At 45.6% G+C, this 142,415-nt stretch overlaps 2 protein-coding genes across 3 annotated transcripts; one reads left to right on the top strand and one right to left on the bottom strand.

Annotated features, from left to right (window-relative positions):
* Positions 1 to 38,025: 38,025 nt before the first annotated feature.
* atg4a (autophagy related 4A, cysteine peptidase) lies at positions 38,026 to 99,944 on the bottom strand. The gene is made up of 13 exons (XM_072505779.1): positions 99,545 to 99,944; positions 97,060 to 97,170; positions 94,090 to 94,161; positions 89,291 to 89,389; positions 85,810 to 85,911; positions 80,427 to 80,499; positions 66,544 to 66,623; positions 62,226 to 62,410; positions 60,742 to 60,820; positions 50,007 to 50,152; positions 43,669 to 43,725; positions 41,017 to 41,128; positions 38,026 to 39,756 (listed from the first exon to the last, which is right to left on the bottom strand). Exons 1-13 carry the CDS (start codon positions 99,573 to 99,575, stop codon positions 39,692 to 39,694), a joined length of 1,212 nt encoding a protein of 403 aa, XP_072361880.1. The 5' UTR covers positions 99,576 to 99,944; the 3' UTR covers positions 38,026 to 39,691.
* Positions 99,945 to 100,527: 583 nt separating this feature from the next.
* psmd10 (proteasome 26S subunit, non-ATPase 10) lies at positions 100,528 to 133,617 on the top strand. 2 transcript variants are annotated; one of them, XM_072505784.1, is made up of 5 exons: positions 100,549 to 100,778; positions 109,141 to 109,239; positions 113,418 to 113,564; positions 121,423 to 121,589; positions 131,968 to 133,617. In XM_072505784.1, exons 1-5 carry the CDS (start codon positions 100,665 to 100,667, stop codon positions 132,119 to 132,121), a joined length of 681 nt encoding a protein of 226 aa, XP_072361885.1. In that variant the 5' UTR covers positions 100,549 to 100,664; the 3' UTR covers positions 132,122 to 133,617. The 2 variants fall into 2 exon arrangements, with proteins under 2 accessions (XP_072361886.1, XP_072361885.1); XM_072505785.1 differs by lacking the exon at positions 109,141 to 109,239 and having other exon boundaries at positions 100,528 to 100,778.
* The last annotated feature ends 8,798 nt before the right edge of the window (positions 133,618 to 142,415 follow it).

Here is a 142,415-nt window from a genome sequence, read left to right as displayed (position 1 = left end):
GAGGCCGGCCACATCAGAGGCCCCCCCCCCCCCGGGTCGATCCCCCCTCCCCCCACACAGGCCGCCCCCGGACCCTTCCACGCCGAGTTCCCGCCGGCTGAGAGCAACTGTGGATGGCGCCGGTGGGACTCGGCTTTTTTACGACGACCGCTCGGACCATCCCGGGCCGAGAATCAGCGGGCTGGCCATGTAGAGCGGCCCCTGACGGCACCGCGCAAACCACGTCTGCGCCAATGGCGGCGATTCTCCGCTCTGCGGAGAATCACGTGCTGGCGTCGGGGCTGCGTGGCGCGATACGCGCCGGTCACGAGGATTCTCCTGCCCGACCCCGGGCTGAGAGAATCCCGCCCGGAGAATTCCACCACTATACTTCCTCCAGTTGTCCTGAGGGCTCCTGTGATGACTTTAAACAAGAAATAAGCTGGGCTTCTAAATTCTCAGCAATATCACAGATTCGGCGAGCTGTGTTATCACTAAGTGGAATGCATTTCAGTTTTTCTGCTGACCTCTCACCTGAGACCGTACAAGCCATGTCTAATGCTGCAGGGAGAATTAATCTCTGCTACAGTATGGGCCATTTTCTCTTTAGCTACACGGTAAGTTACCATGTCAGAGTCTCATTGTGCTTTGTCATTCAATGCTACATTTCTGCTAAGGACTTCAGCTAACGATTTAAGTTCTCGCTGCATCCTTTGAAAACAATCAAGAGGTTTGTCTTTGAACCTGCCATGCTTAGTGTTCAAATGCCTTTGAATTTTGAGGGTTTTAAACAGTCATTTACCAGTATTTCTCTGCGTATAATGCAGATTGGCATTACATCCTGATTCTCATTGGCACAGTTAACAAAGCCATACCTCAAGAAATCATCTTTATACTGCTTTATTTCCGATTTCAGTTTTTCCTCAGTAGGCTGTTCACCAGAGGCCCTGGAGCTCTGTATACAGCTCACACCAGCACTGCATTGTCCTGCTGTGTACTCTCCTGAGCAGCTCTGTCCAGAAGATTCAGTTGTGAGATCCTGGCCTGTTTGTGTTTCTGGACCTCTCTTCCTTATAACAAAATGATCCATCTTCAGTTCTTCACAGTCCTGTTGCTTGCTTGCTCACAGCTGGAAAATGGAGGAATCTCTCCTCCGTGATTTTGCACCAAAAGCACGGACGTACAGGGCACGTGAGGTCAGTGTACGTGCCAGGTGCGTGACCTGCTCTCTGCCGTCGCTTCTGCCGGGAAGACCTCATCATTCGCATTTGAAGGCCAGGTGCGGCCAGCATTCTCAATTTAAAAGCCGGTTGCAACCATTGGATGCTTCTCCTGCGATTGGGACTGCCGCCACCAGTCACTCCGCGACCCTCCTGACACCCGCCACGGGTCACAACCTGCAGTTTGAAAATCCCCGGCATAAAGTATATATGCTCTTTATTCACCCCAATGCAGGTGTTAGGCCCCTTGCATAGGGAAATATGCCTATTTGAGACCTGCTCTAAGATCGGTGTGTCCTGAGATACCCAATGGCATTATATGCTCACCCTATCATTGTTTTTGGCCTTGCCCCACCCACCCCTTGCTCAAAGCCTTTTCAATTTTTAACTATCTTTCTGCTGAAAGATTCCAGTCCTGAAATGTTGGCTGTAATTCTCCATTTGGGGGACTTTATTCTCCCGGCGGAGATGAATCGTCTCTGATTTGCACTCGGGCTGGGAGCGCAGATCAGGTGCGATTCACTATTTATCCCTTGCCATGCAAATTAATGGATGGCTAGGGTTACAAGGGATTCTGTCGTGAACCCTGCCATCAAGCCACCTCTTGAGAAGGGGGACAGGCAGCGGAGTCGAGGGGCTGGGCCGCCTCCACGCCGCACCACAATGGAATTCCATTCGCCCCTCTGCCATGAGATTTTCCTGGTCATTTCCCCGCTCATAGTGTGAGGGTTCTTTCCTATTGGAAATCGTCATTATGTGACACTTGCGTTGCGTGAATATTACTTACCTCTTAGCAACCTGTATGTTGTCCAGGTCTTGATGTACATGGATATAGACGGCTTCATTATTACAGAGCTGAATTCTATAGAATAATCTGTACATAGCCCCAATTTTGACTTATGATGAATTGAAAGTTATTGATGAAGCAGCTGAGACATGGCGCTGGAAAACCTTAGTTCATAAAATATAGGAGCAGAATTAGACCATTCAGCCCATCGAGTCTGCTCTGCCATTCTGTAGCTGAGATGATTCACTTCTGGTAACTGCAACCATCTTCCTTTGTGCCCGATCTGACACCAGCTACTGGGAGAATTTATTTGTTTGACCCCCACCCCCCAAGCGGGGGCCCCTTCGCAACCAGCAATGAGGTCTGGGTAACCACTGTTATCTTCTTCAATGGGGCTGTTCCACGACAGATCACCACAAATGTTTTAAAAAATTAACCACTACATCTCAGATTTTGATTAAAATTGCTGTACTGGATTATCTCACATGTCAAAGTCACTGGTGTGAATAAAAATTTCCTATGCCTTATAGTTTTCGAGTTATGGGGGGATGAAAATGAGGGAAATGTTATATACATTCATGATGCATCATAGAATGATGAAATAAAACCTAGAAAAGACCACAGTCAATATAATCTTTTATTTTAGACACTTATGAGAATACATACTCCATGAAGCACATTTTACAAAATACTCTTTTTTCTGTTTTTTCTAGCCGCATATTCACGTACAGTTTTGTCATATAAGAGCTTCCTTGCAATGTCATTTTCCAGAGACAATATGCATAAAGAATTTAAGCAGAATCTTCAGTCATGGTAGACCACAATTTGTTCTTTCTAAAGGATAGCTTTGAAAAATTCCTTTCTGCTTCACAGCTCGTGATAGGCATTGTCAAGTACAGCTTAAGCACAGCAGTAATATTGGGGAACACTTCAATTAGGTGTTGCTCACAAATAAGCTGAAGAACTTCTGCGCATTGCATTTTAGATGGCGTGTTTTCTTCTGTGTACTGGGATTTCCTAAGGTGCAAATATTCTTTGAACTGATGACACTCGTTTACTAATTTGTGGTCAATATCATCTTGGTAATAAGATATCATAAGTTTAACACTGTCCTCATCAATTTCAGAATTGTTCACCAATTCTGAGAGGAACTTGAACCTTTTCGCAATCTGCTCATATGGGTCAATCCTCTTGCGTAACTGGATTATCAAGCAGTCATAGAGTTGATATAGAACTTCTATCCTAAATTTGTCAGCTCCTCTCAAAGAAGCAATACCACTTGTTCCATCTGAAAATGTCCTTGTAACAATGCGTTTGGAAGCATCAGAATAACTTGAGGTGATATCTTCACACAAACCTTTTGCTTCTGATTCATAGTGTGCAATCCTATCGGCTGAATTTTCTCTGAATTCTTTAACAAACGAAAGTAAAGATGATAGCTGAAGATAACCTTCAAATACATCAAAATCAGGGATTTGGAATTTCTTATTTGTTTTGTGGAAACGCTCCAGCACTTCTTCCCAAACGACTGTTAAAATAGCTTATTCCAGCTTTACCAACTTGTGGTATAAATTCTTTGCATCTCGTTTACATTCAGGCTTCTTTTCTGAGTCTTCAAAAATATGTTTGAGAGTTTGTAAAATACCCATATATCCATTTTTAATTGCCCGGACTGCTTCACAGTGTGCAGACCATCTAGTTACACTTAAGCTCTTTAGAGAAAAATGTAGATTGCCCTGTGTGTTTAAAATCCCCCATCTTCGTGGAGATCCAGAAAAGAAAACATACAGCTCCTGCAAAATGCTAAAATAGTCAACAACTTCAGGTACAGTAGACACTGCCTTTTCTCCAACAAGGTTAAGTGAATGGGCTGCACATGGTACATAGTTTGCGTACCTGTTAATGTTTTTAAAGAGTGCTTGCAGCCCTTTCTCCGAGCCCTTCACGTTAGATGCATTATCGTAGGACTGACCACGGATATTTTCAAGTGAAAGCTTATGTTCACCCAGGAATTGTTGTATTTTGTTGAACAAGGTCGTGGATGAATGGTTTTCTATCGGTAAAAATGTTAAAAATCTCTCACAGGGTTTTCCATTATAGCAGTATCAAACCACAATTACCAGCTGGTCAACATGTGTCAGGTCAGGCGTAGAGTCAACAATAATAGAGTAGTATTTGGTGTCTAGGTTGTTGATTTGATTCACAATTTCATCTTACACATGTTTTCCCATGATTTCTATCAATTCTTCATACACGGGTTTGGATAGGTAAGTAGCATTTACTTTTTCATTTTTTCATTTCTCGAGATGTTCATGTAAAAATGGGTCGAACTCTGCAATAAGTTCAATGGCCCCCATGAAGTTTCCATTATTTGGTGAGCCCCACTTCTCCTCATGACCTCTAAATGCCAAACCTCTTTCACTTAAAAACTTTATAACAGCTACAACTCTTTTCAGTACTTCAAAATAGTACTGTATGGTTTTTCTCATCTGTTCTTCAAGTTGCTGATCCACAGTATTTTTATTTGACTTTCTTGTTATCCAACACAACATTGCCCTCTTATGTTCCATGCTGTCTTCATGATTCTCCAGAGTTCTGAGTACATTAATCCAGTCAAAAAACCCACCTGTTGTAAGTGATGTTTGGCATTTAGAAAAGAGTTTGCAAACAAAACAGTATATACAGCCTTTGCTCTTTGAGTAAACTAACCAGGATCTCATCACAGTCTGGCCATTTTTCAATCTTTTTTCAAAATATTTGTTTGAGAAACTTCATTTTTGCTCCTTGTAAACCCTGCTTGATTCGGTATATACATCATCTGGTTTTTTATTTTGAAAAAACCTATGTCTTGCATTAAACAATTCTGTATGAAATCATTATCAACCGTTATGACCCACTTTTCGAGGTCACTGTATTCTTTGAAATCACTGAATTTGCTTCATGTTTCATGTTTCTGCACAGTCTCTGCTTATTCCCCAGTACTTTCATGTTGACCACTGTGATCAACATCTAAGTAACTGTGAATACAGTTACTTAGAGAGTACTGTATTCTTTGGGGGATTTATTGGTGTTGATAGTTGTTAAGATGTTTACTGTGGGTTTATAAAGTGTTAACTGGCTTCATAAATAAAGTGTTTTAATTTAAAAGTACTGTAGATTCCTGTTGCATCACACCTGCAGAGTAGAACCGTGTGCTCCCCATAATCACAATCTATTCAAAGTTGTGGGTCAGGTGAACTCCAGGATACACTTTGGGGCTCTCTAAACCCTGGCCCATAACACTCACTCTTTCGCTCTTTCATCTACCCTCTTTCTTTTTCTCTTGCCCTCTTTGTCATGCCCTCTTTCCCTCTAATGCACCCTCTTGTGCCCACTCTGGCACATCTTTACTCCATGTGCCCTTCTCTCCTCTCTCCTGCCTTCTCTCACTCTCCCTTGCCCTCTCTCGTACATTGTCTCAGGACCTCTTTCTCTCATGCACTCCCTTTCTCTTACACTCCCTTCCTTGCTCATCCTTTTTTATACCCTATTTCATTTTCCCCTCATGCCTTCTGTCTCTCTCTCTCTCTCTCTCTCATATTCCCTTGCATGTCCTCCCTCCCTCCTTCCCTCTTTCCCTCCCTCCCTCAATCATGCACAGACTCGATTGGAATTGCAGGTTACCTGAGTTACCTGAGTTCACGCCATCTACAAAGATGCTGGAAAGAAGTGCCTACCCACACCAGGAGACTCAACAAGCACTTCACCTTCAAGAGGAAGTCAGACGTGCCTGGGGACAGAGGAGAAACCTATCTTAACATGTATTTTAAAAAGCAGGAGGTACAATGCTGGATAATAGCCAGCAATCCAGCCAATAGAATGTTGCAGTTTCTTTCCATCAGCGTGCATTCTATTGAATAAATGCTTTTTAAATAGTATGTACTATTTTTAAAACTTCATGGATTATTAAACAACACAGGATAAAGGGATAAATCCACCGTTACAAAACTAAATCTGTGGATTCCGAGGAGCCAAAACTGTGATAGAAACCATTTTAATCTGTGGGATTAAACACTTAGCTATATTATCTCATTGGGTCAGGGTGGGTAGCCTTGTGTGCGCCTCTTCCCGTTTATTGATGCTGGATGTCTCTCTGCATAGACCTGCTAAGATCTCTGTACTACAGTGAGCTCATTGCAGAGTGCAGTCATGTAGGACTGACCACAGCATGCGTCTCTGTATGTAAATGTCTGTATTTTTATGTATGTGTACATGCATGTTTATGTGCACACACACCCCACACATGCACATAACTCTGTCTTTGTGGTGGAAACACAGGCTCCCAGTCACTGTTAGTCTTCAGTGTAACTCCCATATGGTACCCTCAAGCTCGCAGTGCATTGAAACTGAATCATTGGGTTTTGCAGCTAGTTTTATTGTGTCATGGTGGAGAGTGAGCGATGCCAGACGTTGCTGAGGTTAAGCAAAAACCATAAGCTGCAATCTAGCTCTCCACACTTGTCATCAATACAATTCAGCACATCTCAGAACTGTCTGCATGCAGTGAGGATGGAACAGAGTGGATTCACCAAGGTTCCTGTTATAACCCCCAAGGTTCCTGTTGTAACCCCCATGACACCCACGGGGATGACTCAATTAATCTCCCCATCAGCCTCTTGGAGTATGAGCTCCTCGCTGAGGTGGGTGGGATGGGGGGTATCAACGGGATCATTAATTCATTGCCATAAAAACCGACCCAGGTAGGAGCCGAGTGCAGAGTAATCCTGGCTGGGAATTGACTGCTGCTTGTAAATACTTCCCTTTTGGAAATAAGCCAGTGTTTGACTCTGTTCTGTTCTTTGTTTTTGTTCTTTCAGGATGGTGAAGGTTGAAGTGCGAACAAAGAGCACAACAAGTTGTGTTTCATAAACAAAGCTAATTTATTACACGACAGTGAATTAGATTTGAACATATTACTAAGGAATTAGTTAAGTAAAGGTTACACTACACATCTATACTATTAACTATACTATTAGTTCAACTATCTCACTACTACTCTCATGCTCTCTTCCACTCTCTCCATCGATCTCCATCTATCTCCCAGGAGTCAAGGAGGCATGTGATATTTATATGGTTGCTCTATAGCACTATCTAGTGATTAGAGTAATAACATTACATTAACCTTTTATGTGCTTCACAATAACCACATTTTGTGACAAACTCTCCTTTCCAGACTCCTCCTTGACTAATAAATTTACACTCCTGGATCAACGGTCTGATGCCAGGATCGCATCTTGCAGAGGTTACCCAGGAGGAGATTTCACCAATTATAGAAGCAGGAAATTTAATTACCCTCTTGAATAACTAAACGTTTTCTGGGTTTATCTCCATTGTTTATCAGTTCCCACATATGAAGCCACTACAAATACTGATAGTATTTTTATTGTGATTGTCAGGTTGACATGTTTTTTTTGGACTTGTGCTGACCAGCATCACGATCTCTCAGCAAAAAGAAGCAATGAATGGTGACTTCAACCAAGAGGACCATTTATAAGCAGAATCCCCTCATCATCTGACCCATTAGAACTCCCAGGCACAAGGGCAAAAACATTGCCTCAATTCTTGGTCTATTTCTATTCTTTGTTTATTCATTCATGAGATGTGGGTGCCATTGGCAAGGCCAGCATATGTTGCCCATCCATAAATGCCCTTGAGGACAGTTAAGGGTTAATTACATTTCTGTGGGTCTGGCGCCACACATAGGCCAGACCAGGAAAGGACGACAGATTTCCTTCCCTAAAGGGCATTAAAAAAAAAATTCATTGGATGTGGTCATTGTTGGCTGGGTCAGCATTTATTGCCTTTTAAGACATTTAATAGTCAACCACATTGCTGACGGGTCTGGAGTCATGGGCGCGATTCTCCGACCCCCCCGCCAGGTCGGAGAATCGCCGGGGGCTGGCGTGAATCCCACCCCCGCCGTGTCCCAAGTTCTCCGCCACCAGAGAATTGGCGGGAGCGGGAATCGTGCCGCGCCGGTCGGCGGGCTCCCCACGGCGATTCTCCGGCCCGCGATGGGCCGAAGTCCCGCCAGCGTGGATTGAACCACCTACTGTACCGGCGGGAGCAGACGGCGCGGGCGGGCTCCGGGGTCCTTGGGGGGGCGAGGGCGATCTGGCCCCGGGGGTGCCCCCACGGTGGCCTGGCCCACGATCGGGGCCCACTGATTGGTGGGCGGGCCTCTGCCGTGGGGGCATTCTTTTTCTTCCGCCTTCGCCATGGTCTCCACTATGGAGGAGGTGGAAGAGACCCCCTCCACTGCGCATGCGCGGAGATGCCGTGAACGTCCGCTGACGCTCCCGTGCATGCATCGCCCGGCGAAGTCCTTTCGGCGCTGGCTGGCATGGCGCCAAAGGCCTTTCCCGTCAGCCGGCGGGGCGGAAATCACTCTGGCGCGGGGCTAGCCCCTCAAGGTGAGGGCTTGGCCCCTAAAGGTGCGGCGAATTCCGCACCTTTGGGGCGGCCCGACGCCGGAGTGGTTCCCGCCACTCCATTACGCCGGATTCCCCCGCCCCGCCGGGTAGGGGAGAATCCCGGCCCTGATGTAGGCCAAATCACATAAAGAAGGCGGATTTCCCTTTGCAAAAAGGACATTAGTGAACAAGATGGATTTTTCCAACAATTCATGACAGGTTTTCATTGCCGCCATTCCTGAGACTGGTTTTCAATTCCAGATTTTTCAAATTAATTAAATGTATTAATTAATTGAAGTTCATTTCCACCAGGTGCAGTGGTGAATTTTGAACCTGCGACACTCCAAGCATTAACCTCGGCTTTTGGTTTACAGGTCAAGTGATATTATCACCATGTAACCAGCTTCCAATGAGTCCCCTGGTGGCAACCTCCAGATATTGGGCTGGGGGAGTCTGATCAGCAAGGCTAAGGCACTGCGCCAATGTGCACATAAGATAAGGGATAGGAGGGGGAGTAGGCCATTCAACCATCCAAGCCTTCTCCACCATTCAATACAATCATAGCTGGATGGATCTTCTAATTCAACTCCATCTTCCTGCACTATATCCATTTCCCTTAATTCCCTGCATACCCCAAAATATGTCAACTTCTTTCTTGAATATATTCAACGATTGAGCAATCACAGCTCGCTGGGGTAAAGAATTCCAAAGATCCACAACTCATTGAGTGAGGACATTTTTCATCACCTGAGTCTAGGGTGGCACGGTAGCACAGTGGTTAGCACTGTTGCTTCACAGCGCCAGGGACCCCGGTTCGATTCCCGGCTTGGGTCACTGTGCGGAGTCTGCACGTTCTCCCTGTGTCTGCGTGGGTTTCCTCTGGGTGCTCCGGTTTCCTCCCACAAGTCCCAAAAGACGTGCTCTTAGGTGATTTGGACATTCTGAATTCTCCCTGTGTACCCGAACAGGCGCCGGAATGAGTTACTAGCTTTTCACAGTAACTTCATTGCAATGTTGTAATAATCTTTATTGTCACAAGTAAGCTTACATTAACACTGCAATGTTGACAAAGGTGATTATTAAAGACACTCAATGATTTGGCCTCTGCGGCAAAGGGTTCCACAGATTCACCACACTCTGGCTGAAGACATTCCTACTCATCTCTTTTAAAGGATCGTCCCTTTAGTCTGGGATTGTGTCCTCTGGTTCTATTTGTTCCTACAAGTGGAAACATCTCTCCACATCCACTCTATCCAGGCCTCGCAGTATCCTGTAAGTTTCAATAAGATCCCCCCTCATCCTTCAACGACTACAGTCCCAGAGTCCTCAACCGTTCCTCATACGACAAGGGATCATTCTTGTGAACCTCCTCTGGACTCTTTCCGAGGCCAGCACATCCTTCCTTAGACATGGGGCCCAAAACTGCTCGCAATACTCCACATGGGGTCTGACTAGAGCCTCATACAGCCCTAGAAGGACATCCCTAATCTTCAGGTTTGTCAAGCAATTCCAAATAAAAAGAAACATGAAAATTTCGTCTGATGTATCAAAATTAATTATTTTGTTTCCGCAGCAACGAAAATGGATAAATGTGACTTATGTTTCAAACAGACACATTTGATTCTAAAAGACTGTTCAGAATTGTGATGTTAATTTTTGTTTGATTTCTCATCAAATTCACAAGTTTTAAGGAGTGCAGTATGATGACTCCCACAAGTCCAGAAAGACATGCTTGTTCAGTGAATTGGACATTCTGAATTCTCCCTCAGTTTACCTCAACAGGTGCCGGAGTGTGGCAACTGGAGGATATTCACAGGAGCTTCATTGCAGTGTTAATGTAAGCCTACTTGTGACACTAATAAAGATCATTATTTCTACTTGGGACATGATAACAGACATTATGTTGATGTTGGTAAATATTCCAAAATTAATTCTCCAGGAAGATGGCAAAAATTGGAGGAATCAATAATTGTATGGACTGGAAACCGTTATAGTGATAGGGAGCATTGTAAAAGCTGGAGGCGGTTACAGTTATCGTGGGGCGATTGAGGCTGGAGAAGGTAACAGAAATGGGGAGGGCAGTAGGGGCTGCAGGAAGTTAGAGAGATAGATGGCTGTTGTGGCTGGAGAAGGTTACAAATATGGGAAGGGTGTATGGGCTGGAGGAGATTGTAGAGGTAAGTAGGTTTGCAGGGACCAGGGACAGTTGCTGGGATCGGGAAGCTGGTAGCAGCTGATCTATGTTGTGGGGATACAGAGCGACAAGGGTATAGAGCCATTTGATAATGAATTTTAAAATTGAGATATAAACTGGGATCTAATGTCCGTCAGTGAACACATGGGAGATGAGGCAATGGGACCTGCTGCAAGGTAGGATATGAGGCAGCAGAGTTTTGGATGAGCTGGAGTTTATGAAGTGTTGAAAATAAGAGGCCAGTCAGGCGATTGGGAGAATAATCAAGTGTGAAGATAATAAAGGCAGGGACGAGAGTGTCAGCGACAGATGCACCAGATATTGTTCACCCAGCCGCCAACATTAACATGCTTCGAGACTACATTCACAATACATAACGCAGGATAATCTCAATCCCGGAGTGCGCCCCTGATAACTGTTCATGATATTGTTTGTCATGGGAATGTCACTTAAAGAAATGTTTCACTGAAATGATGTTAGAGTGTGGGTGGAGCTGAGCTCTGGCTCTGCTTTTTAGTTTCGCTTTGAGGCAAAGCTTGGGTGTGTCTGTGTTTCTTGGTTTTGTTTTAGTGTTGGAGCTGAAGCTAGCTAAAGAGGGTGTAATTTTGATCTCTCTGCAATCTAAAGACTATCAAAAAGGAGAAAGGGAGATACAGATCAGAGAAAAAGATAAAGAGAGAAAGTTTGAACTTCAGATAATGGCCATGAAACATGACAGTCAGTTAAAACTGGCGGACGTAAAGGGAAAGGTACAGTTGGGGAATAGTGATGAGGATAGTGAGAAGGAGGATAGTGATAAGATAGTTGAAGTCTTTGTGGGGATCTATTTAAATATGTCCATGCAGTGCCAAGGTTTGATGAGAAGGAGGTAGAAGCCTTTTTCATTTCATTTGAGAAGGTAGCTAAAGAAATGAAATGGCCACAGGACATGTAGGTATTGATTGAAACTAAGCTGGTGGGGAGGGCTAGTGAAGTGTTTGCATCAGTATCGGAGGAGGTATCTGGGACATATGAGGAGGTGAAAAAACCCATCTTAGGTGCATATGAATTAGTGCCTGAAGCCAACAGACAAAGGTTAAAAAATTTAAGGAAAGAATTTGGTCAAACATACATGGGGCGGAGGTCACTAATCCCGAGGCAGAATGGCCACGCCATCGTAAACGCCGTCGCGTTTTACGACAGCGTGAACGGGCCGAACCAACGACTAATTCTGGCCCCTACAGAGGGCCAGGAAGGCACTGGTGCGGTTCACGGTGGCAGAAAGGACGTTTGATGAGGACTCGTCTACTGAGGTAGTATGGGCTGAGGTTAGAAACAGGAAAGGAGAGGTCGCCCTGTTGGGAGTTTTCTATAGGCCTCCGAAAAGTTCCAGAGATGTAGAGGAAAGGATTTCAAAGATGATTCTGGATAGGAGCGAAAGTAACAGGATAGTTGTTATGGAGGACTTTAACTTTCCAAATATTGACTGGAAACGCGAGAGTTCAAGTACTTTAGATGGGTCCATTTTTGTCCAATGTGTGCAGGAGGGTTTCCTGACACAGTATGTAGATAGGCCAACAAGAGGCGAGGCCACATTGGATTTGGTACTGGGTAATGAACCAGGACAGGTGTTAGATTTGGAGGTAGGTGAGAACGTTGGTGATAGTGACCACAATTCGTTTATGTTTACTTTAGCGATGGAAAGGGATAGGTATATACCTCAGGGCAAGAGTTATAGCTGGGGGAAAGGCAATTATGATGCGATGAGGCAAGACTTAGGATGCATAGAATGGGGAAGGAAACTGCAGGGGATGGGCACAATTGAAATGTGGAGCTTGTTCAAGGAACAGCTACTGCATGTCCTTGATAAGTATGTACCTGTCAGGCAGGGAGGAAGTGGTCGAGCGAGGGAACCGTGGTTTACTAAAGTAGTTGACTCACTTGTCAAGAGGAAGAAGGGGGCTTATGTAAAGATGAGATGTGAAGGTTCAGTTAGGGCGCTCGAGAGTTACAAGTTAGCTAGGAAGGACCTAAAGAGAGAGCTAAGAAGAGCTAGGAGGGTACATGAGAAGTCTTTGGTAGGTAGGATCAAGGATAACCCTAAAGCTTTCTATAGGTATGTCAGGAATAAAAGAATGACTAGGGTAAGAGTAGGTCCAGTCAAGGACAGTAGTGGGAAGTTTTGCTTGGAGTCCGAGGAGATAGGAGAGGTGCTAAATGAATATTTTTTGTCAGTATTCACACAGGAAAAAGACAATGTTGTCGAGGAGAATACTGAGATTCAGGCTACTAGACTAGAAGGGCTTGAGGTTCATAAGGAGGAGGTGTTAGCAATTCTGGAAAGTGTGAAAATAGATAAGTCCCCTGGGGCGGATAGGATTTATCCTAGGATTCTATGGGAAGCTAGGGAGGAGATTGCTGAGCCTTTGGCTTTGATCTTTATGTCGTCATTGTCTACAGGAATAGTGTCAGAAGACAGGAGGATAGCAAATGTCCCCTTGTTCAAGAAGGGGAGTAGAGACAACCCCGGTAACTATAGACCAGTGAGCCTTACTTCTGTTGTGGGCAAAGTCTTGGAAAGGTTTATAAGAGATAGGGGGTGAAATTCTCCGGATACGGCGCGATGTCCGCCGACTGGCGCCCAAAACGGCGCAAATAGGTCGGGCATCGCGCCGCACCAAAGGTGCGGAATGCTCCGCATCTTTGGGGGCCGAGCCCCAACCTTAAGGGGCTAGGTCGGCGCAGGACGAATTTTCGCCCCGCCAGCTGGCGGAAAAGGCCTTTGGTGCCCCGCCAGCTGGCGCGGAAATGACATCTCCGGGCGGTGCATGCGCGGGAGCGTCAGCGGCTGCTGACGGCATTCCCGCGCATGCGCAGTGGAGGGAGTCTCTTCTGCCTCCGCCATGGTGGAGACCGTGGCGTAGGCGGAAGGGAAAGAGTGCCCCCACGGCACAGGCCCGCCCGCGGATCGGTGGGCCCCGATCGCGGGCCAGGCCACCGTGGGGGCACCCCCCGGGGCCAGGGGGCCAGAGCGCCCCGCGCCCCCCCCCCCCAGGACCCCGGAGCCCGCCCGCACCGCCTTGTCCCGCCGGTAAGGTAGGTGGTTTAATCTACGCCGGCGGGACAGGCATTTTAGCGGCGGGACTTCGGCCCATCCGGGCTGGAGAATCGCGCGAGGGGGCCCGCCAACCGGCGCGGCGCAATTCCCGCCCCTGCCGAATCTTCGGTGCCGGAGACTTCGGCAACCAGCGGGGGCCGATTCACGCCAGCCCCCGGCGATTCTCCGACCCGGTGGGGGGGTCGGAGAATCTCGCCCAGGATTTATAATCATCTAGAAAGGAATTATTTGATTAGGGATAGTCAACACAGTTTTGTGACGGGTAGGTCATGCCTCACAAACCTTATTGACTTCTTTCAGAAGGTGAATAAACAGGTGGACAAGGGTAAAGCAGTTGATGTGGTGTATATGGATTTCAGTAAAGTGTTTGATAAGGTTCCCCACAGTAGGCAATTACAGAAGATATTTTCAAATACGGAGGTATGGGATTCAGGGTGATTTAGCAGTTTGGATCAGAAATTGGCTAGCTGTAAGAAGACAGAGAGTGGTGGTTGATGGGAAATGTTCAGCCTGGAGTTCAGTTACTAGTGGTGTACCACAAGGATCTGTTTTGGGGCCACTGCTGTTTGTCGTTTTTATAAATGACTTGGAAGAGGGCGTAGAAGGATGGGTGAGTAAATTTGCGGATGACACAAAAGTCGGTGGGGTTGTGGACAATGCGGAAGGATGTTGCAGGTTACAGAGGGACATAGATAAGCTGCAGAGCTGGGCTGAGAGGTGGCAAATGGAGATGAATGCAGAAAAGTGTGAGGTGATTCATTTTGGAAGGAGTAACAGGAATACAGAGTACTGGGCTTAATGATAAGATTCTTGATAGTGTGGATGAGCAGAGAGATCTCGGTGTCCATGTACATAGATCCCTGAAAGTTGCCACCCAGGTTGAGAAGGTTGTTAAGAAGGCGTATGGTGTGTTAGCTTTTATTGGTAGAGGGATTGAGTTTTGGAGCCATGAGGTCATGTTGCAGCTGTACAAAACTCTGGTGCGGCCGCATTTGGCTTGCAGTTCTGGTCGTCGCATTATAAGAAGGATGTGGAAGCATTTGGAAAGGGTGCAGAGGAGATTTACCAGGATGTTGCCTGGTATGGAGGGAAGATCTTATGAGGAAAGGCTGAGGGACTTTCAAGGCTGTTTTCGTTAGAGAGAAGAAGGTTAAGAGGTGACTTGATTGAGGCATACAAGATGATCAGAGGATTAGATAGGGTGGACAGTGAGAGCCTTTTTCCTAGGATGGTGATGGCTAGCACGAGGAGACATAGCTTTAAATTGAGGGGAGATAGATATAGGACAGGTGTCAGAGGTAGGTTCTTTACTCGGAGAGTAGTAAGGGCGTGGAATGCCCTGCCTGCACCAGTAGTGGACTCGCCACATTAAGGGCATTTAACTGGTCATTGGATAAACATGGATAATAAGGGAATAGTGTAGGTGGGCTTTAGATTGGTTTCACAGGTCGGTGCAACATCGAGTGCCGAAGGGCCTGTACTGCGCTATTATGTTCTATGAAACTGGGGACATGAGAAATACTCAAGTGGTAGAGACAAAGGTGATCTGATGGGAGATAATACGGAGAGTGTACCTCAGATTAAAGAAGGAATCTAGGAAGGTGGAAGAGACATGAAAAGTTTAAAATGTTTTCTCTGTAATAAACTAGGCCATGTAAAGTCACAGTTTTGGTGGTGGAAGAAAAGCACTGGGAAGGCTGATATGGTAAAGCAGGATAAGTCAGTCGGGTTTGTTAAAGTGGTAAATGAAAGCCCAAGTGAAGCAAAGGAGGTGCAAAAGGTTGTACAGCCTGATCAAGAGTTGATAAGAAGGTGGCAGATCTCTTTAAAGAATTTACTTGTGTGGGTAAAGTTTACTCATGTGTATCAGGAGGAGCAGGTAAAGCAGTCACAATTTTAAGAGATAAGGGAGCTAGTCAATCTTTAGTGGTATGAGATGAGGAGTTATGTAGTTTGGGAAGATTATTGCCAGAAAAGGTGGTAATATGTGGAATTCAGGGTGAGAGGAGCAGTGTTCTATTATATAAGGTAAGGTTGGAAAGTCCAGTGAAGAGTGGTGAAGTGGTAGTAGGATTAATAGAGAAACTACCTTGTCCAGGAATACAGTTTATCTTGGGTCATGATAGAGCTGGATCGCAGGTGGGAGTGATGCCTACTGTGGTTGATAAGCCAGTGCAAAATCAGACAACTGAAGTGTTGAAGGACGAATATCCTGGGATTTTTCTGGATTGTGTAGTAACAAGGTCGCAAAGTCACAGGTTAAGACAAGAGGAGAAATCAAAGAGTGAAGATAAAGTTGAAGTTCAATTATCAGAACTGATTTTTGATCAGATGTTTGAAAATGAACAAGAACGGGTGGAGGATGAGGCGGATATCTTTAGTTCAGGAAAATTGGCGGAGTTACAACAGAAAGATGTAGAAATAAACTGGATGTATCAGAAAGCATACACGGAAGAGGAATCTGAGTGTATACCAGAGTGTTGTTACCGTAAATTGATGTCTTGATGAGAAAATGAAGACCTTTACATATGCAGACGGATGAAAAGTGGGCAGAAGTTCATCAAGTAGTATTGCCAGTCGGGTATAGAAAGGAGATGTTGCGAGTTGCACATGAGGTACCAGTGGGAGGTCATTTGGGAGTAAGGAAAACTCAAACTAAAATACAAAACCATTTTTATTGGCCTGGACTACACAAAGATGTAGTTAAATTTTGTTGATCATGTCACACATGTCAAGTGATAGGGAACCTCAAGCAGTGATAAAACCAGCACCCTTAATACCCATCCCAGCATTTGAGGAACCTTTTACCAGGGTCCTAATTGATTGCGTAGGACCGCTCCTTAAACAAAAAGTGGGAATCAATATCTTTTGACTATAATGGATGTGTCTATTAGGTTTCCAGAGGCCATTCCAGTACGCAATATTACACCTAAAAAGATTGTGGAGGAGTTACTTAAATTCTTTACTAGATATGGACTACCCATAGAAATGCAATCGGATCAAGGATCAAATTTTACCTCAAGGTTATTCAAAGAAGTTATGGGTAGCTTAGGAATAAAACAATTTAAATCAACTGCGTACCATCCAGAATCGCAGAGAGCATTAGAAAGGTGGCATCAGACATTCGAGACAATGTTGAGGGCTTATTGTCAAGATTATCCAGAGGGTTGGGATAAAGGAATTCCATTCGTACTGTTTGCAATTAGGGATGCCCCTAATGAGTCAACCAAATACAGTCCTTTGGAACTAATTTTTGGTCATGAGGTAAGAGGACCACTTAAACTGATAAAGGAAAAATTGGCGAGTGAGGAACCAGAACTTACATTATTGGATTATGTGTAAATTTTAGGGAACGATTAAGGAGAGCAGGGGAATTGGCTGGACAACATTTAAAAGTTGCACAACATGTGATGGGACGGATAGCAGACAAGAAATCCAAAGTTCGTAGTTTTGCCAGTGGAGATAAAATTTTAGTATTGTTACCAGTGGTAGGTGAACCTTTAAAAGCAAGGTTTAGTGGACCTCATCAGATTGAAAGGAAATTAAGTGAGTGAATTACGTGGTAAGAATGCCAGATAGAAGGAAAACTCACCGAGCGTGTCATGTGAATATGCTTAAAAGATATTTTGAAAGGGAAGGAGAGAAAAAGGAGGTTTTAATGATTCTAACTCAATGTGACGAAGCAAATCCAGATGACTGTGAATTTGACATACCTCAAATTAAATTGGAAACGAGGATGTCCTTAAACATTGGGTGGATTTGGGCAGCACGGTGGCCTAGTGGTTAGCACAGCTGCCTCCCGGCACTGAGGTCCCAGGTTCGATCCCGGCTCTGGGTCACTGTCTGTGTGGAGCTTGCACATTCTCCCCGTGTCTGCATGGGTTTCGCCCCCACAACCCAAAAATGTGCAGAGTAGGTGGATTGGCCATGCTAAATTACCCCTTAATTGGAAAAAATAATTGGCTAATCTAAATTTATAAAAATAAATACATTTTAAAAATTGGGATAAATTGTTGAGTTATCTTCCAGAGGAAAAACGGACTTACCTGAAAGAGTTATTGATATTACGTGGGCAAGTTTGTGGAGATAAGTTGGGAAGCACTAAAATGGCTATACATGATGTAGATGTGGGAAATGCTGTTCCAATCAAACAACATCCATATCGACTTAACCCTTTCAAATGATGTGATGCCGGCGTTGAACTGGGGTGAGCACAGTAAGAAGGGGCTGGTTTAGCACAGTGGGCTAAATAGCTGGCTTGCAGTGCAGAACAAGGCCAGCAGCGCGGGTTCAATTCCCGTATCGGCTTCCCCGAATAAGCGCCGGAATGTGGCGACTAGGGGCTTTTCACAGTAACTTCATTGAAGCCTACTTGTGACAATAAGCGATTATTATTAAGGGACTTCCGGTGGCGTCTATGAAAAGGAGTAAGTTGCACATTTGGTGGCTCCCGCTCGGACCGGACTTTTGGACCTTTTCCCCCGATTTTTTAATGGACTTGAATTGTAGAACGGATGTTAGTGGCAATTCTCTACTGAATTCCCACTCCGGTGCATGGAGAAAAGGACTAGAAGTGTTCGTAAGGGCAGAAACAAGAAGACAGAGAAGACTTGGGCTGTAGTTGCAACAGGGGACAGCATGGCGGAGGGGCGAACCTCTGGCTTGCCGACCCAGTAGTCTATGGAGCAGCTGATGCAAGTCATCCAGGAGGGCTTTGCTACACAGAAATGGGACTGCTTGTACCCAATAAAAGCGTTGATTGAGCGGTTGGAGCTCAGGTTGGACGCCCATCATCGGGCGATCCAGAAGGTGGAGAATGCACTAGCTGAGCAGGAGGAGCATCAGACTTCGGTGGAGCTGGAGGTGGTGATGCTGAGGGACCAGCAAAAGAAGCTTTTGGAGAAGGTGGAGGACCTAGAGGATAGGCTGGCAGAACCTAAGAATTGTCAGGCTCCCGGAGGGATCCGACAATGGATCCCTGAGGCATACGTCGCAGGCAAGTTTGATACGCTGCTGGGGGATAGGGCATTCTCCCGGCCCATGGAGGTAGATAGGGCTCACAGACCACCTGCGAAGAAGGCGCGAATGGGAGACCACCCCCCCCGAGAGCTATGGTAGTGAGATTCCACAGGTTCTCGGATAAGGAGCGTATTCTGCAGTGGGCCAAGCAGACACGGAGCTGTAAGTGGGACAGTAGCATCCTGCGGTTTACCAAGACCTGAGTATGGTGGTGGCCAGGAGGAGAGCAGGCTTCAATCAGATCAGGGCGATCCTTTTCAAGAAAAAGTTGAAGTTTGGACTGTTATACCCAGCCCGTCTCTGGGTTACGCATGAGGATCAGCACTTTTACTTTGAGTCGCCTGAGGACGCGTTGGACTTTGCAAGAAAGAAAGGGCTGACGAAGGACTGAGGACTTTTGAATTTGGCTGCAATGTTCGTGTTTCTGTTTTCTCTGTTTTGTTTCGCTGTTTTTGTAAAAAGTTTCTTGTTTTGCTTGGAACCAGCAGAAGAGCTGATTGAGTTTAGGTTTTCATTTGCACTGTTGGGGAACGGAAGTGTGTTAGTTTTGATCTTGGTGTTTTTCGGTTGGACAATTGTGTGGGGATTGTTTGCTGTTGGAGTTTGTTTGCATGAGCGGGGGGGGGGGGGGGGGGGGGGGGAGGGAACAATAGGTGGGAGACTATCTGGTGCCGGGGATGGGGGCCACCAAGCTAGCTGGGTGAGCTAGCTCTCGGAAGCGAAGTGGGGGGTGTGCATATGTTTTATTTAGGAAAGGGATTGGGTTACGGGGTATTGTTGTTGGGGGGGGGGGGGGGAAGGGGGGGGTTGAATGTTCTGCTGCCGAGTGAGAGCCTTGGGCTGAGAGACAGAGAGGAGGTTGGGGGCGGGGACTGCCTGGGGATGGACCGGTGGGGGCGCGGATCACGGGCTGGTGGCGAGCCTAAAAAAAGGGGACGACTGATCGGCGGAGGTGGGGGGGAGGGCAATGAGTCCCCCCACTAGGCTGATCATCTGGAATGTTTGAGGGTTAAATGGGCCGGTCAAAAGGGCACGTGTGTTCGCGCATCTTAGGGGATTAGGGTAATGTTGCAGGAGACTCACCTTAAGGTAACGGACCAGGTTTGACTGAGGAAAGGTTAGGTCAGTTAGGTGTTTCATTCGGGACTAGATTCAAAGACTAGAGCGATCCTGATCAATAAGCGGGTGGTGTTTGAGGCAGGTAGAATAGTCTCGGAGGTGGGAGGTCGGTATATTATGGGCAGTGGGAAACTGGAGGGGGTGCAGATGGTATGAGTGAATGTATATGCGCCAAATTGGGATGATGTGGAGTTTATAAAGAGGATGCTGGGAAAGATTCCAGACCTGGACTCGCACAGGTTGGTCATGGGAAGGGACTTCAATACAGTTCTGGACCCTGGCTTGGACCGGTCAAGCTCGAAAAAGGGCAAGGTGCCAGCAATGGCAAAGGAACTAAGGGTTCATGGAGCTGATGGGGGGGGGGGGGGATCCATGGAGGTTCGGGCAGCCGGGGGCGAAGGAGTTCTCCTTCTACTCACATGTGCATAAAGTGTACTCCCGGATTGATTTCTTTATTTTGAGCAGGGTCTTTCTGGCTGGGGTGGTGGACACGGGGTATTCGGCGATCACAATCTCAGACCATGCTCCGCAGTGGGTTGACCTGCAGGTTAGTAAAGACAGTAATCAGCTCTCTCACTGGAGGTTGGATATGGGACTTTTGGCGGATGAGGGGGTGTGCGAGTGGCTGAGGAAATACATTCAGAGCTACCTGCAGGTCAATGACACGGGGGAAACTTTGGCAGCGGTGGTTTGGGAAGCACTGAAGGCGGTGGTAAGGGAGGAGCTGATCGCGATCCGTGCTCACAGGGTGAAGGTTGACAGGGCAGAGACGGACAGACTGGCAAAGGAGATAGTGCAGATCGATAGGAGGTATGAGGAGACCCCAAAGGCAAGGCTATTAAGGGAACGGCGGAGGTTGCAGGCGGAGTTTAGCTTGCTGACCCCAGGGAGGGCGGTGGAGCCAGGGGCGGATCTACTATGAAACTAATGAAGCTTAAGCTTCAGGGCCCCTAACCCCGGAGGGGCCCCAGAAGCGACTTTAGTCCACATTGCTTAAAAGTTTTGGGTCTACTGTATGAGAAGGGGTTTTTAAAAAAAAAAAATATTAATAATATAGTGTAATTCTATACAAAATAATAGTTAAAATAAAAATTAAACGGTTATTAAAGTATCATGTAGGCTAGCCGTAAACGAAAAAACATTCAAATTAAGGATGTTTCATTCTAAATATATTTAATATAAAATAATTATAAATAATTTAAAACACTATTAACATTTCTGACAGAAATACAAACAGTAGATGACGTGTCGTAACAACAAAGGGATCTACTATTGAAAAGGCAATCACAATGCTAACGTGCATTTTCAACGCGATAGCACTCGTGATAGCGATCTAGACAAGAATGTTTTTCAATAAAGTGTTCTTAAGGATACAATATTTAATTACCCCTACTCAAAAATAAATATTATATTTAGAAAAGTAAGGTAAGTAATAAAGGTGAAATAGTGTTAGATTAGCCTAAGCCTATTGTTTTTATGAAGAGGTGAACGGAAGGTAGACTACGACCGCATAGCCTAGACTAATCTATATTGCAAATATTTATGAAAAAGTAATAAAAGGGTAAATTTGTGTTAAATTACAAATGTTTGTTATGAAAAGTGTTCAAATAATGGTAAAATTGTGTTACATTAATTTAGCCTATGAGTTTTGGTGGCCTAGTCTTGCCTAACTTAGTCGAGCCAAGCGTAGGCCTAGTTTAGCCTATTTAGCTTATTTATTATAAATCTTAAAAAATGGCGCTTTACTTTCTCAGAAGGGTTTTTTTAAAAAAAACTTTCTCAGAAAGTAGACCTCAAATCATTTCCTTTCAAAGCATGCGACAATAGTCGCACGACTCAAATTGATTAATTTTTTGTTGTATATATTTCAACAATCCCAAAGTTTGAGAGTCAGTAGCACAGATGTTGTAAAGGTGGAGTGTCGCGGTAAGTTGTCTGTTCTGCTGTGGCTAATGTAATTTTTTTCCCTTTTTAACAGAGGTCAAGACCCTAGAGGAATAACAATGAGTTCACGAAAGTACTTAAGTGGATACCAAAAACGCAAACTCAATGAAAAGCGATCTGACGAAATTTCTAAATGTCAAAAACTAGCAAACTATTTTGCAATGTCAAGTTTGTCAACACCTACAGTTGAAACAAGGCAAGCAAGTACCATTGAAGCCAGTGATAGTGCACAAACCGTGGGAGCTCTTTCTAGCAATATTCAACCCACTGTTGACGCTTTTGATACAGATGACAATCACAGTGGTCAACATGAAAGTACCGTGGAACAAGCTGAGACTGAGCAGAAACATGAAACAGGAAGCAAATCAGTGATTTCAAAGAATACAGTGACCTCGAAAACTGGCCCATAACAGTTGATAATGATTTCATACAGAATTGTTTAATGCAAGACAAAGGTTTTTTTCAAAATAAAAAAACCAGATGACATACCGAATTAAGCAGCGTTTACAAGGATCAAAACAGAAGTTTCTCAAACAAATATTTTGAAAAAAATTGAAAAATGGCCAGACTGTGATGAGATCCTGGTTAGTTTACTCAAAGAGCAAAGGTTTTGTTTGCAAACTCTTTTCTAAATGCCAAACATCACTTACAACAGGTGGGTTTTCTGACTGGATGAATGTACTCAGAACTCTGGAGAATCATGAAGACAGCATGGAACATAAGAGGGCGATGTTGTGTTGGATAACAAGAAAGTCAAATAAAAATACTGTCGATCAGCAACTTGAAAACAGATGAGAAAAACCATACAGTACTATTTTGAAGTACTGAAAAGAGTTGTAGCTGTTATAAAGGTTTTAAGTGAAAGAGATTTGGCATTTAGAGGTCATGAGGAGAAGTGGGGCTCACCAAATAATGGAAACTTCATGGGGGCCATTGAACTTATTGCAGAGTTCGACCCATTTTTACATGAACATCTCGAGAAATGTAAAAATGAAAAAGTAAATGCTACTTACCTATCTAAACCCGTGTATGAAGAATTGATAGAAATCATGGGAAAACATGTGTAAGATGAAATTGTGAATCAAATCAACAACCTAGACACCAAATACTACTCTATTATTGTTGACTCTATGCCTGACCTGACACATGTTGACCAGCTGGTAATTGTGGTTCGATACTGCTATAATGGAAAACCCTGTGAGAGATTTTTAACATTTTTACCGATAGAAAACCATTCATCCACGACCTTGTTCAACAAAATACAACAAGTCCTGGGTGAACATAAGCTTTCACTTGAAAATATCCATGGTCAGTCCTACGATAATGCATCTAACGTGAAGGGCTCGGAGAAAGGGCTGCAAGCACTCTTTAAAAACATTAACAGGTACGCAGACTATGTACCATGTGCAGCCCATTCACTTAACCTTGTTGGAGAAAAGGCAGTGTCTACTGTACCTGAAGTTGTTGACTATTTTGGCATTTTGCAGGAGCTGTATGTTTTCTTTTCTGGATCGCCACGAAGATGGGGGATTTTAAACACACAGGGCAATCTACATTTTTCTCTAAAGAGCTTAAGTGTAACTAGATGGTCTGCACACTGTGAAGCAGTCCGGGTAATTAAAAATGGATATATGGGTATTTTACAAACTCTCAAACATATTTTTGAAGACTCAGAAGAGTAGCCTGAATGTAAACGAGATGCAAAGAATTTATACCACAAGTTGGTAAAGCTGGAATATGCTATTTTAACAGTCGTTTGGGAAGAAGTGCTGGAGCGTTTCAACAAAACAAGTAAGAAACTCCAAATCCCTGGTTTTGAAGTATTTGAAGGTTATCTTCTGCTATCGTCTTTACTTTCGTTTGTGAAAGAACTCAGAGAAAATTTAGCCGATAGGATTGCACACTATGAATCAGAAGCAAAAGTTTGTGTGAAGATATCACCTCAAGTTATTCTGATGCTTCCAAACGCATTGTTACAAGGACATTTTCAGATGGAACAAGTGGTATTGCTTCTTTGAGAGGAGCTGACAAATTTAGGACAGAAATTCTATATCAACTCTATGACTGCTTGATAATCCAGTTACGCAAGAGGATTGACCCATATGAGCAGATTGCGAAAAGGTTCAAGTTCCTCTCAGAATTGGTGAACAATTCTGAAATTGATGAGGACAGTATTAAATTTATAATATCGTATTACAAAGATGATATTGACCACAAATTAGTAAACGAGAGTTATCAGTTCAAAGAATATTTGCACCTTAGGAAATCCCAGAACAGAAGAAAACACGCCATCTAAAATGCAATGCACAGAAGTTCTTCAGCTTATTTGTGAGCAACACCTAATTGAAGTGTTCCCAAATATTAATACTGCGCTTAAGCTGTACTTGACAATGCCTATCACGAGCTGTGAAGCAGAAAGGAATTTTTCAAAGCTATCCTTTAGAAAGAACAAATTTTGGTCTACCATGACTGAAGAGCGCTTAAATTCTTTATGCATATTGTCTCTAGAAAATGACATTGCAAAGAAGCTCTCATATGACAAAACAGCATGTGAATATGTTGCTGGAAAAAACAGAAAAAAGAGTATTTTGTAAAATGTGCTTCATGGAGTATGTATTCTCATAGGTGTCTAAAATAAAAGATTATATTGACTGTGGTCTTTTCTCTGTTTTATTTCATCATTCTATGATGCATCATGCATGTATATAACATTTCCCTAATTTACATCCCCCCATAACTCGAAAACTATAAGGCATAGGAAATTTTTATTCACACCAGTGACTTTGACATGTGAGATAATCCAGTACAGCAATTTTAATCAAAATCTGAGATGTAGTGGTTATTTTTTTTTCCATTGTGCTGATCTGTCATGAAACAACCCCATTGAAGAAGATAACAGTGGTTACTCAGACCTCGTTGCTGGTTGCGAAGAGGCTTGTTTTTTATATTTGGACCAAATGAAAGGTATTCCGAAAAATTATTGGCAGTGTTACGCTCCCCCTAAAGACTGGAAACTTAAAAAAATGTATGCATTTCCCAAAAGACCAACATAAACAACCGAAGGACAGGAATTCACTGATTAAGACTTTTACTGTCTAAAACTAAAATTAATGTCGATCAAACATTAATTAACAGGCAAGTAATGCACCAAACTAAAGAAAAGGCACTTTCACATTAACAGCCTAAAATGATCGAGACATGCCTTACAACCATTTTTGCTGTGCACCGTTGATATGTAGCATTACAAGAAATAGTCTAAAGTTACTCGTCATTCTCCAGCAGGTTCACTTCTCCGTACCGCACTAGATCAAAACTTCTATGCATTTTCTCTCCCCTTCCTATTTTTTAAAATTTAGAGGACCCAATTCATTTTTCCAATTAAGGGGCAATTTAGCATGGCCAATCCACCTAGCCTGCACACCTTTTGGGTTGTGGGGGCGAAACCCACGCAAACACGGGGAGAATGTGAAAACTCCACATGGACTGTGACCCAGGGCTGGGATCGAACCAGGGATCGAACCATTGCCATGAGGCGGTAATGCTAACCACTGCTCCACCGTGCTGCCCGTATCTCTGCTTCCTTTTGAATGAAAAACCAACTCTCAGAAGCATCTGCTGGTTGGTTAACACAAGATCGTCCTTATCTGCCCTTCAGAGTGGTTTCTGCCTTATTTCTCCACATAGCAGTCATTGCTTTGTCTCTATTCTCTGAGTCTCACACTGCATCTGTTTGTGAGTTATTGTGTACAGGTCCGAAAACTGTCACTTGACTTCAATAGGTTTCTGTTTGAGTTTCACCCTCATGGCAACCAGACCATACGGGTATATCTCTAAGTTGGTGTGCTTCTGGAATTCCCAATTTTACTTGAAGTTAAATGAGACATTTTAAAACTTTTCCGGTAAAGTCCAGCGTTCGTAACAACAGACCATCCAGTTTGTTAAAACCAACTTTCCTCGCCAAGGTGATGATTTCACGCTGAATCTTCCAAACCCAGGGCCTCCACCACCGAGTAAGACAAGGACTCTGATTCATGGGAACACCACCATCAGCAAGTTCCCCTCCTCAGCCACACAACCGTGATGTGACACTTGAACCCGAGGTGAGCTTCCTACCTCATATTTATGCCATTAAAATGACCGCCTAGTTCCACCTCTGTTACATTGTCCAAGTTCACCTGTCTCAGCTTGTACCCTCTATAAGTTTGAGGTCATCTAAAACTTTGGTGTCTGTGTCTTGACTCATGGCAAATCCTGTTTTCTTATAATATGTGTGCTCACTGATCTACATTGTTTCCTGGTCAAGCAATGCCTTGACTTAAAATTCCCATCCTCACGGCATCCCCGCGCATGCGCAGTGGAGGGGGCCTCTTCCGCCTCCGCCATGGTGGAGACCATGGCGAAGGCGGAAGGAAAAGAGTGCCCCCATGGCACAGGCCCGCCCACGGATCGGGGGCCACGATTGCGGGCCAGGCCACCGTGGGGGCACCCCCCGGGGCCAGATCGCCCCGCGCCCCCCCCAGGACCCCGGAGCCCGCCCGCGCCGCCTTGTCCCGCCGGTAAGAGAGGTGGTTTAATCCACGCCGGCGGGACAGGCATTCCAACAGCGGGACTTCAGCCCATCTGGGCCGGAGAATCACCAGGGGGTGGGGGGGTGGGGGGGGGGGGGGTGCCAACTGGCGCGGCGCGATTCCCGCCCCTACCGAATCTCCGGTGCCGGAGAATTCGGCAACTGGCGGGGGCGGGATTCACGCCAGCCCCCGGCGATTCTCCGACCCGGCGGGGGGGTCGGAGAATCCCGCCCCTTATGTTCTTTCAAGTTATACAAAGAAGATGATACCATGTGAGGATCAGTGCTTATTATTCCGTTACTATTGGTGTTTCCATTTAATAAAAAGGATAGGCAAAGAATAAGGCTAATGAACAAATTATGGGACACAAAACTATTTGCTCAAAGTTTGTTTGATGACATTGATAAAGTGGTGAAAGGCATATAATGTGTCGGTCGGGAGAATAATTTGTTGTTAAGGGTCAGGAAAGAATTTTGAATATATTGTGACCATTGCAGAAACCAAATCAAAACTCCCCAAAGTTGACCACCACCAGTCATTCTCAGAAGATTTAGGCTATTGTGTTAAGTACCCTATTTGCTACTTTGGGTTCTCTGGCCATATCTGTGCATTCACAATTTCTGTTGGTTGAAGTCATCCATTATTATAAATTATCCATTATTATAAATTAATAATTAAAAAAATAATTTTAAAAATAATAATCGCTTATTGTCACAAGTAGGCTTCAATGAAGTTACTGTGAAAAGCCCCTAGTTGCCACATTCCGGCGCCTGTTCGGGGAGGTTGATATGGAAATTGAACCTGCGCTGCTGGCCTTGTTCTGCATTACAAGCCAGCTGTTTAGCCCACTATGCTAAACCAGCCCCTAGCAATAGGATTAGCAATATGATCATTCCGAACTTGTCATGTAAGGTGTTTATTTGCTGTGGAAGTCTGCAATTGGTGGTCATTGTTAACCAGCCTCCTTGTTAGTTTTGGGCACTAATTGTACAGTTTTGGTTTTCCCATTCCCTCCATTCAACTTACTTGATTTCAAGATTATTCCATATATAAAGCTATCTGTCTTCCTCTGTTATCATCTCCATCTGTCCTGAATAACCTATGCCCAGTGTATTGAGTTTAATTTATTCCAGAAGATGAAAGTAGAGAGATTAACAATTATCCATTCAGGGTATTGTTGGTTATTTAAGATCCAGATGGGATTCTTAATTAGGCACGATCCTAAGGGCTGGAATTCATCCCACAGATAAACCGACAAGCCAGTACCTTAATGGAAGGGCAAGAAGGTGACTTACCATTACTGTGTTAGTAAGCTGCATTGTTTTAGCTAGTTAAGCTTCAGTAGTATCCCTTTTCACATTTGGAATATGGGGTCGGGGTCGGCAGGGGGGGGGGGGGGGGGGGGGGGGGGAGGCGGGCGGGTGCATATCACAACCTAAACCTAATTGAACCTTGACTCAACACAAAAGTAAAATACTGCAGATGCTGGGCAACTGAATATTTTGAAAAACTCAGCGAGCCAGGCAGGTTTTGACTCTCTCACTCCATTATCCAGCAGAGATCACTGGATAGTTGTCGGGAACGGGAACCTTTGCCTTCAATAGCCTAAAGGAACTGAGGACAATTCTGACACACACACTTACTCAGCTGAGTTCAGATAACTGAACAGAGAATCCTGATCAAACATGCCACCCACTTGATCTATGGCTCAGTGCTATTTACCCAGTAAACCACTGGATAAACTGGCCCCTCTTGCCAGAATATGCTCCCCCACTACACCCTCATTTCCTAGATGTCAAGCTGTGGCATTTCCATGTCCATTCTCCCACTATACACTGTCCAAAACTAATGAACCCTATAGTGACAATAGGATGTGTTAAAAAGCCTTAAAAAGTAATTCATTGATTACTTTCCACTCTCTTTCCTTTTTACCACCGGCTAATAAAAGTGTCAATCATCTGATCCTTTAAAGTATCAATAGCTGAACTACAGGAACTTGCAGCCTCTTTATCTTGCCCGTTTCGAGAGTCCAGCCATTCATTAGAGTAACACCTGATCCCCATTGCTTGATTGACAGCTATTTGGAAAGCGAGTCAGGACATGCTAATAGACCAGCACTCTGCCCACATGAATCTAGAGCAATTCCCATTCCCATTGGCTCCTGATTCGCCAGGGCTGGAATTGGTGCTGGAGAGCGTGACAAGCTGCTTATAAGCACTCCACTCTCCACACACACTCATTCCAGCCAAGAATATGGCTCCACAAAGGACAGCACTATACTTGCAGAGATGGAGCTCTATAGAGTTTTGGATGCGATGAAGGAGAGGTGGGACACCCTCTACCATAATATCCACTCATGTATATAATGAGATGCAGACAGGCAGTGATTGACAACGCAGGATAATCAATGACACAGAACAACCAATCACCAGACAGGACACCACCACTATAAAGCCCACAGGGCATTAAGACTCTCTCTCTCACAGTACACACCTGCTGAGATAGTTAGAGTGCACAAGCCAGTGAGCACCATCTCCATGTGGTAGAGAGCTAGTCTGATCAAGCCAGTAGGAGGTTATCAGTTAGATTAATAGAGTGTCAACTCACAGCAGACTATGTACAGCAATCAGCAAGTTCAATAAAACCATGTTCAACCATCTCCTGTGTCGGAAGCCTGTTTCTAGTTGCAGTCAACGTTGAACCAACTCACTTAACACATCATGGTACCAGGGAGCTATTAATTCTAATGAACCTACCTCGAGTGAATCTGCAATGACCAGCAAGCAGCCATCCAGCGGCATGGAAAAGATCCTGCTTCCTCCACAACTCCGGATCCCCGGCAACCTCGGCGCCAACTGGAAAGTCTTCAAACAGAAGTTCCTCCTGTATATCGAGGCCTCTGACCTCGAGGCAGCATCGGATGCCAGAAAGATCGCGCTCCGATCACTGTTCCTGTCGACTGCGGGGGATCAAGCCATCCACATCTATAACTCGCTCACGTTTGCCGATGTCGAAGACAAGACGAAGTTCAAGACAGTTCTGCTGAAATCCGACAGCCACTGCGAAATTGAGATGAATGAGAGCTTTGAACGATACATCTTCCAACAGAGGCTTCAGGGTAAGGATGACCCTTTTCAGTCCTTCTTGACCCATCTCCACATCCTAGCGCAGTCACGTAATTATGACTTGACGGCTGATTCCATGATCCGGGATCAGATCATTTTCGGGGTCCAGTCCGACTCCCTGCGGGAGCAGCTCCTCAAAATCAAATAGTTGACCCTCTCCATCGCCATTGAAACGTGCGTTGTCCATGAGCATGCCAGAAATCGTTACTCCCGCATCAGGGCGGCAGAAACTGCAAAACTGGCCTCCCACGAGGCAGAAAGGGTGTAGGCCATCGCAAAAATGCAAGGCCTGAGCATCTAGGAGAGTGGCCATTTTGCGTGCTTTTCCCGGGTCCCTACGCATGCGCGCCACAACTGGGTGGACGATGAGGCCGAAGACCCTAGTACGAATGTGCGAACGTCGGCCGACCGCACTGCGTATGCGCGATGGTGCAAAGACGTCTGTGTCATGACGTGTCCAAATTGTGGCTCCGCCCATTTAAAGCGGCAATGTCCAGCCAAAGGAAGGCGATGTCTACAGTGTGGAAAGCCTGGGCATTACACGGCCTTCTGCAGGTCTGCTCCACCGAGCAACAGCCAGCGATCCCAGCTACAGCACTGACGCGTCCGATGTGTACAACAAGGCATGCAGGATTCTGATCCCGACAGCCCAACGGATCCCGATGCTGACTGCCTCGAGTCTCCATATCGGGTGGGCATCATCACCACACGCGAGCTGGTCTCCACCGCGCCTGCAAACAGCCTTTCAATCCTGAGTGTGGATCGTGACGACGATTGGTGTGCTGTCATCACGGTCAACCAGTCTTGCATCCGATTTAAATTGGACACTGGCGCATCTGCAAACGTCATATCACAGTCGGACCTCGACAGCATCCAAAACCAACCTAGCATTCTTCCACCAGCCTGCCAGCTCCTTGACTACAATGGTCATGCCATAGCTGCCAGTGGATCATGTCAGCTAGGTGTATCTCACAAGGGAATCAAGGCGACGTTAAGATTCAAGATCGTCCAGCCTGACTAGGCATCCCTGCTCGGTGCTCGCGCATGCAAACTCCTAAATCTGGTCCAGCGAGTCCATGCCATGTCCTCGACACCGGCGACTGCCTCGCCCAATGTGAATCTCTAGGCTGAGATAGACGACATTCTCACGCAATACCACAATGTGTTTGATGGGATGGGCACGCTCCCATATCACTACAAGATATTGCTCAAGCCGAATGCCACCCCAGTCATCCATGCACCACGCCGGTTGCCGGCTCCCCTCAAGGATTGTCTGAAAACGCAGCTACGAGAGCTCCAAGACCAGGGCATCATCTCAAAGTTCACGGGACAAACAGACTGGGTCAGCTCCATGGTCTGCATCAAGAAACCCTCTGGTGAACTCCGCATTTGCATTGATCCCAAAGACCTGAATCGCACCATAATGTGAGGGCACTACCCGATCCCGAAGCGAGAAGAATTAACCTGTGAGATGGCTCATGCCAAATTCTTTACCAAGCTGGACGCCTCCGGCGGTTTCTGGCAGATACAGCTGGACAAGTCCACTCCGAAGCTGTGCATGTTTAACACTCCATTCGGCAGCTACAACCGCATGCCTTTTGGTATCATCTCAGTTTCCGAAGTATTTCATCGCATAATGGAGCAAATGATGGAGGGCATCGAGGGGGTGCAAGTCTATGTGGACGACATGATCATCTGGTCCACGATGCCCGAGGATCACATCGCTCACCTCAAACAGGTTTTCCAGAGGATTCATGAAAATGGCCTCCAGCTCAACAGGGCCAAATGCTCATTTGGTCGGTCCGCTATCAGGTTTCTGGGTGACCACATGTCACAGCAAAGTGTGCAGCCTGACGCTGACAAGGTGCCGGCAATCAATGCCATGAAGACCCCAGAGGCCAAAAAGGCGGTCCTCCGTTTCCTCGGGATGGTAAATTTTCTCGGAAAATTCATTCCCAACATGGCATCGCACACCACAGCCCTCCGGCATCTCGTTAAAAAGTCGACAGTGTTCCAGTGGCTTCCCGCACATCAAGCGGAGTGGCTTGAGCTGCAGGAGAAGCTCACCACAGCCCCAGTACTGGCGTTCTTTGACCCAACCAAGGATACCAAGATATCCACAGACGCAAGCCAGGACGGCATTGGTGCGGCGCTCCTCCAGAGAGATGACTCCTCGTCCTGGGCTCCAGTGGCATATGCATCCAGGGCCATGACTCCGACCGAACAACGGAATGCCCAGATCGAAAAGGAGTGCTTGGGTCTCCTGACAGGAATAGTCAAGTTTCATGACTACGTATATGGTCTGCCAAAGTTTACGGTGAAAACAGACCACAGGCCTTTAGTCCACATAATTCAGAAGGATTTAAATGACATTACACCTCGGCTGCAGCGAATTCTTCTTCGTCTCCGCCGATATGACTTCAAACTCGTCTACACACCGGGTAAGGAGCTGATCATCGCGGATGCCCTATCCCGATCCATCACCATGCCGTGTGAACAGGGTGACTTCATTCGCCACATTGAGGCACAGGTGAAGTTGTGTGCCAGCAACCTCCCAGCCACTGATAAACGAGTTGTCCAAATACGCGACAAAACTGTCAAAGATCCTCTACTGCAGCGTGTGATGCAACACCTTGCCCATGGCTGGCAAAAGGGGCAGTGCCCCCAGTTCTTCAACGTTAAGGACGGGTTAACGGTTGTTGAGGGGACCCTTCTTAAACTGGATAGAATCGTCATCCCCCAAAGCATGCAAACCATGGTGCTCAGACAGATCCATGAGGGTCACCTTGGGGTCGAGAAATGTCGACGCAGAGCTCGGCAGGCAGTTTACTGGCCTGGCATCAGCCAGGACATTGCTAACACGGTCCTCAACTGCACAACATGCCAGAAATTTCAACCAGCTCAGCGCAAGGAAACACTGCAACAGCACGAGATTGTGACCTCTCCGTGGTCCAAGGTGGGGGATAGACCTCTTTCACGCAAATGGGCATGATTATGTGCTCTTGGTCGACTACTTCTCCAGCTACCCGGAAGTGGTGAAACTGTCGGACCTCACGTCCAAGTCAATCATCAAAGCCTGCAAAGAGACATTTGCCAGGCACGGGATACCACTCACAGTAGTGAGTGACAACGGTCTATGTTTCTACAGCCAAGAGTGGTCCGACTTTGCACGATCCTACCACTTCAGGTATATCACATCCAGACCCCATTACCCACAATCAAACGGGTAGGCCGAAAAAGGGGTCCATATTGTCAAGCGGTTGCTGTGCAAGGCTGCAGACTCAGCCTCGGATTTCAACCTGGTGCCGTTGGCATACAGAGCAACCCCTCTGTCGACTGGTTTGTCTCTGGCGCAGCTACTCATGAACCGCTATCTGAGGACGACTGTTCCAGCCATCCATGTTCCAGACCTTGACCAGCTCATGGTGCTGCAGAAAGTGCAGCGATCCAGGGACCAGCAGGAGATCACGTATAATGCTCATGCCACGGACCTGCCTGCGCTGGCTCCAGAAGATGTTGTTCGCGTTCAGTTGCCTGAGGGAGGCTGGTCAGCCCCAGCTGTTGTCGTCAGACAGGCTGTCCCCAGGTCTTTCATTGTTCATATGGCCGATGGCTCCATTCTATGGCGCAACAGGAGGGCACTGCGCAAAGTTCCTTGCCCACCACCTGACCGCACTTCTCTGCATGTCATCATGCCGCCTCAGGACATCTCGCCCCACGTGGCCACTGATCTGGCAGCGATCCCGCCTGTCCACGAGGCCACTGAAATAGCAGCAATCCCGCTTGTCCAGGTGCTGGCGTCCCCCTTCCACCTCTGAGGCGATCAACAAGAATTTGTCGCCGGCCACAAAGACTGAATCTATAGATTTAAATCTTGTAAATTTTGTTCAGTTTGCTCTGTATCTGCACGATAGACACCTTCCCTTGTACATATGTTCATTCATTCACCACTTGTACATAGTCATGCATGTATATACCGCCACATTCCAAAATTTATTTTAAAAAGGGGAGATGTTATAATATCCACTCATATATATAATGAGATGCAGACAGGCAGTGATTGACACACAGGATAACCAAAGAACATACACGACACAGAACAACCAATCACCAGACAGGACGCCACCACTATAAAGCCCACAGGGCATTAAGACTCTCTCTCACAGGACACAGCTACTGAGGTAGTTAGAGTGCACAAGCCAGTGAGCACCATCTCCATGTGGTAGAGAGCTCGTCTGATCAAGCCAGTAGGAGGTTATCAGTTAGATTAATAGAGTGTCAACCCACAGCAGATTATGTACAGCAATCAGCAAGTTCAATAAAACAGCGTTCGACCATCTCCTGTATCGGAAGCCTGTTTCTAGTTTCACTGCATCCAGTTGCAGTCAACATTGAACCAACTCACTTAACACATCATACCCCAGAGTGGGAAGGAGGCGACCGTCCGCGGTTGTCCAGGCCTGGGCGGAGGTGGCCGAGGCATTCAGCACTGTGAGCCTCAGCAGGCTGACAGGTGGATCAAAAGGCCACAGCCATGGGCCAAGACGTCCAAGGTTTGGGGCACACTGTGTGGTCGATGGCTGAGGCTCAGGACAGGGGAGCCCAGTCACAGGCAGTCAAGTACATTGTTGCGGCGCTCCAGAGCTTGGTCATGGCTGAGGGCGTCAAGAGCATTGACTGGTCGCGGACTGACCTGCGCCAGTCAGAGAGACATGTCTCACTTGCTGAGGGAAATGGCTCAGTCTCTGTGCTCTATGGTTGATCAAATCGAGGTCCACGTTGAGATGAGAGCGGCCCTCCAGGACTGGCAGCGCCAGGTGATAGGTGGAGCCTCTGGAGTTCATTCCGGCCTCATCTCTGTCCCATGGAGTACCCTGGAGGTCATTGAGCACCCCGAGGGAGGAAGAGGTGATGCAGCCTGTGCCGGTGCCTCCCGCTGGAGTGCTTCTGAATCCTCCCACCTGATACTGCTTCATCTGATGGGCAGCGGGCAGAACAGGGTGGCACCCTTCCAACATGCCTCAATCCTCTGTCTGAAGGGTGTGAGGGAGGTGCTGGGCTGGGTGTATAGGGTGTGTCAGGTGAGGAGCGTGGGAGATTGCTGTGGAGTGTGGAGCTGTGGAGAGGATGGCATGGGGCAGGGCTCCCAGGACAACTGAACGTTCCACCTGGGTCACCCTCAGGGGCAGCATGGAACGGGGCCAGAAATGTGAGGCTGCCTTGTAGGATAGCTTACCCAGTGAGTGACCCATCACCACTCACCATCTCCATAACCACGCCCTGCACCACTGCACCCCCCCCCCCCCCCCAATCCCAAAGAATATATGGGCCCGTGAGATGGAATGACCAGCACACATGCAGGGATCACCAGGCGGATAGTGGAAGGTGATCCTAAAGGCAGGAGTTTGACTTTGTCAAATGATGAGGAGCACCAGAGCTCACAGCGAGCCATCATCATCCTCCATCCCATGGACAAGATACTGCCTGCCCATGGCCAACACCCTGTAGTGATGCTGGTTGGACCCACAGAGGGGGCAGGGGATGCTGGAATGGAGTGAAGAGGGACATGGGAGGACGTGAGCGGCTATGTGGAAGGGGCACCACTTGGAAGTGGGGGGAAGCATAGGGAGAGTACGGAGAGGTAAGACAGGGTGGCGGCGTTGGTGGTGGCCAGGCCTCTTAGTTGGCAAATCTGGAGGTGAAGAGGTTGTCCCATATATGGCAACCCTGGAGCACACATTGGGCGAGCTGTTGTGCTAGCCCATGCTTCATGCCTGTTTTTTCCTGGCCATCCTCCTCGTCAGATGAGGCCTGGAGTTTGTCCTCCTCCTTCAGTATGTCCCCCCCTCAACTGTGCAATGTTGTGCAGGACGCAGTAGGCCAGCACGATGTTAGAGACGCTCCTGGGGCTAGATTGGGGTGCCCCACTGTAGCAGTCAAGACACTGGAAGCAGGTCTTGCGGACGCCAATGCCCCGCTCAATGATGCTCCTGGTTGCTGCATGGGCACCGTAATAGCAGTGCTCCGCGTGGGTCTGGGGCCTCCGGACAGGCGTCATTAGCCAAAACTTCAGCGCGTAATCTTTGTCGCCCAAGAGACAACCCCTCACCCGAGGGAGCGCATTGAAGGTGCCGGATGACAATTGGATGACGGTCATGCACACTGCCTGGATATCAGGCGCAGATGTGCAGCCGGTGGTCACACACCAACTGCACATTCAGGCAGTGGAAGCCCTTCTGATTGATGAAGGGCAGCCCCTGATGAGCCGGTGCTCATAGGGGGACAAGTGTGCCACCGATCACCCCCTGGACCTGGGGCATGCCAGTGATCACGGCGAATCCTGCTGTCCGGGCATCCTGGTGTGCCTGGTCCAGATTTACGTTTATATAGTCTGCTGCGTGGACGCATAGGGCATCCATTACAGTGCTGATGCACCCGTGTACGGATGTCTGAGAGATCCCGAACAGGTCCCCGCTTGGCCCCTGGGAAGACACAGAAGCACAAACGTTCAGGGTGACCATCATCTTGATGGCCACGGGTAGTAGGTTGCCTCCTCCAAACCCACATGATGCATCATCTGGCACTGGTGGCGCACAGTCTCCTTGGCCAACCAAAGTCTTTGACAGCACAGGCAGTGACGGTACACACATGCCCTGGTACGGCGCCTCATTCGTACCTCCTCCTTGGCCTTTTGGGTGATCGACACTTGAGCCTCAGCGGCTGGTCCCTGCTCTTCTGGGGCAGGCTCCTCTTGTACAGGGTCCTCCATGAGAAGGCCCTGTGCCTCTTTACTCCATGCATCCGCAACTTCAGCTGCGGCCAGGTAGATAGCAAACATTGCTATCTGTACTCTGACATTCATTCTCTGCAGGGGGGAAAAGAGAAGACATGTTAGCAAGATGAGTATTCCCTTGCCCTTCCAAATCCAACACGCTCCATGCTGACCCCGATTGCACTTCAGCTCCACAATCCACATGGCTCCCCCCCCACCCCCAAACTCACCCCCACCCCTTAGCCATTCCCCCTGATATGTTGGCTTCCACACTGCCCCCGTCTCGAGCAAAATGGCACCGGGGAGCCTCTACCCTCACTACCCGTCCATGTAAACAGGGGCACACCGGTGACTGCCGCAACTGGTGTCAGTGATAGGACGGGTTGCAGGGCCTGTCTCCTCGTCTCTCTATTGGGGTCTACTGTGGGTGCCCTCATTGGGTGGGCCGTGTGTTATCCTGCCAGCAGGGTGAAATCTGGTTATGCAGTGGAGAGGGTCACCGTGTACCATCAATCGTCTCCATGCTTATAGGCTTGTGTGTGGGCAGGTCCTGCAGATGGGGATGAGGCAGGGAAGTGTGTGGCTGCTGGGAGCGTTGATGCAGTGTGATGTGGGCCTTGGGTGTGACACACAGGTTGTAACAACTTGTCCGGGGGCAGAATGGATGAGAGCAGGGGTGCGGTGGAAAAGCAGAACTTGGAGACGGCTGGTGGTTCTGCTGCATGGGCTAGCTGTTAGGGTCACTGGTGAGGCCTTTGCCCTGAGGGGGGCACTGTGCCAGGGATGATGCCAAAGACCACGGTGCATGTGTCCTTTGTTTGGGGTGAGCTCTGCTATTCCTCTGCAGTAGGGCTGCGCTTCTAATGAGTGCATTGAAGAGTGGCAGCACTTGAGCTTGGCCATGCCGTTCCTGTTGACAGAAGGGTGGCCGGGGTGGGTTACCAAATGACCAGAGGCTCTGTGAACATTTACAGGACAGTGAGCAGCCAGAAGAGTGAGCAGCAAAGAGCCTGTAACTTATGCCAAATGGGTGCTTTTAAAACAAATACTGGTCTGAGTCCGGACATTTCGATGCCGAGGGGGATCCCGAATCCGTGGAGCTGTCAGCAAGTCGTTCCCCACTATTTCCCCCACCCCCCTCCCGACCGTGGCAGCCACACCCCAGCAAGCGGTACAATTTTTAACAGTTTTTCAAACTTTGCTTACCACCTCTCTCCCCCTCGGCAGCCATTGCGCCCAGTCCCCATTAGCAAATACCTGTCATAAATCGCACCCGCGTGATTTACACCCAAGAGCGCCGGGGCATCATGGGGGCCCTGGGCATAGTGCGTCAAACGTGCTAATCATATTTAAATGCATGGAAATGCCAGTTTTGCATGCCGCTGCGGAGCACAAACCTAGTTATCACCGCCAGCGAGGGACTCACAGAGCACAGCGCCCGAATCGGCACCTGGCCTTGATTTCGGCCGGACGCTCAATTCTCTGCCCGAGCGTGGTTTGCGTTTGCGACATCGCAAGGCAGAGAATTTCACCCGTTGTTTCATGTTACTGATGGTAAGTGTGCTAATACCGTGCATTCTGATGGTAAGTATGCTAATACCGTGCATTCTGATGGTAAGTGAGCTAATACCGTACATACTGATGGTAAGTGTGCTAATAGCATGCATACTGATGGTAATACCCCAGGTACGGAATCATTATTGACATTTCGAAGTTAGAAATTTATATCAATACCTGCAGCCCTGCCAGCAGTTTTTAAAAATGCTCTTTATTGCCTTTGCACCTTGAACACAGACTTGTAAGAAAAAGAAAACATTGTTACAATTTCAAGCTAATTTGTTTTAGTTCTCCTGAGCTAAATATTTATTAAAAAATTATTAGTAGGTACATGACCCCTTCAGACATTTTTCAGCAAGGTTGGAAGGGCTTAAATATATTTCAGAAGCTAAACACAGAGATTTTTGAGGTTATTTAATGTGTTGTGTTTTGCATCCAGCATCGTTCAGATGAGATCAATCTATTCCCACTCAGAACAGCCAAATAATTTTAGTACATACTGCTGAATATTTGGATGCCTGAGATATTATATAGTCCAAGGATATTGAGTGCCATCTCTTGTTCACGCAGACTATTATGCTACATGCCCCTCTTAAAGATGGAGCTGATATTTTCGCACTGGGCAGTTTGTGCTGACGTGGAAGAAGCTGGTACTGATATCTAATATCTGTGAAGCTACATGGGGTACATTTTCTTTTTAAATGGCTATATATTTCCTATAGCATTCAAGCTAGCATCCAGCTCCTATATGACACATGCTTTGTACGTGCATCACTTTTTAAATAAAACAAGCATTTTTTTTTTTTTACTGTACAGGACAGGTACTGTTTTTTCAATTTCAAAGTTCACAGTAATCAAAATGAAACATTCTGGGAATTTAAAAGTTTTAAAATGTTATCGCACACACCAATATATAAACACTGCACTGATGCGGCTTCCGCTAAAATTTGGATTATTCTGGGGGGGTCAAATTAATGCACAATAATGGGAGTGTACAAAAACAAATACTGGGTAGGAAGCTACAAATACATTGGGATTGCAGGATCAGTATATATTTGACCAAAAGTGGAATAGACCATACATGAAGTGGTACAAGCTGAAAATGACTGATGGAATTATTCATCATTAGATATTCACTCTGCAAAATTCAGAAGACTTGAAGTGGGAACGCAGCATTAATGACAATTCAAGACAGGCATCTGCGAGTTCAGGTAGATAAAGAACATATGAATGAGGACGATCCACATTTATCCAAGAGATGGGTTCCAGACGATCCATGTGACAATTAACAGTCACAAGTATAGAGTAAGCATAATGCTACCATTGTTGTACATCAACAATCCTCTTCTGCGAAATTCAGTCATTTTCTCTCAATGCTGCTCTGCCCCATATCACTAACTCCTTCCAAGAACATTTTTCTAAATAACATTTGCTCTTATTGGATTCCCAAAAATGGAGGATCCTTTTGTTGAAGATTTCCGTCTTTTCCTGTTTTGCTCAAAAGAAAGTTGAGGTTGCGAGAAAACTACTTGGATGCAACTTGCTTGTTAAGTGAGAGTTATTTCATTATTTTCAAGCCTGCTGTAAAGTCTCTTCTGTCCTTATGAAATCAGGCACTTGTCTTGTTAAAAAGGCTGCTTGAATGATAAAAAAAAAAACAGTCGTCAGTCTCTGCTGTAGTCATTCAATAGCAATGTTTGAATGTCCAACCGGGACTTTGATTCTCCATTCCTTCGCGCCGGCGGGATTCTCTGTTCCCGCTGCAGTGAATGGCGATTCGGCTGAGTGCCAAATTCTCCGTCCTCGCTGGCAGCGGTAGCGAGGCAGACTCACAACGGAGAATTCCGCCCCAGGTGCATTAGACATTGAGGATTTCAAATTCTTCCTCCGACTCAAACAGTTTGTCAGCTGGTTCAACAAACTCTGTAGGTCAAAGAACACAAAGACAAAATAAACATTATTAGCCGTATAAAGTAAATGTCATGATATACTGAGAGAAGAATGCAATTATTGAAAAGCAAACTTTAGAACAGATAAAGAAAAATATTTTGATTCAAAGTAATTAACAGAATAGAGTACAAGGTGACAGAGGCAAAATCATTAGGATTATTCAGTATACAAGTAGATTTGATGGGAGTCTTGGAGTATGTGGTGTTCTTATTTCAGGATGGTTGGCGTAGTGTTTACAAAGACCACAAAATAGCTTAAACAAAGCTATAAAATTATTAACACTACTAATTTGGATTTGACATGTACTCCTAAAGAATACACAGTTGATTAATAACATTTAACTACACTCATCTGCAGCTAATCTTAATACTGATATAAACTATAATCTGCTTTCACTTAAACTATTTGTACTTCTGACTCTCTCTAGCTAACTCCTGCATACACTCTCTTACAAGGCTTAGCAACACAGCCTTATATAGTTGTAACTGTTGCTCCCTCTAGTGGCTACTCTAGACACTTCCCTAACCCTTGCAGTTCTGATAACCAGTGTACCAAAGGAATGAGCTTTAATTAACCCTTTAATCAAACCTTTCTCATCCCTAACTTTTCTTATTTTCATATTTGTTTTGGTGCTGCAATATAGAAACAATTCTTCATAATCTTTTTATTTAAATGTAGAAGTATAAAAGGGCCACTCTAACAAAACCAACTTACAGTTATATAGGACCGTTTATATAATTAAGTATCCGAAAGTCGTTTAAAGATGAATGATGGGCAGACCAGAAAATAGAGCAAAAGCCAGGAGAGGTAAGAGAAGGAAAATAAGTAAACTTTGAGAAGGCCTCAGTGGAGGAGAGAGGGGTAGCAAGGTAAATATGTTTAAGGAGAGAGTTCTGTCAGCTTTGGTGGAATGGAAATAATACTGCAAGCCAGAATTGGAAGAGTACAGTATGTATTCTGAGATGTAGTACTGAAGAGGACTGAGCTGGTGTAGAGTTAAGTCCTGGAGGAATTTAAAGACAAGAACCTTGATACTATTTTTAGGGGAGAAGATAGTGAGCCAGTGAGGATAGCGTGATAAGTGTGCCAGACAATATACAAGATAGGATATGAATGCAGCGTTGGTGGAAGGTGAATCTGGGAAGTTGGCATGAAGAATATATGGAGGCTTGAGTTGACTAATGGGGTTACTACAAGAATAAACAATGAATAATGTCTTAGTGTGAATCTTACCTGCTCCTGTGGTCTGCACTTCAGGTTTGGTCGCAGGTATAAAAGGAGGCCAGTGTGCAGGATGCTTCTCAACCAATTCAAACATCCGGAAGCTTCGGGTCATCAGAATTTCCTGTTGTTTGGCACATTTGTGTCATTAGTCGTAAGCTCAACATAATTTTAAATGTCACACTCTGAACTATCTTTATGGTGGCAACTGCATTATTGTATTTCAATTTCAACTCCGAGTGCAGATTTCGAGTCTATCCCAGGCTGATCAGGATGAAAGTTTTCCTTATTGTCAGTTGTACAATGAAATTAGTTTGGGGCAGTCTAAACCTAGGTCCTCCTGGATAAGAATCCACAGTACAAAACAGTTTAAGTATGAGACTAAATCATTGTAATACAAAATCAGTCCTCACAGATACCAGTGCTTATGACATTAACCTCGCAATGATCCATGGTTCACTTCAAAGAGGATCCTTTCTTAACAGTCAGACTGTCATTTTTGAAAAATATTTCCTTGTGGTTTGGGCAAAGGGCCATAAAAGATGTCCATTTTCCAAGAATTAACGTCATATTTCGGAATAAAGAAAGCTGTGTTCCCTTAAATGTCACAAACTTCCTCAAGACTTTTTTTAAAAAAGTAAAATCATTTAGAAAATGAGAAACAAAACTGAAAGAACACTAAGCTCAAATAATATGAATCTCAATGTTAAATTAAATTCATGTCGGAAGAACTGGAGTCTACCCAAAGGGAAAAGAAATTATGCACCACCTCAGGGTGAACAGAGCGAGGGAGATTTATCTAGACCACATCCTAATAACATCTAAAAAAACTTTCCTGTTGGCAATGCTTTTTTAAATGCTTTCATGAACAAGAGGTCACAGATATAGGTTGAGAGGCGGTAGATTTAGAACTGAGATGAAGAGGAACTGCTTCTCACAGAGGGCGGTGAATTTGTGGAACTTGCTGCCACATAGTGCGGTGGAAGCTGTCATTAAATGGTTTCCAGGAGATAGATATATTTCTGATTTAAAAACGGGTTAAAGGGATATGGGGAACAGGTAGGGAGGTGGATTTGAGACCAGGAAAAGATAGGGAGGTGGATTTGAGACCAGGAAGAGATCAGCCATGAACTGATTGAACGGCGGAGTAGGCTCAAAGGGCCGAATTTCCTACTTCTGCTCCTAATTCCTATGTCTTTGGCGAGGGCCAGCATTTTGCCGATCCATAATTTCCCTTGAGAAGATGGTGATGAGACACTTTCTTGAACCTCTGCAGTCCATGGGATGCAGGTACACCCACAGGGCTGTGAGGAAATGAGTTCCAGGATTTTGACCAAGTGTGTCAGAATGATGATATTGTTCCAAGTCAGGATAGTTCCAAGTCAGGATGGTGTGTGGCTTGAAGGGGGATTCTTGGGAAGTGGCATTCCCTAAGTGAGAGAAGTATTGGAATTGGAAGGTGCTGTGAAAGAAGGCTTGGTGAGCTACTACTGTGCGTCTTGTTTATAGTACACAATGCTGTCACTATATTGGTGGTGAAGGCGGTGAATTGTGAAGATGATAGATTGTGTGCTGATCAAACAGGTTGCTTTGTCCTAGATGGAGTTGAGTTTCTTGAGTGTTATTGGAGCTGCACTCATTCAGTCAAGTGGAGAGGATTCCATCACACTCCTGTCTTGTGCTTTGTAGATGGTTTGGGGAGTCAGGAGGTTACTTTCCACAGAATTCAGCCTCTGGCCTGTTCTTGTATTTATATGGCCAGTCCAGTTCAGTTTCTGGTCAATGGTAGCCCCCAAGATTTTGAGGGGTAGGTATTCAGCAATGATAATACTATTGAATGGCAAGGGTAAATAGTTAGAGATTCTCTATTGTTGATAGTCATTGCCTGTTACTTGGGTGTCATGTGAATGTTAATTTCCACATATCAGCCCAAGCCTAGGTCCTGTTGGAAGTGAGTATGGGCTGTTTCAGTGTCTGAGGATTGACGAATGATTCTGTGCAATCAACAAAACAACAAGGCGAGATTCTCCGGCGGCAGGATGCTGTTTTGCCGGCAGCCCGGGGTTTTCCCGGGACTGCCCCACAATGGGAAATCCCATTGACCGGCCGGCGTAACAGAGAATTCCGCTGGCAGGTTGAGGCAGAAATGTGGCGCAGCGGGGCAGAGCATCCTGCTGCCCAATTCTAACCTTATGATGGAGGGAAGGTCATTGACAACGCTGCTGGGGGTGGTTGGGCCTCGGACACCATCATAGTAATTCCTGTAGCAATGTCTTGGGACTGAGGTCATTGGCCTCCAACAACTGCAATAATCTTTTGTGCTAGGTATAGGTGTCTAATCAGATATACTGGCACTGGGCATAAAATGTCAGGGAATATTAAAATTCTATGGTGCTGTTAATCTCTAGTCAAAGTAAAATTATTCGAGAAAATCTTGCATTAATAACCAATCTTGTTATCAACACTGGCACGGAGACTAGTTCACCTGAGGGTCACCATGACGGACTTCAATCCGATCTTCAATAAATGCCCTTTCAAAATTAAGTTTTGCACTTTTCCTTCAAGCTGATGTAAACTCCACAGATTTCAAATTAAAGTTTAATTCATAAAAGAAGAATCAGGATTCAGATTAAGATTAAAAATAGAAATGGTTTAATTTCATACCTTCTGTACAGAGCTACACCAGATTTCAAAATCTCTTTCAGTGTTGAAAAAAAATCCCTGGAACAAAAAATGTCATGAAAATGTGATGTGCAAACTTATGCGATCAGGCATGAAGTATATTGGACTTCAACATACAAGATTTAAAGCAACTAGATAAATTGCAGTTCCATATTGGTCCACCAATGGGGACACTGATCCTTGATTATTGCTAACTAACACTTAGGTTGTTTAGATTTAGTTAATGGACTAGTAGAATCTACCTGTGTGGCTTTCTCAGTAACTTATTGTTGCGATTCAAGCTTGGTGAAGGGCTTTTCTCTATATCAGACACATGACATAAAAATGTCACTTTCTTGTCATCTGCTTTAGTGCATTCATGTAACAAAGGGAGAAAGGCAGGCGGAGTTTATCCTCAAAGTTTTTCCTCCTCCTCCTTCAGGTACCATGTCCTAAGACGGCATTGGCAACCGTGGATTGGTCCATGATTATGCTTGGCAAAATACTGCAGTGGTTGGCCTTGCTTTCTGGAATGTGGCTGACCAGGACACTCTCCTGCTCTTACCGTCTGCCATTGGGCATATTGAAAGGATATACAGACAGATAAACACCCTGTATGGCTATGTTATGAAGGCACCTTCCATAACCATCAAGCCCTGAAATGTGGCGTGAACCCAGAACGTCTGGTCCAAAAGTAGGGACGTTACCACTGCTCCACAAGGCCTCCAAATTATCCTCAAAGCTAGAACAACTCAAACAACATATATTTGCTCTGTAGAACACAAAGTCTTCCCAATGGGGATGTTCCTGTTCTTAATTAGGCTGTTGGGCTTGGAGGAAGAAGGTAGGAACCAAACTTGCAGTAAGTGCTTCCCCAGGGAGTACTTATTAAAATTTGGTGGTGAATCAACCTACGTTGTTGATTTGCACTTCCTAACAGCTGGTGTGTTGCAACATTGGCAGGATGTAAACAGTGGTGTTCCCCAGGGGTCAGCGTTGAAACTATTACTATGCGGGTGATTTTAAGCCCACACTAGCCATGCGTGGATTAGGTGACGTGGGTGCAAAGTCCAGAGAGAATTGGAAATCGCGAATCTCTCCGGCAAGATGGCAATTTCCGATCTTCAAGCCCCCTCACCAGCGGAGTAACGTTAAATATGCCGCAGGAGCCCAGGAACCCCATTTTAATATATTAGCATGTCATTAGTGAGCATTCACTCTGGGACCCCTCACTGGGCGCTGGCCTGCAGCCTGACGTCACACTGGCACCATTTCTAACAGCTTTACATAAACATGAACCTGACAGAGAAGACCGAGATAGACAGTTCTTGATTAATTAGGGGGTCAGAGGTTATGGGAAGAAGGCAGGAGAATAGGGATGAGAAACATATCAACATGATCGACTGGCGGAACAGACTTGATGGGCCGAATGGCCTAATTCAGCTCCTATTTCTTATGGTCTTATGAACCTGGCGACCTCACCTCCGAGGGAGATTTCAGAGGCGAGTGCTCAGGCAAACAGCACCCTCCGAAAAATGAATTGGGTATTCTAAATTTAAAATTTTTTAAAAACCATCACCCTCCAGGGTGTTAAAGCTTACATGGCACTGGAGGAGACACAGGTGAGTTCAACCCGGGGCTGGGGGTAGATTTCAGTATCGCAAACCCAGCTGCAGGGGTCGCTTGCAGGCCTTACTAACCCTTCATGTCAGGACAACCATTGCTTTAAAGTGGTTTAAAGGCTGGCATGCAGGCAGCGCTTCCCGTGACCTCTTGCAGGGCTTGTTTTCATGGTCATCGTTATTAAAACTAATTTCTTGTTGCCAAATTATTTGATTAACCAAATTTAAATTCCTCAAATGCTACAATGGGATGTGAACTCATGTCCAAGATTGGAAATATTCTTATATCGATGGATTTTAGGACATAAAATGCCTTGCCAGAAATAAGGGTGGAAATAAAAAATGATTATTTTTACAAAGGGTATGAGAAAAAGGAAGAGGAATGGGACTAAATATTTAGCGTTGACTGAGACAGTCCAGGCACAATGGATTAAACAAACTCGTACTGTAAAACACTAATTCTGTGAGCTTGCAGTGCAGCGCAATCTCGGTGTCATGTCACAGCTCCAAATTTCCAACTGGGTACGCAGATGTCGAAAGCTGCAATTGCATCTTAACATTCTGGTCAATCAGTATTACTGCAAGACGTTCACAGAGAAAATCCACTTTGTGAATACAATCTTTGCTTCATCAGATTGCCTGCAAACTTGTCCTGGAACTCTGAACATTAGGCTCTGAGAAACCTCTAACTTTCCTGTTTGATGCACCATTACAGATTCTCCAGACCTTTATCCGCTATGAGCAACCATTAGGATAAATCTCATTAAATGTTTTGTTACAGTCATCATTATCTGTATGCCAAGTTGTAGCCATCTGGGATGGCCACTTCCAGAATACAAAATGGATGTTTGCAAAGATTGCAGGGAACTATGGACAATGCTAAGAAAGCAGGCAGGCACAGAGCCTGTACATGTATTGGAACCGCAGCTCCCACACGAGACTGAAACTGTAGGTCCATTAGCACATGGATGGCCCATCTCCGGGAACAAAGGGAGATTCTCAAGTAACCGATCTGGCTCCAGACCTCACGGCGCCAGTTCCCCAAACCGAAAGCACAAACAAAGCCAGGCCAACGGCCACCTAGGACAAGCCCAGCCATCAGGGCATCCACCCCTTTATTGGTCAAGATCAATACAAGTGATCAAGATATGGCCCAATTGATTGGGGCCAAGTTCAAGGCCTGCCCAAAAGCGCGCGAAGCCCCCTTCGGGTATAAGAAGAAGGCCCCGAGAGAGAATCACTCTCTTGGACTCGGCTCTCAAAGCGGAGAGACCCATCCACCAGCTGCACCAGAAGCAAGTAAGTCCAAGGTCAACGCTCGCTACCAGACGGACGACCTTAGCTGTTCTCCTGAACCCGTTCGACCCCAGCAGCCTCACACCCGAACAACGCCATTGTTCCTCTTACTGAGTGGGCTCCCGAAGCTAAGTATAGGCTTTAGCAGTAGTGATAGTTTAGTCTATAGTATTTTGTGCATGAGTAGATATTGCTGTGTATAAATACATAGTATTGACTTTGAACTAACTAACTGGTGTACCGGCTCTTTGATCAGTATTCGGGTTTGAACCTTGTGGCGGTATCGAAAGATACCTGGCGACTCTAAAGCAAACGTAATTAGAATTAAGGAAGGCGACCAGATTGACCGCCATATTTAGAACCAAACATAGAGAGCAACAATGTATAACACTGAAACAGGATTTTTGTTCATAATCAAATCACTGTTTTGCCAGCAGATGGTGCTACTGCACTCTGTAAAGAAATTCAACATTCTAGCGTATGCCGGAGAATACAGAAGAACAAAGGAGGGAGGCAGACTGTTGGGGTCTTCAAGGTTCGAAACCAAGAAATTTCACCCCCATTGTGGTAAAACTTAATTCAAAATCTCCCGAGCAACATGCACTAGTTGGGAGGCAAGAGAATTTAAATGGGATATAGAAAAAAGTAAAATGGTGAGCACTAGGCTAAGCTAATTTTTTTTAAAAGCAGCACTAAGCAATCGATAAATTTAAAAGGGGTGCACTCAAACAAAGCAAGAAATAAACTGAAAGGGAAGCAAGCACCTGTTTTTTTCCATTAATTCATGGGATGTGGCTGGCCCCGCATTTACTGTCCATCCCTAATTGCCCTTGAGCTGGTACTAGTGAGCTGCCACTTTGATTAAGTGCCACATCAAAGGCTATTGCGGAAAATAAAAGTTCATGGTATAGGGAGTAATATATTGGCATGGATAGAAGAAATCACTGGCTAACAAGAAGCCAAAAATCGGAATAAATGGGTCTTTTTCAGGTTGGCGAGATGTGCCACAGCGATCAGCGCTGGGATCTAAACTGTTTACAATTTATAGAAATGACTTGGATGAAAGGATTGAAAGGACGGTTGCCAACTTTGCAGATAACACAACGATAGGTAGGTAAGTAAGTTGTGAAGAGGATATAAGGAGGCTACGAAAATATATAGATAAAGTGATTGGGAAAAGGTCTGGAAAATGGTGTATACTGTGGGGAAATGTGAAATTGTCCATTTTGGTAGGAAGAATAAAAGAGAGGCATATTATCTAAATGGTGAGCGATTGCAGAGCTCTGAGATGCAGAGCAATCTGGGTGTCTTAGTGCATTAATTGCAAAAGATTAGTATGCAGGTACAGCAAGTAATTAGGAAAGCTAATAGAATGTTATTTATTGCGAGAGGAATTGAACACCAAAGAATACATCAGTTATATAGAGAACTTGAGACCACACCTGGAGAACTGTGTACAGTATTGGTCACCTTATTTAAGGAAGGACGTAAATGCGTTGGAAGCAGTTCACAGAGGTTTGCCAGATTAATACCTGGAATGGGTGGGTTGTCGATAATGAGGAAAGATTAGGTTTGTATTCACTGGAGTTTCTAAACTCTTCTAAGAGTAAGAGGCAAATTGATTGAAACATGAAGATCGTTAGAGATATGAACCGGGCAGATGCGGAGATGATGTTTCCTCTTGTGGGACAATCTAGAACGCGGTGTCAGTTTAAAAAGGGTTCGCCCAATTAAAATGGAGATTAGGCAAAAATATTTTTCTCAGACGGTTGTGAATCTTTGGAACTTTCTTCCTGAAAAGATGGTGGAAGCAGAGTCCTTGAATATTTTTAAGGCAGAGGTGGATAGATTCTCGGAAAGCAAGGGGATATTCGGTTATCAGGGGTAGGTGGGATGCACTTTTGAGGTGACTATCAGATCAGCCATGATCTTATTAAATGGCGGAATAGGCTCAACAGGCCAATATATTACGCCCTATACCATGAACTTTTATTTTCCGCAATAGCCTTTGATGTGGCACTTAATCAAAGTGGCAGCTCACTAGTACCAGCTCAAGGGCAATTAGGGATGGACAGTAAATGCTGGGCCACCCAGCGGCACCCACATCCCATGAATTAATGAAAAAAAAAAAAACAGGTGCTTGCTCCCCTTTTTACGACCATTAAAAAAGCAGATTAGCTGGTCACTATGTCATTGCTGTTCGTGTGGCCTTGCTCAGTGCAAATTCATGCACATAAATTATGCTCTGCACATCACAATTTGGGAGGACATTAAGGACCTTAGAGGAGGTCCAGAGGAGATTTATTAGAATAGTAGCAGGGCTGATAACCTTCAGTTATGTTGAATGATTGGAGAAACTGTTCTTCTTAAAGGAGAGAATGTCAAGAGGAGATTTGATGGAGGTGATCAAAAAATAAGGAGAACGTGTTTCCAGTGATAGACGGGTCAATAACCAGAGCTCATAGATTCAGGGCGAATGGCAAAAGAACCAGAGGTGACACCAAGATATTCTGGCACTACCTGAAAGGGTGGTGAAAAACGTAACATTCAAAAGTGAATTGGATAAGTATTTTTGTCTTTTGAAAGAGATATTAAATTGAGGCCCTGAGTGCCCTATCTCTCAGCATGGGTGCAAAGGAGGCCATGGTACTATTTTGAAGAAAAGGAGTGACATTATATCTCTGGTGTCCTGGCTAATATTTATTTCTCAATCAACATCACAAAAACAGATTATCTGGTCATTCTCACAGTGCTGGGTGTGGGAGCTCACTGTATGGAAAATGGCTGCCACGTTTCCTATAGTGCAACATTGCCTACACTACAAATCTTTCCAGTGGCTGTAAAGCATTTTGGAACATCCTGAGGTCACGAAAGTCATGTCTTTCTTTACTTGAAGGGAAAAAAATATCGGACTATGCAGAAAGAGCTGGCTAAGAGCTGGTGTAGACTCGATGGGCAAATGGCCTCCTTCTGCACTGTAAATTCTATGATATGATTCTATGATAATGGTACTTATTGGGTAACACTACCAAAGAGCTAGCACAGGGCGTGATGGGCTGATGGCCTGCTTCAATGCTATATCATACTATGATTCGATGAATACGGGTGACCCTAAGTGGATGAATGAGCTGAATGGCCTCCTTGTATGCTGTATGGTTCTATTCCATACACACATGTATTACTGACATTGTAAAAAGGATCCTGATTTAAATATTTAAACACTTTTTAGTTTAGTTGGTTAAACTGTTCGTGGTGCTGTCATCTTGAGGGGGGAGCTTGTTATTGGTTCTTTTCCTGGTAGCTTTGGACTTACGTCTGGCTCCACTTTATTACTCAGACAAAACGGTCCGGTAGTGAGCCTGATCATCGAAACTATTATTCTTGGTTGAGACAGCAAACAATTAATTAAGTAGCGTCACTCACTAAAGCTACTGAGGGATCAAGATGTGTAATTTTCATACGATGTGGTATTCGCTGACAGTGATAGCTGTAATCGTCCACACTCCCATCATCCTCTGTGTCTACTGCAGCCTGTGTCGTATGAGGATCCAAATAGATTAATTCATCTCCTGTGTAGACAGAATATTCGGGGCAAGAGGAAATGAATGATGCAAATAAAATTTAGTGACTGCTCAATACAAAACCCTGAAGAGACCCTTTAGTTTAAAATACGATGCCACCACTAATAGATGTACGCAGAGACACACACACATGCCTATATTGCAATGACTCATTCTACATTATTGTAAAATTCTGGCACTATACAAACAGTGTCCATTGCACAACACATTATTAATGCTATGACACTAGTCCATTACTGGACTGTTCCGAGCCCACATGATGCATTAAAGCACTCCCAGTGAATAAGATTGAAGTGACAATGTTTTATTACCGCAGGGCCCTAGTTTCCTGCTTTTTGGTCATGGATTCTCAATCAGGCATCTTCAGTCAAGGCTACAGTTTCACTGGATGTTATCTTTCATTATCATGTGGACTGTAGCAGTGAAGGTTTTTGGACTTTCTCCGTATTTACAATGTACAGCACCACATCAGCACATGAAGAAAGATAATTTGCTCTACAAAGAAATTGCAAGGGTACTTGAGGACAGAATATCATCTTAATGGGAAAATTCAATAAATCTATGTGATGAATGTAAAAGATTGGTATGCATATTATATTTTATATCTGTTTCAGTAAGGTTTTTTAAAAGCCTGGGTGGAGGTATATTTGTTGCAGTAATATTATTAAAGAACCTAGGTTAAGGTAGCCAGACTCTGGGGGCGATTCTCCGAGTCCCGTGCCGGGCCGGAGAATCGCCGCAACCGCGCCCCGACGCCGGCGCGCGATTCTCTGAGGTGCCGCGAATCAGCGCCATTTGCGCCGGCGCCTTTGGTGTGGCGCCGGCCACAGGCCGCTGTAATCGGCGGGTCCGCCGATTCTCCGGCCCGGATGGGCCGTGCGGATACAACAGAGACCTGCCGGCACCATTCAACCCTGGTCGCTGCTGGCGGGAACTCTGCACGAACGGTCGGGGGGCTGCCTGTGGGGGGGGGGGGGGGGGGGGGGGGGGGGGTTGAGGGGGGCTCCTTCACTGGGGGGGGGCCTGCGATGGGGTTTGGCCCGCGATCGGGGCCCACCAATTGGTGGGCCCACCAATCGGTGGGCCCCCCCCATCGGTGGGCCCCCCCCGCCCCCCCCCCCGGGCCTACTTTCTGGCGCGGCTGGCCCCTGAACACCGATGCCATGTTGAGTCGGGCTGGTGTGCGCGGGTTGGCACGGCACTCATTTGGCACCGGGAAAGGAGGCTGGAGCGGCGTGAACCCCTCCAGCGCCGTGCTGGCCCCCTGTGGGGGACAGAATAGGTCGTACCCGGGCCCGGTTTGCGCCATCGTGAAACGCGACGGCGTTCATGACGGCGCGAACACTTGGGCTCCATTTGGGAGAATCGCCCCCTCGATGTCTGCTAAAGCTGTAATTAAGACAAAGAATCCATTGAATAGAATCCCAACAGTTCAGAAGGAGGCCATTTGGCCCATCGAGTCTACACCGACCCTCCGAACGTGCACCCTACATTGGCTCACTTCCTATCCCTACAACCTCACCTAACCTTTTGGACACTACGGGCAATTTAGCATGACCAATCCACCTAACCTGCACATCTTTGGACTGTGGGAGGAAACCGGTGTACCCTGAGGGAACCCACACAGACACGGGGAGAACGTATAAACTTCACACAGTCACCCAAGGCTGTAATTGAACCCGGGTCCCTGGCGCTGTGAGGCAGCAGTGCTAACCATTGTGCCACCATGCTGCCTTTATAAGAGGTGCAGTCATGATTAGTTTTAACCACGTACTTGTTTAGAGATGCCTAATGCACGATTGTTATGATTGTTGGAGAGTGTTGGAGAGATTTCCTGGAGTGTAGATAATTTATGGGGGAGTTGTGTTTAGTCCAAGCTCAGCAGGTCATGGAACTTAGTGGGATACAGATGATGCAATTAATGGGAGCAGCCAGGTCAGTCTGTAGTTTTGACGTCTGTTATAGCAGTGTCTTGACCCGCAGGTAAATCGTGGGAGAGTGTCGGGATGGTCATGGAGCGATTGCTCGTACCGTTCCCGTGGTGGTCCCGATCACAGGCGAAGCATCCAACAGCCGCTACCGGCTTTTACATTGAAGCCGCAGCCACCTTTCAAACTAAAATAAATGAGACTCCCCGTTATCTACCGCACTGTTATTGTCCTCAAAAAATTCCACTAAATTAGTTAGGCACGACCTGCCCTTTATGAACCCATGCTGAGTCTGTCCAATGGGAAAATTTCCATCCAGATGCCTCGCTATTTCTTCCTTGATGATAGATTCCAGCATCTTCCCTACTACCGAAGTTAAGCTCACTGGCCTATAATTACCCGCTTTCTGCCTACCTCCTTTTTTAAACAGTGGTGTCACGTTTGCTAATTTCCCATCCGCCGGGACCACCCCAGAGTCTAGTGAATTTTGGTAAATTATCACTAGTGCATTTGAAATTTCCCTAGCCATCTTTTTTAGCACTCTGGGATGCATTCCATCAGGGCCAGGAGACTTGTCTACCTTTAGCCCCATTAGCTTGCCCATCACTACCTCCTTGGTGATATCAATCCTCTCAAGGTCCTCACCTGTCATAGCCTCATTTCCATCAGTCGCTGGCATGTTATTTGTGTCTTCCACTGTGAAGACCGACCCAAAAAACCTGTTCAGTTCCTCAGCCATTTCCTCATCTCCCATTATTAAATCTCCCTTCTCATCCTCTAAAGGACCAATATTTACCTTAGCCACTCTTTTTTGTTTTATGTATTTGTAGAAACTTTTACGATCTGTTTTTATATTCTGAGCAAGTTTACTCTCATAATCTATCTTACTCTTCTTTATAGCTTTTTTAGTAGCTTTCTGGTGCCCCCTAAAGATTTCCCAGTCCTCTAGTCTCCCACTGATCTTTGTTACTTTGTATGATTTTTCCTTCAATTTGATACTCTCCCTTATTTCCTTAGATATCCACGGTCGATTTTCCCTCTTTTTACCGTCCTTCCTTTTTGTTGGTATAAACCTTTGCTGGGCACTGTGAAAAATCACTTGGAAGGTTCTCCACTGTTCCTCAACTGTTTCACCATAAAGTCTTTGCTCCCAGTCTACCTTAGCTAGTTCTTCTCTCATCCCGTTGTAATCTCCTTTGTTTAAGCACAAAACACTAGTGCTTGATTTTACCTTCTCACCCTCCATCTGTATTTTAAATTCCACCATATTGTGATCGCTCCTTCCGAGTGGATCCCTAACTATGAGATCCTGAATCAATCCTGTCTCATTACACAGGACCAGATCTAGGACCGCTTGTTCCCTCGTAGGTTCCATTACATACTGTTCGAGGAAACTATCGCGGATACATTCTATAAACTCCTCCTCAAGGCTGCCTTGACCGACCTGGTTAAACCAATCAACATGTAGATTTAAATCCCCCATGATAACTGCTGTACCATTTCTACATGCATCTGTTATTTCTTTGTTTATTGCCTGCCCCACCATAATGTTACTATTTGGTGGCCTATAGATTACTCCTATCAGTGACTTTTTCGCCTTACTATTCCTGATTTCCACCCAATGGATTCAACCTTATCCTCCATAGCACCGATGTCATCCCTTACTGTTGCCCAGATGTCATCCTTAAATAACAGAGCTACACCACCTCCCTTAACATCCACTCTGTCCTTCCGAAAAGTTTGATACCCTCGGATATTTAACTCCCAGTCGTGACCATCCTTTAACCATGTTTCAGTAATGGCCACTAAATCATAGTCATCCACGATGATTTGCGCCATCAACTCATTTACCTTATTCTGAATACTACGAGCATTCAGGTAAAGTACACTTATGTTGGCTTTTTTACCTCTGTTCTTAATCTTAACACCTCAATCGGCCGGCATGGGTTGCTAACGTCAGCTGGTATGTCTCGCGAATGTCAGCCAGCATGGGTCCCAAAGGTCTGCCAGTTGGTAAAAGTGTGTCCCAGGAGAAAAAGTTTAAAAAACACTGTAGCGGTGTACCTATTGGCCAGGTTCTCACAACAGAATCTGCTGGAAAGAGCTGCACAGGAGAGTCCAGAACAAGACCGAGCAGTGCTCGTGTTAGCTCTGTGAACAGCTCCAAGGCCTCTGGTTAACAGCCTACAAAGAGGAAACTTAACTCAGGAACAAAGCAGTATAAAGATGATTTCTTGAGGTAAGGTTTTGTCAATTGCAATTAAGGATGCAAAGCTCATGTTTGTTATATGCAGGGAAGTACTGGCAAATGAGAAACCAGGGGCTGGTTTAGCACAGGGCTAAATAGCTGGCTTTTAAAGCAGACCAAGGAAGGCCAGCAGCGCGAGTGGATGAAAAATCCCTTTGAGGTTGGGACCCCAGAGTCAGTTATTTTATTACTTTTTTAAAAAAAAAATTTTATTAAGGTTTTCACAGAATATCCATAACAAAATGAAAAAGGAAGCCAACAGGGTTAAATACAACAGTCAAAAAACAACCCTTCATATCCCCCTCCCCCCATACGAAAATAATAAATTAACACCCCAACTTAACACAGAGCCAACATAGCAAATATATACACCCCCTCAGATCCCCCAGTGTAAATAAACATAAATAAAGTAACCCCCCCCTCCCCCCGAGTTGCTGCTGCCATTGACCAATATCTACCGTTCTGCCAGGAAGTCTAAGAACGGTTGCCACCGCCTGAAGAACCCTTGTACCGACCCTCTCAAGTCGAATTTCACCCTCTCCAACTTAATAAACCCCGCCATATCGTTGATCCAGGATTCCACGCTTGGGGGCCTCGCGTCCTTCCACTGAAGAAGAATCCTCCGCCGGGCTACCAGGGACGCAAAGGCCAGAATACCGGCCTCTTTCGCCTCCTGCAATCCCGGCTCCTCTGCCACCCCAAATATTGCGAGCTCCCAGCCCGGTTTGACCCTGGATCCTACCACCCTCGACACCATCCTCACTACGCCCTTCCAAAATTCCTCCAGCGCTGGGCATGCCCAGAATATATGGTGTGGTTTGCTGGGCTCCCTGAGCACCTAACACACCTGTCCTCACCCCCAAAAAACCGGCTCATCCTTGTCCCGGTCATGTGTGCCCTGTGCAGCACTTTAAACTGTATGAGGCTGAGCCTCGCGCACGAAGATGAAGAGTTCACCCTCCCTCGGGCATCTGCCCACATCCCTGCCTCGATCTCCTCTCCCAACTCCTCCTCCTCCCACTTACCTTTCACCTCCACCACCGAGGCCTCCTCCTCCTCCTGCATCACCTGGTACGTTTCCGAGATCTTCCCCACTCCTGCTCACACTCCCGCTCACCGCTCACCCCCCCGGGGGAGCCCATACTTCTCCTCCAACTCACCCAGGCTTGCGAACTTCCCGTCCACAAACAGGTCTCCCAACCTTCGTATCCCTGCCCTGTGCCACCCTGAAAACCCTCCATCTGTCCTCCCTGGGACGAACCGGTGGTTCCCCCGTATTGGGGTCCACACCGAGGCCCCAACTTCCCTCCTGTGCCGCCTCCACTGCCCCCAGATTTTGAGGACAGCCGCCACTACCGGGCCCGTGGTATACCTCCTTGGAGGGAGCGGCAGCGGCGCCGTTGCCAGCGCCCCCAGACTCGTACCCACACAGGACGCCGTCTCCAGCCTCTTCCATGCAGCCCCCTCCCTCTCCATCACCCACTTGCGCACCATCGTCGCATTGGCGGCCCAGTGGTACCCACAGAGGTTGGGCAGTGCCAGCCCCCCCTATCTCTACTCCACTCCAAGAACAACCTTCTCACCCTCGGAGTCCCTCGCGCCCACACAAACCCCATTATGCTCCTGTTGACCCGCCTAAAAAAGGCCTTTGGGATAAACACGGGGAGGCACTGGAACAGGAACAAAAACCTTGGGAGCACCGTCATTTTGACTGACTGCACCCTGCCCGCCAAGGACAGCGGCAACGCGTCCCACCGCTTGAACTCCTCCTCCATTTTCTCCACCAGCCTTGTGAAATTAAGCCTATGCAGGGCCCCCCAGCTCCTGGCCACCTGGACCCCCAAATACCTGAAGCTCCTCTCCGCCCTTTTTAGTGGGAGCTCGCCAATCCCCCTCTCCTGGTCCCCTGAGTGGACCACGAACAGCTCGCTCTTCCCCATGTTGAGCTTGTACCCCGAGAAATCTCGGAATTCCCGGAGGATCCTCATTACCTCCGGCATTCCCCCACCGGGTCCGCCACATATAACAGCAAGTCGTCCGCATAGAGCAACACCCTATGCTCCTCCCCACCCCGCACCAACCCCCTCCAGTTCCTCGACTCCCTCAGTGCCATAGCCAGGGGTTCAATCGCCAGTGCAAAGAGCAGGGGGGACAGGGGACACCCCTGCCTCGTCCCTCGGTGCAACCAAAAGTATTCAGACCTCCTCCTGTTCGTGACCACATTCGCTATCGGGACCGCATACAACAGCCTGACCCACCTGACAAACCCCTCCCCAAACCTCTTCAGCACCTCCCACAGGTATCCCCACTCTACCCTATCGAAGGCTTTCTCAGCGTCCATCGCCACCACTATCTCCGCCTCCCCCTCCCTCGTCGGCATCATGATAACGTTCAGAAGCCTCCGCACATTCACGTTCAACTGCCTCCCCTTCACGAACCCTGTCTGGTCTTCGTGGATGACCTGCGGCACACAATCCTCAATCCTCGTGGCTAAGACCTTCGCCAGCACCTTGGCATCTACGTTTAGCAGCGAAATCGGCCTGTAAGACCCACACTGCAGGGGATCCTTGTCCCGCTTCAGGATCAAGGAGATCAGTGCCCGGGACATCGTCGTGGGCAAAGCCCTACCCTCCCTTGCCTCATTAAAGGTCCTAACTAGCAACGGGTCCAACAGGTCCATATATTTTTTATAAAATTCGACCGGGAAACCGTCTGGCCCCGGTGCCTTCCCCGCGTGCATGCTCCCTATCCCTTTGGTCAACTCCTCCAGCCCAATTGGGGCCCCCAATCCCGTCACCAGTCCATCCTCCACCTTCGGAAACCTCAATTGGTCCAGAAAGCGGCCCATCTCTCCCTCCTCCAGTGGGGGCTTGGACCGATACAATTCCTCATAAAAGTCCCTGAAGACCCCATTGATGCCAACCCCACTCCGCACCACACTCCCTCCCCTGTCCTTAACTCCCCCGATCTCCCTTGCTGCGTCCCGCTTCCGGATCTGACGCGCCTGCATCCGACTTGCCTTTTCCCCACTCATAAATCGCCCCCTGGGCCTTCCTCCACTGCACCTCCACCTTCCTGGTGGTCACCAGGTCGAATTCAGCCTGGAGGCTGCTCCTCTTCCTCAACAGTCCTTCCTCAGGCACCTCCGCATACCTCTTGTCTACCCTCACCATCTCCCCCACCAGCCTCTCCCTCTCCCTCTGTTCCCTCCTCTCCTTGTGGGCCCTAATGGAGATCAGCTCTCCCCTAACCACCGCCTTCAGCGCCTCCCATACCATCCCCACTCAGACCTCGCCGTTATCGTTGGCCTCCAGGTACCTCTCTATGCTTCCGGACCCGCTCACTCACCTCCTCGTCCGCCAGCAGCCCCACCTCCAAACGCCACAACAGGCGCTGGTCCCTTTCCTTCCCCAGCTCTATGTCCACCCAATGCGGGGCGTGATCCGAAATGGCTATCGCCTACCCACCCTTTCCTCAATCTTACCTGGTCTGCCACCTTCAGGTGTGTCTCCTGAAGCATGACCACATCCGCCTTCAGCCCCTTCAGGTGCGCGAACACGCGGGCCCGCTTGACCGGCCCGTTCAGTCCCCTTACATTCCAGGCTATCAGCCGGATCAGGGGGCTACCCGCCCCCCTACCCTGCCGACTAGCCATAACCCCTCCTCGGCCAGCCACGCGCCCGCACCCCACGCCCGGCCCGTTCCTCACGGCGGCAGACCCCCATCTCGACCCCCCCCCCACTCGCTCCAGCTCCCCCTTGACCATAGTAGCAACAACTCGATTCCCAGAGTCAGTTATTAACTTACAGCTGACTCCAAATTAAAAGGCTACACTGCTGTAGCTGACCTGTAATACCACATTAAAAATATGGCAAAAGCCCATAAGGCTGTCAGCATTCTGGAGCAGCGTCCCCCAGGAGTATCCAGTGCTGAGTAAAACAAGCATTCTTTTGATATTGCCCTTCACCCTACATGTGCGAGGTTGGATTTTCCATTTTCATAAAGGTGAAGACAGCACAAAGGAGCTGACTGAAGTCTGCACCTGATATGCACATTGCCCTCTCCTCACGTGAACCTGATCAGAGTGAAATTGTGAGGACCAAGCAGGTTCCCCTTTCGCATTAAAGGTAAGCAAACATGGTGTGTGTCACAGAGGTCAGCTGGCGTGGGTTGTGAAGGTTGGCAGGTTGGCAAAAGTGGGTCCCGGGAAAAAAGGTTTGAGAAACACTGTTATAGGAAATTAAGTTGAACAGTAGTTTTGTCAAATGCTGTCAGGTTAAACTGGAGCTTCTGACAAGACAGAAGGATTTTCAGATTGTTCTTGAAAGGTTTCCTCTCCAAAACGTTTCTACACAAATAAGCAAGTAAACCTGTTGTTAACTTTATTTATAAGTGGCATTTGAACTGTATTGGGGTTGCTAGGTTGAAATATTTACAGTGAAGATGTAAGGCGTAAGTTTGAACTTTTCTTTGTGTTTAAGAACAGTTTAACTGATAATTGTAAATCTATTTTCTTTGATGTCAATGTGTAGCCATGTAAAATGGCTGCGTTCCGATTAATCTGGCCAAAACCCAGTTTAAAACAGCTAACCCGAAAGACTGCTGGGAAAAGCAGCCAAGAAGACACAAGCAGGCAGCTGCAGACAGTTTTGCATATTCGGCTCTGGGAAGGTAGCCCAGATCGATACACGGGGCTATCAACAGCCCATCAACCCAGGTATTCACAGTTGCATTCAGGACTGTTTGCAACCAATCTATTCAGACATCCACAGTTAAATCGGCTATCCCCGGGAACAATTGCAACATATTAGCAATTGAATACCGGGCCAGACCTGTCGGCGCCTGCAGTGGCCGAAACAAAGACAGGTGAGCGACCACCCCCCGATCGAGGAATCGCCTCACCATTGGACACATTGACCCCAGAGATTGGGGACAGAATCCAATTACTTGGGACTCAGGGTCAAGGGCCGCTCCGGGAGGCGGGAAGCCCCTGGGCCTTATAAAAGTGAAGGTCCAAGTTCAGATCGCTCTCTCTCTCATCTTCGCCTGCTCGAGACCTTCGCAAGACCAGCCACCGGCTAGCAGTAAGTTTGAATCCAACGATCGCTATCCGGTAGAGACACCTAGCCACCGACCTGTAGCAGCCTTTTGAATCCCGCGGGCCAGATTTGATTGGACAAGCCATTCGTTTCCCTGACCTGGTGGGCTCTTCCTAAGTTAAGTATTGGCCAGTAGTGATAGGTTTATTATATAGAAAGTAGTATTAGGGTATTAATATTGCTTGTTGTATATAATAAATGACCGTTGTTTTAATCCTTACTAAGCGGTGTGCTGTGTTATTAATCATAACCTGAACTTGAACCACGTGGCGGTATCATAAAGATACCTGGCGACTCATGCGCAAAGGTGACCTAAACAGAGCAAATAGACTAAAGCTAGAAAGAGCAACAAATGTAGTTAACTCTGTGTTTGAATCAAAGTTTAATTTAACATAAAAGATAGCTATTGGTCAGAGTCATCACTCCTGTGGTGAAGTATCCTTCCCTCACAGTTTTACAAATTAAAAAGTGTTTCGGGTTCTTGTCTGGTATCCGAACAAATGTTGGGGTTTGGTCCAGGATCCTAACACCTAACATTAATTGGGTAAATCCAAGTTGCTTAAAGTCAGGATTGATTAAGAGACATAAATGATGGATTCATGTCCAGATCATGACTGGAACCAATTTTATGAAATGAGGAAATGACTAAAAATAACCAGGATGGATGGTGTGGTTTTCAACACTAACAGCGGTGTATTTAAAGGTGTAACGTTGAGCATGCAGGATAAATACATACAAAAATTCAACAAAGCTTAGACTAAACCCAACAAAGCTTAGACTAAACCAATGTGATTTTAAATGGATTAAGAAAAATAAAACAATAATGTCAAAAGCCTACAAACCCTGCAGGGGTGATTACAAAAAAAAAGCAAAGAACATGTTAAAGTGGTGATCAGGTGCACACAGCAGATGAGGCTAAATGTAATTTTAAAAATGCGTTCTGTACCGCAAACAGTAAGAGGGTAGTCACAGAAAAGGTGTAGAAGCGTGGTGAAGAGGAGATCTTAAATCATATTATGACAGCGTATAAGCAGTTGCCATTTGGCAAAGTAGACCTGGTGATCATTAATAAGGCTGCCCATAAATGGTCAGACCAAGACGATAGGGCATTATCTTGTACCAGTGCTCTAAAGAAATGGCTACAAAACCCAGAGTGCTATACAATACACTCAGATTGTACGGTATGGCCCTCTCCTCCATGGGTCAAATTTGCCACAAGTAAGTTGCAGAATTTACTTTTTCATTTGGTGCTATTATTTCAGTTTTGCACCAGTACCGAAACTGGTAACTCAAGGTACTTACCAAGAAATCCTATGAAATAATACGCATTGTTTGGTTTTCCACCTAAGACTCCTAAAGACTGAGGCATCTTGAAACATTCCTGGAACAGAGAAAAGAAAAGAATATCAGAATTGCAATTAGCTGGGTCCAGCTTTGGAGTCCAAAGAAGTGCAGCAAAGGAGGACACACACCTTTTTTACAGCACCATAAATTAGATGAGTTTAACAATCCCGTTGAACATAACAGGTTGGAAGAAGGCAAGTCTCAGACATCGGGGTGAGGGGATCGGACATCGGTGGCAGTGGGAGGGAGCGAGGAAGAGGTCATACATTGGAGGGTTGGGGGGAGGGTGGGGCGGTCAGGTCAGGTCAGGCCAGATCAGGGAGATCGGATTTGGTCAGGGGGTTCGGGCGAGTCTGGTCGGTGGTGCGGGTGGGATGATGAGAATGGGGAATACCGTGATGGGGGAGTGCAGTGGGGGGGGGGGGTTCTCCTGTGGGATCTGGAGTGTGGATGTGTCCTGTGCAGGTACCAGTCTGGGCTTTTAAAATAGTCATGCTGAAGTAGTTTTATTTATTCTAACGTTTTCAGTGTAACCATTAGTGTGGCACTGACAGAACCATCCGAAGTTAACGATTTAAATCGCAATGTCGGATGGTTCCCAGCCCAAGTATCCAGGGGTGGTTACCGCTTCTGGACAACTGTCGCGTAAACCTTACCCAGGGATTTCCCAGAGGGATTCCATGGTGCGTCTTTGTGGTATTGCCAAATCTGATGCTGGGAACCAGAAAGTTACACGCCACTGCTGGAAATATAAAGCAGACCACCTAACCTCTAAAGAGAAAAGACAGATGAATATTTCAGGTATATGGGATAACCAATCTAAGAAATGTCTACAAAATCCAGACTGCTGTACAATACTCAAATTGTACAGTACGGCACTCTCCTCCATGGTCACATTTGCCACAAGTAAGTTCTTGAAATTATGTCATGACTTGGAATCACCTTGGATTTTTTTTCAGAAGCAAAGTGTTCAGTCTGAGCCTGGCTAACTGTAATCACTAAGGAAGCAATAAATTTCAGAAGACAATGTTTCTACTAAACCACATTAGGTTGGGTTATAGAGTTGCTTAAATTGAGGCCTGAGAATGGCAGTAGACTGCAATCCACAAATGCTCCAGAGCTACACCCTTGCAAAAGAGAAGGGCCACTATATACCTCATGTCATTACTGTCACGTCTCTATCTGAAGTTCACCCTGGGAATAAGATTTTAAAAGCACGCCCTTGTTTATTTTAGAATCAGTAACTATGGAGATCAAGAGGCCTTCTGACAAATCCTTCTAGAAAGACAGATGTGTTGGGTGGGGTTACTGGGTTATGGGGATAGGGTGTTGACCTTGGGTAGGGTGCTCTTTCCAAGAGCTGGTGCAGACTTGATGGGCCGAATGGCCTCCTTCTGCACTGTAAATTCTATGATAATCTATGAGATGGATTTTCAACTTGCCTTTAGTGCGTTGATGTAAACCGGATTGATGTGGTTTATTCCCATACGTAGAGGTATGATCAGCAAAAGTGGTTTCCAATCCCTACAGTGTACAGACGCAGACTGTTTTTTGGACACATCACCTCTGTATAGTGAAGTATCTGTTTGTAACCTGAAATTTTCAGACCATTGTTTGCAAAGTTTCTCTGAAACAATTTTAAAAGGAACAAAAGTGAGAAATTTAGAAATTTAAAATCAGCAAGCAATGGAGAATACACAGTGTTAAATATATTTCTTCACAGTGTCAGTGCCAATACATAATTGTCTTCAGTGTGACTAGCTTGCAACAATCAAATGCATTCATGACAATATTCAGTTTGCTAGAACGTTAAGTCATAGGGCTGGATTCTTCCACCCTGCCCACTGCAAGATCGCCACAGGCAAGACGGGGATAATGGAAAAGTCCATTGACCTCGGGCGGGGTTCTCCAGTCACTGGGCGGGTGCAGCCGGTGAATCCCGCCTATGCAGTGGAAATAGTCAAAGAAAACAGGAAAAAAGGGAAATTTCAAAGATAAACCTGCTAATTTAAATTTCTAAAGCCGGTGGAAAGATTCCACAATGTAAGGCGTGAAGATGCTTTTAAAACAGTTCACCTATTGAAGACGCTAGTGACAGCACCGCTCCCGACAGCCCCGGGGAGATACTCAGGGAGTTCAGTAGTAATAGCTTCGTTGAGAGTTTGGAGGCAGTTTCGACAGCACTTTGGGATGTGGGAAGGGTCAAGGGAAATGCCGATTTGGGGGAACCATAGATTTGAACCAGGGAAGTGGGATGGAAATTTTCAGAGATGGGAGGAGAAAGGAATCAGAACACCAAAAGATTTGTTTCTTGGGGGTCATTTTGTGGGATTGAAGGAGCTGAGAGCGAAGTATGGGCTGGAGCAGGGGGAAATATTTAGATACATGCAGGTTCAAGACTTTGCCAGAAAGGAGATACAGAGCTTCCCAGTAGAGCCGGCTTCCACATTGCTGGAGGAGGTGCTGACAACAGGGGGACTGGAGAAGGGGATAGTATCGGCGGTTTAGGGGGCTATTTTGAAGGAGGAGAAAGCGCAGATAGAAGGGATCAAGGGAAAGTGGGAGGAAGAGTTGGGAGAGGGTATGGAGGAGGTGTTCTGATGTGAGGTGCTCCGGAGGGTGAACGCCTCCACCTCGTGTGCGAGGTTGGGGCTAATACAGTTGAAGGTGGTGTATAGAGCACACCTTACAAGGGCGAGGGTGAGCCGGCTCTTTGAGGGGGGCAGAAGATGTGTGTGAACGTTGTGGGGGGTGGTCCCGCAAACCACGTTCATATGTTTTGGCCCTGTCCAAAGCTGGAGGATTACTGGAAGGAGGTTTTTAGGGTAATCTCTAAAGTGGTGCATGTGAAACTGGACCCGGGCCCTCGGGAGGCCATATTCGGGGTGTCGGACCAGCCGGGGTTGGAAACGGACACGGAGGCAGATATTGTAGCCTTCGCCTCATTGATCGCCCGAAGGCAGACACTGTTAGGGTGAAGATCAACCTCTCCACCCTGTGCCCTGGCCTGGCGGGGGGGGGACCTGCTGGAATTCGTGACGCTTGAAAAGGTCAAATTTGAACTGAGGGAAAGGATGGAGGGGTTCTACAATTCATGGGCGTTATTCATTATGCACTTTCGAGAATTGGATCACATCGAACATTGGGGGGGGGGGGGGGGGGGGGGGGGGGCCTGTATGTGTTAATGGTGACTATGGGTAATTCCTGATTCCTTTTTGTCATTTGTTTATGTTTTTAAAAAATATATATTTATTAAAGTTTTTTAACACAATTTTTTCTCCCTTACAAACAATAACTCCCCCCCCACTCGTAACAAAAAAACACGAGAAATCACGCAGAGCAAGATATATACATGGCAAAATGATATATTTACACAGCTTTGTACACTGGCCCTCACCCGTACGTGCCAGTTTCCCCAACCCTTCATGTTATCTCTTGCTCATCCACCCTCCCAGGCAGTCTCCCCTTTCCCCATCCCCCTCCCAGGACGTCCCCCCCCCCACTCCCCCCCCCCCCCCCCCCCCCACTCCCCCCCCCCCCCACTCCCCCCCCCCAAGGTTGCTGCTGCTGCTGACCGACCTTCCTCGAACGCTCCGCGAGATAGTCTAGGAACGGTTGCCACCGCCTGTAGAACCCCTGCGCAGACCCTCTCAAGGCAAACTTAATCCTCTCCAGCTTTATGAACCCAGCCATATCATTTATCCAGGCCTCCAGGCTGGGGGCTTCGCCTCCTTCCACATTAGCAAGATCCTTCGCCGGGCTACTAGGGACGCAAAGGCCAGAATGCCGGCCTCTTTCGCCTCCTGCACTCCCGGTTCGACCGCTACTCCAAATATTGCTAGCCCCCAGCTTGGCTTCACCCGGACTTTCACCACCTGAGATATTGCTCCCGCCACTCCTCTCCAGAACCCCTCCAGTGCCGGGCATGACCAAAACATATGGACATGGTTCGCCGGGCTGCCTGAGCACCTTCCACATCTGTCCTCTACCCCAAAGAACCTACTCAACCTCGCCCCCGTCAAGTACGCTCTGTGGACCACCTTAAATTGTATCAGGCTGAGCCTGGCACACGAGGAGGAGGAATTAACCCTACCTAGGGCATCAGCCTACAGACCTTCCTCGATCTCCTCCCCTAGCTCCTCCTCCCATTTACCCTTCAACTCTTCTACCAGCGCTTCCCCCTCTTCTTTCAACTGTCATTTGTTTATGTTAACATGCGGGCTAATGTCTGGGGTTTGGTGGGCGGATGGGATCGTTGTTATTGATATGGGGATTGACATTTCATTCGTTACTGATTATTGTTTATTGTTGGGTGTACATTTGGGAGAAAATGTGAAAAAGGAGAATAAAAATTATTTTTAAAAATAAAAGAGTTCACCTGAAGATTTGTATAAACAACACAGGTAAACATTCTGTGGCAGTGTGGCAGACACATTCTAATCTAGAGTGGTGCGCTCAGAATTGCAGCACCTAAAAATGTAATAAAATAATGACGGCAGTGCACTTCAACCTTGTTTCTTTTTTCTTGGCACAAGGCTTTCTTTCAGAGTAATCACGTACAAAATCAATGCAAAAATACTCAATTGGAATATTTCCTGAAATATAAAGACAGAGCTATTTCCATTTAAAAGGTAAATGTTGTATTGCTTAATATGAAATTTGGTCTAGCAGTACATTAGCGTGAACTCTTTTCTATAAACTAGGAAACAAGTCAATTCTGTTTTGGGTCCAAAGTTTATAGGTTTTATCTCCATTTAGCAGCTGTTCGTCGTTTACAAATGCTTCACAAGAAACAGATGCATGCTGACAAAGAGTGAAATACTGATAAATGTTGTGGGAAGAAATCTTTTAAATTAAAAATTAAACCATTGCTGGGTTCAGTTTTCTGAACTTATGAAGATATAAAAGATACTGAGGTTAACCTGCAGGCGACAGGGTCAAAGGCACTGAAATTTCACAAGTGTGAGTATGAACTGGGCAAAATTTCTTTACTCACTATTTTTAATTGAGATGCTGATCTGTTTATTCACATGAATGAATTTTAAAAATTGTCATAGGTATGAACATTGCTGGCAAGGCCAGCATTGATTGTCCATTCCTTACTGCCCTTGACAGTGACCCCTTTGCGAAGGTACATCCACAATACTGGTAGGGAGTTCCAGGGTTTCGCCCGAGCAATGAATGCAGCCATAAAAATAGCACACTAAGATGTTTCAGATTCTCCATTTCCGAAAATACACCAAAATAACCATTGCGTCTTTTTTGATGGTAGGCGGTTGCGGTTGTGAACAATCAGAAGACTGGCTGATTAAGAAGACTTGAACTCAAATACACATGCTCAAATACAATTCTTCCGCAACAATTAGATGAGGAAAGAAGGGAATCTAATTCCTGTGGTGCTCCATGGGCATTTAGCATGCGCTCAACAGAAACAGAAAGCTTTGGAAATCCCCAGAATATACTGTTTCACTGTTGATGTGCCAATCAATATTAGGAGCTGTTTAGTTTTAAGACAGTGTTCCACTAAGTGGAACTCTTAAACTAAACATTGTGGCAGGAAAATAAATTCGCACTCAAGCTTGTTCTCGAGTAACCCTGGACAATTTTACAACAACCCTGCTTGCTGGTATATGGCAGGTCTCCGCAATCAGCAGCGAAGCCACTTATGCCGGCTCAAAATGATTCATCGAATTCCCCGGACTCAGTGTTAATTAATGGAAAAAACATTGCTGACTGAGTAAAGAAAATATAAAAACTCACTGATATCCTCAATGACTACAGTATTGTCCATGGAAATGTAAACTGCCAGAGCATTCCAGTCATCAAATAAGGCAAGTTTTCTGCAAAGAAAGAAAAATGTTTCTTGTACATTTCTATCTGGAGAGAAGAACGAGGCGGGGAATGTATACCTTGAAGTGATTACAAAGCAAGATAAATATTAGATATAAGCCACTAATTTAAGAATTGACATAAAGACATACTTTAGTTCCTTCATGATATGTACCAGTCAGCATTTCCATTACAGAATTGTTCCAGTGCAGAAGGAGGCCATTTGGCCCATTGTGTCTCCATAGGCTCTCCAAATAAACATTATGACCCAGTGCCATTCTCCAGCCTTTCCCCCGTACCCTTGCACATTGTTTGTTTCTATTCAAATAATCGTCAATATTGCAATCTTGTAGTCATTCTGGGATATTATATTACACCATTAAGCATATTGCATTTCCCTATGAAGCAGCTGGATTCAACAGGGCGATTCTATACCTCCATGGCTGCCGTCGGAGGAAATTGAAGCTGCCTATTGTTCATTTAGAAACTGTGTTACTCTAAAGTGGAAAGATTTAAAACAAGCTGGGTGGTGTACTGTGCAAATATGAGATTTAGAGATTGGCCTTTTATACGGAGATCTGGGCCCTTGTCTAGCCCAGACTGGTGTGATGGTGTCTCTGTCTATTGCCTGTAAGGGTGCTGTACAAGTATTGGGAGTCGTTTCCCAGTTCTTAGTGGACTTTGCCCAAAGTTGCTACTATTCGGCAGATTCATTCAAAGAGGTCACAGGTCGGCTTGCATGGGGAATGGAAAAATGCCACACCATTGCAGCAAGGATCGTTCTTTTATGTGATTCAGATATATTTTGGGGCATGGTAGTGAGACACAATCAATTGAACAAAGACTAGAGTTGGATACAACTGAGGCTTTATTGCTCCAAGATGTGTGGCCTCCCACAGCAGCTGGCGAAATGGCTGCTGAATGGAGGACACGCATATTTATACTCCGCCTACTGGGCAGAGCCAGCAGGCAGGGACTACCGGCGAACCTGTAGTACAGGTCCTACCTTACATCACCTAATACAGGTGCAACAGTGGTTTACCACATTCACCCCCTGTTAAAATTGAGTCCGGCGGGGGTGGTGGAGAACTATATACAGCAATGAATTTATATTTACAGTATTTGATCAGAAAAAAAATGTCTTTCGAAGTCCGGTGCCAGTTAGAGATTTAACCGGTCTGGTGCCTTAATGTTCCGCTGGGAGCGACGTAGCGGTGGCGGCGATGTCGATGCTGGCCTGATGTTCGGTGACTCCGGGAGCGTGCCAAAATCCTCTTCATCCTCGGGCGTGGGCAGGGGAAGGACGGATGGTCCTGGTGGGGTTAGTGCTGGGAGCACCGGGGGAGGGGAGGCTGGCACCGGGCCGGAGAGGTGTGTGTGTGTGGAACCTGCTGGTGCCAGGTCCCTGAGGGAGACAGTATCTTGGCGCGCCGTTGGGGTACGCCACGTAGGCATACTGAGGGTTGGCATGGAGCAATTGCACCCTTTCCACCAACGGGTCCGCCTTGTGGAGGTGGACGTGCCTACGGAGGAGTATGGGTCCTGGAGCTGCGAGCCAAGTCGGGAGCGACACCCCGGATGTGGACTTCCTGGGGAAGGCAAAAAGACGTTCATGGGGTGTGTTGTTAGTAGCGGTGCACAGCATAGACCGAATGGAGTAGAGTGCATCAGGGAGGACCTCCTGCCAGTGAGAGGCTGGGAGGTTCCTGGACCGTAGGGCCAGTTGGATGGCCCTCCATACCGTCCCGTTCTCCCTCTCTACCTGCCCGTTTCTCCGGGGGTTATAGCTGGTCGTCCTGCTGGAGGCGATACCCCTGCTGAGCTGGAACTGACGCAGCTCATCGCTCATGAATGAGGATCCCCTGTCACTGTGGATATAGGCGGGGAAACCGAACAGAGCAAAGATAGTGTTTAGGGCTTTGACGACGGTGGCAGACGTTATATCGGGGCATGGGATGGCGAAGGGGAATCTGGAGTACTCATCGATCACTCAGAGAATATAGGTGTTTCGGTCGGTGGAGGGGAGGGGCCCTTTGAAATCCACGCTGAGGCATTCAAAGGGGCGGGAGGCCTTCACCAGGCGCGCATTTTCTGGCTGGTAGAAGTGCGGCTTGCACTCCGCACAGACCTGGCAGTCCCTGGTGATTGTCCGTACTTCCTCGACAGAGTAGTGCAGGTTGCGGGCCTTTATGAAATGGTACAACCGTGTGACTCCCGGGTGACAAAGGCTGTCGCGCAGGGTCCGGAGTCGGTCTACTTGTGCGCTGGCACATGTACCTCGGGATAGGGCGTCTGGGGGCTTGTTGAGTTTGCCGGGGCGATACAAAATCTCGTAATTATAGGTGGAGAATTCGATCCTCCACCGCAAGATTTTGTCGTTTTTGATCTTGCCCCGCTGTGTGTTATTGAACATGAAGGCTACCGACCGTTGGTCAGTGAGGAGAGTGAATCACCTGCTGGCCAGGTAATGCCTCCAATGCCGCACAGCTTCAACGATAGCTTGGGCCTCTTTTTCGATGGATGAGTGCCGAATTTCTGAGGCATGAAGGGTGCGGGACAAGAATGCTTGTCTGCCTGCCTGATTGAGGATGGCGGCTAGGGCGGCGTCCGATGCGTCGCTCTCTACTTGAAAGGGCAGTGTCTCGTCGACTGCGTGCATCCCGGCCTTGGCGATATCGGCACTGATACGGGCGAAGGCCTGCTGTGCCTCGGCCGTCAGGGGAAAATGGGTGGACTGAATGAGTGGGCGGGTCTTGTCCGCATAGTTTGGGACCCACTGGGCGTAGTACGAGAAGAACCCCAGGCAGCATTTGAGGGCCTTGGGGCAGTGGGGGAGGGGAAGCTCCATGAGGGAGCACATGCGGTCGGGATCGGGCCCCAGAACTCTGTTCTGGACCACATAGGAGAGTATGGCTAAGCGGGTCGTGCTAAACATGCACTTCTCCTTGTTGTAGGTGAGGTTGAGGAGAGTGGCGGTGTGGAGAAATTTGGCACGGTTGGCATAGTGGTCCTGCTGGTCACGGCCGCAGATTGTGACGTTGTGTAGGTATGGGAAGGTGGTCCGCAAACCGAACCGGTCGACCATTCGGTCCATCTCCCTTTGGAAGACCGAGACTCCGTTAGCGACGCCGAAGGGAATCCTGAGGAAGTGATAGAGACGACCGTCTGCCTAGAAAGCCATGTATGGTCGGTCTGATTTACGAATGGGGAGCTGGTGGTAGGCGTATTTGAGGTCTACCGTTGAGAAGACCCGGTGCTGTGCAATCTGATTGACCATATCAGATACGCGTGGGAGGGGGTACGCGTCGAGCTGCGTGTACCGAGTGATGGTCTGGCTGTAGTCCACGACCACTCTGTGTTTCTCCCCAGTTTTAACGACTACCACTTGGGCTCTCCATGGGCTGTTGCTGGCCTCAAGAATGCCCTCCCGAAGCAGACGCTGGACCTCGGATCTGATGAAGGTCCTGTCCTGGGTGCTGTACCGTCTGCTCCTGGTGGCGACGGGTTTGCAATCCGGGGTTAGATTGGCGAAGAGAGAAGGCGGATCGACCTTTAGGGTCACGAAGCCGCACACAGTGAGGGGTGGTAGGGGCCCGCCGAATTTGAGGGTTAAGCTCTGGAGGTCAAGTCCAGGCCGAGTAGTAGGGCAGCGCAGAGGCTAGGGAGGACGTAGAGGCGGAAGCCGCTGAATTCTACACCCTGGACCATGAGTGTGACCGTGCAGAACCCCCGGATCGCGGCGGGCGGAATGGGATCCGAAGGCCAGGGAAATTCTTTGGTTGGCGGGGTGTACCGCGAGAGAGCAGTGCCTTACCGTATCTGGGTGTATGAAGCTTTCGGTGCTCCCGGAGTCCAGCAGGCAAGAGGTCACATGGCCGTTGATTTTCACCCTGGTTGATGCGGTGGCCAGGTTGTGCGGACGAGACTGGTCGATCGTCACTGAGGCGAGTCGTGGTCGGTCGTCGCTGACGTCGGATGATGGGGAGCCCAGGTCCTGGAATGCTGTCGGTGTCCATGTCTGGTGGGGGAGACAAGATGGCGGCGCCTGAAGATCCTGCGGGGGTCAAAATGGCGGCGCCATGGGCCGCACATTGCAGGGGTTGGACAAGATGGCGGCACCCATGGGCCGCACGTGGACTGAGGGGAGAAGATGGCAGCGCCACTGGCCACAGTGGCCCCGGGAGATGAAGATGGCGGCGCCCACTGGCCGCGTGTGGCCCCGGGAGGTGAAGATGGCGGCGCCCACTGGCCACGCGTGGTCCGGGGAGGTGAAGATGGCGGCGCCCACTATGTGTAGGCTAGGGGGGTAGGGGCGATAGCGCCGACTGCGCGGGCCTGGCAGTCCTTTTTTGCCGCAAGCCTTGCAAAGGGCAACGTGGGCCGGGCAGCGTTGGCGAGGGTGCTTCTGTTGGCCGCAGAAGTAACATCGGGGACCCCCGGGGTGCGCGGGCTGGCGTGTGGCGCACGAGTACTGACTGGGTAAGGCCCCCGCTGGGGCGGCCATCTGTGGGGTCCACGAGGGGTAGGAGGGGTGGGCCACGCAGCTGGTGGGGTAGGCCTGAATGTTACGTGAGGCAACCGTCATGGAGAGGGCTAGCTTCTTTGTTTCAGCTAGGTCGAGCGTGGCCCCTTCGAACAGTCTCTGGCATATGAAGTCCGACCCAATCCTCATTACGAACGCGTCCCGCATAAGAACGTTTTCTGTGCGTAGTTGTCTTTGAGAAGCATCATAGCGTCTGCGTAGTTCTTGGCGTCCTGGATCAGTGGAAACACGTTGGAGCTCAACGTTGAGTACATGATCTGTATCTTCTGAGCCTCCGGAACAGGGATGGTCGCTGAGTTGATGTACGCATCGAAGCAAGCTAGCCATGATTAAAGTCCTTTTTGGCATCGCTTGATTGCGGATCCAGCTGCAGGCGATCTGGTTTGATTCGGAGGTCCACCTTTCAGAAAATCTTAGTGCAATAAATTGAGGCACGATCAATTGAACAAAGACTAGAGTTGGATACAACTGGGGATTTATTGCTCTAAGATGTGTGGCCTCCCACAGCAGCTGGTGAAATGGCTGCTGAATGGAGGACACGCATATTTATACTCCCCCGTATTGGGCAGAGCCAGCAGGCAGGGACTACCAGCGAACCTGTAGTACAGGTCCTACCTTACATCACCTAATACAGGTGCAACAGTGGTTTACCACAGGTAGCAGGAACGTTATTCTGCATCGAACCATGTAATATTTTCTCTGGAATGCTCAATTCTGACATGCGTGGATATTTTTTTTCTGGGATAATACACATCCATAGAATCCCTACAGTGGAGAAGGAGGCCATTAGGTCCATCGAATCTGCACCAACCCTCTGAACAAGGACGCTACTTAGGCCCACTCTCCCCATCTCCGTAACCCCACCTAACCTGCACATATTTGGACACTAAGGGGCAATTTAGCATGTCCATTCCACCTAACCTGCACATCTTTGGGCCGTGTGAGGAAACCAGAGCACCCAGTGGAAACCTACACAAACACAGAGAGAACATGCAAACTTTACACCAGGGTTTTTGAAACTGAGGGTTGCGACCCACTGGTGGGTCGTGGGCAGGAGTTGGGAGACTTGTGGCGCGTTCAGTCGCGGAATTCCCGATCACGGGAGAGATGCCCAACAGCCGCGACCAACTTTTAAGAATGCTGGCCGCAACCGGCTTTTAAGTTGAGAATGCCAGCCCCGGCCAGGTTTTAAATGCACACCCGGTGTTAAATGTGAACAATGCAGTCTTCCCGCCAGAAGCGGTGGTAGAGAGTCATTTTCTAGCTGTGAGCAAGCAAGCAACAGGACTGTGAAGATCTGAAGATGGATCATTTTCTTATAAGTAAGAGAGGGCCAGAGACACGAGTAGGCCAGGATCGCGCAACTGAGAGTGCTGCGCAGGAGAGTCCACAGCAGGACAAAGCAGTGCTGGTGTGAGCTTCTCAGAAGAGTCCACAGCAAGACAAAGCAGTGCTAGTTTGAGCTGTAGAGAGGTCAAGGGCCTCTGGTGAAAGTCTATTGAAAGAAGCTGAAATCGGGAGCAAGCAGTATAAAGATGATTTCTTGAGGTATGTCTTTGTTAATTGTGCAAATGCAAATCAGGATGCAAAGCCCATGTGTGTTATATACAGGGGAGTACTGTCAAAAGAAAGTTGGATACTAACTACGTCTTACCTTGCAGACATCTTTTCAATTTAAACAAATTTTACCTCAAAATTGCAAGGGAAGGATGATATTTGTTTCGGCACTGAAAGGAAATAGATGCTTTCCAAAAGTCATTGAAAGTTTGGCAGACAGAACTACTACATGTTCTCCAAACTGCTACGACACATCAAAGAAAACATTGTTAGTAAGGGAACTGTGGGCAGTACGGTAGCACAGTGGGTAAAACTGTTGCTTCACAGCCCCAGGGTTCCAGGTTCAATTGGCTTGGGTCACTGTCTGTGTGGAGTCTGCACGTTCTCCCTGTGTCTTCATGGGTTTCCTCCGGGTGCTCCGGTTTCCTCCCACAAGTCCCGAAAGACCTGCTGTCAGGTGAATTTGATATTCTCAATTCTCCCTCTGTGTACCCGAACAGGTGCCTGAATGAGGCGACTGGGCGATTTTCACAGTAACTTCATTGCAGTGTTAATGTAAGCCTACTTGTGACATAAAAATTATTATTATAACTGTCAATAGACTGGAAAGCCTTATTCAATCGTATCTAGCTGCGCTGATCAACAGTTTTTAATCGCTACTTTCCAGAGGAGAAGTTTCAGATTTTGAAAGAGAAGCGGTGGGCGAAAAATAATTTTGAGTTTGACACCCCGGAGTCAATTATTAACATACAGCTGACTCCAAATGAAGAGATTGAACTTCGGTTCCTCACCTATGACAGCAAATTAAAAACACGTCACAAGGAGTAGCATCTCCAAGGAGTATTGAGTGCTGAATAAAACAAGCATTTTGTTGCAATTGTCCTTCACAAGATCTACATGTGCGAGGATGGATTTTCCATCCTCACAACGATGAAGAGAGCACAAAGGAACCACTTGAAGTTTGCACCGAGTATGAGCATTGCCCTCTTCTCCTGTGAACATGGTTGGAGTGAGATCATGAGGAACAAGCAGGCTCACCTGTTGCATTAAAGGCAAGCGAAAATAGCATGTTGCGAAGGCCGACCGGCGTGGTCGCAAAGGTCGGCCAATTGGTAAAAGCGGGTCCCGGGAAAAAAAGTTTGAAAAACACTGCTCTACACAGGCAGTCACCCAAGGCCGGAGCTGAACCCGGGTCCCTGGCTCTGTGAAGCAGCAGTAACCTGATTTTATCCCATATTATAGTTTCTAAAACCGTTTCCACCAGTGAGTGTTAAACCTACTGCCCTATGGTTGCTGCGCTTACCCGTACGCCCTTTTCTGACCAAGACTGTAAACATTAGCAATTCACCAGTCCTCTGCCTCTACCCTTTAGCAAAAGATGATTGAAAGGTTATAGCCAGTGCCTCGGACATTTCTACCCCTATTTCCCTCATTACCCTTGGATGCATCCGATCTGGTGTGGTTGACTTATTAACTTCAAGCACAGCCAGCTTTCCTCTGTATAAATTTTTAGCCTATCCAGTGCTTTAACAATGCCATTGGCAGCATCTTCTTCTCGGGAAAGACAGATGCAAAGAACTCATTTAGTACCTCAGCCATACCCCCTGCCTCCATTAATCCCTTTCTTGGTCCCTCATTGGCACCACTCTTCTTTTTACTACCTTTTGCTGTTTAAATACCTGTGGAAGACTTTTGGATTCTCTTTTATATTAGCTTCTAATCTCTTCTCATATTCTGTTTCTCTTATTTCTTTTTTTCACCTCCCTTCTGAACTTTCTGTATTCAGCCTGGTTTTCATTTGTATTGTCAATATGAAATCTGTCATACGCTGTCTTTTTCTGCTTCATCTTATGCTCCATCTCGTCCGTCACCCACGGGGCTCTGGCTTTGTTTTTCTTACCACACCCCCCCCTGCCCCGAATCTACCTCAACTGTAACCAAACCTTTTCCACTTTGATGGCCACATCGTTCCATTAAAATCTTTCCAGCCATAGACCATAGAATTTACAGTGCAGAAGGAGGCCATTCAGCCCACCGAGTCTGCACTGGCCCTTGGAAAGAGCACTCCACTTAAGCCCATACCTTCACCCTATCCCTGTAACCCAGTAACCCCACCTAACATTTTTGGACACTAAGGGCAATTTAGCATAGCCAATCCACCTAATCTGCACATCTTTGGACTGTGGGACGAAACCGGAGCACCCGGAGGAAACCCACGCAGACACGGGGAGAACGTGCAAACACAGTGACGCAAGCCGGGAATCGAACCAGGAACCCTGGAGCGGTGAAGCAACAGTGCTAACCACTATGCCCACCATGCCAATCTTTTATTCCAATTCATCTGGGCCAGACTTGATCTCACCCATAGGCCGGGACTTTCTGCCACTCCGCATTGGGCTTTCCCACAGTGGACGGGCGAGCCATTAGCCACCGGCTGGATCTTCCGGCCCTGCTGAAGTCAGCGGCCATTTGCGTGGCTCGCTGGCCCTGCTGCCAGGAAACCCTCCATGGGCTGTTGATCTTGGTGGAACCAGAAGACCCCACCAGCAGACATGGCCAGAAAATCCTGCTCATTGAAGCTGGGTCTCCCCAACTAATTATTTTTACTTGGGATTGCTCTCTTGTCCTTTTCCATAGTGAATCAAAACCTCATGGCACCGTGATTACTGTCCTCTAAATAATCACCTACTGACACTTCAACCACTTTACCCTATTCATTCCCCAGAACCAGATCCATACGTTTGTTCCTTGTTGGACCAGAAACATATCACTCTAGGAAATTCTCCTGAACACGCTTGATACTCGTCGTCCTCTCCGCCCTTAACACTATTAAAATCCCAGTCTATATATATTAGGGTAATTAAAGACCACCATTACAACTACTGTATAGTTTATGCATCTCTCCCAATAGTTAATGGCATATAGAGTGGAATTTTCTCGAAAGTATGCCGAGTGGTGCAGTAAGCGGGAAAAATGACAAGGAAGCTGCCAGCCCCAACGGAACCTTTCCACATCGTATTGACCAGCACATAGCCAAAGGGAGAAATGAAGGGGCTGGTCCCAAGACGTCACTCTGGCTCTGACTAAACCCACCCCTTTGACAATTTGGATTGTAAATTAAAGATAGAAACTAATCCCCCCCCCCCCCCCCCGTCAAAAAAGACTGAACATATCCCCATAACAATCCTCACCCCCCTCAACCCCACAGAACTTTCACCCTCCCCCATGGAACACCCTTCTGAGCCAACAAGGGGGACACTACTCTCTCTCTCTCTCCCCAAACCGAGCACTCATTTGAACTCCTGTGATGGACTCTACTCACCAGGTGCACACGTTGGGATATCTGTCTCAGGCATAAAGGCCTTATAATCATATTTCAGTGTATTCAAAAAGGGATTCTGATGTTAAACATTGGGATCCCCATTACACCATTAGTTTTGGGGGGGGGGGGGGGGTCAGGACTACCGCAGGATTTCCTGCTCCCGCCATCAATCCCGTCCCCCCGGAGACGGGAGCACAAAATCTCTCCCATAGGATTCACCCAGTCGTATGATGGTACCTTTGCAGTTTCTTAGCTCTAACCATTCATGACCTACAGCTCACTGACCTTATTTACCAGACTCTTTGTGTTCACATGTATAGTGCATGCACTGTAAATCTAATTTAGATCTTATTGCATTCCCTTAGTCTGACCCCACCTAATTGCTTACTATTTCTTATTCTAGTGCTAACAGTTTCTTTGAATAGTTTTTCTTCTCTAATGTAATGCATTTTGGAAGGTCTAATGCAGGTAGGGAATATACAGTGAATGGCAGAACCCTTAAGAGTATTGACAGTCAGAGAGATCTAGGTGTACAGGTCCACAGGTCTCGGAAAGGGGCAACACAGGTGGAGAAGGTAGTCAAGAAGGCATACGGCATGCTTGCCTTCATTGGTCGGGGCACTGAGTATAAAAATTGGCAAGTCATGTTGCAGCTGTATAGAACCTTAGTTAGGCCACGCTTGGAGTATAGTGTTCAATTCTGATCGCCACATTGCCAGAAGGATGTGGAGGCTTTAGAGAAGGTGCAGAAGAGATTTACCAGGATGTTGCCTGGTATGGAGGGCATTAGCTATGAGGAGAGGTTGAATAAACTCGGTTTGTTCTCACTGGAATGACGGAGGTTGAGGGGCGACCTGAGAGAGGTCTACAAAATTATGAGGGGCATAGACAGAGTGGATAGTCAGAGGCTTTTTCCCAGGGTAGAGGGGTCAATTACTAGGGGGCATAGGTTTAAGGTGCGAGGGGCAAGGTTTAGAGGAGATGTACGAGGCAAGCTTTTTACACAGAGGGTAGTGGGTGCCTGGAACTCGCTGCCGGAGGAGGTGGTGGAAGCAGGGACGATAGTGACGTTTAAGGGGCATCATGACAAATACATGAATAGAGGATGGGAATAGAGGGATACGGACCCTGGAAGTGCAGAAGATTTTAGTCTAGACGGGCAGCATGGTTGGCACAGGCTTGGAGGGCCAAAGGGCCTGTTCCTGTGCTGTACTTTTCTTTGTTCTTTGGAATATTATAATTATTACATTTAAATGAAACTTTGTTCCTCAGATTCTGGGAGTCTTTAGAATGTGACAGTTGTGAACTGGATTTCTCAGCATTCGGAAACTAAAGGGAGGTGAAATTTGCCCGCTGCATCAGAAAAGTCCCTTTTAGATTTAGATTTGTCACTGTCACATGTACCCAGGTATGAAAACATAAGATCGCACGATAAATACATGAGGATACATAATGAAAATACATAAACATACACAGTGGGTGAAGTATACTGTATATAGTACAACAATTGTAGAGAAGATGCGTAGAAAGACCTCTTCTGTCCATAAGGTCAGTTCAGATCTTAAGCGGGTCATTCAGGAGTCTGGTAACAATGGGGAAGAAGCTGTTTTTGAATCTATTGGTGCGAGTTCTCAAACTTTTGTATCTTCTGCCAATGGAAGAGGTTGGAAGAATAAGCCGGGTGGGAGTGTCTTTGAGTATGCTGCCCGCTTTCCCAAGGTAGTGGGAGGTGTAGACAGAGTCAATGGATGGGAGGCGGGTTCATGTGATGGACTGGGCTGTGTTCACGACTCTGTAGTTTCTTACGGTCTTGGGCCGAGCAGTTCCCATACCAAGTTCTAATGCAGCCAGATAGGATGCTTCCTATGGTACATCTATAGATATTGGTAAGAGTCATTGTGGACTTGCCGAACTTCCTTAATATCCTGAGGAAGTATAGGCGCTGTTGTGCTTTCTTGGTCATAGCTTCAACATGGGTGGACCAGGGCAGATTGTTGATGATGTTTACATCTAGGAATTTGAAGCTGTCAACCATCTCCAGCTCGGCACCACTGATACAGAAAGGGGCGTGGACGACTTCACTTTTCGAAGACGATGACCAGCTTCATTGTTTTGCTGACAGTGAGGGAGAGATTGTTGTCATTGCACCATGCCACTAGGTTCTCTGTCTCCCTCCTGTACTCTTGACTTGTGGTTGTTTGATGACTACGGTCGTCTCATCAGCAAACCTGTAGATGGAGTTGGGAACAAATTTTGCCACACAGTCGTGTGTGTGTATAGTGAGTATAGTAGGGGGCTGAGTACGCAGCCTTGTGGGGCCCTGATATTGAGGAATATCGTGGAGGAGGTGTTTTGTTTATCCTTACTGATTTTGGTCTATGGGTCAGGAAGTCGAGGATCCAATTGCAGAGGGAGGAGCCAAGTCCTAGGTTTTGGAGTTTTGATATGAGCTTGGCTGGGATTATAGTGTTGAAAACAAAGCTTTAGTTAATGAATAGCAGTCTGATGTAGGAGTCTTTGTTATTGAGATGCTCCAGGGATGAGTGTAGGGTCAGGGAGAAGGGGTCTGCTGTGAACCGGTTGTGGCGCCGTGAGGTAGCAGTGCTAACCACTGTGCCACAGTGCCACCGATGTGTCTCTTGACTAACCTCTCGAAGCACCTCATAATAATAGATGTCAGCGCCACTGGTAGTCATTGAGGCCTGTTGCATGGTTCTTCTTTGGCACCGGTATGATAGTGGCCTTCTTGAAGGAGGTGGGAACCTCGGAGCAGAGTAGGGAAAGGTTAAACATGTCTCCGAACACACCCGCCAGTTGGTTCACGCACGATCTGAGTTCACAACCAGGGACTCCGTCAGGGCCCAATTCTTTCCGTGGGTTCACTCTCTTGAAGGTCAATCTAACTTATGAAACTGTGACGATAGGAATAGGTGTATCCCAGGCTATTGGGACAGGTGACGTCAGTTGGCTGGCTTCCTGGTCAAAACGAGCATAGAATGTTTTGAGTTCATCGGGGAGGGGTGCTCTGTTGCTAGAAATTCTATTTGGTTTTGCTTTGTAGCCCGTTATATTGTTTTAGCCTTGCCACAACCGATGAGAGTTTGTGTCATTAGTCTGGGCCTCTAGCTTAGTCTGATATTTTCTCTTGGCGTCCCTGATGGCTTTGCAGAGGTCGTACCTAGATTTCTTGTATAGGTCAAGGTCACCCGTCTTGAATGCCTCAGATTCCATTCAGTAGGGAGTGGATTTGGCACAGGGCTAAATCGCTGGCTTTGAAAGCAGACCAAAGCAGACCAGCAGCACGGTTCAATTCCCGTACCAGCCTCCCCGAACAGGCGGCGGAATGTGGCGACTAGGGGCTTTTCACAGTAACTTCAGTTGAAGCCTACTTGTGACAATAAGTGATTTTCGTTTCATTCATTTTCATTTCATCACCCGGTTAAACCAGGGTTTCAGTTGGGAAACGCCGGTACTACCTTCTTTGGTTTGCGATCCTCGACACAGTTACTAATGAAGTCTGTGACGGTAGTGGCATTCTCGACTAAGTTGGCCCCCCGAGTTCCTGAATATGGATCAGTCCACTGACTCCAAGGAGTCGAGTAGGAGCTCTTCCGTTGTCTCGGATCAGCATTGCACGACTTTCTGAACTAGATCCTCCTGCTTGGGTTTCTGCGGAGCACCGTCTTGTGGTCTGATTTTCCAAATGTGGTCGGCGGATAGAGCAGTAAACGCCATTGATGTTTGTGTAACAGTGGTCAAGGATGTTAGGGTCCCTGGTGGGACAGGAGATGTGTTGGTGAAATTTTGGCAGGACACTCTTGAGATTGGCCTGGTTGAACTCCCCGGCCACGAGAACCGCTTTTGAGCTAAGAGGAGCAGGTGTGCTTCTTCCAGCCACTCAGGCTAATATTCTTCCATGATCTGCCTCACTCACACAACTGATTTGCCTCACTGTTCAATCTTCAGACCCTCACAGAAGAACATAAGATATGGGAGCAGGAGTAGGCTATTCAGCCCCACACCCCTGGTTCGCCATTCAATCAGATCATGAATGATCCGATTGTGGCCTTGCCTGATTTGACCATGGCCTTATATCCACTTTCTTGCCTGTCCCCCAAAATTCATGACTCCCTTGTAGGTCAAAAATGTTAATGATATCCTGCCATTGAATTTGACAGGACCTTCCCAGTATTTCCTGGCTGAAAACATGCACTCCATTGCTTCCACTCCCACAAATGATCAGGTTTCATGCCCGACCACTAACTCTGACAAACACAAAACACAATAAAAAGAGTCAACAAAAATACATTCTAAACAGAAGGATGTGATAGGTCATCTTGACTGTAATAGTTTGGTGGGACATTCCTTCCCTTATTTTGAATTTTCACTTACTTTAATACTTGGGCCACTGTGTTAGGTCCATACCATTCCCCGACAGATTTACCCTCTCCCACTCCCATTTGAGCTGTTAGAAAAATAGACAAGAGAAGTGTTAGAATTCGGTAAAGGCAGGTATGTATCACAATCATATCCTGACACAAATCCAGTAAGCGATAAGCTTTGATTATGACATCTAATAAGGATTACATTTTTAAAAACTAGTTTTTTTGTAGCACATCCAATTCATTGGTTATCCAACACTAAACACACTCAATTAGCATTTTCAATTTGAATGAGAATCCTTGTACACTACGTTTGGATGTGACATGATTCAGTCTAATCCCATGCTTTGTTAAGCCTCTCCATTTGTTTGGAACAAAAGGTACAACATTCCTACACAGGTATCACGAAATAACAGAAGCCCTGAATTTGGATTACCCATTTGAGAATAACACCAGATGTAACAAATGTACATTCTAAAAATTATAAGTACCCTCTAACCAAGGTGACCAACTCCGCAAAATATTTAAGGGACACCTTGGCATCAGTGTAAACCTGCAAGAGTGAAAGCGGTGGTGGTGTGTGTGTGTGTGTATGTGTGTGTGTGTGTGACCCAGAGTACTGTAAAGCTCCAACATCGCTAATTCAGGAAAAACAACCTTAAAAACTCCAGGACACATGATGAAGCCCAGTTACAGGATGATCCCGTAACTTCCGGGACTGTCGGTCATGCTGCCTCTAACTTTCACTCTGAGAAACCAGTTTCGTGTTTACCATTTCAAGTTAATGCCAATGCCTTGAATAACTCAACATCCCATAATAAGGTAGTTGTAGGATCAAGAGATGTCTCAGGTCACATGGCTACAGGGCTGGTGCAGGAGGGATGGCTTCAGATATGTGGATCATTGGGATATCTTCTGGGGAAGGTGGGACCTGTACATGAAGGACGGATTGCACCTAAACTGGAGGGGCACCAATATCCTGGGTGGGAGGTTTGCTAGAGCTCTTCGGGAGGGTATAAACTAGTTTGGCAGGGGGGTGGGAACCAGAGCTATGGATCAGAGGATAGGATAGCTGTTGAACAGGCAGAAATAGTATGCAGCAAGTCTGTGAGGAAAAATAGACAGTTGATAGGGCAACGTTGCACTCAGTGGAATGGGTTAAAGTGTGTCTATTTCAGTGCAAGGAGTGTCAGGAATAAAGGAGATGAACTTAGAGCATGGATCAATACTTGGAACTACGATGTGGCCATTACGGAGACATGGATTTCACGGGGGCAGAAATGGTTGTTCGATGTTCCAGGGTTTAGATGTTTTCAGAAGAACAGGGAGGGAGGTAAACGAGGAGGGGGAGTGGCACTGTTAATTAGGGAGTGCACCACAGCTGCAGAAAAGGAGGTAGTTGAGGAGGGTTTGTCTATTGAGTCAGTATGGGTGGAAGTCAGAAACAAGAAAGGAGCAGTCACTTTATTGGGAGTTTTCTTTAGACCCCCCAATAGCAGCAGAGAGGTAGAGGAACAGATTGGGCGGCAGATCTCGGAAAACTGCAGACGTAACAGAGTTGTTGTCATGGGTAACTTCAACTTCCCTAATATTGACTGGAACCTCCTTAGTGCAAATGGTTTAGATGGAGCTGATTTTGTCAGGTGTGACAGGAAGGATTCCTGACTCAATATGTAGATAGGCTGACTAGGGGGGAGGCCATTTTGGACTTGGTGCTCGGCAACGAACCAGACCAAGTGTCAGATGTCTTGCTGGGAGAGCATTTCGGTGACAGTGACCACAACTCCTTGACCTTTACCATAGTCATGGAGAGGGATAGGAATACACAGTATGGGAAGGTATTTAATTGGGAGAGGGGAAATTATACTGCTATTAGACAGGAGCTGAGGAACATAAAGTGAGAACAATTGTTCTTGGGGAAATGCACAACAGTAATGTGGGGATTGTTTAAGGAGTATTTGCTGCGAGTGCTGAATAGTTTTGTCCCACTGAGACGAGGAAGGATTGGTAAGATAATGGAACCTTAGATGACAAGAGAGGTGGAGATTCTAGTCAAGAGGAAGAAGGAAGCTTACGTAAGGTTGAGGAAGCAAGGATCTGACTCGGCTCTAGAGGGTTACAAGGTAGCCAGGAAGGAACTCAAAAATGGACTGAGGAGATCTAGAAGGGGGCATGAAAACCCCCTGGCGGTAAGGATTAGGGAAACCCCCAAGGCGTTCTACACTTATGTGAGGAATAAGAGGATGATCAGAGTGAGGGTAGGGCCAATCAGGGATAGTGGAGAGAACGTGTGCCTAGAGTCTGAAGGGATGGGAGAGGCCCTAAATGAATACTTTGCTTCAGTATTCACTAGAGAGAGGGACCTTGTTTCCCATGAGAACAGTGTGAACTAGGTTAATAGACTCGAACAGGTTGATATTAAGAAGAAGGATGTGCTGGAAACATTGAAAAGCATCAGGATAGATAAGTCCCCTGGGCCTAACGGGATATACCCAAGGTTACTATGAGAAGCGAGGGAGGAGATTGCTGCGCCGTTGGCGATGATCTTTGTGTCCTCATTCTCCACTGGGCTAGTACCGGATGATTGGAGGGAGGCGAATGTTGTTCCCCTATTCAAGAAAGGGAATAGGGAAATCCCTGGAAATTACAGACCCATCAGTCTTATGTCTGTGGTGAGCAAAATATTGGAAAGGATTCTGAGAGATAGGATTAATGATTATTTAGAAAAACATAGTTTGATTAAAGATAGTCAGCATGGCTTTGTGTGGCGCAGGTCATGCCTCACAAGCCTCATTGAATTCTTTGAGGATGTGACAAGACACATTGATGAAGGTCGGGCAGTGGAGGTGGTGTATCTGGATTTCAGTAAGGCATTTGATAAGGTTCCCCATGGTAGGCTCATTCAGAAAGTTGGGGGCATGGGATTTAGAGAAATTTGGCTGTCTGGATACAGAATTGGCTGGCCGAAAGAAGACAGCGAGTGGTAGTGGATGGAAAGTATTCCGCCTGGAGATTAGTGACCAGTGGTGTACCGCAAGGATGTGTTCTGGGACCTCTGCTCTTTGTGGTTTTTATAAATGACTTGGATGAGGAAGTGGAAGGGTGGGTTAGTAAGTTTGCCAATGACACGAAGGTTGGGGGAGTTGTAGATAGTGTTGAGGGTTGTTGCAGGTTACAACAGGACTTTGACAGGATGCAGAGCTGGGCTGAGAAGTGGCAGATGGAGTTCAACCTTGATAAATGTGAAGTGATTAATTTTGAAAAGGTCGAATTTGAATGCTGAATACATGGTTAAAGGCAGGATTCTTGGAAGTGTGGAGGAACGGAGGGATTTTGGGGTCCACGTACATAGATCCCTCAAAGTTGCCACCCAGGTTGATAGGGTTGTGAAGAAGGCGTATGGTGTGTTGGCTTTCATTAAGTGAAAGGGGGATTGAGTTTAAGAGCCGCGAGGTTTTGTTGCAGCTTTATAAAACTCTAGTTAGACCACACTTGGAATATTGTGTCCTGTTCTGGTCGCCTCATTATAGGATGTGGATGCTTTGGAGAGGGTACAGAGGAGATTTACCAGGATTCTGCCTGGACTGGAGGGCATGCCTTATGAAGAAAGATTGAGGGAGCTAGGGCTTTTCTCACTGGAGCAAAGAAGGCAGAGAGGTGACTTGATAGAGGTATACAAGGTGATGAGAGGCATGGATAGAATGGATAGCCAGAGACTTTTCCCCAGGGTGGAAATTGCTGTCACGAGGGGACATAATTTTAAGGTGACTGGAAGAAGGTATAGGGGAGGTGATTGGAAGAAGGTATAGGGGAGGTGATTGGAAGAAGGTATAGGGGAGATGTCAGAGGTAGGTTCTTTACACAGAGAGTGGTGGGTGTGTGGAATGCACTGCCAGCAGAGGTGGTGGAGTCATTAGGGACATTTAAGCAACTCTTAGACAGGCACATGGACAGCAGTAAATTAAAGGGATGGAGGTTAGGTTGATCTTAGATTAGGATAAATGGTCGGCACAACATCGTGGGTTGAAGGGCCTGTACTGTGCTATACTGTTCTATGTTCTATTCTATGTTCTATGTTATAAAGCACCCTATCATGGTCAGTAGCAAGGGGACTAGTGCTCTGACTAACTGCGTAGGGACATTGTATATCAGCTGTCCTTCATACATACACCTAGCTCGGAACAAGTCAATAACTATTGACATGAATTCTCCGCAACATGCCCATGTATTCGCAGTGGAATGTTAATTTAGAATACGTTGAACCGCTATAACTGTTCAGAGAAATAAGGAGTTCAAATCTTCAACCTGTATTTTCTTCTTCTCCCAATGCTGAAGGAAGGGCTCGTTTTCCACAAAAATAGAACCTTTCTTTGCTCATGTACATGGGACCATCCACCCATCCACCATGTACACACTGTACATCGTTCCTCATGATTGGGAAATCGGTCAACTTACAGGCATCTGGTCGCAGTACTGTGCTGTATCTCTCACAATACACAATCAGTTTAATGCTTCCCACTAAGATTATGTGATCATTATGTGAAGAAAAATTTGATTGGTCCAGAAATACAGCACTCCATGTTAGGAAGATGCTGTTTTCCATCACGTGTCACCAAATCTAATCCCACTCTTCTGTTCAACTTCTATGCCCTTTAAATATTCTTTTCCAATCAACTACCTCATTTGCTTTTTTAAAAAATTGATCCTGCTTCAGCAACCATTTGTAGCTGAGATTCATATTCTAACAATCCCAGCTGTAAAGAAACAGCATGTGACGTGCACAGCTTGCACTGGTACCCCACCCCAGAATATACAGGTAAGAGATGCTCCTACCTCTAAATGTCCAAGGAGCAGGGATCGCAAGGACTACAGCTCAAACGGTTATCAAATTATGTCATGTGCTACCCTAAGCTGCAACCCGTTTTCACAGATGGTACTGCTTTACAGAAGGATTCCACTTCTCAATCTGCAATTCCATTGTGACCAGAACCACAATGCAATAACAGATGGTTTCAATTTGGAAAATTAAAAAAGTGTTAAGAACACCTCGATGCTGGGAAGCATGTGGCACAGTGTTTAGCACTGCTGCCTCACAGCGCCAAGGACCCGGGTTCGATCCCGGCCTCAGGTCACTGTCCGTGTGGAATTTGCACATTCTCCCCATGTCTGTGTGGGTCACACCCCCATAACCCAAAAAGATGTGCAGGGTAGATGAATTGGCCATGCTAAATAGCCCCTTAATTGGGAAAAAAAGAGTTGGTTACTCTAAATTTAAAAAAAGAAAGAACACCTCAATGCTAATAGTTATATCAATTAGTGTTTTCATATTTCTACTGGGCAGAGCAATTGTCCAATATATTCTCCTTTAATGGATTTACTTTTGTTTCCCTTACCCATTTGATGAATTGAGTAACAGCTGTCCTTCTTGTCCAAGAAACATTGCAGAATCCGGTGATACTGCTCAGGCTGCCCTTTGCCTTTCTCCCATCGCCAGTCTACATCAGAATCATTCAATCAATCAAGTAACCAAATATACATATGGGTACAAAGAATAGTAATTCAAAATAAAAGACTGATTATCCTCTGTTTAAAAACTAAGTATAGATTATAATACCCACTAGTCTCAGTGGGCGCGATTCAGTGACCCCGTTACGCCCAGATCGCGTGCAAGCCCCAAATTAGGCTCTGCGGTGTGCCGATCGGGAGTCAACCGACTCACTTCGCCCGGCGCGATCTGGATCTCGTTCTCGCTGGACAAGATCCAGATCTTAGTATTTAAGTTAGCCGTACCCAGATGCTGAATTCACCCGGCATCAGGGACTCACCAGTCACCCCTAGGAGACCTCGCCATCGCCGTTTAGAACTGGTCCATACAAATGTGGACCAGGCGTAATGGCACCTGGAGGGTTCTCCCAGGCCATTGGAGACCCCCGGGTGGTCAGGGCAGGGTGGCACCTGGGCACCTTGGCAGTGCCACCCTGGTTAGGGACACTTCCAGGGTGTCCAAGGGTTATGTTGGCACTGCCATGGGTCCAGGCGTCCTTGTCAAGTAGAGGGGGGGGATGAGGGGGGTTTCTTGGTGGCCTCCCAAAGGTTGGGGGTGTGTGAGGTGGGTTCAAAAATCAGGCGGGGCCTGAAATGCAAGGGGGGGGGTGGGGGGTGGTAGCAGAGATCAGGGCTGCCAGGTGAAATGGCCCTGTTCTGCGAGCAGCCTTTCCCTCGGCAGGAAGAAACTCCCCGAGACCAAAAAAAGGCAAAGTGCCGTTGAATAGCTAGATGTCTCTTGGCATTGAAGCCACCGAGAAACACTCCACTAAACGCGCCGTTCAGTGAAGTTCAACTTCAGTCTGCTGAACTGCGCCCAGTATCTCTGTTCAAAACAGCATACCTGGTAAAAAGAAAAATCAGTTGAGAAGACTTATTTGGCCCTGACTGTTGGTGAATTTTAATTACCATCAGCAGAGACACAGTCATGAGCGCTGTCCTGAATCTGATAGCTAAATTAACCCATTATGGAAGTTTGGCAATTTTGGTAGTTTTACACGGAAGAAAAAATGGAAGGCAGTTAAATTCATATCAATGAAGCCACAGGCCACGATCGTACAGCCTCGTTGTGCTCGACGCAACTATCTCGCAAGAGGCCACTCACGAGATTCATGATGCTCAGGACACCTTGCGAGATCTAACGAGAACACGCGAGACGGTGGGATCCAGTTTGCATATTTAAGAGAGCAGCTAAGCTCACTTAAAAATGTTCACGCCGGAGTTATCTAACGCGCGGGATCGAACGCCCATGCCTTGGAGACCTCGGCCAAACATGGACCAGGCTTAACGGCACCTGGTTTGGGGGGGGGGGGGGGGGGGGGGGGGGGGATCTCCCTGGAGGTCAGAGGCCTCCAGGTGGCCGGGCTGTGGGCAGGGTTGTACCCTGGCACTCCCACTGGCAGGATGAAAGTGGAACCAAGTGAGTGCAGTCTTACTGAAATGGAAATCAAGGAAAGACACTTGAAGAGAATGGTGCACCTGACTGTGTCAAAGGCTGCAGAGAGGTTGTGAAGAATGAAGTCAGATTCTACATCACAGTCAAACACAATGATACTTATGACAATGATTAGTTTTAATGCTGTGGCAGCTGGGATAGATGCAGATATAGAATGGTAGGAAAGATGGGCACAGGTTTGGGAGTGGTTAAGGTTTTGAGAGGAATGCATGGTAGATTGCAAGGAACATAGTAATTAGGAGCAGAAGTAGACATTTCAGCCCCTTGAACCTGCTCCGCTATTCAATCAGATCATGGCTGATCTCTTCCTGGTGTCAAATCCACCTCCCTACCTGTTCCCCATATCCCTTTAACCCATTTTTAAAATCAGAAATATATCTTTCTCCTTCTTGAAACGATTTAATGACTCAGACTCCACCGCACCAAGCGGCAGTGAGTTTCACAAATTCACCACACTTTTCCATAAGTAGTTCCTCCTCATCTCAGTTCTAAATCTACAGCCTCGCAACCTAGATCTGTGACCTCTAATTCTAGACTGCCCCACAAGAGGGAACATTTCATCTATGTTTACTTTATCAATCCCTCATCGTATTTTATATACCTCGATCAGATCCCCTCACCCTTCTAAACTCCAGCAAGTATAAATCCAAATTGGACTAAGGGATATAGCACAAGCAGCAGAATCAATGGTCTCAATCTTATTGCAGAAATGTCCATGGGCTCCTTGCAATTGTTGAAGATATGGGTGGAGGGGAGGAGGGTAAAAGAGACAATGGAGAAAAGAAGTTGGGACTCTCTTTACTCTGGGAATATCTTTATTTTCTAGGAAGATCTTGGATTACTGAATGGATTTAGCAGAGAAAGGCAAGGCCCAATAACCCTGGATGAGGCGATGGATGACTCATCTAATTGTGTGCCAAATATGCTTATAACTAAACCCCTTTGAAGGAATAAAGAGGGACCATACAAAGGGAAAGATTGGGATCAGAGAGAATAAGCATTTACTGGGAACAAAGGCATTTCAAAATGGGTGTGAGCAGATTGCAAATACCATAGTGAATGGGGCCAAAGGTTAGACAGCTGAAAGCTTGAAAGTGCAATTGTAAATAACTTGGTGTGGGGGAAGGGGAAGAGTTGGAGTTCTTCCAGGAGTGACAACAGAAGGAAGTAGAAGGAAGGGACCAAGGGGAAACAGCTGATGAGGAACACACGAGAGTGACTGGAGATGGCCTTGCCCACAGTAATGGCAAGAAATGACCATGAAATTTGGTAGGTTACATGAAGCAGGAGGGAAATGTGATCACAGGAGAAAGGGAAATTTGAGTTGAGATGAAGAATAAGACCACAGAAAAACAGGGGCTGCATTTTACATATCCCAACAACACTCTGGATGTACCCACACCACATGGATTGCAACAGTTCAAGGCAGTAGCTCACTTTTGTAAGGCCAGTAAATGTTGGCCTTGCTCACATCCCAAAAATGAATTTTAAAAAGGCAGGTGATACAAATTACATTCAGACAGAGAGGCTTCAGTAAGAGACAAGGCTATGAAGTCACAGCAAAGTTGTGGAGGCTGCAGAATTCTTTGAAAGTGAACTGAATATTAATTTCTCTTTTGTATCAATCAGGCCCTTACATGAGGCAGAACAACTACTGTCAGATATTTAACAAAATCTGCCCCGGGATTATTCTTTCCCTTTGATAAGTGGTGAAGGAGAGTGTCCTGAAAATCATTAATATTTCCTTACAGTACATAGATAACTCCAAAGGTACACCTAATCCTGAAGCTGCCGCTCCAACAAAATGGCACTCAACTGTCTCAACATCTGCATGGTTCAGATTTCTCAAATAAATGGTTACCATAAATACTCACCTATCCCCAGGTGTCTGCATATTAAAGCTTGGGCCAGGATCATCTGTCCACAGCGCAGCATACATCCCCAGCCAGCATCAGATGAGGGACCAGTCCCCCCTGTGTGAACAGAAACAGAGAATTTACTGCAACTGTCAGCACCTCCAGCCAGATGTAAGCCAGTTGCTATCAACCTGATCATTTGCACTTGGTTATGAATATTTTATCTTCTCAATCAACATTTTAGTATATAAAACGTAAACACATTTTATATATAAGTATAGCAGTTTAATACTCATTAAACAAGGTTTAAATGTTTTTCATTGTCCCCATTGGTTCATTGAAAAATTATAAAATGCCACCCACCACGGCAAATACGCTGAACGCTTCGGTAGAAAGTGATTTTACACATACAAATTTGTATTTATATAAAATATTGTTATATCTCTCCGAATCCTCTCAAATGGTTTCACACACACCATGACATGAATTACTTTGCAGTGGAATAATTATTGTTATGTGAACAGACATTCTGTGACCTTGGCGATGAACCCCCCTCCAATGCCACACAAGGGTGCTCCGGTAGCACAGTGGTTAGTACTGGTACTTCACAGCGCCAGGGTCCCAGGTTCGATTCCCAGCTTGGGTCACTGTGTGGAATCTGCACGTTCTCCGTGTCTGCGTGGGATTCCTCCGGATCCTCCGGTTTCCTCCCACGAGTCCCGAAAGACGTGCTGTTAGGTGAATTGGACATTCTGAATCCTCTCTCCGTGTACCCGAACAGGCGCCGGAATGTGCGACTAGGGGCATTTCACAGTAACTTCATTGCAGTGTTAATGTAAGCCTTCTTGTGACAATAAAGATTATTATTTTATTATACTTACCGCATTTCCTGCACTGACGAGTATTTTTATATGTCGTCCCGATATTTCTATCCCCCTCAGAATCCCCACTGCCCCAACTTATATCTTAGAGGGTCCTCGCCGCCCCCCCTCATCCCACCTCACAAGGGTAGGGAACCCCCGAACCAATCAAAGCTCTTGAAATGGCAGCAGGCCTGACGGAGCCAGCAGGGATACGTTCTCTGCCAACTCTCAGGACGATGGGCGGCAAGCGCTCGCCATCCTGAAAATTCAGGCCTATGCTTCCACACAATGTCGACCCGCTATACCACTTTTTATCTTTCATGTCATCGAAGTTACTCTCTGAAAAAGAGGATGTTTGTGCAACCTGCGATCAAACTTTTGCCATTCTCTGCTGGCTATGGGTTACATGTGAAAAAAGTTTGTGCAACCTCCATCTTGTTCCTATTGAGCACAAGTCCAGAACACAAATTAGTAATTTCATTCAAAACCCATAATCGCAGCTGGAGTGGACAGCTGAAATGTCATACTGGTGCAACTAAAATTAAGGTAGGTCACTGCAATATACCAAAGGAAATTTTCTGCAGTTAAAAAAATACTGTGCTGCCAGGTTTTAGGATATGACATTGAATTATACAGAATTCGTAGGGGCAGCACGGTACCATAGTGGTTAGCACAGTTGCTTCACAGCTCCAGGGTCACAGGTTCGATTCCCGGCTTGGGTCACTGTCTGTGCGGAGCCTGCATGGGTTTCCCCCGGGTGCTCCGATTTCCTCCCACAGTCCAAACATGTGCGGGTTAGGTGGATTGGCCAAGCTAAATTGCCCTTAGTGTCCAAAAAGGTTAAGGGGGGGTTACTGGGTTACAGGGACAGGGTAGAGACGCGGGCTTGAGTATGATGCTCTTTTATAAGGGCTGGTGCAGACTCGATAGGCTGAATGGCCTCCTTCTGCACTGTAAATTCTATGAATAAACTGATCATTCGGCCCATGTCAGTGTGAATGCTTCCACTTTTCTTCAAACCTTTCGACATAGTCTTTTCATATGCTTGGCCAACTTCCTCTTAAACGCATCTATGCAGTTTACCTCAACTATCTTTTTTTTTTATTCATGGGATGTGGGCATCGCAGGCTGGGCCAGCATTTATTGTCCATCCCTAATTGCCTTTGAGGGAGCATTTGAGAGTCAACCACATTGCTTTGGTCTGGAGTCACATGTAGACCAGACCCGGTAAGGATGGCAGATTTCCTTCCCTAAAGGACATTAGTGAACCGGACGGGTTTTTATGGCAATCGGCAAAGGTTTCATAGTTATCTTTAGACTTTTAATTCCAGATTTTAATCGAATTCAAATTTAACCATCTGCAGTGGCAGGATTCGAACCTGGATCCCCAGAGCATTACCCTGGGTTTCTGGTTTACTAGTCCAGTAACAATACCACTACGCCACCGCCTCCCCTATCTCTGTTCTTCATCATCCTAAAGAAATAATGTGTACCTGCGTGTATCATCATAACATCACCCATCTGCATTTCTTAGCTGGTTGAAAATAGTTTTGCAAGTGGACCTAAATGCTCTTGGGAGAGAACTAGGAAAAGAACAGGCATTTTCACACACAGCAAACTTGGGGCAAGATACCTTGGATGGTGGAGGTTTCCTGATCCGTCAAGGAGTGTTAACTGGCTTTTGTGGGGGGGGGGGGCAAGATCCGAGCAGGGCAACCTTCAAGGGCTTCCCCTAGGCCTCTCCCATCACATGTAACATTGCATACAAGTCGGGGTTGGTGGAAGGGTGGCAGCAAGGTCACCCAGTGAATTTTACTGGCTCCACTTGCCGATGAACATGCCGACAGGGCATCGTAAAAATCTGCCCTTGGTTTATTTGGAATCAAGTTCACAGATGAATATTGATTTCTTATGTCAACATCCTTCAGTGCTTTATGTTTTGGAAAATCATTGAGTCCCATCATCCCTCTGTATTAGACGAATTAGGAATCTAACTGGGTGATCATGAAGTTTTTAATTATGAGTGTGCTGAGAGAGACCATTGTTGTGTTTACTGTTTAAACATCTTTACCAAGTGAGTCAGAGCTACAGCAGAGTGTCAGAATGCTTGTTAGCACAGACAATATTTACATACCTGATCTGAGGTGTCATGGTGAGGTTCTAGGGTGGAAATACAGGTGAGGAACCTACAAATGCCATCGCTGGATCTGAGGGCAATGTTTAAGGAGTTCCAACTAATTAAGGACAGAGGATGGCTAACCAAGGATGCCCTGGACACAAGGCAACTAGAAAATCAGTGCCGTCTTTCTCTCAGGCATGAAAAATAGGTTGGAGATTTCAGACAGGATGTGGCAATTTGAAAGAATGAAAGATTTCAAGCCTCCCTATGTTGTGAACGTTTCTGGAAAGCATCATCTACCCTTGGTGCACTAAGAAAGTATTTGGAAGATGGGTCAGATTGGCTCAGTTGGTTGTACTTTTGCACGAGTTAGAAGATTATGTTCAGGCCCCTCCCCCGGTCTCAAGTACATATGGGGCTGGATTCTCTGTTTTGGGGACTATGTCCCCACGCCGTCGTGAAAACGATGCTCTTTTACACCAGAAAAACTGGCGTCAAAAGGCCACAGATACACTGCCTTGCAGGGGGCTAGCAGGCATCTCTCGTGGAGCTCGTAGCTCCAGCTGCCGTTACAGCTCCCCCCCCTCCGGGTCAGAGGCCGCGCATGCGCAGGACGGCAGCCTCCAGCGGCCGCGCCGTGCTCCATGGCAGACTTAGCCCATGGGCGTGGACCTGGACCATGGAAAGTGCCCCCGACCGGCCGCTCGCCCGACCCAGACCGCCCGCACAAAAAATCCCCAGTCTCGAATGAGGCCCCCCTGCCCTCCCCGGACTGTGGCGGTCCCGGACTGAGTCCGCAGTTGCCACGCGGGTATCACGAACGGTGAGTGGTCCAGGCCATCTTGAATTCGGACGGTCGGGGACGGAACGGGGCAGGCCTCACGTAAATGACCTGAGGCAGTGGATAATCTATGCGTGTACGCCGCGTTTCGGGGGGCGAAGAATCGCGGAATCGGCGCCGGTCCCGTTTTCGTGCGGGAAACTGGATTCCTCAACTCCGTTGCCAAATGCGATTTTGGCGTCGGGGTGCGGAGAATCCAGGCCAAGCTCCCTCCAATTTTCCTCCCCAATGCTTTCCACTTTGAAGACAATTATGCACCCAGTTCACATTTTGAAAGGCAGTAGCAGCCTTCAGTATCTCAGTCAAGCAACTATTGTCATGCATGAACCTTTACAGTGAGGATTGAGGGGCTCTTCATGATTGGGGATGGCCACAACTGAGTCCCACTTTATCGTAGTATGTCACAGTAACTTCATTGCAGTGTTAATGTAAGCCTACCTGTGACAATAAACATTATTATTTATTATGTTGTTTACAGCATTTATCCCTTCACTAGACAATGATCTATAATACTCACGTTGACCAATTATTATTACTTTCCCTGGCTCAAGAATATGCATGCCATCACCACCACTGGTGAGATGAACTGATTCAGAACAGGCTTAAAAATGAACTGATAATACCAATTGTTAATGCTCTGAACATTCCTCTCTGCCAGGCAATACAATCTGGATGAGAATAGGGAGGAAATAACAAGTTATGACAACAGGAGGACGACTAAACGTCTCATTCTTTGGTCTTTGGGGTGGAATCTACACAGGAATGTCCAAGACACAATGCAGCGGATTGCTGAGATAGTATTATCTGCAGTGGACTTCATTTCCTACAGTAATGTAATTGGTATATAAATGCAAGCTGTTGTCATGGAAAAAGGAGCAGCCCAAAAATGCAGGGGGGGAGGGGGCGGAGGATAGAGTTGGAGGAGTTAACCCCTTCTATGACACAACAACAGAAGTGAGTCCCCAGCCATGCTGAGTAGTGTCAGAATACTTACCAATTGGGGAAAACTTCTTCCTGTATGTAAACCAAAGTCTTGACCTCACGTCTGACAGGAGTTCAGATCTTTCTGTTAAACAGAAAAGAAACATTAGGTACATAACACTGCTTTCCAAGTGATGAAGTATATTAAGGCTTTACAGAGCTGCTGTCAAGATAAATTATGCAAGGCCAACTGAATATTCACTGGTGTATTAAGGAATTTACTGTCCAAAGTAACGACACCCAAATTGGAGATTTGTGCTTTCTGTAGCTTGAAACCATGACTTTATGACTCAGACAAGAATGCTTGCACGAAGCTAGATTTTACACATTTAGGATGGGGGTAACACTTGCAGCCAGATGTAGGGAAATATAGTGCCAAGGTGAACTTGATAGACAGATGTTGACCACAAAATTTTCCAAATATTATTTTGTAGTTATGGAGTCTGTCACCTGTAACTCGGTGCTGACAGTATTTAAAACTGTTGATGAAGTTTCTGAAGTGGGTGGTGGGGGTTAGAAATAGAAGCACAGAGAACACTGAAGCATTTGCTTCATTGTTGGTATCACAGACATTTGTTGCCCATCCCTAGCTGTCCCTGGGAAGGAAGTTGGTGTTCATTCTTCTCAAACCAGCTTATATTTCCAGATTTAAACAAAATAAAAAATGTCAACTGCCCTGGTGGGATTTGAACTCTCAGTCTCTGAGTTATTATTCAGACCCCCAGGTTATCAGTTCATGAGCACTACTCCATCTTATCCAATTCTAATAACCACTTAAACTAACCTGAAAAAACTTAAATTATTTTATTTTATTGCTAAAAAAAACATGTTGCTGAAACTTTTCGGCTTACACTCATCAAGGCAAGTCATAAGCCTTCAGCAATCAGAGTCAACCTACCTGTTTTGAATTCAAACAAAGCTTGACAATGAACTGTAAGTCATTAGTTAACTGGGGCATTCTCCACGGCAATGTCTCTAGCAATCAGAGTCCACTTGCCAAACAATCAGCACTCTCTCATCATGAAGTATAAATTATTGTTCCCTTTACATTTGCCATTCTTGCAAATTATTCTGATGAGTGCAAGACGAAACGCTTCAATATCATGTGTCTTTTTTCAGCAATTCTCAAGTTCTGTACAACCAAATGGTTATTTTATTTTTGTTGAACAAAATCTTGATAAAATCAATGGGGAAACAAAGAAATGTGGGTTTCCTCCGGGTGCTCCGGTTTCCTCCCACAGTCCAAAGATGTGCAGGTTAGGTGGATTGGCTATGCTAAATTGTCCTTAGTGTCCAAAAAAGGTTAGGTGGGGTTACGGGGTAGGGTGGAGGTGTGGGCTTAGGTAGGGTGCTCTTTCCAAGGGCCAGTGCAGACTCGATGGGCTGAATGGCCTCCTTCTGCACTGTAAATTCGATGGTTCTGTTTAGTCCACAGATTAAAAACAACTGATACAACTAATAGCACTACAAAATAAACTTCACCTTCCATTGTTATATTACCTGCACGATGATAGTTTTTTTTGAGAAGTTATTTTCTAGCTTCTTACATGCACAAAGAATTATATAGAATTAAGAATACAAAAATAAGACGTTTGGCTCAATATTTCCCGCTGTCCTTCACCACCCCCCCCCCATTCCAAATCCCTTTTGCGCTCTCTCTTATGAATGCATCAAGTTTCTCCTTAAATGCCATCTAGCCGAATGGCTTCCTTCGGCACTCTATGTTCTATCTGCCTTATCCACTCCATTTGGCACAATTTCACCATTCTCCGTTTTAAATTCCTCAGAACGTCTTTATCTGACCTGTATTGATATTTATGCCGACCTAACCAAGTGTTAAAACACAATTTTGTAATGCATTCTGTAAATGTGGAATTTTACTTCTTCAGGATCTGATCTGTTAGTTTAAAATTAAACCTTGGGAATAAAACTGAAATTACATTTCCTAAACAGAGATTTTCCTTCTTTCCTGCTTGCTTGCATCCTTGCTGCAACATTTTCATTTCTCTTCTACCCCCGATCCATTTACTCCTCCACTTGCAGCTGACCTAGGCTTTTAGTCTTGAATGCTTCAACTGAATCACCATTCATGGGGCTCAGTCAATTCCCAGGACCATCTACTAGTTGTGATGGTTCTAATACTTAAGGAGTAAAAAATGTTTTGTGAGACCCTTGAGCAACATTCCTCCCTCAACCTTTGCCACTAACAAAAAGGGCATTCATTTCTCTCATGGCTGTATGAAATTGCTGCCACAGAATACCTACTTATTTGTTGTTTTAACTAAAGTCACTGCTTAAAATGTAACGCACCGCATTTTGTAAGGATTTGGTGCAGGAAAACAATAGATTAATTTTAGCATTATCAAATTACTCCTTAGGTTACATTTAGCTTCCAGCTTTGCGAGTTTATAATTACAGCCAATGTACAGGTCACTCAGCCACAACTCACAAATATCACACCTACATTGTTAAGCTAATCTTTTCATTTAAAATGCTGATCAGCCTGCTACCCATTTTTGGCATTTTCTTATTTTATTTCATTCCTCCATTTCTATTCCTGATTTCATGCAAAAATATTATTTTCCACACACTCCATTATCTTTTTCCTTCTCAGAAACTGATTTTGATAACTCTTTCCTTCACCTTCTTCCTCTTTACCCTATCCATAAAAGTATGTCATTAACAAGAGATCTCTCTCTCTCTTGTTGAACTGAAAACTCTCAACCACTCACACATTGTATTCTGAACCCAGGTGTATTTGTCAGGAATGTTTCTGCTCTCCATGGAGGTAGAAAGTGAAAACACCCTTTGGCTGTTTTCACTCCATTTAAGTGAGAACTAACAACCTCCCAGTGCTTCATTACTGTCTAAATTGAACAGCTAGTTTGACAAAGAACTAAAACCTGGAACCATTTTACCCAGAATAGCACTGCATCAGAAGTGGGAACCATTGTACTTATCTTTCCAACCATGTCAATCCTACCTGTTTTTAAGTGATACTGTTTTCCCAGAATCCATGTAGGCTCTTCAGTGTCAGGAAAGTCTTCAAGCAACTCCGAGAAGCCAGGTATTTGATTTTCACACTTGGCCAGAACTGTAATGATACAAAACAGAAGGCACAGTAAACAATGACTACTCTTCACAAACGAGCACAAAAAATACATTTCTGAAGAACTATTCAAAACCACCAGTAACATTTTCATTCAGCAAATCAGGAAATTAAGAAAAAAACCTGGCACCAGTAAAACTGACCACAAAGCTATTAAATTGTCATAAAAACCCAATAGGTTCACCATCATACTTTAGGGAAGGAAACCTACCTTTTTATTGCCTTGCACGTTTTGTGACCGAGACAAATGTGGTTGACTCTTAATTGTCCGTTACATGTTCTAGCAAGCCATTTGATCCACCAAGGACCCGGGTTCGTTCCCGGCTTGGGTCACTATCTGTGCGGAGTCTGCACATTCTCCCCGTGTCTGCATGAGTTACCTCCGGGTGCTCCGGTTTCCTCCCACAAGTCCCGAAAGACGTGCTTGTTAGGTCAATTGGACATTCTGAATTCTCCCTCAGTGTACCCGAAAAGGTGCCATGGTGTGGCGGCTCGGGATTTTAACTGTGACTTCATTGCAGTGTTAATGTAAGCCTACTTGTGACACTAATAAAGATTATTAAAAAGGATTATTACCAACTTCTTAGGCAACTAAGGATGGGAGAAAATGCCTACCTTGCCTACATCACCCATATTCCAAGAATCAATTGTAAAATAAAAGCTCTGCTTGGCTGAACATAATGAACTGTGTATGGAATTTTCTGTTGCATTGCCAATCACCTGTATTTCCAATTGAAAAGTCTTGCATCAGCGGTAAATCCTGTCGCCCTAGTTTAGAAGGTTGCTGGATCAAACTATGCTCGATAGACTTGAGGACATAATTTAGGTTCACACTTCAGTGCAGTGCTGAGAGAATGCTGAACATAGAACATAGAACATTACAGCGCAGTACAGGCCCTTCGGCCCTCGACGTTGGTCAGTAACTGCTACCAGGCTATTTGATTGCGGAAGGCACTACTGCCAAATCCTACCTGTGCTCACTCAGAATTCGCATCCAAGCATTTCTTAAATCAATCACTGAAGAGTGGCCATTAACATGGACCAAAGCTAGCTTTCTCCCCACTCAACCCAGGAACAAACTGCAGCATTGCCCTGTCTGAGATCAACTACCCCAGCAGGGAGCAGAAACTGAACCTGGGAGCATCCTGGTCCACAAAGCACAATTAATGTTCTCACCAAATCATCAGAGTTCAATTTATATTATTTCTGTGGCTTTAGAGACAGTTTCAGCTCAGCACATCCCACTGTTTGTGGAGTTTCTTGGTACTTACCTTTACTTATTTTATAAATGGAAAAAAGACACGGAATTTCCAAAGTTTGTTTTTCTGCCGTAGCCTCAAGAAATAACACTTTGCAACACTTCACAACCCGGAGGGGCGGGCGTCACGGTGGCACACACTGCTGCCTCACAGCTCCAGGGACCTGGGTTCAAATCCCACCTCTGGTGACTGTCTGTGTGGAGTTTGCACTTTCTCCAGGTGCTCCACTTTCCTCCTATAGTCCAAATATGTGCAGGTTGGGTGGATTGGCGATACTAAATTGGCCCTTATTGTCCAAATGTTAGGTGGGGTTACAGGGATAGGGTGGAGGTGTGGCTTAAGTAGGGTGCTCTTTAAAGGGGCAGTGTACATTCGATGGGCCGAATGGCCTCCTTCTGCACTGCAAAATCTATGATTCTATGATTCCCCTTCACGTGCCCAAGCATCAATTTTCCCCCCACTCAATCAGGATTCCCCTGATCGGGTTTTGATTCGATAAACATTGGCAAGAAAAAGGGCAGCTGTCACAAGCTGTCAAAAGAAGCCAACTCAAGAATCAATCTTCCACACATGATGTCATTACTTTTTGGAACCGAATCACTTTAAGTGCAGGATTTCATGTCATTACGAAACAGATAGTCAACAAGCTTTCGTTAACTTGACATCGCAGCTAAAGTGCGCGTCTGACAAGCTTCGCTTAAGAGATTCGTCAAGGTTGAGAAATATAAATGAGTAAACACCAAACAAAATTGAGCAGGCGAAAAGCATCGATGAGAAGGAGCTCCTTTGAACGTGGCAACAAATAAGCCCAGCCGACACCAGCTAAACTTCTGTCAGTCTCAGTGCGGGTAGCATACTACATAATGAATAATGATATTAGAACAATCATCCTCCCGGAGATGGAGACCATCCCCACAACACTGATTTGGACAATATTTATTGTGGCCTCCAAACAACCAGAAGAGAAGTTGCACCTATAGCTTTTATCCACCTACCGACAACGTTTCCAAACAACATTCAAACTTAGATACGACACAGTTATCATACGCAGACTTTTGGGTTTGCGTGTTTTAGTTTAGTTACCACAGCTGAGACGTTACCTGCCTCCATTCTCAGTCCTGTCAGTGTCATCAGCGGATCACTGCGATGCGCCTGCGCGGGCAACGCAGTGCATCCCGGCCAATGTAGTTCTTCTGCCCCCCGAGCCTTTGTCTCCCGCCGGACATTGAGAACTACAGCTTCCGGGGTGCACCGCGCTCGGTGCCCTCCGACCCGGACTGAGCTGGCACCGCCAGAGGCCCCGCCTCCGTTGCTAAGGCCCGAAGCTCAATGGCGAACCTCGGGACGGCTGACTTCATAAGTTGCCAGCAGTATGCCTGCCCTTCCCGTGGACAACTTAAGAGGACCTGGAGGATGGGGGTTTGCAGGAGATTCGACGCACCAATGGATACGGCGTTGTCCGCATTGTTTTACTTCAATCTGATTGGTCAAAGTGCTTTGCCTGTGAGCGTGGAAAAGGATTGACAGCGGAGCTGAGGGCGTGGTCAGTGACGTGTTAACAGCAGGGCAGGGGCGTGGTATAAAGGATCTGATTGACAGCGGGGCAGGGGGCGAGGTAAAACGCGATTGACAGCCCGTAGGGGGCGTGGTAAAGGATGTGATTGACAGCGAAACTGGGGGTGTGGTAAATGACGTCATTGATCGCGTGGCAGGGGGCGTGGTAAAGGACGTCGTTGACAACGGGACAGAGGGCGTGGTAGAAGTCATAATTGACAGCGAGGTTATAAATGTGATTGACAGCGGGACGGGGCAGGGTAAAGAGAAAAGTTAACTCTGTTTCTCTTTCCTCAGATTCCGCGAGAGCTGGCAGTTTTTTCCAGCATATTTCGTTTTGATTTCGGATTTCCAACATCCTCAATTGGTAAAGAATTTGATTGACAGCCCCGGGAAGGAGGCGTGGCGAATGGTTTGATTGACATGATAGACAACGAGCCTGGGGCGTGGCCGATGACGATTGACAAGTAGCCGGGGGCGTGGCTGATGACGATTGACAACTAGCCCGGGGCGTGGCTGATGACGATTGACAACTAGCCCGGGGCGTGGCCAATGCTGTGAGTGACAGCTAGGGGCTGGCCGGGGCAATGACGCACCGGAAGGTGGGTCCGGTTGGGTGGAAGTGGAGAGGAGGCTCTTGTTGCTATGAGAGAGTGATTCAGCAGCATGGACGGTGCAGTGTCTAATGTGGAGATCTGCAACCTGGCCTACACAGGGGATTTGGAGCAGCTTAAGGCACTCATCCTGTCAAACAAGAGCCTAGCTACAAAAACTGACCAAGTAAGCAGAAACCCTCTCCATTATTTATACTGCGAAAAAACTGGCTGGGCTAGTTCTCCATCATGTGTCCTTGAGAGTCACGAAGTGTTAACTCTGTTCCTCTCTCCACAGATGCTGCCAGACCTGCTGAGTTTTTCCAACGTTTCCAGTTTTTTCTCCCCAGATTTCCAGCATCCAGTGTTTTGCTGTTATCTTCCTCATGAGGAGGATTGGTTTGGGCCCCTAAAGTTTAACCTGCAGTGCCAGTGGGGTATTGGTACTCCACTAGCTTCGTTTATGGCACAGGAGACCATTTAACCTATTGACTCTGTGCCAGCTCCATTCTAATTGGCCTCATCCCCTGCTTTATTCCCATTGCCGGCAAGTTTATTTCTTCTAAGGGAGGCTTTTCTTGATGGTTTGTCGTATGCAATATGCAAATACTGAGTTAAAAGATGATGCTTGACCTAGTGTTTCATTTTATGTTTGATCGTAAAAAAACTAGGAACGAGAGTAGGTTATATGGCTTCTTGGGGCCTACTCTGCCATTCTGTATGATCATGTCTGACCTTCTGCTAAACTCTACTTTCATCACCTCTTGCTAACCAAAAATCTATCTTAGCCTTGAATACAGTCAGTGATACAACATCCACAACCCTCCAGAGTTACACATTTCAAAGAATCACAATTTCAAGTAAAGATATTCCTCCTCATCTCAGTTTTAAGTAATCAACCTTTTCTCCTGAGACTGTGCCCAGTATTCTAGATTCCCCGGCCAAGGTCAATAACCAGCTGCCCTTATGGTCTGCTTCAGAAATTGATGTTCATGCAGGCCACTGCTTTTCAATGAATAACATCGCCTCGCTGATGCCTGTTCATTGGCTAGTCCCCAGGCAGTTATTTTGCTTGATAGGGGAAAAAATGGGAAAGGAAACCTGGCTTGGAGGAATACCGGGCCTTTGGTGCAGAAGATTGTTAGAATTTTCATCTTGAAAGTCCAACAGTGCCAGTAAGTAGAGAAGTAGGAGGATAGAGTATGGGGAGATGGTGCAGAAAGAGTGTTTGAACTCACTTGGCAGGGGTGTGGGAGCCAGAAAATATTGTCGAGGGAAGAGCAAGTTGCACACAGAATTGGGAAAGACCGATTGAACAAAAGTGGGAAACAGAATGGTGTTAGCAAGTCAGTGTAAGAGGGAATGACATAAGATCTAAATAAGGTTTATTACATATGAATGTGAGCACACGGAGGGCGGTAAATAAGGTTGGTGAGCTGCAGGCACAGAGAGCTGTGTGGTGAATATGATGGAGTGGTGATAATGAAGGCCTAGCTCAAAAAAGGCAAGACTAGGCACTAAATATTCCTGGCTACAAGTTGTTCAGGCAAGATGGGGAAGGAAGGAAAGGAGGAGCTGTATTGATTAAGGAAAACATTACACTGCTGGAAAAAGAGGATGTCCTATAGGGGTAAAGAACAGAATCTAATTGGTTAGAGGTAAGAAACAGTAGAGGTGCCATTGCACTACTGGGAGCATTCTATAAACCACCATGTAGTGAAAAACATGTGGAGGAACACACTCACAAAGAAATTACGAATAGGTGCTTGAACTATAGAATAGTTATAATTGGCGAATTTAATTATCCTGTTATAGTGAGAGAGATAAATGACAGGTTACGAGAAAAGGTCAGGGAAGTGGGACTAGCTGAGATGCCTTCCAGAGAGCTGGCATGGAGACAGTAGACCAAATGGCCTCCTTCTGTGCTGTAACCATCCTGTGATTCAGGTGCTAGATCAAAGCCTTGTCAAGTAAATAGGGTATAATTTCACACACAGCATGTTAATAATCTGCTCACTCTTATTTGCCCTTTGTTCCTACAGACAGGATAGGAAGATCAATCTGTGTTCACTTTCCCAAATCTAATAATTACCAATTATTGGTTGGGTCAAATTTTGCATCTTTCAACTTGTAAACGACATCTCTTTCTTCGTTACATTAGAAGCATAGTTTCCAACCTGCACATTGGCAGTCTAGCAGAGTCACTGAACTCTCTGGAAGGGTGTCTTGAGTAGCCGTTCTTTGCATTTTACTCTTCAGGACAGGGAGGATCGATACATTGTGCATTTAAAATTATTTACTCCAACTAGCCTGACCAGCTTGCTGTGCCTTGACAGTCATATCAGGGATAGTCCAGACAAATAGATAAAGGAGCTACTTTTCATTGCACCGTAGTGTATCTACACTCTGGTGGATAGGTAGCCCCTCTTGACCTGCAGATGGATTGGACTAGTTGCCAGAAAACCTGCTTGATACAGCATGGCCATTGCTATCTTTGGCAAAGCCAGCCAAGCAAAATGATTAGTTTGCAAAGCCAATTGAATATACATCCTGAAAAGGGAGGACTACAGAGCCCAAGTTTGAATTTGGTTTCGATTTTACATCATTTTGACAGAATTGGTACAGCCATTTGATCCATCGTGTCTGTACCAGCTCACTGAATGAGCAATCCACCTAGTGCCATTCACCCACTTTCTCCCCTTAACCTTGTACATTCTTCCTTTTCAAATAATACAATGGCAACTGCTCGATCCAAGATTGCAGGAAACTGCGGAGTGTGGTGAACTCAGCCCAGCGCATCACCCAAGCTTGCCACCCCCACATTGATTCTGTATACACCTCCTTCAGGAAGGCAGACGGCATTATCAGAGACCCCTCCCACCCAGGCATTGCCTTCTTCCAGACCCTTCCATCAGGCAGCACGGTAGCACAAGTGGATAGCACTGTGGCTTCACAGCGCCAGGATCCCAGGTTCGATTACCCGCTGGGCCACTGCCTGTGCGGAGTCTGCACAATCTCCCCGTGGGTTTCCTCCGGGTGCTCCGGTTTCCTCCCACAGTCCAAAGACGTGCAGGTTAGGTGGATTGGCCATGCTAAATTGCCCTTAGCGTCCAAAAAGATTAGAAGGGGTTATTGAGGTACGGGGATGGGGTGGGAGTGGGGGCTTAAGTGGGTCAGTGCAGACTCGATGGGCCGAATGGCCTCCTTCTGCACTGTATGTTCTCAGGCAGAAGGTACAGAAGTCTGAAGACTCGCACATCCAGACATAGGAACAGCTCTTTCCCACAGCTACAAGACTCCTCAACGAGCCCCCCTCGGACTGATCTGTTCCCTGTAAGAACACTATTCACGAAGCCCTATGCTGCTCTTGCTCATGTGTTTGCTTTGTTTGGCCCCTTGTTCCACACTGTAACCAATCACTGTTTTGTCGATGTACCATTTGTCAATGTTCCCCGTTGATTATTCTTGTGTCTACTATGTACGTGCTGTGTACGTTCCCTCGGCCACAGAAAAATACTTTTCACTGTACTTCGGTACATGTGACAATAAATCAAATCAAATCCCTCTTCATCGTCTTGATTGAAGCTGCCTCCACCACACTCACCAGAGCACATTTCAGACCTTAACCACTCGCTGCTTGAAAATGTTTCTCCTCATAGCTCTTTTGCTCCTTTTGCTAATTACCTTAATTCTTTGATTTGATTTGATTTATTATTGTCACATGTATTAGTATACAGTGACATTCATGTTTCTTGCATGCTATACAGACAACGCACACCGTACATAGGAAGGAAGGAGAGACTATGTAACATTACAGTCATAGCTAGGGTGTTGAGAAAAGATCAACTTAATACGAGGTAGGTCCATTCAAAGTCTGATGGCAGCAGGGAAGAAGTTGTTCTTGAGTCGGTTGGTACGTGACCTCAAACTTTGTTTCTTTTTCCTGACGGAAGAAGGTGGAAGAGCGTATGTCCAGGGTGCGTGGGGTCGTTAATTATGCTGGCTGCCTTTCCGAGGCAACGGGAATTGTAGACAGAGTCCATGGATGGGAGGCTGGTTTGCGTGATGGATTGGGCAACATTCACAACCTTTTGTAGTTTCCTGCGGTCTTAGGCAGAGCAGGATCCATACCAAGCTGTGATACAACCAGAAAGAATGTTTTCTGTGGTGCATCTGTAAAAGTTGATGAGAGTCATAGCTGACATGCCAAATTTCCTTAGTCTTCTGAGAAAGTAGAGTCGTTGGTGGGCTTTCTTAACTATAGTGTCGGCATGGGGGGGACCAGGACAGGTTGTTGGTGATCTGGGCATTTAAAAACATGAAGCTCTCGACCCTTTCTACTTCGTTCCCATTGATGTAGACAGGGGCATGTTCTCCACTACACTTCCTGAAGTCGATGACAATCTCCTTCGTTTTGTTGACATTGAGGGAGAGATTATTGTCGTCGCACCAGTTCACCAGACTCTATCTCATTCCTGTACCCTGTCTCATCATTGTTTGACCCACTATGGTGGTGTCATCAGCAAATTTGAAAATCAAGTTGGAAGGGAATTTGGCCACATCAGTCATAGGTGTATAAGGAGTATAGTAGGGGGCTGAGGACACAGCCTTGTGGGGCACCGGTGTTGAGGATGATTGTGGAGGAGGTGTTGTTGCCTAAACTTACTGATCTGCCCTCCTTCTCTGGGAACAATTTTTTTCTATCTACTCTGTCCAGGCCGCTCATGATTTTACATACCTCGATCAAATCCATAAAATGGAGGAGCAGAAGTAGGCCACTCGGCCCATCAAGTCTGCCCATTCAATGAGATCATGGCTGATCTAATATAATCCTCAACTCTACTTTCTTGCCTTAACCCCATAACCCTTGATTCCCTTACTAATTAAATATCTGTCTATTTCAGCCGTGAACATATTTAACGACCCAGCCTCTACAGCCCACTGCAGTAAAAAATTCTGTAGATTCACTACCCTCTAAGAAAACATTCCTACTCATCTCTGTCTTAAATGGGCGACCCTTTATTCTGAGATTATGCTCTCTGGTCCTAGACTCTCCAACAGGAGGAAACATCTCAGCATCTACCCTGTCAAGCCCCCTGAGAATCCTATATGTCTCTAAGGTGACCCCTCATTCTTTTAAACTACAGGCCCAACCTGATCAATCACTCCTCATCAGAAAATCCCTCCGTACTCTGGATCAATCTGGTGAACCTTCTCTGAACTGCCTCCAATGCCAGCATATCTTCTCTGAGGGAAAACAGTTCCAACTTCATAAGATCTCTCTTCATAACTGAAATTCCTCATCCCTGGCACAAAAACAGAAAATACTGGACAATCACAGCAGATCTGACCGCATCTGTGGTGAGCGAAGGAAGCTAGCGTTTCAAGTCTGGCTGACTCTTTGTCAAAGCTGTGATTGTCCAGTATTTTCCGTTTTTGTTTCAGATTCCTACAGTAATTTACTTATAATTTCCTTATCCCTGGAACCGATCCGATGATTTTTTTCTGTACTTTGTCTAATGCTTTCACATCTTTACTAAAGTATGGTGCCCAGAACTAGTTGGAGTACTCCAGTTTTTCAACCCTGTGTCCAGAGACAAAAGCCCTCATGAAGACATCAGCAGTCAAGCTTCTGTTGTTGCCAATGATCTGAATTGCTTGACATAGTGCAAAGAGATGTTCCTATGTGATCTGCACCAGGCAAATAGTGACCCTCATTGATGCCCATTTGGTGCTTTTACTATAAGGCACTAATTTATACTGTGTAGAGTAACCTACTGTGAGGCACCTTATAGACAATGTCTACTGGAAAATCCCGATCCACTAACCTAGTCATTTTAAACATGCCTTATCAGATTTGTAAGGTACAACACACTTCTTTTTCCAGCTGATCATAAAGAATGTCTGTTATGATCCACTCAAGCATCTTTTGATTTGATTTATTATTGTCATATGCATTAGTATACAGTGGAAAGTGCTGTTTCTTGCATGGTATACAGACAAGGCATACCGTACAGAATGTAATGTTACAGTCATAACTAGGATGTAGGGAAAAGAGGTAGGTCCATTCAAAAGTCTGTTGGCAGTAGGGAAGAAGCTGTTCTTGAGTCGGTTGGTACGTGACCTCAAAGTTTTGTATCTTTTTCCTGACGGAAGAAGGTGGCAAGAGGGTATGTCCGGGGTGCGTGGGGTCCTTAATTCTGCAGGTTGCCTTTCCGAGGCAGCGGGAATTATAGACAGAGTCAATGGATGGGAGGCTGGTTTGCGTGATTGCCTGTAATTGATGTCAAAACTAATAAACCTAGAATTCATCTTTTTTGAAAATCATATATACATGACCATCCTTCCAAATCGAGGATGAAATCTGAGACTCTAGGGAACTATTAGATTTAGGCAAGAGGCTTGCAAAGAACACATCGTATCTATTTTAATCAACCATTGTCAGCAGCCTGGGATGTATTAAGGTTTCTTGTTTTGCCTAATATTTTAATAATTATATATTTTTAAATCTACAGTGCAGCTCATAGCTGCTAGTTGAGCATGGTGTACCGGTGTGAGTCAGAGTCAATGTAAATGTCTGAGTCTGTCAGTGGCTTTATATGTTTCTTCGTCTTTTGACTCACAATGTAGTTAAAAAATCTTTTGCCATTTGCTATCACAGTTGTCTACTATCTTCTTCATTAATCACTTAGCTATTCCGATAACTGCTTTTGTGCAAGGCTTTTATAATTCTTTGCCTGTGTTAGATACCACATAACTATCATTAGCAACTAGATCATAGAATTTGCAGTGCGGAAGGAGCCATTCGGCCCATCGAGTCTACATCGGCCCCTGAAAGAACACCCTACCTAAGCCCACATATCCACCCTATCCCCGTAACCCAGAAACCCCACCTAACTTTTGGACACTACCAAATTTAATGTGACCAATCCACCTAACCTACACACCTTTGGACTGTGGGAGGAAAGCGGAGCACTTGGAGCAAACCCATGCGCACACTGGGAGGACGTGCAGACTCCGCACAGACAGTGACCCAAACCGGGAATCGAACCCGTGTCCCTGGCTCTGAAGCAACAGGCTAACCACTGCTACAGTGCCGCCCCAACTATTAGCAACTATTATGGCAAGGAAATCACTGACTACTCACTACAACCTTTTTCAAAAACTGTCACTGATAGGCAGTGCCACTACAATGAAGCTACAGTAGCAGGCACCTCAGTATTTTTTGTTAGGCATAATAATACAAGTACTCCTGATATCTTGGTAGCATTACTACTGTAAAGATAAAGGATTTCTTTCCAAAAACAAAGTTGTTCTTGTGTAGGATCTCTTGCAGTCACTACTGATTGCTGCAAGGTTTGCTCAGTCTGGAGGTTATGATTTTAAATCTGGTTTTAAGTGTCTAAGTTATGTTGAGAGCCTTGTGCATACTAAACAAATGCACCTTCGGAGGCGCTTTCCATCGAGTGAGCAGTTAAACAGAGATGCCACCTGTCCTCTCTGGTTTGAAATAAAATATTTGAAGAAATAAAGACATTGCCTTTCACAACCTCAGGATATTGCAAAGCACAATACAGCCAGCAAATAACTTTTGAAGTGTTGCCACTGCTGTAGGAAACATTCAGCCAATTTGATGTGTGGAGGACCTTGCTTTTTGCAATGTGATAATAGGCATATAGTTTGTTTTTAGATGAAAGGTCATTGACCTGAATCTATAACTTTGCTTATCTCTTCACAGATACTGCAGATTTGCTGAGTATGTCCAACATTTTCTATTTTTATATCTGTTTTTAGATATTGGATGATATTGGCCAGAACATCAGGGAGAACATTCCTTGCTCTTCTTTGAAATAGTGCCATGGGATCCTTTACATTCACCTGAGAGAGCAGGGTCTTGGTTTAATGTCTCATCCGTAAGATTGCATCTCTAACGGTGCATTACTCCATCAGTGCTTCACTACAGCGTCAGCCTGTACTTTGTACTCTACTGTCTGTAGAAGAGTAGTGGAGTTCTGTGTCCTGGCCAATATTTATCCCTCAACCAACATCACTTCTGGAAAATGCATCATCTGCTCATTTGCGTGACCTTGCTGTGTGCACCATTTGATTATCATGTTTCATGACAACCGTGAACACACTTCAAAAGAACTTCATAAAATGTAATTTGGAATACAACTTCTTTCTATTTGTGTCCATGTTAATGGCTCTGGTAATAATAAAAAATGCAGATCAGATGGCATCTATAGAGAGAGTTAATGTTTCAGGTCAATGACCAGTATCCGATGAAAGGTCTTTGACCTGAAACGTTAACTTTGTTTTCTCTCTACAAATGCTGCCCGACCAGCTGCGTTTTTGCAGCATTTTCTGTTTTTATTTCCGATTTCCACAATCTGCAATATTCTGCTTTTTGGTTAATAGCCGTTCTAGCTAGGATTTCCCTGAAATGGTTTACAGTAAATCTGAGAGCGCGTTCCTTAGAAGTAGATGGACTCGACATGAGAAATAATTTAAAATAGTCTTACTCTATTTTCCCTGTCATGTTTGCTCAGGATAACAGGACGGTATTGCACTGGTCATGTTCAGCTGGGCACAAGGACATTGTGGACTTTCTATTAAATCTTGGAGTACCAGTAGATCCTAAAGATGATGTGAGTAGCGTTGGTTGATTCTTGTTCAAGCTATTTCTTCTTGTTCACAGCTGCAGTTTATTCCTCTTTCTCGTGTTCAATTCTTTCTGATAAAAACGGGTTAAAGGGATATGAAAAGCAGGTGGGAAGGTGGATTTGAGACCAGAAAGAGATCAAACATGATTTGATTGAATGGCGGAGCAGGCTCGAAGGGCTGAATTATCTACTTCTGCCCCTAATTCCCATGTTTCTGTGGCCTAGCCCCTCTTTGTATGTACCCACCTCTAGATCGACTACTCCCCAAGAACGCTGCATTCTTTCAACTCTTGACCTCATCCATCCCCCACTTCCTTCACTCTGCGATTGGCAGCTGCGTCTTCTGTTGTCTATATCCTAAGCTCCCCCACTCCCTCCCCACATTTGCCTCACCTCACTCTTCTTGGTCAAGATCCTCCTTGAAACTTACTTTTTGCTTTGGTCACCTATCCATGTCAATCTTATGCCTGATAAAGGACTTGGATGTTGTACTACACCAAAGGTGCTATGTAAATGCAATATATGTAGGCCTGTGCTTTCATGGATTGTATCATCACCAGAAAATCAATGGGAGGATCCTGTGCTGTTTGAAACTACTTCCTAAAGTTAATATAAAAACTGCTTAAAATTTATGGGCTGTAAAATTCACGAATGCCAGAAACTGGGCAATGGGATCATGATGCATGACACTGCTTCTGAAACAGGCAGCACACAAACTTCATGCTGATGAGTGGTTGCACACCTGAGCAGAAATTGGAAGTCATTTTAGATAAGTGAGAGTTTTGACCTGGGGAAAAATACAAGCATTTAAAAAAAAAAGTTATTCTTCCAACTAAGGGGCAATTTAGCGTGACCAATTAATGCAAGTTAAACAGGAAAGCAGAAATACAGATACATGGACCAACACAGGGCTAAATCACTGGCTTTTAAAGCAGACCAAGGCAGGCCAGCAGCACGGTTCAATTCCCGTACCAGCCTCCCCGATCAGGCGCCGGAATGTGGCGACTAGGGGCTTTTCACCGTAACTTCATTTGAAGCCTACTTGTGACAATAATAGATTTTCATTTTCATGAATGTTGTTTGTGGAAATGCACAGAATGTAAGGAACAAAATGAATGAATTACAGGTGCATATTCAACTTGGGTGGTATCACATGGCAGACATTACTGGAACAAAGCTGAAAAAAATAGGGTAGAAAAATGCAGGATGTAGCATGGATTCTGATAAAAGACATAAAGGATAGAAAAGGGTAACAGTATAGACAAAAGCTATAAAAAGGGCATATTAAACTATAATTGTAATGACTATCATAATCAGCACAAGGTTTACGATTACATTAGGATAATGAGGGTGACCAGACGAGCAAACCCCCCCCCCCCCCCCCCCCCCGGGACTCCAAGGCGATATTGTAAACATGCAAATAAGGAAATAGTGAACATGCTGAATAATTTAGTTTGTGACCATAGTTACGGTAGGGAAAGGGGTCAACATACCAGACATCACGAGGAAATGAACAGTGAATCGGGGACAGGGCCACACAAAAATTAACAGAAGCAAAATAACAATGTATAAAACAATGGCACTGAAGACTGACAAATCCTGAGGACCAGGTGGTTTCTGCTGCAGGGTTTCAAAGGAAGTAGGTGAGAAGTTCTCTCTAGGAATTGTCCAATAACATGCACAATTTTGCAATCCACTTTTGCTGTTAGGAAATGTGAGCGAGAATAAACAGGGACTTATGGGCCAGCTAGCCAAACATCTGTTGATGGGAGATTGCTAGAGTCTATTAGGGAACTGATCACCTTGAGAATGTACAACTGATCGGAGTCAACCAGCATGAATATGTAAAGGGTAAGACATGCCTGATGAACCTGGTTAAACTTTCTGAAATGGTGATTGAAGTAGTGGACGGGGGAATGACTATAGATGTTATTTACATGGGCTTCAGTAAAGCTTTTGATAACATCTCTCAAAACAGACTGTTAGCTAAAGTTGAAACTCATGGAATTGAAGGCAAATTATTGACCTGGATAAGAAATTAGCCTGAGCAACTGGAGACAGCGATTAGGGATAATGGGCAGATATTGTAGTTAGCAGGATGTGATGAATCCCACAAGGGTCTGTCTTGGAGGCCTCAACCTAACAATATTTATTAGCCACCTTGGCAATGGGATAGGAAGCCAGATACCTTTGGATTTGCTGATGGTACTAAGAAGGGGTCATTGTAAGCAGTGTGTTTGGAAACATAAAATTACACGGAGACATTAATTAAATGCATGGGTAAAATTGGGACAAATAGATTTGAAAGTTGGAAAATATAAACAAATCCACTTAAGATCTTAACTAAAAGGATAGAAGAGGGCACTTTTTACATGGTGAAAAGCTAGAAACAATGTCGGTCCAATGTGAATCGGGTGTCCGATTACACAGATTGTTAAAATGGCAAGAAGAACAGGCACAGAAAATAGTCAAGCTAAGGGAATGCTGGCCTTTAGGTTTCACAGAATAGAATACAAAGGGATAGAAGTCAGGCTTGAGCTGTGAATAGCCCTGGTTAGACCACATCTGGAGTATGTGAGCAGTTCTGTGCATCTGAGGAAGGATGGAGTGGACTTGGAGGAGATGCACTTTTAATTTACGAGAATTATACTTGGACTCCAAGGGTCAAGTTATGAGAAAATAATTCAAAAATTAGGATTATATTTCCTGAAATTTAAAAGGTTATGGGGTGATTCCATGGAAATCTTTGAAGGTATTAAAGGAACAAATACGGTAGATAGAGAGTAGCCATTTCTGCTAGTTGAGTAGAGGGAATCGAATTCCTGCAGTGCAGAAGCAGGCCATTCGGCCCATTGAGTCGCACCAACCCTCTGAACGAGAACTTCACCCAAGCTCATTCCCCCGCCCTATCCCATTAACCCCTTAATCTAACCTGTACATCTTTTTGGACACCAAGGGGTAATTTAGCTTGGCCAATCGACCTAACCTGCACATCCTTGGAGAGGGGGATTCCCGAATAAAATTTAGAGCTGGACTTTTCAGGAGCGAAATTGGAAAGCACTTCTAGAATGTTAGAAATTCAAAACTCTCCTTCACAGCAGGTGCCAGATCCATTGTTAATTTTAAATATAAGGTTGATGGGTCTTTGTTAATTAAAGACATTAAGGGATGTGTGTTCCAGAGGAGAACCTTTGGAGTTAGTTTGCAAATCAGGCATGATCTTGGTAAATGCTGAAACAAGCTTGAAGGCTAAATGGCCTACTCCTGTTGCTATGATCGGATTTTTTAAGGTGGATCTTGCACAAATCAAATTAGGATTTATGGTGTGAGGAAATTATACTTTCTTTCATCTTTGGCATCACATAGCACTCCTAAATGTACTGAGATGTAGCATAAAGCCCCATTTACCATGCAACATTAACATCCTCTGAAATGCAATCTCACTCCTGCAATATCAGACTTCTGTTTCCCAAAACAATTACTTTTGTGATTTCTCTCAGTGACCTTGCTAAGTGACAATTTATGCAAGTAAACTGGCGTTTGAAAGAAGTGCGTTATTCAAAAACAAGATCCTCAATTGCACTAGGGAAATCCTTTCACTTCATCTCGGCTGTTTCGCTACTCGCAATAATGGTCCTCCGTGAAATAAATTCAGGCTAGTCTAAACCAACCTCTGGCTCAATGACACAACTGTCCAGTTATGGTGAAGGAATCACCTAGGTTGTTATCTACACTCACACCATGAGAGGGTGCTCATGAGAATTAAGTTGCATTGTTGAGGCAAATTAAAGAAAAGTCTTGATCCTGCATCCTGAACCTAGGCTTAAAAATCTGGCTCTAAACAATACACATTTTTAATTCTATGCAATATTTCAACAGAAGTCTTATGTTCTTATGTTCTAAGTTAGTAGTAAGTCTACAAATCAAAAAGGAAAATAAATGTTGAAACACTGAAATAAAAACAGAAAATGTTTGAATTCACAGGGCATTCAACAGCTGTAAACAGAAAAGATTGTTGCCATCATGACAATGGGTTGATCAATGGGTGTAACCCTGCCTCAGCTGCTTGACTGGTCTGTGTATATTTCCAGCATTTTCTGTTTCTTAAGATTCCCGTTCTATTGGGCTCTTAAACTTACATGCTGGCAATTTAAATTTTACAGGTCAGCTGGACACCCCTACACATTGCTGCATCGGCAGGTCGAGAGGAAATCGTGAAGGTGCTGATTGGTAAAGGAGCTCAGGTCAATGCTATCAATCAGAATGGTTGCTCACCTCTGCACTATGCTGCTTCTCGAAACCGATACGAGGTATTGCAGCAACGTTTGAAAATGTGTCAATTTCTATTTGATTTATGTCTGGTTTCTTTAGTTGCTCACACCTCCATCTCTCGGGAGATCGTTATTCAGGAGCTCTTTGTTACTCAAACACCCAGGGGCCTTTGGTACTTTCTTGTCATTGAGGGTTAAGGGATTTTGATGAAACCTCTCTGTAAATCATTTTACTGCATTCTGTATATGTAGACTTCACATTTCTATATTTCTATTCAACGGTCAAGGGCAATTGGGGATGGGCAACAAATGCTGGCCTTGCCAGCGACAGCCACATCCCATGAAAGAATAAAAAAAATACTCTAGTTTTTCAGTACCTGTGAAGTTCTTGTAGATTTGGGAATTACGATTACAGATCACCAGCTCTCTCTGCACCTTTGTTTCACTCTTAGACATAGACCCAAAAGACACAGCTATTAACATACTGCATTCTAGTTTGTTTTATGTTTGCTTTATGTTCAAGTTGAGTTGCTAGGTTTCATTTGCAGTAATTTTAATAAATGAAAATGCATGCAGAACAGTACAACGTCACACAATTGCTACTACTTCCTTTAATCTTGAATTCACAGAATGTGGGTGCTGCTGGCAAGGGTATTTCCCATCCTTAATTGTTCTTGAGACGGTGGTGGTGAACCACCTTCCCAAATACAACAGAGTTGCTTGCAAGGCTATTCAGAGGGCTGTAAACCACATTGCTGTTGCACTGAAGTCACACGTATGACAGAGTGGATAAAGAAGACAAATTTCCTTCCCCAAAGGATATCAGTGAACCAGGTGGATATGTATGATGATCCAGTGGTTTTGATACCACTGATACTTGCCATTTATTTAGCTGAATTTATTCTTTAGGTGGAATTCGAACTTGTGTCTCTGGATCATTTATCCAGGCCTCTTGATCACAAATCCATAGCTCCTATACTACCAAATCCCTTTTGAAGGTGCACTTTCTCCTTAAAGTCTATTTCTCACTCCATGCATACTTTAGTGCAGTTCCTAAATATGTTTGCTCATCCTTATTTGCTGACATACCATCAGTTCGTAAACACAGGACTTGCGTATACTGTTGTCTTCTTGATTTGCTCAGGGGTCAGTGAAAACCGAACAATGTAGATTCGCAATGTTTTGTTTTTCATCTGACTTTCTGTCAAGAGTCCACCTCAAAATGAAATTGTACCCAGAATGACAAGTGTGACATGGTCTGCACCAGGATCGATTAGCATGTCAAACTACTCTGAAGATTAAAAATTATAAACATTTACTATGGTCCACATAACCTAACACCTGTTTGCCGCCGTAACATTTTGGGTACAAGATAAAGTTTGCCTCAACTTGTAAATTATACAGAAATTGTTAAGATACCAATAACTTTACTTCCTGCAAACTAAACATATCCTGTGGCTTAACCACTGAACCTTTCCTTTCAGCCTGTGGTAGTACAAACATCTGCATCCCTCTGGTATTCACCTGATAGCCACTAGGCATGTGTAATGTGTGAGCCAAATTGGCATATCCGTGGACTATTCAGTCATAATGTTCATTTATTCCTGTCCTAACCAGGCATCTGCCTGGGCATTTTTCAACAAGTGTTAATGAACCATAATCAGGCAAGTGGCAACAGCTAATTTTTGTGTTTTGTCCGTTGGAATTTCCATTCTTGGAGGAGAGGGGAACAGAACCACTGTTTGCTGTAAATGGCATTCTCATTGTCAATCGTAAACATTTTTAGAAGTTATCTTGTAAGTTGCTTGCACTTGAGACAAGTTAATGCCCTAATCGACTCCTCGCATCATCCCCAACTCCTCAACCCCTTCCCAGAGTACCTTCCCATGCAATTGCAAAAGGTGCAACACCTGCCCCTTTACCTCTTCTATCCTCACTTACCAAGCCCCCAAACATTCCTGTCAAGTAAAGCAGCATTTCACTTGCACTACCTTCAATTTGGTCTGAAGAGACTAAATGCAGACTGCATGTCCGCTTTGTGCAACACCTCCGCTCAATCTGCCAGCATGATTCTCACTTTCCAGGGCGACACGGTAGCACAGTGGTTAGCACTGCTGCCCCACGGCGCCAAGTTCCCAGCCTCGGGTCACTGTCCGTGTGGAGTTCTCCCCTTGTCTGCATGGGTCTCACCCCCACAACGCAAAGATTTGCAGGGTAGATGGATTGACCATGCTAAATTGCCCCCCTTAATTGGAAAGAAATAATTGGATACTCTAAATCTTTTTTAAAAAAGACTCTGATCTTCCTGTGCCTTGCGATTTCAACTCCCCATCTTGCTCTCCTGCCACATGTCCGTCCTTGGCCTGCTGCAATGTTCCAGTGGAAGCCCAGCACAAACTGGAGAAACAGCATCTCAGCTTCCAATTAAGCACCTTACAGCAATCTGGACATAACATTTGAGTTCAACAGCTACTGAGCATGAATCTTGTCCTCCCATCTTGACCCCTTTTTTAATCCAATTGTTTTGTCCCAACACCACCCCATCCCCACAGGGCTGTCTGTCACTTGTTCTTAAGTTTTGCTTCCATAGAGCATTGTTCTGTTATTAACACATTCTGCCAGCTTACCTTTATGCCACTATCAGCACCTTCTTTAGTCTTTAACAAAGCCATTAATACTCCCATTTGTCTTGTGCCCATGACATCTTTGTCAAATCTCTCCTAGCTTCCATCTATCTTCTATTTTGTTCCGCCTGTGACAGCCCCTCTTAATATAAAATCCATTGTATTTCTCCTCTTTAATTCTGAAGAAGAGTCAAAAGGACTTAAAAAGCTGTTTCTCGCACCACAGATGCTGCTAGACCTGCTGAGTTTTTCCAACATATTCTATTTTTACTTCAGATTTCTAGCATCCCCTATATTTTGCTTTATTATACATCTTAATGCAGGCTGCTAATGGAAAAGTTACTGCAAGCATTTCAAACACAGCAAATGGACGTCTTTAAATTATGCTGAATCACTGTTTATTTTTCATGTTTCATTGTTAGAAACTTTATTTCTAAAAATATGCCCTCAGTTTAGTGGAGAATTAAAGATGGCGCTTGTAAAGATTTTTAATACAAGTTGTTATGGTAATCTGACTATTTTCATTGTTATATATTACTGACAGCTTTTTTAAAAAAAAATTATATTGGAAGTTCTCCAGCCTTGTGTGTTACTTGCATGTTCTCTATCTTTTGGTTTGATTTGTTGTAGAAATATGAAGTTTGAACTTGCAGATGCAATGAATTTCCATGTTGCACTTGACATGATGGAGCCAATGCATGCTAGAAACAATGTTTTTATTTAGAGGTGGTACTGCTCACAATAATGTACTCTTGTATAAAGACAGGGCTGGACTATGCTACCACAAATTCTATTTTAAAGGTCAACGTCCAATTGCTAAGGAAATAACACCTTCGGCCACTAAAAGTTTGATTGCTGTTTGGTCAGTGAATTTTGCAAACTGGTTTCACGCTTCCAATCAGAAAAGCACAGCATCTGAAAATTGTTTCCTCCCTGTACATCCACTGGCAGTTTCTTTTAACAGTTTTTTCAAGTGAATCTCTTGTGGCTATTTTGTATGACTAGACGCATTCCATCGTGTAACGCACAGTATGCAATTCTTCCACTAAGCAGAGGTTTTTTTTCCTTAAAGCCACAAGTATACTTGTTACATAAACATTGGACGAGCTTAGAGTTAATTGTTCTTCAGGCTGCAGTCGTATTGAGCCTTTCAGCTGTTCAGGACAGCCAGAGTGTTTTACGAGTTATAGATTACTTTTAAGGTACAATCGCTATCATGCTGGCAAATGTGGCCCAGCTAGGCAGCAAACAATACACAAATGTCAGGATAGTCTTGGGTGTTATTTGAGGGAGAAATGCTGACCAGGATGCTTGGAGAATATCCATTTACCACCCTCCAGTCATATTCCACTTAACATATTGTCCAAAAGGTGGCAGCATTGAAATGTCAGTCTTGAATTGATAGACATGTTTGGCCGTATGACTCCATTATGTGCTGATGTCCTTATCGGGGCTTCTGACCTGCATGGCCATGCTGCCAATTGTGCCAAGCTGACAGCTGCAGTCCAGAAGCATAGTTTGTATTTTATTTAAAGTGCGATCGATAAGATTAGACTGTGGTTCCAGGCACTTTGCAGAGCTAACCCAGGTAATTAGTGGTTAAAATCCACAGGAGAAAAACATTTGGTTTCTGTAATGATAAAATCACAAAATATCCAGATGAAGAGAAAATAATTAGGAGTAGCCAACCTAGATCTCCAAGAGGAAAATTATATTAGAGGAACCTTATGGACTGACCTCATTAACACTACACCCCTGTATGCTTCATCCGATGCCAGTGCTTATGTAGTTACCTTGTGTTGCCCTATTATGTATTTTCTTTTATTCCCTTTTCTTCTCGTGTACTTAATGATCTGTTGAGCTGCTTGCAGAAAAATACTTTTCACTGTACCTCGGTACACATGACAATAAACAAATCCAATCCAATTCTGATAAAATGATTTGACAAGGCTACAGATCTGGTGAATGTGGACTCTCCAGAAGTGTGACAAAATGCCACACAGGAAACTAGAACTTTAAAGGGTGTGAAGTTCAAGGAAGAGTAGCAAAGTGGACTAAAAACTGGTTAGATACTAAAGAATAAGTGTTGGGGCTACTTTATCAGTCATTCTAAGCGGGTAGCAGTGTTCCACAGACCTCCATTTTGGGGCTTCTTCTTTTGAGAATGTCCAGATTTGCAGATGATGCTAAGATAAGTCATGGTAAATAATCCATCGCACTACAGGAAGCTATAAGTGGATATTGAGAAGATGCTAGAATGGGCAAAAAGATGGCATTTGGAATTTAGTGTCAGTCAAAATATGTAGGCTACAAATTTTGGCAAAAATGAATTGTGTGTGGGGATGCTGAATGAGTAGTAAGAGCAGAGGGGTTTGAAAGCTCAGGTTCACAACATGTTAAATGCAGAACTCGAGTGGGTAATGTCATTTAAAAAAAACAGATGGAATATTAAGCTTCATGGCATCAAATATGAAAGTCTAAATGCAATGGTGAATGTATTGTAAAACCTTAGTAGACCCACAGTTAGAGTACCTTGTGGACCTTTGAGCTTCACACTAAAGGAAGGATGTTGAGAGAGTATAATGTATTAGAATGCTGCTCAAAGAAATCCTCCAGCTACACCGCTTGTTGTTACTACCCTTTCTTTTTGTCCTCAACATCTTCTGGGGCACTCATCGTTACTTGTCTGCTGCCCTAGCAGGCTGCTTTAAGGCACCACCCCTCCCTTTACTGATTCAAATTCTGGCCACAATTCAATTCTTTTTTTAAAAAACTTTGGCTTTTTCTTTTTGAGAACTTCTCTCTCTTTGTCCCACTAGACATGGCAGCACGGTAGCACAAGTGATTAGCACTGTGGCTTCACAGCGCCAGGGTCCCAGGTTCGATTCCCCGCTGGGTCACTGTCTGTGCGGAGTTTGCACGTTCTCCCCGTGTCCGCGTGGGTTTCCTCCGGGTGCTCCGGTTTCCTCCCACAGTCCAAAGACGTGCAGGTTAGGTGGATTGGCCATGCTAAATTACCCGTAGTGTCCATAAGGGTTGGGAGGGGTTATTGGGTTGCGGGGATAAGGTGGAAGTGAGGGATTAATGTGGGTCGGTGCAGACTCGATGGGCCGAATGGCCTCCTTCTGCACTGTATGTTCTATGTAATCTATGTAGACACTTGACCTTCTTGCAGTCCTTCGCCACCTGAAAATGATACCCATAATCCACTGACCCAAAGGCATTCAGAAATCCACAAAGGCAAGCACTAAAGTAAAGCTGATGTGGCTGCGTCACCTCATCATCAAAGTTCAGTAGTTGTAACTTTGCTTTGCTTTTGTCACTAGTTTGGTAATGATTTCCACCACCTACCCGTGGATGATTTGACTCAGCAGCCGGTTCTCGTGAAGGCTCTGTGTTATATTTTTGCACTTCCCATTGTCTCTTTCGGTGCTTTTTCCCCTTTATTTGTTTCTGCGTGTTTTTTATTCGAAACTGCAAAACTCTTTTTGGCACGCATATGTATTTTTATGACGGGAGAGAGAACGAAACACATTTTAACAAACGCAAAATACTGCAGATGCTGGAAATCTGAATAAAAACAGAACATGCTGGAAATACTCAGCAGATCAGGCAGCATCTGTGGAGAAAAAAAAGAGTAAACGTTTTGGGCAGATAGACATTTTTGCAGAGCTTTATTTTCATGACGTCTTATCTAAACTAAGGTTCATTTCTTGGTAATGTCAGAGTGGCACAGTGGCTTCACTTCTGTTTCTGACTTATTTATCAGCCAGTGATTAATAGCTCTCCAGCTATCTGTTAACTATCTGTTTTAATGTTCAAAGAAAATCGTGTGAGTTGAGGTGGCATAGTTTAATCTGGTCCGGATCGTTCCTCAGTGTGCTGACTCACAGTACTGTGACCACACAGCCCACTTAAATGCATTTGTATTCTATAGGACAATTGACCTAATGGATACTTGTAAGATGAAAACATAATGAGTTCCCATGGACTTTTATCACTTGTTGGCCTGATTTGTGCATTATGCTGTTTCTATGAACCCTTTGCATAATACTCAATTATGTTTAGTTCTGAATATTTCTTTCCTTTTAAATATTTAAACTGCCTATCTAGCACCCAGCTATGATATGAAGTTGAGCTTGCGCTTTTAAAGCTAGCAGTGCAACTTTTGTTCAGTGATTTAAGCGATTATAAACAGTATCTTACTTTCCATTTCATGATCTCAGTAGCCCCAACTGATCAATATCTGACTACTTCACTTGAGTTGATCAGTATGTTTTAATGATCATTTCATCAAATGTGCTTTCATGGTACACAACAGTCTCACCAGCACCCCCCACCTCCTCAGGCGAGTTCACAAATCCTTGAATGGATGGAATCCAGTAGCCTCCCTCTGAAGAAGATGCCAGGAATCGACTGCTAAAGCTACCTAGATTAAATCGCAACAACTTTTTAAAAAAATCTAATAAACCCCTATCATTTGGGGGTATTTTAAGATTACATTTCATATCACCTAGAAAATGCACCATAACTTGTGGCTTGTCTTGAGATGTAAGCTGCTTGGCTCTGAAGGACTTTTTATAATGAGGGCAAAGTTTTCATCAATCCGTGTCTTGACATTTACTCAAAGCACATCTATAGCCAATTGAAAACTGGAGAGACTAACTTGGATGGATACTTTCTATAATATGTAGTTGAAATGTCTCGTGTATATGTGCACTTGCTTTTGTCATGATGTTTCGCCACATTTTTGTCAATAATTACCATTTGAAATTGTAGACATTCTAGAATGAAAATATCTTGAAGAAAATTGATCTTGTATGGCAGTGCAAAATGGGTGATAGCTATCACCCAAAAATCAATTTCTCACTCCTCTGTAAACACTGCCTGTAACACTGTAGTCGTTTGCCTCAGTGAGTAGGTGTTGCTGTGGAGTGAGTCTCCCATCATTATCACCATCTTGGATATTAAAATGAGCAGTGCAGCAGGCAACTTAGTGTATTACCTTTCATTCTGATGGTTGGCTACCATTTTTTTGGTTTGTTCATCCTTGTAGAAGTATTCTGGAGTCCCCTGAAGTTGAATGTGAGACAAATCTGTTGCCAAACAGTGGCTAGTAATATTGATAACTCCTTTCATCTTTCTCTTTTCTGAAGTACGGTTGCAGAGTGCAGAATCAAACCTACTTTTAATGTAACAACGGTTTAATGTTTTTATTTTGTGAAGTAGCAAACTGCTTTTATTCAAAAACCCTAATTCTGTTCTCACTATAGATTGCTTGCATGTTGTTAGAGAATGGAGCAGATCCTAATATTACAGACAATATCCACTCCACTCCCTTGCATAGAGCTTCAGCAAAAGGAAACATCCGCCTCGTACAGCTCTTGCTGAAGCACAATGCCTCTACAAATCTCCAGGACTTGGAGGGAAACACGCCACTGTAAGTACCTCATTTATTTTTGAAGGAGTGTAGTTCATGTGTGAAGGGGTATTTAAAAAGTCAGAGTATAACTAAACAACTTTTGGCTTCCCTGCCCTGGGTCACCTTTAGATATATTACTTCTTATTGAATAGCAGTTATTTTAAATTGTTGATAAATGTCAGTTTGCTACAACTTTTAGGCTTTGTTCATTTCAAAAGGTGTTTTTTAAATTTAAAAAAAGGTTTCACACACAAAGATATTATCAAGTGTTCAGGTTTATGAGGGAGTGGACGAGCGCACAAGATATAGTACCAATGCTTTAAATCAGGCTTTTTCAAAGTGGGGGTCGTGACCAGCAGGTGGGTTGCGGGCGGGTGTAAAAAGGGTTGCGGTGACCTCCGAAATCAATGTAAGAATTCCAACTACTGGTAAGATCAGCTGGATGGCAAGAGTGCCACGAAAATGGCTTTTGTGAGGGGAGATACGAGAGAATGCATCCAGGAGTGAGAAACAGATTGAACTTGCCGGCTGACAAACATCCCAACCGCAAGCCAGGCGGTTAGCTGTAATTTAGAACCATCACACGGACAAGACTGAAGCCAAGTAAAGGGACAACATCACCAATTAATCTGATTCGTCACTGAACTGAAGTCTTTAAATCAACTACCTTAAATTGAGTAGCTTTTCGGGATCACCCACCAAGAGACTCAGTCCCCATTTCTGTAGAGAAGGTAGCTTAGACCTCCACCCTGCAACCCTCCACATATGCACATTTTCTCTCTCTCACTCTCTCGGTCCCCTCGTTGAAAGACAAATACCAGGTTGGAGAGTTTATGCATCCATTCAAAATGTGTTGACGAGAGAATACATCCGGGAGTGAGAAGCAGATTGAACTTGCTGGGTTTGTAGAAAACTGTCTTCTTTCTTTCTGGGTCTGGGTGTCAATCCTCGCCCGCAACAAATCTCACTGCATTTACTAGATTAAGCCTGATACACAACAATTACACTCGGGCTGTTTCACAACAGCAACCAGAGGAACATCTTTGGAATTTTATTGAAATTTGCTGCCTTTTTCTGCTCCCCATCTGCCAACCCAAAAAATATCTTGCCACATCTAAGCCAACACCTTAGTGTCATACTGCAAGGGTGCCACCTTGTTAGAAATGCTGTTTTCCAGACACCATGTTAAATGGAGGCTCTGCTTCTCATGTGGATGTAAGAGATTCCATGAGACACATTCAATAAGAGCAGGGAGTTATCCCTGATGTCCTACAATCAACATCACAAAAAACAGATTATCTGGTCTTTATCACATTGCTGTTTTTGGGAGCTTGCTGTGCATAGATTGACACTACAGCAGTGACTGTACTTCATTGGCAGCAAACTACTTTGTGCTCATGTAGTTGTGAAGGTGCTAGCATAATCTAAATCTTGTTTTTTCCCATAATTCAAACATTAATATCAACCGTGTGGCTCCATTATGCACTTTGAATATCTCACTACTTTCATAGAGTCATAGGGCGAGATTCTCCACTCCCGCGCCGGTTGGGAGAATCGCCTGGGCTGCCAAAATTTCCCGGGACGCCGGTCCGACGCCCTCCCGCGATTCTCCCAAGTGGCGGGAACGGCCCTGTCGAGTTCCACGGGCCACAGGCCGGAGAATCGTCGGAGACACCCAAAATGCCAATTCTCTGGCACCTCTGCTATTCTCAGGCAGGCCAAAATGGCGGGTTCCCCCCGGCGCCGTCCACACCTGGTCGCTGCCGTCGGGAACAGCGCGGGAACGCTGGGGGGTGCGGCCTGTGGGGGGGAGGGGGGATCTTGCACCGGGGGGTACTTCTAATGTGGCATGGCCCGCGATCGGTGCCCACCGATCGTCGGGCTGTCCTCTCTGAAGGAGGACCTCCTTCCTTCCGCGGCCCCGCAAGATCCGTCCGCCATCTTCTTGGGGGGCGGACTCTGAGAGGACGGCAACCACGCATGCGCGGGTGACGCCAGTTATGCGGCGCCAGCCGTGTCATCTATGCGGCGCCGCCTTTACTCGGCGACAAGGCCTGGCGCGTGTAGATGACGTGACCCCGATCCTAGCCCATTGTCGGGGCCTGAATCGGTCGGGATCGGGGCCGTTTCGCGCCATCGTGAACCTCAACGGCGTTCACGACGGCGTGCGCACTTAGGTGCAGGAGTGGAGAATCCTGCCCATGGAGTTTACAACACAGAAAGAGGCCCTTTGGCCTATCACATCTGTGCCGGCCATCAAGTGAGTCCCAAAGGTCGGCCAGGTAGAAAAGTTGTTCCTGGGGAAAAAAGTTTGAAAAACACTGCTTTAAATGTTTCTGTGCTAGGAACATGAAAGCCATCATGGAAAGAAACATTTCCAAGATCCAATTTATAAAAAAAATAAAAAAAAATTTTTTAAATTCATAACAATCCCAATACAGGGATCCACAACATCTTTCCCCCTAACTGCTGGAATATTTTACATTCTTTCGCCACCCTCTGTCCCACATTCCAAACTGGACAATGCCATGGAATACCCATTAACCATATTTAAAGCTGCTTAGTAGCACACACACCTTAAAATGTCACATGTGCCGGCAGCTTGCTTTTTTATTACACTTGTAATATTTTTGAAGTTGCTTCTGACCTGGATTTCTAATCTTCAGTTTCAAACTAATAGGCACATTTCAATCCCCCACATTTTCTGATTCGGCAATCAAGCTATAGTTACAGAAACTAGAAAGATCCAATACTTTGTTTTCCTATGAATTAGATGTTTCTGATCTAAGGGGACTCCGCTCCAATTTAGTAAAATAATATAACATGCACTTGTATGGTTGAGCATCCATGTCTTTTGAAGACATCATCACCAATGCCAGAGGGTATTCAATGTACGTGATTTTGCATTTAATGTGTGTTCATCGCGCTCATGTTTCTCAGAACTGTTCAAAAACAATAATTATTTCACTATCTGAACACATTTGTCTCAAATATTGTACAAGTTCTTTCATCAGCTGTGTAATTTATCTTTAATAATGGCCTAATCTGTGACTCACCTTGGGCGATGAATGGTACAGAAGATCTGTTAGTGTATTATTTTATAAAAACTAGGAGGAGTCTTCCGATGGCTGCATGTAGGGCGAAGTCACGCGCGAGATGGCTCCCGTTAGGGTACTTTATTTATAGCCCTTTTTGCACAGTTTCTGGCTTTATTTTTGCGTAAAATCTCATCTGATCAATGGTACAAGGTGCCCACATAAAGGAAATGGCAAGAAGGACCTGGGCAAAGGAAATTGTAGATATAATAATCTTTATTGTCACACGTAGGCTTACATTAACACGGCAATGAAGTTACTGTGAAAAGCCCCTAGACGCCACATTCCGGCGCCTGTTCGGGTACACAGGTAGAATTCAGAATGTCCAATTGACCTAACAGCACGTCGTTCGGGACTTGCGAGAGGAAACCAGAGCACCCGGAGGAAACCCACGCAGACTCAGGAATAACGTGCAGACCGTCCGCACTTTCAGTGACCCAACATGGGAATTGAACCTGGGACCCTGGTGCTGTGAAACAACAGTGCTAACCACTGTGCTACCATGCTAAAATTTGTCGACCGATTCAGAGGCTTCTCGAGGCTCTTCAGTGAAGAAAATAGCGTAAGCTGCATCTGCGACTCCAGCCACTCCAATAACGGCTGAGATGCTTGCCGCCGTCTTGGGGTGGAATTTGAGAAGCAATGGAGGGTTGTGTTTGGAGACTTTCGTAAGTTGATCGAGGATGCCCTGATCCCATTCGATCGAAGTTAGAAAAGACCTCCGAAATAGTAAAAGTGCATGGCATGGCGATTAACGGCGTGGAGACGGCTGCCTCGAACCACAGCGACCAGATTGCCTTGATAGAAGCTGAGATATCTCTGATGGCTGGTGAAAATAAAGCACTGAGGGCCAAGGTAGATTAACTGGAGAACTGCTCTAGAAGGCAGACTATCAGACCCAACCCGTGGGGTTGCCGGAGGGTGTGGAAGGCCAAACTCTCTCAAAATACTTTTTCCAAGATGTTGGGAGAGAATGGAACCGTGTCCCCTCCTGAGCAGGATCCAGCAAATCGGACACTGGCAGAAGCCCCGTCCCAACAAACCACCACGGATGTTATTGTTTGGTTCCACAGGTTCCAAGAGAAGGAACGGGTCCTGAAATGGACTAAGGAGCATCGGGACTGTAAATGGGAAGGCCGTGCCATCAGGCTTTACCAAGATGTTTACTCACGGAGGTAGGTCTCTTTTCCCCTGGGTGAAGAGGACGGGGTATTCGGCGAGGATTTCGGCCCATTCTCCACAATTTGTGGACTTGGTCCTAGAGTCAGGTAATTCTCAGCGCCCGCACTGGAGGTTGAATATGGCGTTGTTGGCAGACAAAGGATTTTGCGGACATATATCCTCTGCCATCTCAAGTTTAACAATAGTGAGTCTAACTCGCCTTCTACTCGATGGGAAGCCCTTAAGCTGGTTTTTAGGGGAGATAATTTCCTACATGGCGCATGTGAAAAGGACTGTGAGGGTGGAGCGGCAGAGGCTAGTGAACTCCATCCTTGAGGTGGACCATAAGTACCCGCTTGACCCTACCCCAGAGTTGCTTGCGAACAGGAAAAAGCTGCAAATGCAATTTAAATTGTTATCACCAGGTAAGGCGGTGAGTCAGCTTCTCTCTCGAAGGAGGTATTCTATGAATATGGGGAGAAGGCCAGTCGCTTTTTAGCTCATCAGCTGAGGCGGCTTAGTGATCTGAGTTCCATATGGGAGCAAATGGAGGCGGGTTCTTCTACGGGGTCCAGTTTGGGTACCTTAGTAACTGCCTCGCTTCCATTGTCTCCTGCGAGATTTTCGTAGAATCCAGTGGTTGTATACATCCTGATGATCTGGAAGCAATTCTGGCAATTTGTCTCCACATCGTTGTTGACCCCTATCTGTGATAATCGTCTCTTTGTGCCAGCGAGTTTAGACTCTAGTTTCGGTCATGGGAGGGGAATAGTCTGGAAAGGTTTGGGAACTTGTTCGTGGAGGGAAGGTTTGTCAGTTTTGAGAAGCTGTCGGTATAATTTCAACTCCCTGGGACCAATTTGCTTAGGTATTTCCAGATTTGTGGGGTTTTTTTGCGGAAGACTTTTCCTTCATTTCCCTTGACACCACATTGAAGAGAATTTTATCTTCGGCCGAGTTTGGTGGGGGGAGTATTACAGATATTTATGGCTAGACCAACGGAGTAGGCCCCGTTGGATGAGGTGACGACTAAGTTGGAGGGTGAATTGAGTCCTATTTTGGATGAGGAGGTGTGGAGCGAAGCTCTTCGCATGTCCTCCTGTGCTCTGCTCCAGTTCAAGATGGTGCACAGAGCTTATCTGACCAAGGCGAGGCGAGTGGGTTTTTTTGGGGGGTGGATGACAGCTGTTAACAGTGTTCTTGGGGGCCCAGCTAATCCTACTCGTATGTTCTGGTCATGCCCCAAGTTGTTGAGCTTTTGGGTGTCCTTCTTTAACACCATGTCAGAAATTTTTAACGCCGAGATGGAGTCCCTGTCCACCGGTGGCCATATTTGGGGTATCAGACTCGCTGGTACTGCAGACGGAGGCGATAACGGATGTCCTCACCTTTGCTTTGTTAATAGCCTGGAGGTGAGTTCTGCTTGGGTGGAGCTCCCCTACTCCGCCTAGTGCCTCGGCCTGGTTGGGCCATGGAATTTTTACATTTGGAGAAGGTCAGATACACTGTTAGGGGGTCGATAGAGAGGTTCTACCTGAGATGGCAGCCATTCATTTCCTTTGTTCAAAATCTGTTCTCTTCCCAATAGCCCTCATTCAGTTAGCAAAGTAACAATCTCTAGGTGTTAGCATTTTCACTGTAAGCACAAAGGAATATTTGATTGAAAGCCAGGTAGAAAGATCTTTTATTTCCGTGTCCTTGCAACTGCGCTGAATTTTGGGGCCGAATACCAAATTCAATGGACAGTCGAGGGACCCACTTGGTTTGTCACTCATTCACTGGTCACGGGTTTGCCTGTCAGTGAGCAACTTATTCCGTCATTGCCAGGTTTTTAAAACATGCTTCACTTGCAACACATTGGAATAAAGTAACATTTCCACAGAATGTTTCCTTTTCGGTGCTTTGAATGAGCTTTGTTCTATACAATTGGAAAGTCTCAAAAGCAATTCCGAGTGGGCAATACACACTGGTCATGCCGTGAGGGGAATGTGCAAACACGGTGCACAAGTTCCCTGCTTATTGATGGTGGGAAATGATGGAGCTGGTGGTTTGTATTGATTTTCAACAAGCAGTGTGGAGCTAGTGTTGAAATGTTTTGTGAAAATTGGGTATTGTAAAATGGGGGGTGGGGTGGGGGGGGGCGATAAGGGGGTCTGGTGGACACAGGGTTGATGGGACCGGCCAAAGTTGTTACTGTGGACTCTGAGGCGTCGGGCAATGTGGCCAAATCCTCAATGTAGAGAATAGCCAGCAAGAAGCTGCAGCTACTTCTCTGCTTCCTGAGAGTCTCTTGTCTGTTAGTTTTACCTGTATTTTACAGGAGACGATGTAAGTATTCTGAGCCCAAGACAGAGAGCACCCGTGGAAAATGGGCCATTTATTGAACAAATACAAAATGTACTTCCCCCAAGGATTAATGATTTATTAAGGTGGAGTGCCTCCAGTATCTCTCATGTGTAACTTCTTCATGTGTGACCCTGGACAGTGAACCTTTATAGATAGGAGGACATCACAGGCATGTCTGATCCTGTCCTCACTCAATGCTGACATTCACTACACCAGAGGCTACTGGATAGTGATTAAGAACAAGAAAACTGGATGATTTTCTTTCACTCCTTTGCCTGTGGCAAGAAAACTTTTTAGTGTCCTAAACTGCCTTGACTCAGGATAGACTGAGTGAGCGAACGTGCCGTGGGTCCCGAAGGTGGCCGGCGTGGGTCCCGAAGGTCGGTCAGTTAGCAAAATGTGTGTCCCAGGGGGGAAAAGTTTGGAAAAACACTGCCCTAAGATCAGTTCCCTGGAGTAAAAACAGAGGGCTGCATTTTCCGGTCCTTCCCACCAGGGAACCCGCCGCAGGGGAGTCACCATCAGTGGGGCCTGACAATCCAGCTGGCATAGCCGGTGAGCAACGCAAAAACACCAGAGACATCGTCGGGACCAAAAGATCCCACTGTCCTATCATGCTCAAACCGGCATTCAGCCCCTTTATTGTAAATTGATAGACAATTCCTCTTGTTAGTCCTTGCCCACTATGGTGGGTGGTGAACTTGGGAATGGGTGCACACCTCCTCCGCGGCACAGTGGGGCTTTAGTAGTCCAAGGGGGGGCTGGGAAAATCCTGCCCAGATTAACTGATCATTTACTTTTTTAAAATATTTATACAACCTTGATGTGTGAAAAATTGCTGCTGTTGACCACAACCACAAAGATTACACTGTAAAATAATGAATTTACTGTAAAACACTTGGGGACTTTTTGCTATGAATATAAATCTGTGCTTTCATTCTGACATCAAACATACAATGTAACTGTGTGGGAAATGTCGGGCAGCCCACTGTCTTAAAGCATAATTTGTTATCAGAACCTGGGTTGGCGGATGTCAGTGGCTTTGTAAAAATGTAATTTCTTGCACGAGAATGATGAGGCTATTGATTATAATGAGGAGACGGGAGGGGGGGGGGGGGGGGGGGGGGAAAGAGGCGGTGGTGTAGTGGTATTGTCACTGGACTAGTAATCCAGAGACTCAGGATAATGGTCTGGGGTCCCAGGTTCGAATCCCACCACGGCACATGATGAAATTTGAACTCTATAGAAATCTGGAATTAAAAACAGCAACGCCCGGGAGCGAAGATGGCTACACACCTCCTTCGATCCCCACAGCAGTTACTCTGCCAGCTTCATGTTTTTTTACAAGGTATACTAATTGGCACCTGTGTAATCGCTTGCCGGGGAGGCCGTTAGTAAGGGGACGTTCCTGTTGTATGGAGATTGTCTTTAAGTGGTGATTATTAATTTCTCGCCATACCACAGCAGGATCCTGATTATGCCAAAGGGAGCAGGCCAGTTAGATCGCAAACCGCCTGGCACGGTTCTCGATTTTGGCCTCTCCCGCAATCAAACGGCCGCGTCACGCTCTCGCTCAAGCTCAACGGGCCGTAAAATCGCACCCAGAGTCCACAAAGGGATTTTTGGAAGATAAGAGGATAACGTGGAAAAATGTTTATTTTGGCTGGAAGAATAGAAAATCAGAATGTTATTTAAATGGAGAGAGACTGTGGAAAGCTGTGGCAAAGGAGGATCTGGGTGTCCTGGTACATGAATCACAAAATACTAGCATACAGATACAGCACATAATTAAGAAGGCAAATGCAATGTTGGCCTTTATTGTAAGGGAATGGAATATAAATGTAGGGAAGTCTTGCTACAGCTGTACATGGCCTTAGTGAGACAGCAACTTTGTATAGTTTTGGGCTCCTTACTTAAGGAGGGAAATAATTACAATGGAAGCAATTCAGAGAAGGTTTACATGGCCATCTGCGATGAAGGGGTTGGCTTATGCAGAAAGGTTGAGCAAATTAGGCCTCTACACAATGGTGAGACCTCCCCATTCTTGCTAAATCCCACATATTCGTCAATCATCCTTGCCACCTTTACACACAAACCCCCAACCAGCACATATTCCACGTACCAAACGGATCGGGGGGTCTCTCCTCTATCCCCATCCCATTACCATTCACACTCTCTCGGCTACCCGAAACCTGCCTAAACAGGCTCAGCAGGCCGCAACCCCTCCTTCCACCTTGCTCCCATTCTCAGTTGCTAGCGAGCTAGCCCTCTGCCAGAGCCCCCTCTCCCAGGTGCACAACAAAGAAAAGGCGACCCCCCTCCCCCCACACCTCAAATACCAAAATGCCCCTGCCCCTCACTCCAACCCAGAAACTGCTTATCTCCCCTCCCCCGCATCCATATACTCTCTCAAACCCCTCAAAACACGAGAAGGGGAGAAGACAAAGAAAATGGGGGGGAAAACGAAACACTTTCAATTATCGCTAACTATGTACAAAGACACGTAATTAAACAAAGCACAGCAGTCGTTACAGCAATGTTCGTAAACTAATCCATCCCAACAACAAAGTCCCTGTTCCATCACTCAGTTCAGTCCAAATCCTTGAGCTTTCACGAACGCCTCTGCCGTCTCTAAGAAGTGATCTCTGGAGTTATGATAGAATCACAGAAGAATACAGCAAGAAGAGCCCTTTGGCCCAACAAGTGCACCGACGCATGAAAAACACCTCACCTGCCTACCTAATCCCATTTGCCAGCACTTGGCCCATAGCCTTCCACTTAATTTATTGTTTAATCACAGCTCTTAAAAAGCACCCAAAATCTGCCAATCTAGGGCGGCGCAGTGGTTAACACTGCTGCCTCACGGCGCCGAGGTCCCAGGTTCGATCCCGACTCTGGGTCACTGTCCGTGTGGAGTTTGCACATTCTCCCCATGTCTGCATGAGTTTTGCCCCCACAACCCAAAGATGTGTAAGGTAGGTGGATTGGCCACGCTAAATTGCCCCTTAATTGGAAAAAATAAATTGGGTACTCTAAATTTATTTTTAAAAACCTGACAAACAGCTAACTTCCGTTTCTAACTACACCTGATGTATTCTTTTACTGGGGGCTATATTTTCTTCAGGTTCACCAGATGCCTGCTTGTTAGGTGAATTGGACATTCTGAATTCTCCCTCCATGTACCCAACAGGCGCCTAGTGTGGCGACCAGGCGACTTTCACAGTAACTTCATTGCAGTGTTAATGTAAGCCTACTTGTGACACTAATAACGATGATTATTAATTACTGATTATGTAATGAGGGTTGTGGATTATAAAATGTATAACTATGAGGTAATGCATTTATGTGGTACCTTATGGTCTCTCAACGATTCTGTATCTGGGGAGTCTCTTTGGATTGATTGTGTGTGCATTAAATAGCTGCTGAAACATTATAGTATCATTGAGAACAGGATTAGGCCATTTGGCCCTTGGAGCCTGTTCTGCCATTCAACATGATAGTCATGGCTGATCCTCTATCACAACGCCATACTCCAGCGCTCTCCCAATACTCCTTCATCCCACGAGTATAGAAATCTATTATCTTTTCAATAAAGGTTATTATTATTCCATGGAGCGGAGACCATTAAACAGTAAAGACTAATGAACCCAGCAGCTATGTTATTATCAGGCAACTGGTAATTTTACATTTCTGTTTTAACAGAAAGCCAGCAAAAATGCAGCTTGAAATTGCTGACCTTTCTCCCAACTGTATTTGATGTGAGATTAACGATTAATTTGAACTTCTCTTTACAGACACTTGGCATGTGATGAAGAACGGGCTGAGGAAGCCAAGCTTCTGGTGGAGAATGGAGCAAGCATTTACATTGAGAACAAGGAGGAAAAGACACCTCTTCAAATGGCTAAAGGTGGTCTTGGCTTACAGCTGAGGAGAATAATAGAAGGTTGAAAATGGAAAAGTTTTATGACAGCAGTGTAAACTGGTGTTTCCCTCAAAACATGGGATAAAAGCAAGGTGGGGCATCTAATTTTGAGTGCTTGTATCGGTTGTGTACGACATGCTAACTCTCTGAGTATGTGCATAACACGAGTTGTGCTCCCTACAGCACATGAATAATTTTGACTTGAACCTGAAGGAAATACTTTTTTTTACGACAGTCTCATTGATATATTCTTTGGTCTTAACAGCTCTGCAAACATGAAACGGGATGTTTCTCTTGCCGAACTCTTTCACTGGTTCTGGATTAAGTTACCTGTCAAAGCAGTGATAGCAGCACTGATCACAGAATAAATTCTCTTTCCCACTTTACAGTGCAGTGTCAAAACTGTTCATTCATAAAGAACGTCAAAGACCAAACTTGCAGCAGTGTGGGGTAGTCACTGTAACTAACAGCTGGATTGGGTTTAAGCTTGAAAGATGTCACTAAAGATGTGAAAATATAAAAATGGAAGTGTGTTCAGTAATTTGTAGCTTCACACTAACATATCTCATAGGATATGTTTTAAAAACCGACTTGTGAAGTACTGGAAATTTCTAGGGATTGTCATTGACTGATTAATCCTTTCTTCCCCTTGCCCCTCTCTTTTCCACCCTAGATTTTTGCTGAGGCCAATGTCCTCAGTAGGTTCACTGACTCTTTTGTATATCAGCAACAAAACTTTTTTTTAAAGTCATTATCTAGACTCAATTATTGTCACAAACAATAGATGAAAACATTATACTGATGGATTCTGCTAATGAATGAATTGAGAATCTAAATAGATGAAGCAATCCTTATTGTTGTCTAACATTTAATTGGGTACAGTCATCATTGCTGACTGCCTGTGACTAGCTTCTCTTCATTTCCTGCTGAATGGGTCCTCCTATGTGACCTCCTTTTGGGGATTGGAGAAGAAGAAAGGATTAATCAATGTGAAGCAGTAATTTTAACAATTTTATTTTCCTCATACCACTGGCACTAAACACATTGTTTAATGGAGTTATTGATTGTCACCTTTTACTGAATCTCTTACAGTTAGAACTACAAATTATTTACTACAAAAAGTTCTCTATTTTTGACTTTGATGCTTTCTAAGGTTACCGGCTGATCCTGTGCAGCAAATCATTCCTGCTGATTTCACATGTAGAAATGTCCACTACAATACATTGGCGTAGGAGTTAATGTTAAAACAGATTTGCTGGGGTAAATGAACATTCTTTTACCACGTCAGTTCTGTTTGGGTGAAAGGAGGTTATTGAGGGGATATTTGACATGTAAATCAATTGTAGTGTTGGAAAAAAAGAAAAAAGTACTGGAGATACTAGTCAGGTCTGGCAGCACTGTGCAGCATATCATACATTAAAATAAATTTGATTGAAAGTGCTACTTCTTCTATATCCTACTGTTCATCGATATGTCCTTGTGTCTAATGAATATGGTTCCTGTAATAAAGATGTATACGCAATCATTGCTTTGTTTTTCCTTTAAAAAAAATCCTGAATCTCTTTCCAGAAGCATGTTTAATTATTTTTGTGAAATATGACTATAATCGTTCTTTGTTATTCTGCATTCTACCAGAGGGGCTTGGCTGGCCTTGGTTGGTTCTGGGGAATCTGGACTCCGCTCATCCACAAAATGATTAAGTGAGGTGCTGACACAGTTGACCTACTGCTCATTTGTGTTCAGAGGATTGTATTCCTTTGTTCTTGTAGATTGGTTTCACTTTACTATTCTGCCTTACTAGATCAAACTACTTTGTCACAATATAGATCTTGCATCACCTCCATCTGTTTGAACCATGCCAAACCCTTTCACTGGTTCTGGATTAATCTTTGCTTCTCTTCTGCCTCCTGGTTGCCTAATCCCATGAGGACGATGGCCAATGCCCTCTACATTTGGAAAGCCAAAGCGCTATCCATCAGAGTCAGCATGGTTTTATGAAGGGCAAATCATGTTTGACTAATTTGCTTGAGTTCTTCGAAGATTTAACAAGAAAAGTGCATACTGGGGATCCTGTAGATCTAGTATAGCTAGACTTCTGGAAGGCGTTTGTTAAGGTGCCGCACAGAAGATTAATTCACAAGGTGAGATCACATGGGATTAGGGGAAGTTATTAGCTTGGATCGAAGGCTGGCTGACAGGCGGGAGAGAGAGAGATGGGATAAATGGGTCTTTTTCTGGATGGCAAGATGTAACTAGTGGGTTGCCACAGGGTTTGGTCCTTGGGCCCCAGCTATTCACAATCTATATTAACGACTTGGATACAGGGATAGAAGGTTCTATAACCAAATTCGCAGATGACACAAAAATGACAGTAGGCTGCAATGAAATAAGAACCTTACAAATGGATGTAGATAGGTTAAGAGAGTGGGCCAAAATGTAGCAGAAGGAGTTTAATGTGGATAAGTGTGAGGTCATGCATTTTGGTCGATAAAATGGAACGGTAACTTATCTAAATGGGAGAGACTTTGGGGTGCTCCGAGGCAGAGAGATCTGGGTGTCCTCGTGCATGAGTCACAGAAAACGAGCATGCAGGTGCAGCAGATAATAAGGAAAGCAAATTGAATGTTGGCATTTATAGCAAAAGGAATTGAGTATAAAGGTAAGGAAGTGTTGTTGCAACTATACAAGGCATTGGTAAGGCCACATCTGGAGTATTGTGCACAGTTTTGGTCCCCTTGAGGAAAAATGTAGTGGCATTGGAGGCAGCTCAGATTGATTCCAGAGATGAGGGGTTTGCCACATGAGGAGATTGAACAGTTTAGGCCTAGAATTTAGAAGAATGAGGGGAGATCTCGTTGAGGTATACAAGATGCTAAAAGGTATTGATAAAATAGACGTGGAGCTGATGCTTCCTCTTGTGGGGAATTCTAAAACGAGAGGTCATAATCTTAGAATACAAGGTAGCAAATTGAAAATGGATTTAAAGGAAAACTACTTCTCCCAAAGGGTTGTGAATCTGTAGAATTCACTACCCCAGAGTGCACGGGATGCAGGGTAATTTAAGGAGGAGTTAGACATTTTAAATTGGTAATAGGTTGAAAAGTTATGGAGAACGGGCAGGATGGTGGAGTTGAGGCCAGGATGGGATCAGCCATGATCACATTGAAGGTGTTTAGACTCTGGAGGCTAAATTGCCTACTCCTGCTCCTAGATCATGTGTTCTAGGGAGGACATGCTCTGGGTGATTTCGCAATCCAGCTCTTTGCCTGTAATGTTGCAGGTGGCAGATGAGGAACATATCAGCCATGATAGAATGGCGGAGCAGACTCGATGGGCCAAATGGACTGATTCTGCTCCTCTATCTTATGAACATACTGGCGGCAATTCTCCAGGGCCATTAGACATAACTGGAATACCCGCTGGCCCGTTAAATCAGGGGTGTGAGGCCCAAAACTGCATTCTCGCCTGCCATAAAACATGTCGCGAGTCTCCCAACCCGCTCCTCCGGTGCGATCAGTTTCTCATCCAGAAACGACGAGAACATGATCAAAACTGGTTAGCATCCATTTCAATCTCATTTGTGAAATTGAAGTGGCATGCTGCAGTTCCCCAAGATGCTCCCCTCCCCGCCTTAGCTGCAGGTCCTGTGAGCACAAATCACGATTAGTCCCTCAAAGTCAGGTCAGAGACACAAAAGTGGGCAAGCATCCTCCCCACACTTACCTCCAGGGTGCTGAGGAGGTCCTTCAGGGAAGGTGTTGGTCGGAGGGGTTTGAGCTGGCCAGGAGGGACTATGGTCGGGAATCTTTCCCAGGATGGGAGTCCTGTGGCAGGTCTTCCCTCTGAAGCCTTGAAAACCTTTGATGTCTCCCAGCATATCAATATCAATGATCTGTCACATGAACATAAGAACTAGGAGTAGGCCACCCGGCCCCTTGAGCCTGCTCTGCCATTCAACAAGATCATGGCTGATCTTTTTGTGGACTCAGCTCCACTTATCCGCCCGCTCACCATAACTCTGAATTCTTTTACTATTCAAAAATCTATCTATCTTTGCCTTAAATACATTCAAAGAGGTAATATCAACTGCTTTACTGGACAGGGAATTCCATAGATTTACAACCCTTTGGGTGAAGAAATTCCTCCTTAACTCGGTCCGAAATCTGCTTCGCCTTATTTTGAAGCTATGTCGCCTAGTTCTAGTTTCACCCGCCAGTGGAGACAACCTCTCTGCTTCTATCTTAACTATTCCCTTCATAATTTTATGTTGTATATCCCCCCTCATTCTTCTAAATTCTGAGTATAGTCCCAGTCTACTCAGTCTCTCCTCAGAAGCCAATCCTCTTGAATCAGTGAAAGAAAAAGTCTTCCCTTTGTAATCTTCAAGCCATTGATGTCTCTCCCAGTATGTTAATATCAATGAACTGTCAGATGACGGTAAAAGGATGGGAACTGGGTTGGAGATTGAGCAGGGTGAATAAGGCGTTTAAGAGTTTTTACAGTAGGCTGTGTGGGTTGGAACCCTCAACGGGGCAGAAGGGGATGAGACACTTCTTAGGGGGCTGAATTTCCCAAAGGTGGACGGGGAGCTAGTAGAAGGACTGGGGGCCCCGATCGGGTTGGAAGAGATAATGGAGGGTCTGAAGGCCATGCAGTCAGGTAAAGCCCCGGGGCCAGACGGGTACCCAGTGGAGTTCTATAAAACGTTTTCTGGGATACGGGACTGTTGTTGGTGAAGACGTTCAATGAGGCAAGGGAGAGAGGGACGCTGCCCCCGACGATGTCAAAGGCTGATCCTTAAGCGGCACAAGAACCCAGAGCTGTGTGGGTCCTACAATCCGAAAATCTTGTTGAATGTGGACGCCAAACTGCTGGCCAAAATTTTGTCCTCCAGGATTGAGGATTGTGTTCCGGACGTTATTGTGGAGGACCAGATGGGGTTTGTTAAGGGTAGGCAGTTTGTGGCCAATAAAAGAAGGCTATTAAACGTGATCATGATGCCCCCGGAAGGTAGGGAGGTGGAGGTAGTGGTCGCAATGGACGCAGAGAAGACCTTTGATCGAGTAGAATGGGAATATCTGGGAGGTACTGGGACGGTTCGGATTTGGGCGGGGCTTTATTGACTGGGTCAGGTTGCTGTATCGCTCCTGTGGCGAGCGTACGGACGAATAGGACAACATCGGACTATTTTAGACTGCACCGGGGAGGCGAGGCAGGGATGCCCACTCTCCCAACTGTTGTTCGCGCTAGTCATAGAGCCGCTGGCAATTGCTCAGAGCTTCAAGGGGCTGTCTGGGGGGGCGGGAGGGGAGGGGGGGGGGGGGGGGAGCACAGAGTCTCGCTTTATGCAGCCTACCTGCTTCTGTATGTATCGGACCCGAGGGGATGGAAGAAATCATGAGGATTCAAGGGGAATTTGGCTGGTTTTCGGGATAGAGGCTAAATATGGGGAAAAGTGAGATGTTTGTGGTCCAGGCGAGGGGACAGGAGAGGCGATTGGGGGAGTTGACATTTAGATTAGTAGGGGGAAGCTTTAGGCATCTAGGCATCAAAGTGGCGCGGGAATGGGACCGGCTGCATAAATTAAATCTGACCCGACTAGTAGACAAATGAAGGACGATTTTCGGAGATGGGATGCACTTCCGTTGTCACTGGCTGGGCAGGTGCAGACGGTGAAGATGACGGTCCTCCCGAGATTCCTGTTTGTATTTCAGTGTCTCGCCATCTTTATTCCGCGGTCCTTTTTTAAATGGGTCAACAAAGTGATCACTGGCTTTGTTTGGGCGGACAGGAACCCGCGAGTAAGGAAGGCAATGCTTGAGCAGAGTCGGGGAGAGGGCGGGCTAGCGCTGCCAAAGTTTAGTAACTATTACTGGGTGGTGAATATAGCCATGATCAGGAAGTGGGTGGTGGGGGAGGGTCGACATAGGAGCGTATGGAGGCGGCTTCATGCAAGGGCACCAGTTTGGGGGCGTTGGTAACTGCGCCGTTCCCGCCGGCATGGTACTCCACCAACCCTGTGGTGGTGGCGGCCCTGAGAGTCCGGGGCAATGGATCAGGCATTGGGAGCAGATGGAGCATCAGTTTGGTCTCCAATCTGTAATAATCACCGGTTTGCCCCGGGAAGGATGGACGGGGGGTTCCGGTCATGGCGGAGAGCGGGGATTGAGAGGATGGGGATATGTTTATAGAGGGGAGCTTTCCGAGTATGAGGGCGCTGGAGAAGTTTGTATTGGCGGGGGAAACAAATTCAGGTACCTGCAGGTGCGGGACTTCCTACGTAGACAGGTTTCAACCTTCCCGCTCCTCCCACCAAGGGAGATTCAGGACAGGGTAGTTTCTAGAGGGTGGGTAGGAGAAGGGCGCGTCTCTGACATTTACAAGGAACTTATGGGGTCAGAGGAGACGCAGACTGAGGAGCTGAAGCGCAAGGAGGAGCTGAGAGGAGAGATCGAGGATGGTCTGTGGGCGGACGCGTTGAGTAAAGTCAACGCATCCACAACATGTGGCAGGCTCAGCCTGATACAATTCAAGGTCGTTCATCGGGCTCACGTGACAGTGGCCCGGATGAGCAGATTCTTTGGGAAGACAGGTGTGCAGTGTGCGGGAGGGCCAGCGAACCATGTCCACATGTTCTGGACATGTCCGAAGCTTAGGGGATTTTGGCACGGGTTTGCAGATGTCATGTCCATGGTGTTAAAAACAAGGGTGGCACCGAGTCCAGAGGTGGCGATTTTCATGGTGTCGGGAGATCTGGGAATCCAAAAGAAAGAGGCTGACGTTCTGGCCTTTGCTTCCCTGGTAGTCCGGAGACGACTACTACTAGTTTGGAGGGACTCAAAGCCCCCGAAGTCGGAGACCTGGCTATCTGACATGGCTAGCTTTCTCTGTCTGGAGAAAATTAAATTCGCCAATGGTAAGGTTCACCCAGAGGTGGCAACCATTCGTCGACTTCTTTATGGAAAATTAATCATCAGCAGAAAGGGGGGGGTTAGTTTAGCTTAGAGTAGGGGGTTAATAAAGGTGGGACCTGTAAGGGAGGGAGACAGCTTTTGCACTATATTTGTAGATTCATGTATATTGTTTATTTTGTTGTTTTTGTAAAACCAAAAATACCTCAATAAAATGTTTACAAAAGAAAAGATGACGGTAAAAGTTTTTGTTGTGTTGTGAAGTTCCTTCACATTCATTTTCATTGCCCTTTAACTTTTTCAAGTCTTTGGGCTTGCTGAGAAACTTAAAAGCTCTGAATGGCATTATTTGCATTTAATTTCATGGTCCATTACCTTTTACAAACTTCTTGATTGACTTGGTCTAGGCTATTTCAAAGGAGGGCTGGCTTTGTTTTTATAGCTCTCCATGGTCCATTAACTCTGAAGTGCTTCCACCTTTGAGCAGGTGTTGTTTCTAACTTCAGTTTTTCACAAAGTCTATTGCTTTGTCTCAAGTGCTTCCTAGAAAGATCAGGGGCGTCATTCTCCGCCGGCGGGAGTCTCCGTTTTGCCGGCGCCCGGGGGTTTCCCGACGGCGTGGGGCTGCCCCACAATGGGAAACCCCATTGACAGGCCGGTGTAACGTAGCATCCCGCCGGCGGGTCGGGGCAGAAATGTGGCGGGGCGGGATGGAGAATTTCGCTCCAGGTGTTATTTCTAACTGCAGTTTTTTTTTCTGGTGGGGTTTCCTCTGTTCTGAAATTCTTCCTTGAAAAACCAAGTGCTCTACTGAAGTTCTGCCCCCAGGCACTCAGGCAGTGCCAATCTGGCACTAACTCATGGCAGTGCCAAGCTAACAAGGGGGCCTGATGGGAGAGGGCTTTGCAAGCGATTGGACGGATGGAGGTCCTTGTCAGTGATTGGGGGGTGGGGGAGGAGGTGCTGTAGCGTGATTATGAGATCGGGACCCCCTTTAAAAATGCCACATCATGCCTGGCATCAGAAAATTTTGTTCCTTGGGCTTTACTGCAACAGAAGGCTGACACAACTGCCGAATAGTCAGCAGTGGTCTGATGTTTGCATGCATCTTCTTGCAAGAATGTTGCAATATTGACCTGTGAAGATGCAGCTTGGAGTAAACTGATGCGATTATCCCCACAGCCATGTTGTATTGCACCACCTCCATTTTAGCAGTGGTCAGGAAAGAGGAACAGTCTGGGCTACACCATTACTGACCTGCCTGCCGATTAACACTGGCATCTTGGGGTCGAATTCCCCCCTCAATTTTGCTTGTCAGTTTTCACTTTCTACATCAACTTTGGTTAAGGTTTCGAATAGTTTGCAATGCGTACTGGGGCTTTCAAAAGACTTAAAAGAAAATCGCGCTGCTGTTCTGATACTTAACTTTGCTTGTATGGAGTTTGCAGTCTGCAGTCCCTCTGCAACTGTGTTTACTGAATACATCAAATCTGCACCGCAGACAATGCAAATGAACAGACGAATAAATTTGTCAGCATAGCACCTATTTCAAACCATAATGGTGTGAAACGCACTTTCATTCAAAATATAGGGCAATAGCTCCAAATAGAGCAAATAACAGGACGGGGTGTGATGTACCAGGTGGCTTCTTATATACAATGATTTCACTATAATCAATGCAGTGTATGTGAAAGGAGCTCAGAATCTTTATGAAGTTCTGACAGTTATAGGTGTCATATGATAACTTATAAATATAGTAATAAATGGTGTGTGCCATCAACTTCTCTGTGACTGAGGCAGCTGCATGGAGGTCAACTTACACAGTTTAACTTTGGGATTCAGGGACATTTTTGGCAGATTGGATTTAATAGCTGCACATGGAATGTTCCCACAGGGCCTTGTTCCTTCAAAATTTCTAAATGTAATACTTTGGCAGAGCTCCTGCGAGGGCTATAGGCTACAGAAGAGAATATCAATGCTTACATTTTCAGCTGTTCGTATGATAGCATCCATCATAATCCCTACAGTGCAGAAGGAGGCCATTCAGCCCATCGAGTCTGCACCGACTCTCTGAAAGGACACCCAACCTCGGCCCACTCCCCTGCCATATTCCTGTAGTCCCACCTGACCCGCACATCTTTGGACACTTCAGAGGCAATCTAGTATAGCCAATCCACCTAATTGGCACATCTATGGACTGTGGGAGGAAACCGGAGCACCCGGAGGAAACCCACGGGGAGAAAGTGCAAACTCCGCACAGTCACCCAAGGCCAGAATTGACCCCCGGGTCCCTGGCGCTGAGGCAGTAGTGCTAACCACTGTGCTGCCGTTCCCGAGTTCTCTTCCAATCTTCAGCTCTTCCAGGTTGGCTAGGGAATCTTGGACAATTGGCAACGGTCAACTTAAAACCAAAAATTAATCCTTTATCATGAAAGATCCTGGACAAACGCATGGCAGGTGCAGAAGGGTACAATTGTTCCCACCTATCTGGTCTGTATATGGTAGCAGTGTTCATATTACTGGACTAGTAATGTAGTGGCTGGGACTAATGATCTTTTGAGTTCACATCCCATCATAGCAGCTGGGGAATTCAAATTCAATGAATTAAGTAAATCTGGAATTAAGTTATCAGTAACTTGACCATGACTACTGGATTGTTATAAAGTCCTACTTAGTTCACTAATGCCCTTGAAAGAAGGAAATCTGCTGCCTTTACCTGGTTTGACTATGTGCGACTCCAGACCCACAACAATGTGGCCGATACTTAATTGCCCTTTGGCATGGTCTGGAAAACCCCAGTTGTACCAAACCACTATTTTTTCAAAGGAAATTATGGATGCACAGTAAATGCTGGCCTTGTCAGCGATGCCAATATCCTTGAAATGAATGAATAAAATGACTAAATGTTTTATCTGCATTCTGAGCACATGATTTCCCTACAACAAAGGTGTATCTGTGCATGAAAATGTTGGATTGGAAAATGGCAATTGATCAATCTAGCTGACTCTTCATATTACCATACAGACATAACCTACCTACCAGTTGCTACAGATACAAAGGATGCCATCATTTGAAAAGGAGAATACAGAAGAGAAAATGCTGGAAAGTCTCAGCAAGTCTGACAGCATCTGGCGGGAGAGAAAAGAGCTAACGTTTCGAGTCCGATGACTCTGTCAAAGCCGCATCTTAATATTTGGGTAATGTTACGATCATCTTTCATCAGCCACCAGGCGGGGGAGCTGTCATTCCCTCCCATCTGTTTCTCAAATAACGTTCTACCAAAATGCGTTAACATTTTGAATTGATACAAATCATTTAAGATAATGAATAAGTGTAGCAGATATGATGGAAAACAAGTGAGAGGTATTATCTGGATAGTTAAGACAAACAGGAAATTTAAAGTCTGATA

Source organism: Scyliorhinus torazame, chromosome 5 (genome assembly GCF_047496885.1).
Source record: "Scyliorhinus torazame isolate Kashiwa2021f chromosome 5, sScyTor2.1, whole genome shotgun sequence".
Classification (NCBI taxonomy): Eukaryota; Metazoa; Chordata; class Chondrichthyes; order Carcharhiniformes; family Scyliorhinidae; genus Scyliorhinus; species Scyliorhinus torazame.
The sequence above is the reverse complement of the archived record's forward strand: the minus strand, read 5'-3'. Positions and strand labels throughout refer to the sequence as shown.

Bases quoted from the DNA above. Each gene is read 5' to 3' on its own strand.
- atg4a (XM_072505779.1), bottom strand. From the start codon at position 99,575: ATGACACTGACAGGACTGAGAATGGAGGCAG. The intron at 89,390-94,089 runs GTAAGTATTCTG...CTGTTCACACAG, and splicing joins GAAGAAGTTTTCCCCAATTG to GGGGGACTGGTCCCTCATCT. The intron at 85,912-89,290 runs GTGAGTATTTAT...ATTCTGATGTAG, and splicing joins ATGCAGACACCTGGGGATAG to ACTGGCGATGGGAGAAAGGC.
- psmd10 (XM_072505784.1), top strand. From the start codon at position 100,665: ATGGACGGTGCAGTGTCTAATGTGGAGATCTGCAACCTGGCCTACACA. The intron at 109,240-113,417 runs GTGAGTAGCGTT...TAAATTTTACAG, and splicing joins CAGTAGATCCTAAAGATGAT to GTCAGCTGGACACCCCTACA. The intron at 113,565-121,422 runs GTATTGCAGCAA...TTCTCACTATAG, and splicing joins CTTCTCGAAACCGATACGAG to ATTGCTTGCATGTTGTTAGA.